At 41.5% G+C, this 123,372-nt stretch overlaps 2 protein-coding genes and 1 non-coding gene across 5 annotated transcripts; all 3 read left to right on the forward strand.

Moving 5' to 3' along the window:
• Positions 1 to 6,474: 6,474 nt before the first annotated feature.
• On the forward strand, positions 6,475 to 70,813 carry TET1 (tet methylcytosine dioxygenase 1). The gene is made up of 11 exons (XM_066620675.1): positions 6,475 to 8,421; positions 16,959 to 17,009; positions 40,840 to 43,330; positions 43,660 to 43,750; positions 45,832 to 45,925; positions 58,941 to 59,149; positions 61,292 to 61,442; positions 64,125 to 64,214; positions 67,040 to 67,177; positions 68,475 to 68,811; positions 69,634 to 70,813. Exons 1-11 carry the CDS (start codon positions 6,475 to 6,477, stop codon positions 70,746 to 70,748), a joined length of 6,714 nt encoding a protein of 2,237 aa, XP_066476772.1. The 3' UTR covers positions 70,749 to 70,813.
• Positions 70,814 to 86,256: 15,443 nt separating this feature from the next.
• CCAR1 (cell division cycle and apoptosis regulator 1) lies at positions 86,257 to 114,402 on the forward strand. 3 transcript variants are annotated; one of them, XM_066619822.1, is made up of 25 exons: positions 86,257 to 86,313; positions 88,977 to 89,095; positions 92,100 to 92,272; positions 93,778 to 93,822; positions 95,138 to 95,170; positions 95,774 to 95,967; positions 96,367 to 96,481; positions 96,567 to 96,759; positions 97,318 to 97,447; positions 97,677 to 97,838; positions 99,622 to 99,847; positions 100,055 to 100,168; positions 101,007 to 101,173; positions 101,862 to 102,072; positions 102,902 to 102,985; positions 103,620 to 103,805; positions 106,423 to 106,614; positions 107,728 to 107,961; positions 108,594 to 108,705; positions 109,390 to 109,472; positions 110,159 to 110,305; positions 111,016 to 111,136; positions 111,805 to 111,990; positions 113,283 to 113,488; positions 114,060 to 114,402. In XM_066619822.1, the coding sequence occupies exons 2-25, from the start codon at positions 89,023 to 89,025 to the stop codon at positions 114,117 to 114,119; spliced, it is 3,447 nt and encodes a 1,148-aa protein (XP_066475919.1). In that variant the 5' UTR covers positions 86,257 to 86,313; positions 88,977 to 89,022; the 3' UTR covers positions 114,120 to 114,402. The 3 variants fall into 3 exon arrangements, with proteins under 3 accessions (XP_066475919.1, XP_066475920.1, XP_066475918.1); XM_066619823.1 differs by having other exon boundaries at positions 86,273 to 86,339; XM_066619821.1 differs by having other exon boundaries at positions 86,283 to 86,351.
• On the forward strand, positions 100,790 to 100,852 carry LOC136647108 (small nucleolar RNA SNORD98). The gene has a single exon (XR_010794266.1). It is a non-coding gene; the product is annotated as a small nucleolar RNA SNORD98 (small nucleolar RNA).
• Positions 114,403 to 123,372: the final 8,970 nt, after the last annotated feature.

Raw genomic sequence — 123,372 nt, forward strand, 5'->3', positions numbered from 1 at the left:
CCAGGAGGGAGGGAAGGGTTAATGTTTTGGTTTTGCATTGAACAGGAGGCGGGGGAAGGAAGCTGGAGCAGGCTCTCTTGTCCATCTCTGAAGGAATCCATGATCACTGGACAAAAGTTTTTTTCCCCTGGATGAGTGGGGGGAGAAGGAGAAGCCCAAGGGATGGTTCTTGCCTTGGGAGGGACTGGAGAAGCCCATGGAGGGGGAAAAGGAGGAGGTGAGGAAGTGGGGTGGAGGTGGTTCCTAGCCATCAAAGAGGAACTCATGGCTTCAGCAGGCTCATTAAATGACCACAATGGGACTACTTCTGAGTAGAATTGCACAAAGGATTGGGTTGTACTGGTAAGCCTCCCAGCTGCTGCGCACAACCCTCCTCCCATTTGCTGCTTCTGTCCCCACTCTCACTCAGTCCTTTCCATCCCCTCCCACCTAGCTGTGCTCAGGTACTTCCTAGTCCCTGTTGCTCCATGCCCTGGTGTGCCTGGCGCTCCTTCTGAAGGTGTGATGTGAATGATGGGGGAGGTGTTTTATCACTGGGGTTCATCAGGAACCGATTGGCACTTCCTGCACTGCTGCCTTCACTCGAAGAACAGCAGAGCTTTTTTCTTTAGCAGATGAGATGGGCACATCAGGGGAGTATTAAATGAGAACTCGGACACACACACACTGCCAGGAGCTCAGTTTTCCACAGAGCCATATCTGACATTTGTATTGAAAAGACTTTGACGAGTCAAAGAGAGTCCCAAAAACACTCTGGATGAGTCCCCATGGCTGCCCGTTAAGACTCATGCACAAGTCGAGTCAAAAGGGGCACAGGGTGACCAGATACAATGGAGGACAGAGTGCCTATACCTTTAACCACTGTTTAGAAGAGGGAGTTTTGGCAGGTGCAGTTCAACATGCAAGGGTTTAAAAAGCTACACCTGCCAAAATCCCCTCTTCTATACACTGGTTAAAAGTATAGACATTCTGTCCTCCATTGTATCTGGTTACCCTGAGGTGGCAGGGACTTGGAACTTGACTTGAGTCTAGCTGTGGTGGATTTGCATATCCCTGGCTCTCAGTGATGTGGATGTAGAACTGGAAACCATAGTATTTGAAGTGTCTGTTTGTGTTCAGTTTTCAATTCACACCAAAATAATTCTTGATCAAATGTTGGAAAGATAACAGATATGTCTTGTACTGCATCAGACCAATGGGCCATCTAGTCTAGTACAGTACATGTGGAACTGCCTTACATTGAGTCAGACCATTGGGTCACCTAACCCACTTTCTTTACTTCAACTGCTGGTGGCTCTCCAAGGTTTCAGGCAGAGATCCTTCCAAGCTTTACGGCCTGAGACACTTTACCAGGTGATAGCAGGGGATTAAATCTGGGGTTTTCTACACACAAAGCACACGCTTTATCCACTAAGTTGTGGCTCCTTAGTGTTGCAGCGTGCTTTCGCATGAGTTTGCATTTTTGTACAGTTGTTGCATAGTGTTTGTTGAGTCAGCAAGAGTAGACAGTTCAGACTCTGGCAGGGATGCATCTATACCACAAAATCAGGGGAGGTTGCCGCAGTAGACAGCATACGGCAGGAAGGAAGGCAGATTTGATCCATATGGCACAATCTGCAATGATGTTCTACTGTGCAAGCAATTGAAATGATGGGAGCTTGGCAAAAGCATGAGAACTTACTGGTAGATTGTGCCTGGTGTTAATAGGGGGGAAGGGGCCATTTGAATTCATTCATTCATTCATTCATTTAGCCATTAAAATGGCTGGGGCCAGCTGAGCCTTCCATAATCAGAAAAACAGTTCAGACCTTCCAGGAGTAACTAACAAAGATGCATTTTTGCTAGCAGATTGGCCTAATATTGGCCTAGGCACAAGTCAGATAAATGGAGAAGAAGTGGAAAATTCCCTGCACCCAGTTAGGGAGCTGTTTATTTATGTCCTGGTCCTGTTATCAACAGATACCATTATGCTCATATTACACTGATAGTATATATGGTGGGTGGGGCTGTACTCTGCCTCCTGACCAAAGCAGAGGCCAGGGTAGGGAATAGGTGCATAGAGGTGCATAGAACATTCTTATCTTGATAGCCCCTGACAGATACTCATCTAGGTTTGCTTTGCTTGCAAACCTTGCAGAAAAGAGATTGCTCAACACCCCAAGGAGCTTACTTCATTACTCAGCTGCTCCTATGTTGTTGTTGTTGTTGTTTTTTGGGGGGGGATATAATTTTTCACTGAAATCATTGCTGGATTGCTCAGCAATTCTTAAAATGTATTGTGTTGCAGACTCCTATTCTTTGAGGACCATCATCTTTTCTTACTTTAAATCTACAATGTGAGAGGTGGTTTGAAGGGTTTCTGAATTAAAATGCAACTGTACTATATTGCGTATTTCAGCCAAATAAAGGGTCTGCGTGGTCTGGATATGTCATACATTTTATTTTCTCTCAAGGGAAAGTAGCCACAATGCACTGTCATGTCATAAGTTTTATTGCTTCAACCAAAGAGGTTGTCATGGTTTTTTGAAAAACAGTTGTTAAACCCGCAGGTAACATTTTGCGCAACCTACTTACTTTGCTTGAAAAATAGGTATGAGTTTAGTTAATAGCCTAAAAATATGAGCCCCTCCAACCTAGGACTGCACTGCCATTTACGACGGTGGAGACCTGCTGCTGGCTACCTCCAGCAGCAAATATAAGTTGGGGCAGGGGGTGGAAGGAACAGAATAGGGCAGGGAGAGGAAGGAACTAGGGCAGGGGTGCTCACACTTTTTCAGCTCGAGAGCTACTTTGAAACCCAGCAAGGCCCGGAGATCTACCAGAGTTTTTTTTACAATGTTCGCGCCATTATAACATATAACATTTATGTGTACAATGTATGTTGGTGTACCTTGAGCCCCACTGAGTATAACAGGACTTACTCCTGAGTAGACATGCCTAGGATTAGGCTGTGAGGCTGCAATCCTAGCCACACTTACCTGGGAGTAAGCCCCATTGAGTACAATGGGCCTTACTCCCGGCGTTTCCTCCCAGAGGCACCTGAAGGGGGGGTCGGCACTCCGCGATCTACTCATTTTGCCTCGTGATCTACCGGTAGATCGCGATCCACCTATTGAACACCCCTGAACTAGGGAGTTTCTGGGTGAAGCGGCAGTGCATAGGAGGCAGAGTGGGGTAGATCCTGGTGGCATTGGTGTGTACCAGATCCTAACCCTCTTCCCTCTCCCTTACTCTATTCAGACTTGCACCAGCAAATGGCTGGGACAGGTCTGAGAAGACCCATTTTGGCAGCAGAGGCTTTCCCCAAATGTTCCACTGGCATGGCTGCATCAACTGGAGAGATTTCATTAGGATTGGCATGTAAGTTATCTGTAATGATCATATAAATATTATGGCTTTTTTTAATATATTTATACCTCACATTTCTTTCTCCATGGCAAACTCATTGCAGCTTACAACCATTAAAAACAGTAAATGTATAAGGCACTACAAAATAATAAAACAAACTATTCAAACAGCTAAATTGCAAAGAAAAAAAAATCTTACAACTGCAATAAATAACAGATCAGTAGCCAGAAAAAATCAAGTACAATTGAACATACGTATTAAAACTAAAAGCTGAGACTAAGGGCCCAATCCTAACCAGTGTGCTCCATCTTACCACTGGCACGCACTGTCACAAACATGATGTGAGGCACATTTGTGAGGCAGAGCGCCGGTGCTAACTCAGCACTGGCCTGTGCTGGACTAGTGGATCACCAGTGCTTCGCCACTTGGCGGTCACGTGGACTGCCAGGCAGCAGAGAGGTAGATGGGGGCATGGGGGGAGGTGGGGAGGAGGTGTTCCAGGGCAGGGGGAGGCAGGCGGAGGGCCGGGAGAGGGTGGGGAAGAAGCGTGCCGGGGGAGGGAGAGGGGCGGGAGTGAGGCGGGACTGGTGGAGCTCCACCAGATCATGAGCCTCCGTTTTGGACCAGTGGCCCGACACGGAGGCTCTTGATTCTACGGTAACCCAAGGAAAGAGGACAAAAGTCCTTTTCCCCCCGAGGAGCCGCTGACACCGCACAGATAGTGCTTAGAATGCAGCGGCAGCCCTTTCCAGTGACACAGCAGCCATTTTCGGCACCGTGGCAGCCCCACATGCCAAGCAGCTCAGGATTGGGCTGTAAGACTACAGTCCTATACAGACTTACCTGGGAGCTATCTCACTGAACTCAGTGGGGCTTACTTCTGAATAGACATGCATAGGATTGCAACTGCAAAGTCTTGTTAAAAAAGAAAAATGTTTAAAGACTGGCAAAACACCTAGGGACTATGTTGATCTCATGTGGGCTACAGTTCCACAGGCTGGGTGCAACCACAGAGAAATCCCCGTCGAGAGATATAACCAGCACGCTTCTAGCACACTACTGTCTACACTACAACCAACATCTCCGAGCTGCACTGCTGCTTCCTAAGATGACCTCAAGGGATGAGCAGGTTCATATGAGGAGAGAGAGAGAGTTCTTCAAGTATCTGGGTCCTAGGCTGTTAAGGACTTTATAAGCTAAAACCAGCACTTTGAAGTCAGGAAATGTACAGGCAGCCAGTGCAAGTGACTTAGGACCCAATCCTATCTAATTTTCCAGTGCCAGTGCAACCATGCCACTGAGACATGCGCTGCATCCTGTGGTGGGGAGGCAGTCACAGAGGCGTCCTCAATGCATGGGAACAATTGTTCCCCTATCTTGGGGCAGCATTGTGGCTACACCGGTGCTGGAAAATTGGATTGGATTGACCCTTAATGACCTTGACCAGTATCTTAACAATGTCTCAGCAGCAGCATGCAAATCACTAGTGAAAAGAAGAGGTGAGAAAGCACTGAATAGGAACATGGAAATTGAAGTAGCGACAATAGGAGAGACAACTTCCAGTGTACTGCAAGCATGCTTTCTTGGGGGGAAAAACATATTTTGAGAACATTCTTCTTCAAGGACATGGAAAATTCATGCATATTGCAAAAGCTAAACTCCCAGTTCTTAGTAAAATAAACCATGCCTGGCAAAACAAAAGAAACTTCCGCTGTGCATGTGTTTTATGTAACAAATAAAGCAGGTAAGAAAAGACTAAGTAATAAAGCTTCTTTTCCAAGTTTGTAGAGAGCAAATTGAAAAAACCAAGAGTTTTGTGCAGTTATGGGGCACAATTCAGAGGAAACTGGGCATGCCTGAGGGTTGAAGCAAGCATTTTAGCCACCATGTGGCCACCACTGCACATTACTTGACATGCTGTGACTCTTTCTATGTGGTGAGCTTTGCATGTATAGCAGCTTACCACACAAACAGAGTGATTTTATTAGTCCAAGTGCAAATGTCAAAAAAGAAGCCTGTTACAGAATGGAGAAAATACTCCATTGGTAAGCCATTGTATATCAATATCTTGACATGTGAAGACAGCTACCACATAAATGCATGGAGGTATCTCTGTGTGGCAGTCATAATAAGTGCACCAGCCATAAGACCCACTGAAATAAATGGCATTTAGACCCCTTGATGCTGTCTCTGCAGGATGCCCACTTCCCTTTCCGGTTGCTATTTGTTAAAAATAGTTGAAGACATTCATTTGTTCACAAATTTATACTGTGCTTTATATCCCTAATGGGCATCTTCAAAGTTTTTTTTTTCTTATAATGTATAATTGAAGTACATTTTAGATCAGTGTTTTTCAAACTGTGGGTCAGGACCCACTAGGTGGGTCACAAACCAATTTTACGTGGGTCCTCATTCATTTCAATATTTTATTTTTAATATATTAGACTTGATGGTATGTGGTATGTGACCATGGTATGTGACTGCATGTTACATATCTGTATACTTAACAGGCTACTATGTATATGCTTTTAACAGTGATAGTAAATGGGACTTACTCCTGGGTGAGTGTGGGTAGGATTGCAGCCTAGGATTGTTAAAAATTTTCCTGCTTGATGATGTCACTTCTGGTCATGACATCACTTCTGGTGGGTCCTGACAGATTCTCATTCTAAATAGTGGGTCCTGGTGCTAACAGTTTGAGAACCACTGTTTTAGATGTTTTCATTTAAGAAAAACTAGTCTGCTACTTTTAGTTACTATGCTGCTATAGCACAATGGCTAAACAAAGCACACTGATCTGTAAAACAGGCAAGTCCCTGGTTCAAACCTTGTTCCTGGAACTATGTAGGCAGCTTTAGGTAGACTCTCACTCAGCACTTTCTATCTATAATAATATTGACCTTACAGAAATGTTATAAGGATTACTGAGATCCTGCATGTGAAGGATTTGCAACACTCAACTTTATAAATATTATCATCCATTCATGATACTTTTTTCTTTTTCAGCTCTGTATCATACAGAGAATACCAAGGTGAAGATGCAGATTTCTACTGAAATGAAAAACAATGGCCAGAATCCATGATCTTTAATTATACCCCGAGTTGCACGTCTGCTGCTTGACAGATATGGCTCGTGATGCCAGATCTTCACGATTAGTTAAAAAGGAGCAGATAAGCAAAAAGAAATCTAGTCAAGTCAAAAACAAATCTTTCCAGGTAACAAAAGATGCCAAGAAAACTTCCCCAAAGACAGAAAGTACTGCAAACTGCAAAAAGTTAATGACAGAAAAGAATGATAGCAAGAAAACACCAGGAGAGCAAAAATCAGTGTTGGGCACATCGTGCAGATGCCTCAGGAGCAGCGTTACCAAAGCTTTATCAGGAACATCATGGATGAATCTTGGATTAACTGAAAATGTTCCCTTTTACAACCAACCTCCTTTGAGCTACAATGGCTTTACAATGACTCTTCGCAGAAAGCCATTTCCCCATAGACTGTTCCAGACATCGACAATCACGAGACATAAGAAGTCTAGCCCAGAGAAAAGTGTAGGAAAAAGAGAGAAGTCTGCATCAAAAACCTCCTGTGGATCAAAAGAGAAAGAAGCTGTAGAGACTGCAAGGGTTTTCAAACTAGATTTTAACTTAAATGGTGAGTTATCTTCTGCCAAAGGAGCTGACACTCTGTGTGACACAGAAAAAGACTGCTCCTCAGAGTGTGACAGTCAAGCCAAAGAAGGAGAGATTTCTCCTGAGAACAATATTTCCGTTTCCCACAGTGATATACCAGGTACCCACAATCCAGAGCTATTAAAGGAGGAATGCAAGTGTGAAGACCTTGCGCCTAGAGAACAGGCACTGAACAGTCTCTCTACCAATACCTCAAATGAACATTTAGCCACGCCTGTTCCTCCACGTTCACACCTCAACTCTGCCATCACTTCAGAGGTACTTCAAAACAGATTAGGAACATTTGTGAAAACACATTTTAAGAGTAGCTCGGATTTGCTACCTGCCCCCAGCAAACATTCCTGTTCACATTCCTCTCCAACATTGAGACTCTCCTCTGAAATTAACCCAAAGGTCCTTGAAAAAGGGTTTGGGCCTTCCACAGAATCTCACTCCACAACTGGTTTGGTGCTACCTAACAGTGAACCTGATCCTGCCATTTTGATTACCTCTGAATTAATCTCAAAACTACGTTTAGATGAACCATGCGTGTTAACAGAATCCAACTTCGAACAAGATCCTGAGCCTGTCGTTGGAGAAGACCCCAGTTCACACTGTGTCTGTGATTCAGGAAGTAGCTTAAAAGATCCAGACCTTGATGTGGCATCTCATTTACCAAAGGGCTCAGAATTGGAGCCAAGCAAGAAAGCACTTGATTCTTTTTTCAAATCTGGACAAAATTATTCAGAATGTGACCCATCAAATAAAGTTTCGGTTTGTAAAACAGTTTTGAATACCTCGTTGACCAGTTTTATCTTGGGAGATCTTGAGCGTACACTTGAAAAGATTGCTTCGGAAACTTTCTGCATAGGTTCAGCTGCTGTGCCTGTTCGGTTGCTCAGCCCAGAAAAAAGCACAGCAGATACCGCTTCTCTGAGCAACAAGGGCTTTCAGGAAAGTTTTCCAAAATCCTCAGAAGACTCTAATTCCAGGCTGCCACCAAACACTGCAGGGGATACAGGTGAAAGGACAAGTGTGCCAGGTAAATCCAATCAGAATTCACACAACCCTTTGCCACAATTGGGGAGTGAGGGCAAAGACGTGAACTCTGTTCAGGATATCAGGAAATGCGAGAACAATCCCGCTTCAGAGCCATTCTCCTGTGAAAAGCCAGCCGGTGGACTTCCTGTCTCGTACACTGCTTTGCAACCTGTCCCGGAAAAGAAGAAGCGAAGGCGATGTGGAGTATGTGAGCCTTGTCTGAGGAAAACTAACTGTGAGGAATGTAGCTGCTGCAGAAAGCGCAAAACTAGTCACCGGATATGTAAGAAGAGAAAATGTGAAGAACTGAAGAAGCCCCCACCAGCTGCGCTGCCTGTAATGCCGCCCTCTGAACCCTTAGAGGTAAGCAAAGAATATTCATACTCGGTAAAATTTCTAGAACACCATTAAAACCATTTATTTAGCCCTGTGTGGATGTCCTTGAGAAAGGGAATGCAAACTTTGAGGCGGGCAGGGGAGTAGCTAAGCGGCACCTCAGCAGCAGGGGGTGTGGCTCGTGCACATGTCCAAGCAGAGACTGTCATTTGTTCCCTCTCCACAGAGGAGAGAACATCTGCATTTGGGATACAGCGTGGCTTGATTTCAGTGTTAGGAACATTGGCACTGTTTGTTCAAGATGCAACTCATGTTCTCGTTGTTGTCCACAGTCCAACATTGCTTTTTAGTGCAATGGGAAATGTGCTAAAATATTACCCAGACTCTGGTGAGGTCCATTCTGCTAGATTGATTTCAGTGAGCCTAATCAATTCAGCAGGACTTATTTATACGGGAACCTGCATAGGCTCAGGCAGGCTGCGCAACAAACAAGTCACTAAGCACCCGTTCAGGCACACAGCAGAGCCAAACATGTTGTACTTCACAGAATTTTAGAACAAAACTAGACAAAAAGAAGAAAAATACTCTCAGGAATGGAGGCCGCCCTCACCAAAGCCTGGGTAATATTGTAGCGCATTTCCCATTTTATTAAAAATAAAAAAGACTACTTCACAAATTATCACTGCTCTTTTAAAGCAGGTGTTTAAAGTTAGTTCTGTCTTGTATCGAAGACTGTATTATGCTTGCTTGAGTTTTGTGTTTTAACACCGAATACAGCTCTAATACAAACTAGATTCAGAAATAAACCATTTCAACTTTGTTTTAATGTATCCAGTAACATAGTTTTATCTTCTTCATAGATGTATAGTTACAGAACAGAAAATCACAGCTGGCACATAGCTCAGGGGGACTGTGCAGGATCCCATTCCTCTCGCACCTTCCCCTGAATGAATATATTTTTCTTCTCGCTTTGGTAGTCTGAATGTTCTCCTATGAATGGAAATGTGACGTTTCTGTATCTTTGCTCTGTCCTAGTGAGTACAATCTATATGTGGCTTCTCATTTTTAAAAAAATAAAAGTGTGTTAATTTGTAGGGATATTGACTGGTAGTATAGCTGTGCCTAAGTGTTTATTTCAGTGGATTTTTCTGCTCTTAATTCTACAGAATTAGATTGGTCCCGCCTACTTGGGCTGTATGTTTCATTGAAGCAGTGGCATGAAATTCCCCAGTAAATGTAATTAGGATTTAGGTGGCAGATAGCAGAGTTACCTCTACATTCTTTTAAGCAGCTGCTTTGGTGTCTTGCTTAAGCTGTACGTCAATGCCTCAAAATCCTTTCTCTGGTCTGTAAATGTTTCCCTGGTCTGGTCTCATCTGGTATTATTCTGTATCTTTTACACAAACTAACAAAATCCTGCCAGATAATAGCCGACAGTCTATTATCTGTTGGTTGTTATCCGCACATGGGAGTAGCAGTCTCAGTGGACAGATGAATCATTCCTCTCTCGACTGGATACTAAGACCAGGAATTAAATTGCATAATTGTTAGTCAGATGAATGCAAATAAGCAATATAATGAAACACAACAAAGCACTTGACCATTTTTCAAACAAGGCTTTTGAGCATGCCCTATAAACAATCTCTTTTTTTATTTGCGTTTTGACAATATACTTCACACAAGTTTCAAAATACAATAGTGATTGTCCAGCAATTTCTGCATAATACCATCCAGTACAGACATGAAAAGGCCCAGAATAGGCATAGGGTTCCTCTAATATAGCATATGTTGCCATGCATTCATTTTGTCGGATGTTACGTAGACAGCTTTAGATCATTCCTGACAGTGGCTTAACAAATGGATCATTTTTGACAGTAGGTTAACAAACCACAATGTTATATTATGGTTTCCCAGATGCAACCACCTGGAACATCTGATACAGCTGCTGAGGGGTAAAGGTGGAAGTGGGAGCAGACAGGAAATAAAGAATGAGGCAGTGCTAAAGGGTGGCAGGGTATGGCAGCAGAAGGAGCAACTGTGAGAAGACAACCATAGATGGAAACATACTTGACTCCAGCCCTGGAGCTTGTAGACAACAACAGGAGGCAAGCACGACACCCTCCCAATGGTTTCCATGATTCCTGATATTTATAAGTGAGGGTAGCATTTAATAAATATATGTGCTACCATTCAACATATTTTCAGGGCAACTCACACAGTAAAGATAAAAACATCTGGTTATATTCTAAGGCAGGGGTGGGCAAACCTTCAAGTTTAGGAATCTTGGACCTTTAACAATTCCCTCTTCTATGCATTTGTTAAATTGGTTACAGTAAATGCAACGCACATGATTGCAGCTAAGGTTGGGTAGAGTCTTTGTGGTCCCTCCTTTCTTCTGATCTCAAGCTCTCCAAGACTGCACAGTTCAGACAGAAAAATGACAGTTCAGACAGGGAAATGCACAGGTCAGGAAAATGAGGAGAGCTTGTGAATCTGCTGAAAATCAGCTTGTGAATATACTGTCCTCTCCACTGGTGCTTGGCTTAGATGCTCCAAGCAGAGCACTGCCCAGAAAAATGAGACACTGTCAAATTGCACCTTGAACTACTTGGGGACCAGTATGAACAAGGTGATGGAGAAGGCTTTGCATGCCCTGGTGGCTCCCTCTTCCTGATACTACTGGCATCAGAACAATCCAGTCCACTGAAAGAGTGAAGTGATGAGTGGGCTGTCCTCCCACTGCTTGCATTGGATCCACCGTGGCAGTGTGTCCAGGAAAAGACTGTGTCCTGTCTGGTTGGCAGACAGGGGCAATGGCCTACCAACATTGGGGGCAAGGAAGGCATCCAAAGAAATAAATAAGAAAATGTTTAAAAAGCAGTAAGGTGATGAGTGTTGAATCCAACAATAGGCCTAGGAATGTGATGGAAACCCATGGGGAAATCCCCCCAGAAGCAGAAAACTACAGTAGCTGTAATATTATTGTGTGCACCTATTTATTTTTAATTAACTAACAAACAGACATTTGTCAAGGTCACCAAAAAAGAATGGTGGGTGTTGACATGGAAAGCAATAAATGCAAGGAGCAAAAAAAGGTTTCAGCAGAGAGCAGGTCGAGAAAAGGATGGAATTCTCCCTTCATCTTTTTTGAGACTTCTTTTTCAGGCTAAACATGCTTCCCTTTGATTCCTCCTGACCTTCTTATTGTATAGCAGCTTTGCTTCTTCACCCCTTTCCTTAAGCCTTCTCTCTGCCTTTTTAATGAGCTGCCCCCTATTCTTTAACTTCTTTTTCACTGTCAGTTTCATTTTCTTGGGTACTTCCATGGGGCAAAACGGTGTGCATATTGTATACTGAACATAATGCTCTGTTTATGAATCTGTCCTTGTCTGTCCCAATTTGTATAGCAAAGAATGCTTTTCATCTTAAGAATTTAGACTGTTGCATAAGTAAAATTATTGTCCCTATATAATGCACAAAGGGAGAGGGAAATTTCTTATAGAAATTATACTGTAGGAAAACATTGGTAAGCAAAATATTTTTCAAAAATGTCTTCCTACTGCAATGTGGAAAAGTGAGAAATTGAAGATCTGTTCTGCAATGTAAACAATTGACAGACTCCTGGAGTGCAGCACAGATAAGCAGAGTGATATTAGTACTGTACGCTCAGGCTGAACTCTGCATGCCAAAACCAAGGCTCTTGTTTTTTCCCCCCAACCTTCTTTCAGACAGAAAAACAAGTGGTATTCTTGCATATTTAATTTAGCATCAATTTCAGAATCTGAATCCAAATGTTGCAGGTGCAGTTGTACTTCGTTGCTGTTGAGTCTGGGCATAAATAATTCCCTGCTAAATGGGCACAGAGGCACTTTTCAAGTGGTGCTCCTCTTATATTTAGCAAGGGGAGAGCAACTGTCATCTTCATCCCCAGCATAGCGTCTTTTACATTGGCTATTTGTTGATGCTTCTTCTGTATCTTTTTAACCTTTGGGAACTATTTATTTTGCTATGTAAACCACTTTGTGAATTGTTTTGTTGAAAAGCTGTATATAAATCATCATCGTCATCATAAATATGAACCCAAAATCCTGGCGGTGAAGGGACAGCCACTGAAAATTCTGAATCTCATTAAACAATATATTGTAAGATATCTTACTAGATAAAGGCTACAATCCTTACCAGGAAGCAAGCTCTGGTGATGAAAGCAGAACTAACTTCTGAATAAACACGCATAGGATTGGGCTGCACAAATTCTGAAACTTTATCAAAGTAAGGCCGCAATCCTAACCAACTTTTCAGCACTGACTTAAGAGCAATGCAACTCCGAGGTAAGGGAACAAACATTGCCTTACCTTGAGGAGGCCTCCATGACTGTCCCCCGACTGCAGGATGCAGCACATGCTCCACTGACATAGCTATGCCAGTGCTGGAAAGTTGGTTAGGATTGCACCCTCAGTCAGTATAAGGGCTACTTCACATATTAAACTTTTCCTACACAAAAAGCACCAGCTGCATGAATAAAGAAGTATGAATCACACATGTGATTGCAACCATATGTACATTTACCCACAGCAAAATGTACTTCTGCAATTACCCTGTGTGTGTCAGATGTAGACATTGGTTTCACACTTTTTCCTACTGGGATATGCTTTCTGTTTAGGAAAAGCATAACTTGCAAAGTGGCCCTCATTCAAAAATAAAATATTCTAACAACTTCTTTACATGAAACAATTCCCCCTGCCCGGAGACAGCAGCAGTCTCTGGTTTTAAGGCATCTGCTGTTTTTCTTATCCCAGCAGCAAAGAAGTCTTGTGCCATAGACAAAAGAGCACACTAGCCTGGAATAAATACCACTCCTCACTTCTGAACATAGCACTAATAGAGATAATTATAACATTTTTGCTCCAGAAGCATACAGTATGTTGGGAGGATGGGAACTCAGCCTTTCATCAGTATTTAACCACACTGATTGCTAGGGTGATAGGATGGTTAAAGCTGTATGAAGTTTTGCATGATATTGAGTATGACAGGAGGGCTTCCCCACTTACTCCTGGGGAATGGACAAGACAGTAGTAGGAGCCTTCCTGCCAGACTGGTAACTATAGATTTGAACTGGTGACCAGTCTATGCTTGCCTGATGAGAGTCCTGTCCCTAGGCAGGACTGTCCTGCCTAGGCAGGACTAGTCCTGTCCCTAGTCAAGATGAGCACCTGACCATACCTTAGGGAGGGCAGCTTCCCAACCATAGAATAAAATACAATATCATATGATGACATATTGTATGTCATTTGGCATCAGTGGTGTATTGGGGAGTCAGCAGGTGCAAGTGCTCCTAGACAGCAAGGCTGAAGCAGCAGTGGCACCCCCAGCTGTGCTGCCCTGAGGGCTGCCCTTGCCTGCTACTTCCCCATCTGGAGGTGTTTTGAGGGCTGGAGAGGCCACATGTGGCCTCCCCAACCCTCAGGAAGTCCTTCTAAGGAAGGTCATCTAAGGCCTTCTGAGAGCCTTAAAAAGTCACTTCCAGTTTTGAAACCCGGATGTGACGTTTAGGGCCTTCGGAAGGCCTTAGAACGCCTCCAGAGGCCTTGCAACCAATGGGGGGGAGCACATCCAGGCCTCCCCAGGCTCACGGTTTGGCACAATATCAATAACTTGCTGATTAAACTATAATGTGCTGTAAATCCTTTTATTAGAGCAAAGATACCAGAGAGTAGTAGAATTCATCTGGTTGCTTGTAGCAAATGGAACTTGCCTCCAGATCACCAGAAAGGGAAGATTTTTTTAAACTGGAAAAGTAGACCATTTCCTTCAGGCTGTCTGTGCAGCACAGATCACTCAATGTATGCATTCGAGGGTGGGGGGATAACAGTATAAATGCATGCACATTTTAATATATATTAAAATTAATATACTGGATTAATATACTGGTTGCTTTGATGTTTTGAATAACTGTTGCTGTATAGCAGCCTTGACTTATCTGCATAGAACAAACACAGCAAAAAAAATTTTTTTTATTTCAGTGAGGTTTTAGTACAGAATAGGTCCTTAGGTGTCTGGTGGAATTAAAAAAAAGAAAGTTATTTCTTAGCAATTAAGTGAGTAATGTGTGCATCTCATGCAGGAAGCAGAGGACTGAGTTTATGAAAGGTTGGGTGTGTAGGGTTTAGCAAAAGGGCTTTTCTTACAGCAGTTGTTTTCAAAATAAATGCATGCAGGAGACTTTATCTACATCAACTCGCCTGTTGAAGAACCCCTGCAAGTTGTAAAGGATTTGAGGGTATTTTGCAAGAGCAAATTGCACACCCTGGAGAGTACTGGCCCAGTCTCTCATAGTTTTGTCCCACAAAAACTGAGCATATATCATGGAACACATCCAACATTGCCATGTGGTTGAGCATTGCAGGGGTAGAGTGATGGTGGTAGGCAAGTTGTTTTCCAAGGCAGCTTGTCAATTCTCAAATCATCTCAGGGAGGAACCCTCTTGCTTGGAGAGGGACCATAGCTCAGTGGTAGAACACATGCTTTACATGCAGAAGGTCCCATGTCCAATTGGCGGTATCTCCATCTGAAGGGGGGGAGGAGACCTGTTGGAAACACTTGGGAGCCACTGCCTGTCACTGCAGACAATACTGAGCTAGATGAACCGCTAGTCTGATACAATGGAAAGCCACTTCCAAGGTTCCCAACTTGGTTCCGTAGAACTCCAGAGTTTCCAAGAACCCTGACTTGCACGCCACAGTTTGAAAACCCCTGACTTGCAAGCCATTAGTACCTTGCTGGAAAACCTAGTGTTATTTTATAGGACAAAGAAGTTCAAAGTGAAGTAAAAATGGAGGTGATAATTTACTTAAACTCCTGAAGACATCTGCATTACAATGTTTTTTTTCTATAGCTATTAGTATATCTACAGAGATATTATAGATATTTATGACAGAGATATTTACTATATTGATTGTTAGAATGGAGTAAATGCTTTATAATAAGCAGGTGGTAGCTACATTTTCTGTGCTCTTGCACCTCACTGAATCTTTGATTGACATTGTCTGAATAAGGAATTCAAACATTAGCTTGTATTCTTAAAAGAAAACAGGAAGGAAGAGTGTAGGAGCAAGCAAAATCTAAAATCGTGTCAGAAAGTTGGCATGACTGGCACAGCTTGGCCAGTCTTGGGAGGCTCATTACAGCCCAATCCTATCCATGCTTTCCTGGGAGTAAGTCCCACTGACTCTAATGGGACTTACTTCTGAGTAGACACGCCTAGGCTTGGGCTGTAAGCCATTTCTGCCCAACCTTGCATCTAACGCAGCAGAGATGAAATGTACACACTTGTGAGCTGGGCAGAAAATTAAAGACTTGGGGGGGGGGGAGACACAGATCAATCAGCAACCTGTTGAGCATGCAAGAGACGAGATCATTTTTCTCCTGTGGTAGTGGGTGGAGGAGGCAACCCACAGTCTTGCCTCTCTTCCTCCCTCCCTCCCTCTCTCTCTCCCCCCTTTCGCTTGTCTTATCACGAGCCCTTAATGAGCATCCAGGAGTGGGCACGGCGCGTGCTGGGAGAGTGCGGGTGGCGTCCTCGCATGACCCTCCCCTGCAACATCACCACTAGGTAGCCCTCGCGTTGCAAAGCCAAAGTGCACCGTACCTTCCTCCTGAGCGGGGGGGGGTCACGCTTGGGGGGCCGCAGCCCTTGCTAGAGATCAGCCTCCCTCCTCCCCTCCTGCGGAGCTTTGCTCCCCCCCGTTCAGACCAGGAGCCGGGGCAGTGAGTCCTCCCACCGCGTTCCTTCCTCCCTCCCTCTTGCCCGCCTGCAGGCAGCGCTCCCCCTTGGCCGGCGCGCTCCGCAGTGGCAGCGAGTCCATGTCACAGCTTGCGCGCGCCCGCCCGGGTGTCCTCACGCTGCGCGTCAAGCCCACATAGGAGACCCTTTGTTTGGGAAGGGCTCGGCAGGGGAGAGAGCACTGGGGCAGCGACTGCTGCTGGCCTCGCTCTGCCATTGGCTGAGCCTTTTCTGGAGCCGTTCTTTCCCCCCTTCCTCCCTCTCTCGTCTCAGGAATATTGGAGAGCAGGCATGCCCAGCACGTCCCCAGTGTTGGCAGGCAGAGCTCGCTGTGCTGTGCTGTGCCTGGCTGCTGCTGCTGCTCCTTTTAAAACACCATGAGCAGAATACCCCCAAAACAGCCTGAAGAACTGCTACACTGTAGAGGTTTCTTCTGCAGAAGGAAGCAAGATGGCTACCTTGTGGCTTTTGCTGTGAAGAACACAGAGCCTCATTAAACCCCGCTCCAAAGGGGGGGAAAAAGGTTATTTTTCCCTCCTTCCTTGTTCACCCTCTTTTTTTTCCCCCCCTCTCCTTTTTTTGTGCTTTCGGTGACTTGCTTCAACATCTCAGCTCTCCCCATCAGAGCCTTTGGAAGTTCTGCACAGAAAAAGCCCTTATTGGGGTGGTGGAAGACTTCAGATGTTAACCCCCCCCCCCCCAAAAAAAAATTGCTTTTCAAAATAATAGTGATTTGTGTGCTTGTTCACCAAGACTTATTCTGCCATTTGATGTCTTTCTTTAGGTGCTAACTGAAAACAAAAGGCCTCAGAGGAGAAAGCAAAGAGTTCTAAAGGTAAACTGATCGTTGCTTTATTAATAAATAAATAAAAAAGAACCCCCCAGACCATTTTTTTCCAGCCCTGCTTCCTAGCCATGAAATGGAAAGGAAAAGAGTAGCAAATACTAGGAAGTTGTGTAAAATGTGTTTTTAAAAACACAGCAACATTTTGCCTTTCCCAGTGTAAGGCAGAGTGTGTTTTGTAGAGATTTAACCCTTTGTGCCCAAGACTGCCGGTTCAATCGAGCTGAACCACTCCTGTTAAAAAAAAAATGACTTGCATCATCTTTGATTCAGAAAGCCTTGCATCACCCTCATTCAGAAACACACCTACATCTGATTTCTGTGGGAGTTACTTATGAGTAAATATGCTTAAGTTTCTTCTGGAAGTGACCCTTCAGTTTTTGACATATGGGGGGGGGTTTGTTTTTAGAGCTGTTCAGGCTGTATGATGGTTAAGCATTGACTGTGGGATGTTAGTGATATTTGAATATTTAAATGGAGAGTGTTCCAGATCATTTTTCTACATGCAACTTGCTACTTGTTTGATAAAACTGATATATTTTAGACAATTCTGATTTGACGTTGATAAGTCTTTTAAGGATGACATTACATATTTGTTTGGGTTAATTAACGAATGTATGTTGAAAATGTTGTTCAAATTCAGTTGCGTTTCCAAAGTAGTTTGGCAGTGGAAGCTGCTGGAATAAAAACAGAAGGAGAAAGTCCTTGTGAGCTAATTTAGTGTTTCTTGAGCACACTTAACTGACCCCATAAATGGCTGCCCTGTTCTCTTCTGTGAGTCAGGGAATTCCTGTGCACGTGCAGAGGAAATCCCTGTTTACAAGGGGAATCCCCACCCCATAGTAGAGGGCCCCTCCCATAAGAGCAGAGCTTTGTGTGTCATCAGAGTCTCACAGTGTTCTGGATCATGACCGGTATACTTCCAGTCGTAATTCTGAAGTGAAAGTGTTCGTACATGTTGGAACAGTTTTGCCAAGGTGTTAGTTTAGAATTCTAGCATAATGTCACATTCTGGGATGTAGCCCTGGTGGTGTACCATGAACTATACATTTGGTCCTAGGACCAGGGCTGGAAAATCTATGAATATAGTCGTTTTGTGATATGGCTACTGGGTGTGAGTAGTGGAAGCATTAATGTGTTATATGCTGGCGGTACTATTTGTTCTTCATTGTTTAAAAACTGGACATAAGATTTGTTAGTTATTTACAAAATTAGAATAAGAGTATTCTACAAGCAATTGAACTGAAGTGTCCTTAAATCACACTAAATGCAGTTGGACTTAAATGCTTAAGCTCTGCTATAGTTTCATTCATGCCAAAGACAATGCAGTGTGTGCGTGCATGCCCATGTGCAAATGCAGTTTTTAAGACACTGCTCTTTATCATGTTTGTGAATATTTCTGTTCTTTCTCTTTTTGTGGGTTGGAATGCTTGGTTGGTTTGTTTATATTTGAAATGTGATTTTTTTTCTTTTTTTACTTTTGTTCTCTCTTTTAACCGACAATGCAAAAACAAACTATGATCCTTGTTTGGAAATTGGTGCCATCAAAATTAACAGAATGGGTTTCCAAATAAATATATTTCAGATAGAATACCGGTTCTAATGTCAAACAAGAAGTGGCAGTTCCTCCTTTTACACAAACAGACCATTCTTCAATGGGTTAAGTTAGAGCATTTGAGCAAATTCATTGTGAAGTTCTTGTGAGCATGCTCCATTGAGTTCTGTTGTGCTCTTTTATCAGACATGTACAGGGAAAACTTACCAGTAGATTGTGGTATTCTATCATTATGAGGGTACTAGCACTTCAGAGCTAGTTATTCACTTTGGTTTTGCTGGAGGGGTGCCGTCCAGTAAGCAATGCATTGACATGATGGAAGGAGGTTCAGTGGGGTTGTTCAAGGCTGTTAAGAGTGTGACTAATTTGGTTTAACTGATCTTGACTCTGTATCCTTATTTGCTGGGTTCTTGGGGTCTGTAGTGCTTCTAGTTATTGACTTGCAAATTCTGTATAGCCTTGTCTTAAGCATTTGTATTCAGTACTGAAGCAACAGAAAGTAATATGTAGATCTTTTCATAGCAGCAGTATCTTTCTATAAACTTGGAATTCAAAAAAAAATTGAGGACTGTCAGTTAGTGCTTATGTAACAAACTGCTCTGGATGAAATATATGTCTTTGAAAAAGATCCTTTTGAAATGCTTTGGGAATATTTAGTAAAAGACATGCATCAATTTGGCAGTTGCCTCTTTCCACTGTATTTTGGTTGCAGTAGCCTTGATCCCCCTTTTTTGATGCTGTCAAAGTGGCACCTTTGTTTAATGCCAGAGATGGTCTAAGACCAACTCATGCTTGAGGCAGAATGCTCAATGCTACCTCTCCTTACCTGGCAATGTGCCAGCCTTTGCTCCTCCAACAACCTGAACTGGAAAAGGAAGAAGTGTGTAGGAGAAGAGAGTGTAGGGCTAGAGTGTTTTCTTCTTTTCTTTTTCACTCTGTCCACACCGTCCTTTTCTAATTCAGGGAGGAGGAGCAGCAGCAGTAGTGGAGGTGAGCACTTTTACCAATTTGCTGCCTGAGGTGATCACCTGAGTTAGCCTGATAGATAAGACAACCTTGCCCATTGCATGTTCCAATCTGAACAAAGTGATAAGATGCCCCAGTGGCCTTTGTAATATGAAACCTTTGGACATCCTTTCATTTTGCACAGAATGCCTGCCTGTTGAATCAGAAATGACTTCTTACCAAACAAGTGAGTTGCTGTTTCCAACTTGGCAAGCACCTCATATGAAGTAAATTAGGATGTCCCATGGGCCTCTCTGAAAATGCAGGCACTGTGGAGGCCTGTGGGTCATTCGTCACATGTTGTGGGTTACCTTCTGGGTCAGAAATAATTCTGTGTTAATTGCCTACGGTTGAAATATCACATGCTTTCTGGTTGGTGCCCACTGCAAAATAAAAGATGCCTAGGCCTCTCAATCAAACTTACTTGCTCCACAAAGACATCTGCTGAGTTTGAAGCAACCACCTTGGGTGCTCTTCGGGGAGAAAGGCAGATTACAAATTCAATAAATAAATAATAAATATTCTATAATGCAAGGGTCTGCAAACTTTTAGTCCAGAGGGCCACATCAAATATCTGGCATGGTGTTGAGGGCTGGAAAAATAAATTTTAAATATAAAATTTAAATAAATACATTAGAAAGTCTCAGAGAGCCTAAGGCCTTCAGATGGCCTAAAAACATCACTTCTGGTTTTTCAGGAAAAACAGGAAGTGATGTTCTTAGGCCTTTAGAAGTCATTCTGAGGGGAGGCACATGGCCTCCTCGGCCATCAGAACACCCTTGGATGCAACTGGAGCACAGCTCTGGTCACATTCAATTGAGTGGGCCAGAGGCTTGCGGGGGCCAGAGGCCGAATGGAGGTTTGTCGTGGGATGCATCTGGCCCCTCTGGTTTGGAGACCCCTGGTATAATGCAAGCACTCAATGAAGCGCCTTTTCCAGCTTGGTTGATGTCCTGTTTGAGATGACAAGGATTTGGGTGGACTGCTCTTTATCTGGGGAGAGGTAGAGAGATCCAGAATGGCAGGATGGAGACCTGATGCAGCCTGTGGTTCCCCAGTTGGTGACTTTGGATTTTGGTCATGCTTACTTAGTATTCTTAGTAAATCTGGTAATCATTTTTTTTTTTTAAATGAAAATAAGTTATTTATAACAATAACACGTAATATGTGTGGCATCTAATCTAGATAGATGTTTTGCTCTAAATTGATATAGGTAAGCTAAATCTTACCAAATAACATACTGGATCTTATTTCATGTCCATTTTCATTGTTTTGCTTCTTAGGACACATTACCACATTTTCTGTCTATTTCAACTCTCCTTGTTCTCCCCCCTTTCCTTTTTTGGTTCTGTGTATGAAATTGTATTCCTCCTTGGACTTAGATAAAGCCTTTAGTAATTGGAAGGAAACATTATTTTCATTTCCCTCATTATTTTAACATTAGAGAAGGAGATGACTTTTAGATTTTCTTTGTGCTTTGTGAATTTGACTTTGCTGTTCTGTCTGGTGTCATGCCTTGCTTTGTGTTTTCTAAATTTAATTTGGAAACCCACAAGCACTTGCTGCATTTAGTACTGTAACTAGTTTTAAAAGTTTGGGTTACCTACCAAGCATTAATATTGCTCCTTTTCATTGTAAGGTATAGTCTATCGCATTGCTTTGTTACCCAAATGCTCCAACAGCCCAGTTCTTTGTACATTTGCTTGGGGCTTACAATAATAATACCTAGGTTTTCTTTTCATTCAGTTCTTTCTGCTATCTTTGTACTTACTTTGTACTGGGAATTGGATGTCTCAGAGGCTCCCAAACTTTTTCAGATCACGGCACCTGAGCAGCCCAATTCTGAGCTTCCTGGTGCCCGCTGGGGCAGCAGCACCAAAGCAATTAATCTGCATCCAGCACTCCAGGAAGCAGCCAGAGATCTCCTTAGGGAAAGGGGACTTTTGCCACTTTCCCCTGAGGAACTGCAATGGGTTCTCAATGGCTTCTCAAGTTTGCACTGGCTCTTTTGCTGGTGCAGGCTTGAGAGACTTCATGTTGGGCCTTCCATCCCGTCACAAAATTCAGGATATAGTGGAGCAGAGGTCCGCCAACTCCCCACCGAGTTCCTCCTCTCCCCCACCCTCCTTCCTTCTTTCTCCCACCTCCCAGAGGCTGCACCTCTGCCTGGTGGTTGCACTTATTCCCAGTGTCGGCATGTTCTTTTCCAGCTGGCACAGCACTGGTGCTCCTTGCTCACTAGGTGATAAAAATGTGCTTTACATCATATTTACGGACCCAGCACCAGCACTCGGGCTCAGTGCCAGTGCTGGTTGAACTTAGGATTGGGCCCTTAATGTTATAGCAATTTTTCATGGCAACTCCAGGCCAAAAGAAATACCTAGCAGTTTCATCATTGTGTTTCCCTCAAAAATTTAAAATAACCTGGGGCACTTCTCTGAGTTTGCTGTAGCTCCCTGAGGTGCTGTGGCACATAATTGGAGAACCAGGGTCATAGTCAGTCAAAGTGAACTGGAGATGGTAGGCATTGCACCTTCTGAACTTCAGGCTGTAATTTTGAGCACGCTCCCTAGGGAGCAAGTCCTATTAAACTCAATGGGGTTGTTTATGGGTAAATATGCTTAGGATCAAGCTGCTTGGGTATTTGTGTATTTTTCTGGATTGAAAACAAAGATGAATTTGTTTGAACACAAAGCACTTAAGGTTATTTACAATCTGCAGAAAGTTGGGTGTGCTTTTTTCTATAAATTAACTAATATTGACTCTGAGTGAAGAACTCAAGTTCCATTGATTGCAGTGGGTTGCACCCAGATTTCTCTGGATTAATTCTGTTTACTATTCAAAAACAATGGAATTTTAAAAAAAGTCTTCAGTGGATGTATTCGTTGTGTGCAAATACTCTAGAGCAGTGTTTCTCAAACTGTGGGACAGGACCCACTAGGTGGGTCATGAGCCAATTTCAGGTGGGACCCCATTCATTTCAATATTTCATTTTTAATATACTAGACTTGATGCTACCATGGGATGTGACTGCATTTGGGGAAATGTTATACATCTGTACTTTCAACAGGTTACTATATATATTATTTTAACAATGACAGTAAATGGGAATCACTCCTAGGCAAGTCTGGGTAGGATTGTAGCCTAGGATTATTACATTTTTTTTTGCTTGATGATGTCACTTCCGGTCATGATATCACTTCTGATAGGTCTTGACAGATTCTCTAAGAAGTATGTCCTGGTGCTAAATATCCCAATCTTTAGGAACCCATAGACCACTGAGATGAAAACTGGAATTGGCGTGGACCACATGCAACCAGGGCCTCCAAGTGAAATTTTATCAGGGTTTTCTTTTGGGCCCCTTTTCAAAGGGGGAGAGGAGGGGGTGAAACGGAGTTGGAGAGGGTGGCAACAGGAGTGGGCAGAACAGGGGGAGGGAGGGAGTGAAGCAGGTTAGGGAGGTTGCAACAGCAGGAAGCGTCTTTGGATCCCTGGTCTACTGTGCTTCCCAACGTGGAGCCCAGGCCTACCTGTCCACACATTGTCAGCAGCTAGATACAGTAATAAAGAACACACTCTTATGTGTTTTAAATTTTTAAAATATAGAAAATCCATGCGGAAATGATTTCTTCCTGATGATTTCCATAATTTTTTTCCTTTTTTCCTGAGCCTTTGCGGACCTCTTCTTAGGATCTTGTGGACCACCTGTGGTCCCTGGACCAGAGGCTAGGAACCAGTGCTCGAGAGTCTGACACCATTTTGTAGAGAACTTATCTGATTACATGTTGAAATATAATTTTAATATATTTTACTGTCACACAAAATGGTCACTAGCAATGGTCTCTTATGAATTATGTCTGATGTTTGTATCTGATTTCAGTCTTTTTTTAATCTAAGAAAAATCTACTTCTGAATCTGCAACAGTGCGTACAGATCTAAATCTTTGCACTTCAATTGACTTTATTTAAACACTCAGGCAATAAGTTATTAAACTCTGAAAACATCTTGTAATTTTTTAAGGTTATTCAGCGTTTACATGTGTTTCCATTTCAGGATTTTTAACCTCCTCCCAAAATCAAGGAGTTCCTGTCTTGGAAGTTCCCAAGAATATATTGGTGACCCTCTACAATGTTACAGAAGGAAACTAAAACTAAAAACTATAAACAATAATAGCATGAGTTAACATATTGTAGCTGGTACAAACTTTCTGTTTCTAGCACACTGATTTGTGCCAACAAGATGCCATGCACCTGTTTTATATGGACAAAGATGAAGTGATGTAACAAGCTTGCTCTTTGAAGGTCTTCAGAGTTTCCTAGCACTCATTTGTCTGATCTATCAGAGTAGCTAAGCCAGTGGCAGTTGGAGCTGGCCATGAGACTTTACCTGAAAAACCCCACTGTGATTTTGGAGAAGGCAGTGTCATCAAGAGGGTGGAGCATGCTGAGATGGGAGAGTGTGAGGAAGAGAACACAAGGGGTCAGGTGATTAAAGAGGTTTTATAGAGTGAAAATGCAGCCCATTTTGCTCAACATGCCCTTAGCTTGTAAGGAATAAAGCTAGCATGTTGCCAAAGGCAAAGGCTATTAGATGTGGATTGGAGAATGCACAGGGCCACAGAGGCTCATTTATGTGGCATCTTTGCTGTATCAGGTTAGTTGCTATTTACATTTTAACTAATTTTATGATCAGGCGGTGGTCTTCCTTGAAGGTTGACTTGGAGTTATTGACAGTACTGGAGAAGGTATTTTAAGCACAGAATCCAAATATGACAAGCTACCCTTGCAAAAGAGTGCATTATGATTTCGTCCTTCAATAGATGCTACTTCTGATAAGAGAATTATTCAAATGAAATTATCTGGTAAAAAGCATATTAAATACAATATGCTTAAAATATATTTTTTGACAGAAAGACATTACTGTTTCTGCAAAGAGTCAGTCTCCTGACAACTCCAGAGCTTCAATACCTGACAAAATCCTGATTTGCAGGGCCCCTGATCCTTTTGAGGTAGGCAGAGGGCTTTTGGATTGAGGAGGGGACCAGGAATTCCACTTCCATATGCATTCCTTAGGATACTACACAGTGTGGTTTACACTCTGAATACAAGGAAATGTTATCTGAACCTGGCATAAAATACAGCCACCAGAAGTGGTGGTGGTGGTGGTAGTAGGGAGAGCTAAATTTATTACTATAGATGGCATTAGAACAAATTAAAAAACAAACAATAAACAAGCAATTGAACAAGATACTCGATGAAGTAGGGTGGTTCCAAGTCTTTTGGAAATTATTTAAATATCACAGTTACTTCTTGGAATGCTGTTGTGGAGATTGTCTTGCACAGATGGAGTTTCTTAAAAAAAGAAAAAGAAAAAAAGAAGCAGCTATAAAGGAGCTCTAGAATTCATAACAGCAGTCAACAATAATAAGTACATTGCTAAATGAGTATTACAGCAGTATGCCTTTGTGTTATAATTCAGTTAGCTCTCAAGTTTATTTATATGCTCCATCCTTAATGCTTTCTCTGAGTGTTGGACAAGACAGAGCCAATATTGTTGAGCAATATAAGTGCAATTCTATGCTACTTGAAAGCAAGAACTGTCTAAATACTGAGTGCATTTGTTTCTAGTATGATTAACATTTAAAGAATAAGAGAGCAGAATATACTTGAAAAGACTTAACTGCTAAAGTTCCCGTGTAACAAGGAATGGTAACAAAATACATGAGAAGCATTAATGGTGAAACTATTACACAGTACAAATTTGCTGCAAAACCAAAGAATTTCTTTGTGAAGAACTGGAATCTGTTCATAGTTGGGGAGTGGGCAATATCATACAATCATGGGACAGTCAAATCCCTTTTCTTTTACAGCTGATTGGGCCATTTAGGCAGGCAGGGGAGCCATTGTCCAAAGCATTTCTGGGGCCTGAGCTTTCACGCTGCTCCAAGATCTTTTCCAGGACATGAGGCAAAAAAGAGGACATGCCCTGGAAAAAGAGGACATCTTGTCACCCTGTTTTGGGGTATGTTCATGCAGAGGCATCCTTCTCCCAAGCAAACAATTAAAAACCTTGAGTCTACCTCATCTAGTTAAATAACTCTTGAACCCAATAGCTCAGTTCAGGTGGTTCTCCATATCATGGTCTAAGATAGTGTGCTTCTGCATCTTCTCCTATCTTTTATATGACTTCCTTCTCCTACGGAACATACCAAGATCCAGGTCTACAGAGCTTGCGTCCTGAGTACACTTCTGTACTGCAGCGAGTCATGGACTTTTCGCTCACAACAGGAGAGGAAACTGAACGCTTTCCACATGCGCTGCCTCCGACGCATTCTCGGCATCACCCGGCAGGACAAAGTTCCAAACAACACAGTTCTGGAATGTGCTGGAATCCCTAGCATGTATGCACTGCTGAAACAGAGACGCCTGCGTTGGCTCGGTCATGTCGTGAGAATGGATGATGGCCGGATCCCAAAGGATCTCCTCTATGGAGAACTCGTGCAAGGAAAGCGCCCTACAGGCAGACCACAGCTGCGATACAAGGACATCTGCAAGAGGGATCTGAAGGCCTTAGGAGTGGACCTCAACAAGTGGGAAACCCTGGCCTCTGAGCGGCCCGCTTGGAGGCAGGTTTTGCAGCATGGCCTTTCCCAGTTTGAAGAGACACTTGGCCAACAGTCTGAGGCAAAGAGGCAAAGAAGGAAGGCCCATAGCCAGGGAGACAGACCAGGGTCAGACTGCACTTGCTCCTGTTGTGGAAGGGATTGTCACTCCCGAATTGGCCTTTTCAGCCACACTAGATGCTGTTCCAGAACCACCTTTCAGAGCGCGATACCATAGTCTTTCGAGACTGAAGGTTGCCAACATGATGACCTCCTAGGGCAGAGGTTTTTGCAACGCCCCAGCCTGAGGGCCCTGGCCTCTCACCACAGCCTCCTGTAGCCTCCCGGGTGTGCGGGGAGCCCTGCTTCGCTGTCCGCAGGGCTCCCTGAGGCTTCCGAAGTGAAAGTGGGGCGATTGCGCCCCGCCTCCGCTAAACCAGAAGTGGAGCGCGATCATTCCACTTTCACTTCTGACTGTGCTGCAGGGACTGGGGTGCACCCACCAGTCCCTGCAGCAGCTTTCCTGGTGTGCGGGGAGCCCTACGCGAGCCTCTGCAGGGCTCCCCAGGTCAGTGAAAGTGGAGAGATAGTGCTTTGCTTTGGGTTTTGTGGAGGCAGAGCACGATTGCTCCTCTTTCACTTTCCCTGACCTGGGGAGCCCTGTAGGTGCTTGTACAGGGCTTCCCACACTCCGGGAAGAATGCTGCAGGGACTGGTGGGTGCACCCCAGTCCCTGTAGCCCCCGCTGCCTCCCTTCCCTCCCTTGCAAGAACTTACTGCAGGTCTCAAACTCCTGGAGAGTTTGAAAACCCACAGTTCTTGGGCTAATCACAGTTTGTGATGATGTCAGAATCAGCAAGCTATTGCTAGTGCTGAAAAGAAAGAGTGAGGGAAGCTATGCTTGAGGGAGTGGACTGGGGATCAGGTGAGCCAAGTCTAAGGTACTGAACATAAGAACTGAAGTATAAAATAAAACCTGTTAGGCAGTTCTTAATATTTTTTTCCATCTCTCCAGTAAGTTGATTTGGGAGGAGTTGGGAGAGCTCTCCACATCACTTGCGTATGAACATGCATATATGGGCTGTTGTCAGATGGCATTATTGTTGCTATTTTCAGTATTTGTGTTCATATCTCTCTTTTTGATGCTATGACTATCTATGTTTTGCTTTTCTAAGCCTGAGGTCCAAGAACTTACTATGTATTAACTATTTTTGCATTGTGTTGCATGAGTGCATGTGAACTCAAGTCAAGAATTTTGACTTGTGGGAGAGAAAGGGGATGTGGTAAGCCAGATTCTAAACTTCCAAGGAAGCTTTACTCAGGCAAAAAAGAGATGACAGCCTGTCACTTAGTACACTCCTTGGAATGTCCCACTACAAGTGGGTGTTAAGGTCTTTGTTGCTTTCAGTTTACACACATTCAAAGAAGAACAGAAATCAAGCGTGTCAGATATATAACAATGCAGAAAAATAATCATTGGTTCCAAAGGTAGTCCCAGAAACTGCAAAATAATGGCATCTTCTGTACCTTCTGTTCATAAAACTGAGTGCTTGTGAGTGCAAACAGAGAGAATGGCAGAATTTGGGTGAACACTAAGGATGTCAGTTGGGAGAGAGGGAGCCTAGAAAATGAGATGCTCCCAGACAGAGTTCAGTGTAAGGAAGAAACTAAGGAGACCTCTGGGGAGTAGGGGATAAAACTTCACCTCTCAGGAAGAAAAGTATACCACATGGTCCTTTAGCAGATATCCAGTCTTATCATAGCAGCAACTGTTACCCTGCACATGCCCAATCTTGTCTGATCTTGGAAGCTAAGCAGGTTCAGGCCTGGTTAGTACTTGGATGGGAGACTGCCTGGGAATACTGGGTGCTGTAGGCTTATACCATAGTCTTTCAAGACTGAAGGTTGCCAACCACCAATCTCATTATGTAGATAATTGGAAAAGGGGACAGGTAGGACACAAACCTGGCAGGTAAGCAACTGCCAGGAGAAGCAGTGGAAACAGGCTTAGCTAAAGAGCATGGGGGCTTGAACACAAGTGGCTGCTGCAATACCTTTAAAAAATATAGGTCAGTGTTTTGGGGTGTTTTTTTTTTGGTTGGCAGAATATACTGGCTCATTTAAACTAAATTAAGGTTGCTCAACCTGCCAAAGAAATTTTGGGAAATTTGCCTGGTACTGTGCAGGCTAAGCAGTGTTGTGGTTTTCTTTAGGATTTCATTCTGCAAGCTGTTAGAAGGGCCTGGGCAACCTTTAGAGGTGCTGCCACCACTTTTTTTAAATACCTCCCAGAATGTTGATTGCAGTTTGTTTGGATGGTTGGCAACCTTCAGTCTCGAAAGACTATGGTATAAGCCTACAGCACCTGGTATTCCCAGGCGGGGCAAGTTAAAACGTGCGCTTTGTGAAGTGTAATTCTACTATACTCGCCTTTTAGAGAGAATTCTCACCTTTTTTGTGAATGAGCTGAATGAAAATAAAATGCATAATTACAGTTTTTCGTCATTTGAGTCTTATGTAACTTGTTTTTGTATGTTAATGTTTTGTGGTGATTGTGTTCAAAATTGATTTTTTAATATTGCTTTATTGAAATGTTGTAAGCTGCTTTATTTAGACCAAAAGGCAGCCTAGAAGTATTTTAAAGAAATGTATGGCTCTAATTCAGCCTGTTTAGATTATTTTCTCCCCCACAAACACTGGTTGATTAGGAGCAGGCTTTGAATTCCTGTGCTCCCCAACTCTTTTACCATTCTTATTGCTGGGAGATGGGAACACCCAAACTGGGAGATTCTGCAGCTCTTTGCATGTGGCATTTCCCTAGATTGGAAGATTGAATACCCCTTTAAAGGATTTTTTAAGCCCTTTCCCCCCTTTCTGTGTGTATGGGCACATACCTGCCTACTGAGACTGTCCTTCACAAAGGCTTGTACAGAAGTAAATTTGTTAATCTAGGGCTGCAGTTTTCAAACTCTCAGGGAGTTTGAAACCCGCAGTAAGTCTTTGCGGGGGCGGGGGGAAGGCAGCAGGGGCAGGGGGAAGGCAGCAACATGATCCCCAGGATCACGTACTGCAGGGTGCACGTCATGTCAGGGGCAGGGGGGCTGCAGGGACTGGCGTGCACCCTGCAGTATCTGTCCCTTGGTGCGGGGAGCCCTGCGTGAGCACCTGCAGGGCTCCCCAGGTTAGGGAAACTGAGAGTGGAGCGATCATACTCTGCCTCCGCAAAACCAGAAGCGGAGCACGATCTCTCCACTCTCACTTTCCCTGACTTGAGGAGCCCTGTAGGCGCTCGCACAGAGCTCCCCACACCCAGGGAGAGCTGCTGCAGGGACTGCGGGGTGCACCCCAGTCCCTGCAGCCCCGTCAGAAGGGAAAGTGGAACAATCGCGCTCCGCTTCCAGTTTAGCGGAGGTGAGGCGCAATCGCCTCACTCTCACTTTCCCTGACCTGGGGAGCCCTGCAGAAGGTCGCGCAGGGCTCCCCCCCACCAGGGAGGCTGCAGGAGGCTTGGGCAAGTGCACCAAGCCCCTGCAGCCCCCCTAAGCGGTGTGGTCCTGGTTTTCACGCCACTGCCTCCTCCCTGCCTCCTGGCTGCCCCCACCCCTTAAGGGGAAAGAGACCAGGACCCTCAGGCTGAGGCATCGCAACGCCCCAGTTTGAATACCACTGATCTAGGGTCTTATAAGACTGTCCTATTTGGCTGCTATAGATTTCCAGTAGCGTAACCTGTGTCAGTCTTTAAAGGGTTTATGAGATGAGAAGGGGAGGATATATGCCCAAGGCTTGCAGAGGTGAAGTAATTTCCAAACAAGCTCTTGGAAACGCACACACAGTAATTCCAGTGCATATAAGGGACTGTGCTTTATTTTAGTTACATTTTCCCTGTATTATTTTAATTTACTGTTTTTCTTCTTGGCATAAATAATGTCTGAACTGTACTTTTATTTTTTTCCTGATATTAAGCTTGTGTGTGAACTTTGGGAAACATGCAGTATACAATATGCATCTGGCTTGAATTCCAAGAAATGAGCTTTTAATATCTCTCTGAACACATGCCCAGAGAAATTGGAAGGGAATTTTTTTTTTACCATCCAGCTGTTCCGTGAAGACAATTCCTTACAGTGTTTCTTTGTGCAGATGGTAAAAAGAAGACAGACCAATGCTATGCAGAGGCTACTATGTTTGACCATGAATGAAATTACTATAGTTCTTTTAGCTCAGGGTGACCTGAACTTGTGGATCACCTATGAATGATAGTTTTTGATTGTTCACTTTCTCATTCATTCTGACCAGCAATAAAATGGGAATTAGAAGGCTTCTCTTGATAATATGAGTGTGATTGAAGTATTTTGAGTATTGAACCTAGTCTATCAATATTAAAGTTAGGGAGCTGGATGGGATGAACTAAACTTTTATGGATAAATAAAAACTCTTGTTTAAAAATTGTATGCTGGTGTCATCCCAGCATCTGCAATTGAGTTTCCTCCCCATTAATTCCCTATTATTAATAAGGGAGGAGGTGAAATATTTCAAGCTGACAGCCTTGTCAGAAATCTTTAGTTTCGTTGGAAGGAGGGAAAAAAATATAAGGAAAGCTCTATTTTCCAAGTTTTCCAGTTGTTCAAATGGAAGGGTTTCATGAGAGCTGTCTGGCAGTTACAGGCAGTGTTCTTATCCACTATTTCCCAAACTGTGGATTGGGACCCACTAGGTGGGTTGTGAGCCATTTCCATTCATTTCAGTATTTTATTTTGAATTTATTTGACTTGATGCTACCATGCTATGTCACTGCATTTGGGGATGTATTACAGATCTATACTTTTAACAGGCTATTATGTATGCTTTTAACATTGATAATAAATGGGACTTACTCCTGGGTAAGTGTGGGTAGGATTGCAGCCTACGTTTGTTAAAAATGTTCCTGTTTGATGATGTCACTTCTGTGTCGTGACATAACTTCTGGTGGGTTCTGACGGATTCTCATTGTAAAAAGTGGGTCCTGGTACTAAAAGTTTGAGAACCAGTTATATGCATTTGAGCTTTACAAACAGTTATCACAGGTTTTACTTGGCTGTTTTCCCCACTGTTCACTTTATTTTCTCTAGATCCATGTATGAATATATATCGCTGACAGTTGAGTCTAACACTTCATGTATCTGAAGTGGCCTCTAATCCAGGTGTGTGAAACGTAAGGCCTTGGGACTGGATGCTGCCCTTGAAAGCTCTTTAACTTGCCCTCAGGCTCTCCAGCATCATTATCAGCCACTGACTTGTTCTGAGGTATCACTGTTGAAAGGACAGCCCGCATGTTAATTGGGCTCTCCCATATCTTGAAAATATGATCAAGATTTGCATATTTTCTCTTCTGTCATTTGCAGCTTAATGAGTTCCTAGGTGAGAAATTGAGTTTTGGGAAAATTAGGACAGACAAAAGAAAATATTAATTTATCCAGTGTGTAATTAGTCTGTGGAACTCCTTGCCACAGGATGTGGTAATGTCATCTGGCCTGGATGCCTTTAAAAGGGGACTCAAAAATTTCTAGAGAAAAGTCCATCACAGGTTCAAAGCCATGATGGGTATGTGCAATCTCCTGATTTTAAAATTAGGCTACCTCAGAATGCCAGATGCAGGGGAGGCCACCAGGAATCAGGTCTCTTGTCTTGTGTACTCCCAGACACATCTGGTGGGCCATTGGGAGATACAGGAAGATGGACTAGATGGGCCTTTGGCCTGATCCAGCTGGGGGGTACTTATTTCTGGTCATGATCTGTCTAGTGACATCACTTTTTTGCTTGATGACATCACTTCTGACCCTCAGCAGGCATCATGAATGTTCTTTGTGCCCACTGTATGAAACATGTTTGACACCCCATTAATGAAATTCATAATGTTCATAATTCATGAAAGATTATACAACAATAGTATAGAATTGCTTTTAAGGTAGCACAAGACTCTCTCTTAGAATGTATTAAGTCAGTGGTTTTTAAACTTTTAGCATCAGGACTCACTTTTTATAATGAAGCAATGACCAGTCAGTGTCATGACTGGAAGTGACATCATCAAGCAGGAAAATTTTTAACAATCCTAGGCTGCAATCCTACCCATGCTTACCTAGGAGTAAGTCCAATTTACAACCATTGTTAAAAGCATTACACAGTAGCTTGTTAAAAGTACAGGTCTGTAACATTTCCCCAAATGCAGTTACATACCATGGTAGCATCAAGTCTGAGAGAGAGAGAGAAAATAAAATATTAAAATGAATGGGGACCCACCTGGAATTGGCTCACGACCCATCTAGTGTGTCTCAACCCGCAGTTTAAGAAACACTGTATTGTGAATCCGTTCCATCAGGTGAAACGCTTCCTTTTTCATCTTTTGGTAGGGAAGAGAACTGTTTTTGTTTTGCATATGTGTTATGAGAAGAAAAAAAAATCATTGATGGATGAACAGTATACAAGTAAAATTTTTAAAAAGTAAAAGTTTTACACTTTCTAATACATTGCACGGGGGGGGGGGGGAGAAAAGTACAAAATGCAGGCTCCTTCCTCCAATCCTGCTTAAAGCAGTGCATTCTTTTGTGTCCTCTGGTGTTCTGTTATTTTCAGAAGAAAGCCTATTCTCCAGGATTTAATAAGGGTGTGTTCAAATGTTATGGCATGGAATATACAGGGTGACCCAAAATTAGGTGGATAGTAAATGATAACATTTGTTCCACCTACTGTCCACCTACTTTTGGGTCACCCTGTATATTACTCTGAGGTCTTTGAAACAAGCAAAATTGCACAGGTTGTGTTTGTTGATTTTATTGTACAGGTGCAACCTATTTATCCACATATTTTTTTTATCTGAGGATTTGTCTCAACACGAATCAGGTGGGGGGAATTCAAAGTTGCACACACCTGCGCTGGTGTCTAGCTCCATTTCAAGACAGCCCACAACACTGCAAAAAGGCTCCACCTTGAACAGGCAGGGAAATAGTCCTGGAGCCATGGAAGAGGTTCCCCTTGAGAAGGAACAGTAAGACACCTGGAGCCCCTGAGCCAGCTGAGGCTGAAGGGGGCGGCGGAAAACCTCTGTAGCCAGAACATGTGCAGCCAGGTGGAGCGCTCTCTGTCACTCGCGCACGCACGGGCAGGGGCTGTAGTAACAGAGGATTACTTTAAAAAACCCAGGGAGTGTTTGTTGAATTCCCCCCCCCCCTTAGACTGAGATGGTACAGGCTCTCCATGCTCCAGCCTACACAAACAAAACAGCCCAGTAAGCAAAGCATGAGATTTAGGCTACAGTCCAATCCACGCTTTCCTGGGAGTAAGCCCCATTGACTACAATGAAGCTTACTTCTGAGTAGAAACGCATAGTACTAGGCTGCAGCGTATTTGCATAACTCTATGGAATTTAGCACAAGGATTTTTTCTTAATCGCGGCGGGTCACAAAACGGAACTCACGCGCATAAATAGGCTCCACCTGAATAGTAGTTTGTGTGCATTTATGTGTGCTTTATCAAAGCATTTTATACATTTTAACAATAATAGAGAATTTGGTAATCCATTGTGTGTTGCGTTGGCTGTTGTACATAGCTCCCAGGGAAAGATTCTTGTTAAGAATACTGGACAGGATCACACTTCAGAAATCTTTATCTGCTATTGGGATAGCAGGGTACAGTCAGTCTGCATCATACAGGAGGGTTGCATTCCAAGGTCAGCATGTAAAGTCAAAATCATGTAAAGTCAAAATCAAGGGAGTCGAAACTCCCTTAAAGCTAACAGATACATACTGTCTCTTTAAGAACTAAAAGCACAATATGAGAGACATGGGGTAACTGAGGAAACACTGTTTCAGGTTCACTCTGGGGCAGAAACAGAATAAGTGGAATGGTGGGTGAATTTGCTTGCATTATTTAAACTGCTGTTTTTCTCTGTCTTTTTTGAAGGGGGGTAAGAGTGTATACTGGAATTGGTGCAAGTCTCTCACATGTAAGATGTGGGCCAACTGTATAAAACTGACTTGTGTACTGCAGCAGCACAGAAAACTAGACTAAAAATCTGTGCTATGAAATATTTTACTATGGAGATTACTACATTTCCCTATTTTCTGATGAAATCTGTTTGGAACAACCTGAAATGGATAAACCATTGAGTCCTTTTCTGTTCTCCTGGGTTTACACTCAGAATTCCCTCAGGAGGAGCTTCATAGGTGAAGTTGCATCATAAATAGCTTTTTAAAATAATTACATTAACCCATTTTTGCCTGACCCACAGGTGTATACACTTGGTCCCTGTTGTGTATATGCAACGTTGTGTAGAAATTGCTTAATTGGTGTAGCATAGCTTAAAGAAATAAAACCTTCATGTCCCCAGACAGATGGTAGCCCTTTGAGTGCTAGATGCCAAGCACAAAATAAGAGATGGTTAACATCATCTTACCTTCTTTGGTGACTTTTTGTGTGGCTTGCCACTTAGAAAAAACATGACTCTGCAAGGGTAGAAATTTAGATCATTAATATAAATGTAGTAAGTAATTAGAACTTTTTCGTTTTGCTCTTGCTACACTGTTAGTAGTTTTTCTTTTTTGTTTGTATGTATTTTTTGTATTAATGTTGTTGTTGGTTTTTCTTTTTAATATTATAAATAAAATATAAGATATGAAAATCATGACTCTAAGACTGCAGTCCTCTATATACTTTCCTGGGAGTAAACCCCATTGAACACAATGGAAATTACTTCTGAGTAGACATGCCTAGGATTGCTCTTTAAGTAGATTTTTAGTGTCACCCAACATGGCAGCTTGGATAAAGCCAGAGTTAACTTTCCCACGGCCTCTCTTGTATCAATGCAGTATTAACAAAATTTTGAAAATAATACTGTTTCATGGCATTCGGAAATACTTTAGCAATTATTAATTGCAGGGAGTAGTTATTTCTTTTCTAGATTTGTTGATGATCCTGCTTTCTTGTCTCCTTTTATTTCCTCTCTTCCTTCTCCTCCACATTTTCAGGACCATGAAAAACCTTTTCTATTATTCCCATAGCCGCTTCTGTCTTCTAACAAAATGACATTCTGTGCTTGGAACGCTTATCTGCAAAAGTAGTAAAGCAATTTTTTATAAGGTGGGATTTTCTGAATAATTTAGGGTGGTGTTTCTGATCCTAGTGTTATTGCTTTTTGGTGGTCATTTAAAAGCACAGAGATATGGTTCAATTACGCATTGTTACTAAATGAAAGTCACTGAGACCAGCTACCTATTGTGTATCTGGTCTAAACTACTGTTGTACTTAATTCTGTTGAAAGTAGAGAGCAGTTGGCTATCGTGCATCAGTACAAACTACTGCTTTGCTTATCATGGGTTCTCACTTCCTGTCCATTTTGCTGTATTTTGTACATCATTTTTCCCATTCTGTGCAGATGACTTAATTGCCTAGCATTCTAACCCACAAGTTCCTGCTATTTTTGCATATCCTCAATAACTGTTCAGCAAACTAGTCACTATATTTGGAGCACTTATTTGCAGCTGCTAATATTTAGCTTTTGTTTTCAGAAATGAAAATCATGGATATTTGCTGCACCCCTAATCATCATGATGCAGAACTTATTGCATCAGGGATCTTTGTGTGGTAGGGGGTCAGTAACCACCCTAGTTTGTAGAGTTCTTCTGTGTTCAGTACATACATTAGGGATACAGCTCACGCAAGAAGAAAATGAAATACATTATTAATGACATAACCTAGACCAGTGTACAGTTGAAACTTCAAAAGTTGTTCATGGTAGGCTGGAAGCTTTTAAGTGGAATAACGTGACAAGTTTCAATATTTGTTGAAAGTCCTGCCAATAACTGCAATACAATCATTGGCTTTGATGTGCATGCTGAAAATAGTAGTTCGAAGGGTACCATGTGCTTAATTCAGTGCAGTGGAACTAGTGTGACTGAAGTTGGTGTGTTGCCTAACGCTCACCAGAAAGCTTTGTATCTATCAGCACATGCTAACTTCACAATGGTTCTGGCACAGACCTCTTCCTGTGTTCAGATGTGGGGATGGCTGTGTTCTTGCTATAATTTCCCCTTGCAGAGGTTGGCAGGATGTATTATTGCGAATGTAAGATTGAATCTGAAAGTAGTTTCCCTTTTGTTCTGCTGTGATCCCAGTTATGATCAGAGGTTGTCATTTTTTGGCAGTTCTGTTGAGGCCCCAGCATACCTTTGTATGCTTCAGGCTCTTTTTGTTGCTTATTGACATTTTGAATTTTCATAACTCTCTTTGTCAACAAGAGGACCCAATCACTATGGACCAATTTATCCCTTCTCATAAATACCTGTTTGAGTTGTATCTGGTTACCCTGACCCATAAATAACAGAGGACAGAGTGCCTATACCTTTAACCATTGAATAGAAGAGGGGATTTGGTCAGCTGCAGCTTTTTAAACCCTTCCATGTTGAGCTGCACCTGCCAAAATTCCCTCTGCAATCCAATGGTTAAAGGTATAGGCACCTTGTCCTTCATTGTTTCTGGTCACCCTGTTTATGGTATAAAAGAACAAATGGGGGGATCAGTTTTGCAAAGCTTTCATGCCTGGTTGCTGGGCTAATTCATACTTGCCACTTGCTTGGATATTTATAAGTCTGCATTAGGATTCTAAGGTTTGGTTAGCTTTGTACAACCTTGCAATGATGTTTAAAGGTTCCTGTGACTGGCAGGCACTATGAAGCCTCTGGATTGGCCAGGCCTGGTATAAATTTCAGTAGCCTACCTTTCTGTCTTTGCTTGTTGGCTAATACTGCAACACATTCTGCCTGCTGCTCTCAGATTCTAGCCTGGCAGTTTGATCTCATATTCTGGATTGGAGAACCTCCAGCTTTAAATTTGGGCTTGGCCAGCCAAGCCTGACTTGCCTTGACCATATGTTATGCTGTGTTTAAACCAAGGTAGCATTGGGCTGAATATACACATGACTCCACTTCTCCTGGCTTTAAGGTTAGCAGGTGAAACCTAAACTGTGTGTGGTGGTGGCCCTTATTGCATATGCAGCCTGCACTCATCTGCTGCAGCATTCAAGGTCTCATAGATGCTTTGTCTGAAAGTTGAGGTGGGAAAACTCTTTTCTTCTCCTTATCACTCAGCTTTGCACCCCACTGCCTCCACCTTTAACCTCAGCCTCAGCTGTTCTGACCTGTCCCCTCTTGCAGAAGAAGGAAAGGGAGCCCATTTCTTTCTTGGTCCTTTCTCATTTGGCAGAATTTCCTCAAACCTTTTAATAGCCCCTTTCCCCAGACACTTTACAGGTGATTACAGTTCCTGTTAAGGGTCTTGTGAAACCTCATTTCCCCCAGGGTCTTAATGCCCATCATCACATGTACTGCCATGAAATGTGTACCTGTGGCGCTCTCTAGTGAGCGTTCTATGTGGGGTAGGTGGAGATGATCATTTGGTTGCTTGCTCCAGGTGAGCAGGCAAGTACCCAGTTAGAAACATTCATTTGGTCTATAATACCAGAGAGGTTGTATAATTTCTCTCCAATAATCAGATTTTCAATGCTTCTTACCTTTCCACCTGCACTTTGCTCCTTGGATCATATCATTTTTACGTATACAAGGAATTGCCCTTTCAAAACCTTCTGACCCTTGTCTCAGGTATCAAGGTGCCAATCCTGGCAGCTTCTTGCTGTCTGGAGCCTTGTTGAGGTGACGGCTGTGCCAAGTGCACTGTTGATTTGATAAGTACTGATTGTGAAGAACGTTCTCCTGTTAACAAATGTTTCATTCTCTGATTCTCTTTTAAATGACTTTATAGCCATGTCCAACAGAATATGCAGGATTGAAGTTTTTTTTTAAGAATCCTGCTATTTTTTCTCAAATGTATTCTGTCATGAGTTCTACCAAGTTGTTTGTGTGTGGGCCTTCCAGAAAGACGATGTGGTAATAATCTCAATTCAGAGGCCATTGTGCAAAGCCTCATCATAATAACTTATCTTTAGGATTTTGTTGTTGTGATTGATAAATTGTATAGTTGTTTTTGGGAGTACACTCTCCTAACCATCAGGAACCAAGTGCCCCCTCTTTTTTATTTTTTGGAAACCATCTATGAGGTTGTCTTATCCATGATGTACAATGTTCCCCCCCAGTGGATATGTATTTGGAAGGAGTCTGAGCAGTTGCTACCAGCCAATTTCATACTGCATTCCTGGAATGAGGCAAGCTAATTTTGCCAGTTTGGATGCACAGGTTAGTGGGGTGTATAGCTGAACCCTAACCCTGTTGATGGTGTTCGTTCCTAAAAGGTGGAGGTTAGGCTGGGTAATGGCTATCTACATTCTGGCTTTATAACTTTAGAAGGACCTAAATGGGTGCATATTTGAAGCCAGTTGGTGTTTTGCTATCCCTGATCAATGTACTCATAACCCCAGCTAATAAATGACCAAGTTTTGCTCCACTGTCTTCCAACTGCTAGAATATGGACATAGTTCCAGCTTGCATGCCTCACATCTATACAGTCTACATTTGTAGGTGAGACCAGTTGAAACTGTTACATATAATCAGGCATGTCTGAGCTGACTTTTCAGATACTGCTGAGGCCAGGGGTCCCAAGAGTAACCAAGCGCAGGTGACTTCTGCTTGCCAAATAAATGGGGAAACTAACTGCAACTTGCATAACCTCTGGAGCCTGGATTCATCAGTGCTGCTATCTGAAATCCCTGTTGGTCAGTGTTGACAGTACTGAGTTAATTGGACCAATGGTCTGAGTTGGGGTAAGGCAGCTTTGTATGCTCAGTCATACCCTCTAGCCAGCCTCTGTTTGTAAAAAGTGTGGGGTGGGCAGCAAAGCACAGTAGCAGGTGGCTGAGGCCAGCTGCTTACTTTATAGTTAAGAGGGGAATGTTGAGATTGTAGACTGAAATCAGAGAAATGGAACACTCCTAACTTAGTGGAGTGGAGATCAGTGCTGTAGCTACGTCATCTGACCCATAGGCCCATATATTTTTGTCACCCCCATGTGACAAAATTAATTCGTCAGCGGGTAAGGGCACCTGCCAGGATGGGAAGTGAATTGGGTGCCAAGTCGGAATGGGAGTTCAGGTCTACCGATCTGAGCTCCAAGTCCAGATGGGAGCCCAGTTCTACCCACCCAGCAAACCTTGGTCGTAGAGACTAAAGTTCATCTGGGAGCCCAGGTCTACCAGCATGGTTGACCTGGGCTCTTGAGTTTAGGTAGTGCTCATACCCCCCCCAACTCAAACACTGGATCCACCCCTGGTGTTACCCCCCCCAGATGTCACCTTGCTAATACCTTATTGGTTCCATGCTCTGTCATAATATCTCATTGGCTCTTTAAACGATCAGTCTCATTGCTGTTTTGAGTTGAGGAAATTGGACTTTTTGTTACATAAGACAGTTGCATTTTTGTTTTCTGGTTTTTAAGCCATAACTTTTGGTAGAATGGAGATATTTCACTCTGGTTTGTTTCATTGCATTCTGCTGTAAATTATGCATCGAATGGTATATAACATGATGATAATATTCATAATAACCATGGTTTTTACCAATTTTTGATCACTAGTGGTGTCACTCCCCCAGGGTGGTACCCAGGGCAGACTGTCCCCTGCTAGCTACGCCACTGGTGGAGATGAAATCGGTAGTCGTAGTAGCAGTGGGAAGCAAGTAACACCAGAGGATTTGTGCTTTGGGGCTCCTTTTCACGTTGACTTTATGGCACGGGAGTCCCTGCAGCATGACTCCTTACTGCATGACTTTGGTTACATCAAACCATGGCAGCCTCACGAGGATCACACACAACAGCTCTGCCCCCTTTTCATCAGGGCCTGTAGTGGTGCAGAGAGGAGTGGCAGAGTGGGCTCCAACTGTGCATGGCTTGGGACTTCTACTGTTTTTGCCTTAGTAGTTCAGGAAGGAGTGCACTGCAGTAGCTCACGTGGCACAAAAGGAAAGTGTGAATTGTCCTTTTTCAAGTGAAATCGAGGCTGTTGGGTGGAGTGCAGCCAACTTGATTGCGGCTGGAAGGGGCCTTCCTCTGGTTCACTACGCTGCTGACCATTGCCTAGTTTGAACCTCCCCAAACATTCTTCTTTGTTTTAGATGGAGACTCCGTCATTGCAGTAGAAGAGGCAGAAACCTTCCTACTTCTATAGCTTTTAATTTATAATGGATCAAGACATTTTTTTAAATCACAGATTTCTGCTACTTTTACATGGATTCTATTTAGACTTTGTGTATTTTTTCAGGCTGTGATTTATTGTGTTTAACTGCATTTTAGTGAAACTGCCTTCTGCTGGCTAAAACTGTGAAAGGCAGGGTATGAATTATTAAAATTTTATGTGGCAAACACAGTTACCAATTGGCAAACTTTAAGTAGTGTCAAAATGTAACCAGCATCAAAGTTTTTATTTAGTTTTCCCTTTTGCCTGTCTTGGTTGTGGAGGCAGTGTATCTTGGCTCATTCTTTTTCTCTCTCACATATCGAGCATGCACTGAGTTGACTCCAGTTTGGAGAGTACAGTACTGTATTGGCCTCTGAGTGCTCTCAGTGCTGCTGTGCTAGAGGGAAGGACCAACCCAGACACTAATTGCTGGTGATTTGTGGGATAATTCCATTATTTTCATATTTTACAGGGTTCTGGCATTGGTTAAAATTATATTTGTATTGTTTTGCAGGGAGACTTAGAAAACAAACCGGTAAATGGCTGCAGACCAGAGCTCATGGAATGCATTGCCTATAGCCATGGTGAAAAATGCAAGGTGAAACCAAACCAGCCACTGCCTTGGGAAAATGATCAGGCAAATGAAAAGGGAAGTATGACTGGCTTAGAAACGGAGAAGTGGGCACAAAATGAGAAGCCATCACTTAGCGTCCATGTGAATGGTGACCTCTGCAGAGCTGGAACAAAGAGTGAGAATTTAAAACAGTTGGAAAAGGATGCAGTAGCAGTCTATTCTTCCAGTGATTTAGATGAGCCTAAAAAGCTTTTTGCACAAACTGTTAGAAATGGCATTAAGAGCATACCATATTCACCAGCAGAATGTGATGTGTTGCTGAAAAAAACAAACGTGAGCAAAAGTGCAGATCTGATAAACAGCTGCAAAGAAAGCAACTCCCGTGTCTTTTGGACTGGCACGGCTGAGTTGAATAACACAAGCACTTTGACAACTGGAACGTGTGGTGCTGTTCTGGAAAAAAAAGATCACGTTCTGGTGAAACAGACTGAAAACCCTAATACCATTCAGGATTCTGAGAACTCACTTTTGCAAATTGTTTCACGTTTAGACCTACAAGACAAGCCATCTTTTACCCCTGTTACTGAAAAAGACGGCTGCCTCAATGATGGTGCTTCAGTCATACCAAGCAAAGACTTCCAGCCTGAAGATTTATCCCTTCAGTCTACTTTTTTATCTCTGATTAAAAACAGAAATCTAACTGTAGAGCAGGTTGTTGCTATTGAGGCGTTAACACGTTTGTCAGAAGTCCCTTTAGGAGCGTCTTCACCCGCTAAAACAGAAAGTGCTCAATATACAGAGCAGCAAACAACTTCACGTTCACTTAACAATTACAGAAATGATAATTCATGCTCTTTGACATCCTCCACAGTGAAAACTGCTACAGGGACTTGCCTGCAAAAAGACCAGCAGCTCTTTTCCCGTGCTCACTCACAGAGAAAAATCCTTCCTAAGAGTTTGCTTTACAATGGTCAAGGTGCTATTTCTGAATACCCCAATAAATCCCCTGGTCGATCTAACTTATTACGTAGATTGCATTTCTGCCCAAGAGATACCAAATCTTTCTCTGCATTAGTGTCCAGTGGAAATACCAAGAAACATCCCCTACATCATAAAGCTGCCATTGGGCCATGTTCCAAAAACTTGAGTACAGCAAAGCAGCGAAGAAACAAAGTAGAGATGCTTGGGAAATGGGAGGGGAAAACTGTTCATGGTCTGAATTCAAAAAGTAATTCTGTAATTAAGGAAGGCATTCACAGCCAGGATGAAGAAGAGGTAGCTGCCCAATTAACTCAACTTGCCGCAATAATTGAGTCGAGCAAAGCAAACCCGGATCAGAAGACATCACTTTTCAGTCGAATGCCATCCGACATGCAATCAAAACATAAACAGGATCAGTGCCTACTGCAGAGAAAACAATCTGTATTTGTGAAGAACAACTATAGCTCACTGTTAGTTAAGCAAAGGCAACCAAGGAAAAATGACAAACCAGTACCGAGGGTAAAAAGATTGAAAAAGAAGCCTCAAGTATTACCTGATCAACAAAATAATCAGCTACCACAAGAATGCCAGTATAGTGAGTTACTAGGAGAACAGACAAAGAGAGCATCCTCTAAACTCCGCAAACTTGGTCGAGTTGTGTCACAAGATTCAAAGCTGACTGTACTGGGGAAAAAAACTCCCAAAACCAAAGTACCAAAGGCACGAAATCAAATTGCTTTGGCATCACAACAAAAATCAGCTGCGTTATTTCCCCCCAAGACTCAAATAATATTCCGTAGACCTTTACCTGCCTCAGCACAGGACAAAATGAAAAGTAAGCTGTTTGGCTGTGAACTGGTGCCCGAATACATAAAAGCTGTGGGCTCCAGTGTTGCACAGGGCATCGGTCCTCCCAGTGCTCTGCAACATAGTGGCCTACTCTCCAATAAGCTTCTGACTTTTTCTCACTTGGACGCAAAATCCTGTTTGAATCAAGGAAGTGGAAATGCACAGATGTTTACAGAAAAAGATGAGAATTCTCAGGTACAGCAAACAATTGCTCAGATGCATACTTTGCCTCAGATCCTTAGTCAAAGAACAGGTGAGACGTGCAAAGAAAATGAATCGAATCTTCAGCAGGATGCTGTGGAGCAACACAAGGGTCAAAAGCTGCAAGTGATGTCCATTAACTGTGGTGAAGCCTCTTCAGGAGATCCTCTGTCAGCTCTCAGGAACGCAGAGTGTGCAAATGAAGTTACCGTACCAACGTCAAGGAGTTTGATGACTGAGAGCCAACAAAGTTCAGGGATCTTGGGATATTCTCCAGCAAAGAACACACTCAGTAGCTTTCTTGAATCTCCTATGAAGTTCCTAGATGCCCCTACAAAGAACCTAATTGATACACCCACAAAGAAAGGACAGACCGATTTTCCGACCTGTGATTGTGTTGGTAAGTGACCTTTCGTTCACTGTTGCATAGAGTTCTGAAATGTTTCTCGCTGAGGGCGCCTTTTCAAAGTTTATATCGCAAGTGTTGACTATAAATTGCATTAAGGTTTGACCTTTTGGCAAATTGTGGGGTCTTCTGCTTGCAAAAGATGATGATCTCAGAACTCTGAGACTAGTAGTATCAGTGTGGGCTGTGGTTCATGGTGGCACCCAAAGGACTCTAGCTGACATTTAAGTGGTTAAAACGTGTTTTGGGGGGGGTGTACGTGAGATACAGTGCAATCTGAATATGAAGTAATTTTAACAGCTATGTTTTAATCTTTTCTGTAGAGCAAATTATAGAGAAGGATGAAGGGCCCTATTATACACATCTTGGAACAGGACCGAGTGTTGCTGCTGTCAGGGAAATAATGGAGGACAGGTGAGGAAATAAGTATCCATGATTATAAAAAAATAACAGCAGTAAAATAGGAATGACAGTAGAATGGGTGATGAATGTACCTTTATTTTTGTGCAGAACCTCCCATGTCTGATTGTGCTGGATCTGAGCTGCAGTAACTCGAGGGCTGGTTCTTTGGAAGTACAAAATCTTTGCTAGGGAAAAGGGGTTGAAGTACTCTTGTCTCACATGGATGAGATGGTGGTTGGTTTTAGGAGTAGATTAGGAAATGAGTGTATGAAGTATTGTGCAGCGGTCTGGGGAGGCTCTTGTCTTCATTTTCTGTTCTTATGGACTGAATTCAAGCCAGATTATCAGGCCTGGGTAATAAATAAAAGAGTAGTGTGGTGAGCTAGATGCTTGTGGGGAAGATCAGGTATAAGCTTGAGAAGGCTGAATAATTTCCTTCACATGATAAACAATAGCTGCAAGATGGTTGTTTCCCCTTTTATGCTCAAAGTACGTATTCACACCCAACGCTGACCATAATCCAGAGTGCGAATGTAGGCACTTTTCTACGAAATTGTGTATGTCTAGTAAGGCTCGTGATTATTTTTCTTTGAACTGTAGTGCCTCATGTTGCATCACAAAAGTTCTCTCAGGGTCTCTTGAGTGTTGTTATCAGGTTGCAAAACTGGTGGGGGTTTGCAGTGGAATCTTTTTTTTTAAATTCCAAAATCAAAACCTTCATTATGTGGAGCTAGTAGCACAGTTGTCTGACTTGTGCCTGATTAGTGTCAATCATGACTTTACAAGATCTGTAGGGAAATCCTAACGTTCCTTTTGACAGGGATGTGCTCCAGTCAGTGAGTAATTCAGTAAGTCAGCGACCCTGTGACTCGACTCTTGAGTCGTAATGTGTGGCCATCATGACTCTTGTAAAAAAAATTTGAGTCTTTCAAGTTCTGAAATGGAGTTATTTCAAGAAACTAGTCAAGTCACAAGTCAAGGACTTACCTGACCAAAATTTCGCAGAAATAAGGGAGGAGGTGGTGGTGTGTGTGTGTGTGTGCGCGCGCGCCTTCTCCCCTCAACCCCCCCTAGCACCAGCCTACTCTCCTCCCACCCCATCTGCTGCCACCGTTGGTCTGAAGGCTGGCTTCTGGATTGCCCGTGAGGTCTTTGGTGTGATGTGGAAGTGACAAAAAAAGCAAGCAAGCAGCGCGCGCGCACACACACGCACGTGCGCGCGGTCATTTTGAGTCTAGACTCACATTTAGTCACTGGCCCCAAGTTGAGTCAATCTGCGTCAAGTGCCCATCCCTTCCTTCTGACCACCCTTGATTTAAAATGCTGGTTTCAGGAATTAAAGCCTAAAGCAACTTGTCTCTGGACATTCCTATGAGACTGTGTCTTCCCTTATGTGCCACTGTATATTGGTGATGCCCCCTTATGAAATGCACCAGGGTGCCAGATTAATAGCACCACTTGCTTGCTGGGCACTCACCAAATTTACCTTTCCACAAGTCTCAACTTTTCTTTCCCTGCAGGTTCACTTAAGACCAGAGTCTGGATAGGTTTTGGAAGCCCTATTACTCCTTCCTGTTTGAGCTGACATTTAAAACTTGAAAAGAGTCTTGCTGGGTCAATCAAATCCAGCATCCTGCTTCTTACAGTGACCAACCAGATCCCTCTGGGAAGTCTGCAAGTGGGGCATGGTAGGGGTGATGCGCTAAGGCTAGGATGGTCTGGAGTTTTAATACTTGGTGGTGTTACTGTTGTTGTGTTTGATTTACTTTTATTTGACTCTTTACATAACATTGCTTGAGACTGGATGGGATGAAAATCTAAATAATAAATTCGAAGAACACTTTTCTATAATAATAATAATAATAAAACTTTATTTTTATCCCGCCCTTCTTCCAAAAAAGGGACCCAGGGCGGCTAACCAGAATATGTATTTTGTTAAAAGTACTATTGCCTCCAGCAATTTCTTAAGTGCAAGATGAATTTCATAGTAGCTTTCATTACTGCTTGTTTGGTTGTTGTTGTTGGAATTCCTTACTAGTAAATTTTATTTATACTATTTTTTCTTATATGTGCATCACTTCCCTCTTATGCAGGTATGGAGCAAAAGGAAGCGCCGTAAGAATAGAGGTGGTGGTGTATACAGGCAGAGAAGGAAAAAGTTCCCAAGGGTGTCCAATTGCCAAGTGGGTAAGTTTTTATTTTATATCTAAATATATTTCTGCCTCTGTTTGTGAAAACTGTTCTCATTTTATACTCTGCAATAATGCTTGGTTCATAAGTGCTTTTCTTCAAAGCACTTTGCACATTATTTATTGTGGCTATCCTACATTTGAGCTGAAAATGTTCTGTAAGGCAGTCAACAGTTCAAATTAAAGCAACAGAAAATAATACATAAAACTATCAGCCAACAACTAATTAAATTCAGCACCAGTAAAAAGAATACAAACCAGCAAGAACTCAGCAGATCAGCCAAAGGAGATTCTTCCAAAACTTGATTGTCCTGAAAGAGGACAATTTGGTATTGGAACACTGGAAGGAAAGAAGTAGAAGGATGTTTCTCAGGCGGTACCATGGTTGGAAAGGCCCTATTCCAGGTAACTCTCATAATAACGAAGGCAGTGAGGGAACAAAAAGTGGGAAGATTCTAAAGTATACACAAAACATCTTTTGTGTAATTTAATTATTGTAAGCTGCCTTGGGTGCCCTTCAGGGAGAAAGGTGGGGTGCAGATCAAATAAATACATGAATAATAATGGGTAGGTTCATATGGGTTAGTCTTGAACCAGTTGTAGTTTGACCCAGAACTTTTCAAAGACAGCCCTATGCAAAGCACTTAACAGTAATTTACAGCACAATCCTGTCTACTCAGAAATAAACCACTATTGGGTTCAATAGTGCTTTCTTCCAGGAAACTTTATACTGTATAGGATTATAGCCTTAGTTTGGATGTGACTACAGCTAGACTGACCATGGCTACATTGTTCCTATCAAGAAAAGGATATAGCTGGTGTACAAGCCAAAGATGGTAAAATGAACTTTTGCCACTGCCATGACCTGGGTATCAAGGAGCACTCTGAATAAGGAAAACACACTGGAAAACCCAGCATGGCATGACTCGAGTTGAGAATCTCCACCCCCTGCGACTCTTGTCAGAAACTAGTCGTAATGGGAGCACTTTCCAAGTCGCTGAGTCACCCTTTTGCAACTCGATAGGACTCGAGTCCCCACCTTTAAGAAGTCTACTGCAGCTCCGCAGAGGGAAACAGGGTTGCTGCTGGTGTGTGTGTGTGTGTGTGTGTGTGTGGGTGTTCACTTTAAAAACTCCTCTGATGTCCCCCCATCTGTAAACAGGGCGGGGGGAGGAACTGTGAGAGTGGGGACAGAAGTGGCAAGAGGGAGGAGGGTCACAAGCAGCAGCTGTGAGGCTTACCAAGATGAACTGATCCTTGGTAGCTGTACTCAGTAGTAGTCCCGCTGCAGCCAGTCATTCAATGAGGCTTTGTCCACCCAAGTAACAACGGAGCACCTCACAGCAGCCATGCACTGAAAAAGTGTGATCTCTATGAACCGCCCCCCCCCCCCGGTTTTCCTGCCTCTTCCACCTACCTGGGCTTATGCAGATAATTGTAACGCAAGAAACCCCTTGGATCCTCCTTCTGCCCTACCTCAGCCAAAGAAAATACCAGACTGACCATCCTTCATCCAATGATCATTGAAGGAAAAGAGAGCCCAGTCCTGCCTTTCACCTCCCCCCCCCCATGCAAAAGCGAATATCAACTCTTCCCTCCTCGAGGCTGGAACTTCCTTGCTGCTCGCCCAGTCTGAATGATGGCCCTACAAGGTTTTTCATGCTGCAAAAACATTAAACAAGCACACCCAGACACAGGCAGACTTGAGTCAGCATGCGTGGGGTTGAGTGCTGAGTCAGGGGTCCCCTGACTTGAGTGTTTTTCTGAGTTTTCCATGCGCATGACTCACAAGTCAGGAAAAACATGCATTTTCACAACAAGTCCAAGTCAACCATTCCCAACCCTACTCTGAATGTGTGAAACTGAGTCTTCAGAGGGAGCAAAACCCCGTCTGAAATAGCTGTATATCTGTGGTGATTTCCAGGGTAGCACTGAAATGCACCAGATTCGCCTCTGTGAATCTGTGCCTCTCCCCACCTTTAGGTCGCTTTAACATGCATGCAACATGTTCCGTCATACAGCATGTCACTGCCATGTATGTGTCCAGTATGCATAAGATGAAACCATGGAGCAAGGCTTCCACCCAACTGAGTGTCTGTGTTGACTGACAGCCTGCACAAGTTCCCTAAGGAGGAGGGAATGTCCTGACTATGTCCTTGCTTTGCTTCTCTCACCCACAGCTTTTCTCACCCACAGCTGTATCGCAACTACACAATGCACACAGGCCTCTTCAGGGTGACTGAATAAGGCTGCAGAGATGGAAGGTGTATTGCTTTTCAGATTAAAGCAGTTGGCAACTGCGTTTTAATGCAAACACATGAAAATTTGTTCCATACTTGAGATCAAGAGGCAAAATTCAAAATAAAGTACAGTGGGCCCTCCTTATCCGCAGATGTGGCATCCATAGGCACAGATGTGATTGGAGGGCATCAGAGGACCTCCCAGTTGTGACCACAAGTGCCTTCCAGGTGCATCCAGGGGGCTTTCTGAGGCATAGAGAGATCGTGCACAGCCTCCCCACACCTCAGAAAGCCTCCTGGACATTTCTAAAAGGCACTTATGGTTTGCTGGTGGGGCCCCCCTACTGATTTCATTATCCGCAGAAATCTGTATCTGCGGGGGTGTGTGTGTGCTGGAACTGATCCCCTCCATATACCAAGGGCCCACTGTAAAACTAGATTCTAACTAGGTTGTTCCTGAAATAACGAAATCCACTTATAGTTAGCATTCTCCTGGTGCCAGAGGAAAAGGATCTTTTTAGGAAGTACAGTAACCAAGCTCTAGTGTACATCATCTCAGCTTTCAACATGGCTTGGCTGGCATTTCACATCTTGCAATGCAGAATGTGCATCTCGTAACATTATTGTTATTGCTGCTATTACATTTCTGCTTTTATTGTGCTGTATTTTTTATCATTGTATTTTGCTTTTTTCTTCTGAATTTATTTTATTTATTTTTCCCCATTATGCCAATAAAGGTTTCTTGTTCTTGTTCAGATTTCCCACTCTTTGGCCAGGCTAGCAAACTTGATCAATGACCAGTTATGAGCTTGAACCTGTGAGGGATCCACAAAGATTTTAATCAAGATGATTGTTCTTTGGTGAAATCAGAGTCATCTTAGTTTAATTTATTTTTGATGGGGAATGTGATATGTGACCAAGAGCTCTGGACTGAATAGAGGATGTAACAGGCTGATTGCTAGCCTGCTTTTGTGTACAGAGTCTTGACATTTAGGAAAAAAAGGGGAGTTTCCTCAGGAGAGGGGTGCTTGTTCATGACAACAGCTAGTTCAGAATTGGCTGTCTTCCAGATAAACAGTAATTCCATCTTGTCTAGATCAGTGCTTCCTAAACTCCTACAAGGGAGTTGGAAGCGCTGTAAGTTGTTGCAGGGGAAGGGGAAGACAGCAATGCAATCTCCAAGGTTGTGCTGTTGTTGGGGCATTAGGGTTTTTTTTTATACCTACTTGCAGTCAGTGCTGCAGTTCTGGGGGGTCTGAGGAGCCCTCCACAGGGCTCCCTGTGCCTGCAAACATCTCAAAAGAGAAAAAAATGGGCACTTCTGGTTTTCAAGACAAAACCCCCGAACCTCCCAGGACTGCAGTGCTGGTAGGTTTTTTAAAAAAAATCCTCCTGTCCCCAGCAGCTGCTGCTTAAAGGGGCAGAAACAAGTGGGTTCCTGGCTGGTGGGTCATGACCCACCAGTTTGGGAACCCCTGGTTTAGATTAAGTTGGCTTGTTTGCCCACAATCAGTCCCTCACTTGTGGACGTCTCCTGCCTCCTTAGAGTCAGATAGAAAAGGAGAGACCCACCACATCAATTTTCTGGACATTATCTTAGTAATCCTTACAACAGTTCTATATGGTAAACCAGAATTATCCCCACACTGTAGCTAAGGGTGCTGAGAATGGCTTGCAAAGTTCAAACTAGTAAATTCATAGATGAGCTGAGATTTTATCTACCGTCTTCTTGGGCCATAGATAATGTTTTTAACAGTTGTGTTATACTGGCCATAGTGGTTTATAGATGCATGTTTTTAAAATTGTTCTGTTTCATTACTTTACTAATGACCCATTCCAAAGATTCTCTACATTAGCAATCCTTGGGATGGGGCATACCAATTGCTATTTTTGTCTTGACACTCATATCCCATCTTTCAACTGCCAAAGGAACCCCCAAGACTGTTCATAACTATTTAAATAATGTAATAAAACAGTATACAATAAAATTCTACAGTGCCAGCGAAATCCTAAACTGTGATGATGTGCTCCTTTTACAAGAACATTACTCTGATGTTACTTGAGATTAATGTCTATAAACACATGACACTTTGTTTCCCTGAAACTGATTGGTAGTAGATTGAGGATAGACAAATGGAGGTAAATTTCTAGCTGCAAGATATGGCAATGGCCAGTAGCTTTGGTGGCTTTAAAAGGAGATTGGACAAAGTAATGGAGGACAGGCGTATGAATGGCTTCTGAGTATGATGACTGTGCTACTTCCGTATTCAGCGACACTGCCTTTGAATACTTGTTGCTGAGGAGCAATGATGCAAGAGAAATATGCCTTTCTTTGCTGCTTGTGGGCTTCCCAGAGGCAGCTGGTGAGCCACTGAGGGAAACAGCATGCTGGACTAGTTTGGACTTTGGCCTTGACCCAGCTGGTCTTGTTTTGTGAGTAGTCAAAGCTATAAAATAAATTTTGAAAAATTCTGCAAAGAACTGATATACACGAAAAGAAGCCAAATGAGTTTTTCCTTAGCAGTGTACATGTGGGTGCCAGTTTTGACTGTGGAGGTTTGGGGATTGTGGGTGTGCACAAGTGCACATGTGTACAAGAACATTGCCCTTTCATTAAATATAGGAATGGGGTATGTCCAAGCTTGTGAGGTGCCTCCAAATTCGTGTAAGTGTGGTGGATTGAGCTTGAAATTAGGATATAGACTTGCTATTTTGTACTAATAGATCAGTTAACATCATTGCTGTTGGAATGAGTCATTCTTCCAGAGCTTGTCCTTGTACATGAACTGACAATCCTCTTTTAGCTGAAGCACTATAAAGTAAATGCCATTGGTCTTATTGTCCTGTCTGATCCGTGATCTGATGCAAATGCTGTACCACTCATAGAAAGTTTACTGTTACTGTTTCAGTATTTTTTCAGACTTTATTTAATGTAAACAGCATATTGACTGACTAAGTGCTGAATGTTAAGAACTAAAAATTAAAATACTGAAATTTATTAAATACTGAAATAGGTTAAATAAATTTTGAAAAAATACTGGAACAGTAATGGCAAATTGTGTGTGTGTCCTTAGAACAATGCATAATATCGCACGATTTTGCAGGAAACAATGCATGTGATCCATGTGGTGTTTCATAAGTAATTCTTTGAAAGACATTCAGGGTGCAATCCTAACCTCTTATGTCAGCACTTTCCAGCACTGACATAAGGGCAATGCAGCTCCGAGGTAAGGGAACAAACATTCCCTGACTTTGAGGAGACCTCCGTGAGTGACACCCAACTGCAGGATGCAGCACATGGCCCATTGGCACTGTTATGCCAGTGCTGGAAAGCACTGACATAAGGGGTTAGGATTGCGCCCTCAGTTTTTAAAAACTTGCATTTTATCATTGCATAAGTATTGCTTCTGTACTGTTTCTAGTACCAAGGCATGTAAATTACTGTTGCTAGCTCTGCTGTAAGATTTAGGGCTTGTTGATACTGAGTTTTTTTCCAAGTTGGTACAGTTGTCCTGTCTGCCAGCTGCCCTTAAACTAAAAAGTCAACAACAAATGTTAATCATCCTTGATTGGCTAGGGCTAGGTCCAGTGGGTTTGGCTCATACTTCTTGAGCACTTAGCCACAGTCACTTTAACACAGGAAGCTGCCTTGTATTGTGTCAGACTATTACTTACATTGACCAGCAGTGGCTCTCCAGGGTATTGGGATGGAGTCTTTCTTGGCCCTGCCTGGAGATTTCAAGGATGGAAGCTGAGATCTTCTGTGTGCAAAACCAGAGGTTCTTACAGCTCCTTCTCTGAGTTAAGGGCTGAACAGCAGGGTGCACTAAAAGAGAACTTTGCTTCTCTGCCCCAACTGTGTTATAGCAAGGAAGAGAGGGAGCTAATGCTTACTCAAGGCAGTTCTCTCAGTTGCTTAGTGTTCTCCTTCCCCCATCCATCAAATTGGATCTCCCCCCCCCCCGCATCCATCTTTTTAACAGAGGTCAGTGTGTGGCTTCAGAGTCTCTTACTGCTTAATTTTACCTTTGAATCAGAATCCGTGTTTGCAGAGGTGTTTCATTCCTTGTACCGTATACATGTCACCCCCACACATGTGTGTATTTGAACAACTGCTCTGCCTAATGTACTTGATTGTGTCATTGGTATATTTAGGAACTTTTCATAAGTATGGAATGAGTGATTTCTGTTAAAGCTGATACAGAAATTATTGTTTAAAGGTGATAGGCAGTGGTTCTCCAACATTTTAGCACTGGGACCCATTTTTTATAATTACACTTATTGGGACCCACCTAGCTTTGCAAATCTTCTTTAAAAAGGTGATCTAGACAAAATTATTTATTTATTTGCAAAAAACTTGATCCATTTTTTGTAATGCGGCAGCCCTAATGAATAGCCTCAAGGCTTGAAGGGCTTAGTTATGTGATCCAGGGCACAATCCTAACCAGGTCTACTCAGAAGTCCTATTTTGTTCAATGGGACTTACTCTCAGGGAAGTGTGGTTAGGATTGCAGCCCCAGCCTTCATCTGCCCCCACTTCTTGCCATTGATAAAGACACACCAGGAAAAAAGATGCCCAGACATTTATCTCCCTATACTCACTCAAGTCTGCAAACTGGAGGAGCTCAGCTCCTTGCAGACTGCTCAGCTCTTTGCAGGGCAGTTAGCAGGTATCTGATTTTTGAATCGCCTCAGAGTTTGAGGCAATTAGTTATCTGATCTTTCCATCACCCATGTTTTCATTGGAGACTCTGTGGAACCCACCAAGTGGTCCTGACCCACAGTTTGAGAAATGCTGTGATAAGGAATTAATTGGTTAACTTATTTGCAGAGGCATCACTAAGGTGTGTGTCACTCAGTGCAAGAGCTCATTGTGCCGCCACCCCCCGTGATGGATCGCTGCCCATACCAGGCCATACAGAATAAATTCAAGAAACTTCCAGAGTGTTCATAATTTTGGGGTCTACACACCAGAACTTCCAACACAGTGAAGAAATGGACGGTCCTTACTGCCAACTCCCTGGTGTTTGTCTCCATGGGTTGAATTGATTCCAGCAAACCTGTGCTTGCTTGAAGAATCGAGGGGCAAGGCTTTCCAGAAGTGGGTTGCAATCATGTTAGGGAACGGTTCTGAGGTGCAGGGAGGCCCGCAGATGGGGCTGTGGGCTCCCTGCATCCTCCAGAGGGCCATCAAAACCGCCAGGTATGTGTAAAAGCCCCTTCTGTCACAGCTGCAGCACAATTGCAGGAGCTCCGTCACCAACCCTCCCCCTCAAAGACTTATGAGATCCCAAAGACTTCTGGAGAGTTTGGGAACCTCTGCAGTAAGTTGTTATGATCTCGGCTGTTCTGTTTATTAGGTCTGACTTTTTGTAGGGCTCTGTTTGCCTTGCATCATGGTAAGCTTCTGCTCTGCAATCTTTCATAGAGCTAACCTTGATATTTGGCCTAATGCTATTGGCAGTCAAGGGACTTGACTTAAGAGAAATTATTAATTTTAGAGAATAATTGCTCTAATCTATAGAGGAGCTCATCTTTTTCACCTAATGTGCTGAGCGAAGTAGTGCAAGATCACTCTATAATTTTTATGTGTTGATCTGTGGGTGTTCTTATTTAGTTAGCTTGGCGTATTTTGAAGGGACAATCTACATCAAATAATAGTTATTCACAGAAAACTTATTCCTTATTCCAGAGCTCCTGCCAAGGGTTGAGACAGTTGCTTCAGCAATCTAAAAGAGATATTTCAAGTAAGTAGAACACAAGCAGCTAGTCTGCTGCTGGAAGTATGGCTGGCCATGACATAAAGCGTATCCTAGACCAGCGATTTTCAACCTTTTTCATCTTGCATCACACTGACAAGGCATTAAAATTGTCAAGGCGTAACATCTGTTTTTTAACAATTCACAAGGCTTACTACACTGCCAGCAGAGAGCTCACATCCCCGAATCGCCCTACTAATATTTGACCCTCCCCCACAGCACACCTGCAGACCATTCGTAGCACTCCAATGTGCTATGGCACAGTGGTTGAAAATTGCTGTCCTAGACAATGGGTTATGTGACTTTATAAGAAAACAGACATTTTTAGCATTAGTAATTATTTAAGGAATGAACTTTTCCAGAAGTAACTAAAAACCGACCCTGGAATTAAATACCTTCTAATATATTTAATTCTACTAAGGGCGCATTCTAACCAACTTTCCAACACTGGCATAGCTGTGCCAGTGGGGAGTGTGCTGCATCCTTCAGTTGCGGGGCAGTCACGGAGGCCTCCTCAAGGTAAGGCAAAGTTCCCTTACCTTGGAGTTGCATTGTCTTTATGTCAGTACTGGAAAGTTGATTAGGATTGCAGCCTAAATCATATAAATACTCTGGTATAATTGTTGTTGTTATATACTGTAATCAAGCACCAGCAAATGGGGCAGGCATTTTGCATTTAGAAGATGGTATTGCAACATCTGTTCCCTGCTCTCTTCACATTCAGGAGACCTTAAGACATGGGAAAAAGGAAGTCAGAGCTCCTCAAGTTGAGCTTAGGCCAGTGTAGGTTCTCTTGGTTGAGGGCACGTAATTTTAATGGGAATGCAGATAACACAACAGTCCGTTCTGATGTGCAAAAAGCAAATGGTTTACAGCCCAGTCCTGAAAATTGCGGCTCTGTCAGGTGCAGCAGCACCAAAACAGCTACTATTGCATCCAGTGGCAACGCCGGAGGTCTCTTCAGGGAAAGGTCTTGAAAATATGTTGGCTAAGCTCTTTTTTGCATCACAATTAATATAAAAGGAAAACAAGAAATTTTCAAGCTTTATAATTATTTACCAGGTATGAAACGAGAGTCCACTGGATAAAAACATTAATGTCCATGGTGAGTAAATATATTTAAGAATTTAAATACTTCTTAAATATTGGGGCTCTCAAACATCTCTCCTGTGTCTCTCAAGCATCTGAAGTTTATCGTATGAGGCTCTTAGTTTAAGCAAATTTGGCCACACCTTTGTTAGACACACAGCATGTGAAACAAAGAGACTAAATGCACACTGACAAGTAGTGTGCAAGTAATGTTTAAAACTAACAAACAAATAGTAGAATGTAGGTGTGCGATTGCCTGGCTGCTCTTTTTACTCAAACATCCACATTCATAACTTGTGTCTGTAATCAGTGTTTAAATGGGAGGAGTTGTAGGTCTCAACACAGTCATCCCTGGTTGCTGTTAAATACAGTGGTAATGGCAAAGGCCAAGGGCAACCAAGGCATGCAGACTTTGATTTTTAGCTCTTCTATCGTTTCTCAGGAGCAAAGCTGAGGTGGATGGGTGGGTTATGTGTGAGAGAGTTGATACTGCCTCTTATTTGTGAATAGCAGTGTTCGCCTATAAGTGCTATCAAGTAACACTTAATTCCATTTGCAATTTAAAACTTCCTGTAGTAACAAGTACAGCAACTTATTTACCAATATGAATGTTTAAGGGAAACATTCTTTAGTTTATTTGAATTACAGTAGCATCTCATTTTAGTAGCTGGATAGGAAACTGTCTGGGAACTGAAGGACACCCCTCTTGAGTTCTGAAAGAAAGGCAGGATGTAAATATTCTGAATAAAGTCATCCACACATATATGGAAAATCTGAAGTGTGTTGGATGGCATGTGTATGGGGTAATTCATAAGTAAACACCTTTATATCCATGCTGCTCACACAGTTCTTATGCCCATATTTTTACTCCATATGGGATCTTGAATACTGTATTGTAATAGTGCAATCTTGTTCATGCCTATTCAGAAGTTAGTCCCATGGTGTTCAATATGGCTTACTCCCAAGAAGTTTGTACAGGATTGCAGTCCAAGTTTAGTTAGTCATGATTAGAGGTGTTTGTTGAGTAAGATAGGTTTACAGCCTAAGTCAGGGGTGTCAAACTCATTTCATACAGAGGGCGTTAGCGTTCAGGGCTCCAGCTGAGGGTCGGAAGTGATGTCATTAAGCAGAAAGTGACATCATTGAGCAGCTAATGGCCAGAAATCAGACCCTGTTCTGATATAGAAACTCATTAACTGCAAATGACAGAAGAGAAAGTACGCAAATCTTGAGCATATTTCAAGATTTGGGAAAGCTCAATTTTCATGTGTGTTGCCATTTCAGCTGTAACACCTCAGCAGTTGAGAGCCTGAGGGCCGGATAAAAAGCTTTTGGGGGCCACATCTGACCCCTGAACCTTACGTTTGACACCCCTGGCATAAGTTTTACTGAACACAAGTGGGCTTACTTCTGAGTAAGTTAAATAACACCATTTTCAAACACCTCTATGCACACTTTCCTGGGGAGTAAGTCCCACTGAACACAATGGGATTGACTCCTGAGTAGGTATGCACAGATGCATGTTGAAGTTAAACTTAGGCTATATACAGCTCCGTGAATTCTACTCCAGTACAGTTGTGTGTGGAAGAATGCTGATAATAATAGATGTTGGGCTTGGTGATAGTTTGCTATTTCCAAGAGTCAGCTGAGGTTTGCCAGCTGTTATATCTTTCTTATAGACTGAATAACAGCAGTGCAGTATTCTTAGCTCTGCAGAGTTATCTACTGACAAAAAGCATCTTTGCATGGCTTTGAATCACATGGGGAAAAATTACGGGAAGCTGCATTACTGGTTAAGGCACAGAACCTTTAAGAAGTTTCTAGTCAAGTCTACTCCCCAACCTGGAAATAGGTAGTATAGTTTGCACTGGGTGTTGTGTAATTTTGCTGTGCAATTCTCTGCCCTGCTCCACATAATTGGTGATGGGGTATGGCAGAGGCAAAAGAGAAGATGAAGCTACTTGAGTTTTACTGATACAATAAAACTGAGAATGTGTGTTACAGTTATATTATTAGAACAGTTATAGACTGAGGACAATGGAAAAATCAATTAGTCTCCTTCAGTGCTTCAATGCCACTGTTGTATAGTTGTATGGTGTCTAAATAAATCATATACAAGGATGTAAATTCCTTATATATGGAATAAAGTATTGTATATATAAAAGTGGTGTTGTATGAGCTGTTTTATTGAATGTTCTTGTATTGATTGCTTTGGGTACCTTTTGGGGGAGAAGGGGGAAAGAGGGAATGTGGAGTAAAAATGATTGACAACCCAATCTTAGTCAACTGTCGAACACTGATGCAGCCTCAACGCAGCCACAAAGTGAGGGAACAAATATTCCCTTACATTGAGGAGGCCTCTGTGAACTGCCTCACTATCACAGAATATAGCACATGCCCCATTGACACACCTGCATTGGTGCTAGAAGGTTGGTTAGGATTGGGCTGTAAATAAAATAAAGGAGATGATAAATTATTCTCCTGCCTATCCTTCATATTTTCCAGGGCTGTACTTCTGCAATTCAATTCCAATATTTTTTTTAATGCTTTCGCATAGAAGAATTTTCATATTGTGCAATTTTCCTATTTTGGGTTTATGTTCTAAGAAAGTGAATCCTGATTAAGTACTATTGAAATCAGTGGGGCAAATTAGCTGTGACTAATTTCAGTGGGATTTAGAAATCCTGACTCTCTTGGGATGCAGTCCATTGCTTTCTCAAACTGGTTATGTAACTTGAGAAACAAGAGACTAGAGAGTTTATAGATTTCATGCTTGAAAGAAAAAATGTGCTACCCTTTCTCAACTTTTGTATTGTAAAAAGAAAAATGCACTGCATATTATGAGTGAGATTCTATAGCATTCCTGTTTTATAATACAAGTTCCTGAATCTCATGCAAAAAAAAAAGTTGCATAGGCAGCTGAAGTCCTGTTTTCACCTCTTTGTGTCTCAATTACTTTGTTTTATCCACATGTGAGACATAATGTCCTCTGAGTGGATATCTCTGCATTTGATGGTTTGTAATATCCTATGATGCTCGCTAGCATATGATTTAATTTTGTGTTGTTAACTTACTAGTACTGCTGTACCTCACTCCTGTTATCCTTTTTACTATGGTGCGGGGACTGCCTTCTGGAGCATTTGTTGAGCTCCACCTTCATTCAGATTGGGATCATTTTAGCGGTCATTCATTCCCCTTTGCTTGACCTTTTGATAAGAGCTGTAAATACACACAAGTAAATACACACATGCAGCTCAGTTTCATTTTCTATAGGACTCAATACATTTTACTTGTTGGCTAGCTGATTGTCAGCTTGCCAACAATCACCTTGGGACCCACAGTCTGGGAAACACTGGACTATATAATAGGAAGAAGAGTCATGATTTGTTTGCTTTAAAGATACTTTGAAAAAACTGGTATCCAAACCACCACATAAAGTTGCAGTTTTAGAAAGTAAATGAGCTGTCCATCAGAAGCATTTAGTTTAACTTGTAATTGTTGAGGACTTTGAAGTCTGAGTAATAATAATAATAATAATAATAATAATAATACAGGTATTTATATACCACCTTTCTTGGTTGTCAGATTTCTCCTCAGACTTTATTCAAGGCGGTTTACAAAGGCAGGCTGTTCTAAATCCCCGTAGGGATTTTACAATTGAAGAAAGGTTCTGTCTTTCAAGAACCACAACATTTCAGATGGATCTTTCTGATCTGATATCACATTCTGGCCTCCAGTTACAGAGTAACTGCAAACCTATGGCAGTGGTACTAGTAGAAGAAAATAATACTGGTGTGCAAATGGTAGAGGTAATAGTATATCCAGAAGGAATCTAATAATGCAACTCTTTTTGTAAACAAAGAGCTGGAGTCAAGATTTTGGATCCTTTCAGATGAATCTACAAACGACTACATGCATTTTGCAGGTAATACGAAGAAGTGGTGATGAAGAAAAACTGCTGTGCTTAGTTCGACAACGTGCAGGACATCATTGCCAAACTGCTGTCATTGTGATCCTTATTTTGGCTTGGGAAGGGATTCCTCACCTTCTGGCTGACACACTCTATAAGGAACTGACCCAGACTCTCAGAAAATATGGCTGTCCAACAAGCCGGAGGTGTGCACTAAATGAAGAGTAAGTGAACTCCATAGCACTGATGTTTTGATACATGAAAGTCTAATTATGTAATCCAATATGTGTGTGATTCTTATTAGCCTTTTAAACTTCAAATTATAGTCATAATACCTACACTTGGGGGGAAATGCAAAGGAGTTGTCATTTTTAATGCTATGGTATTGCTCCTATTCAGTAGGTTGTAGGCAATCAATTGCCATTCTAAATAGAGAGTGTGGGAGAGCTAAATGAGTTTTCTGCTTCTTCCACTTCTATCCTTGGCAAAGATAGTATTAGAGAAACATACGTTTTCCCTTTCATCTTCTTAAAAGAATGCCCTTTATTTGGGATGCAGCTTACTGTCCTGTCAGAAGGTCATAGTCAAATCTCTCAAGCTTCCTGAATCAAAGCATGCTGCTGTTTGCTACATATTTCAAATGCAAGCCCAGTGTGCCTCTTTTCTAGTGAGCTGATCTAACAAGATCAATAGCTGAGAGACCAAATGGATTGCTTTCACGTTAATATGTATTAATTATAATTTTATATTAACTTTTGAAAGGAAACTTCTTAATGAGAAATGATTAAAGTTGAATGAGTCAAAATCCTATCTTTATCTTCATAACCGGTCGGCATGCATGTCATGTTAATGACTTTGATGAGGGAAGTATTGTTTTTATGTATGTTTTAATCTTGTTGTAAACCACCTTTCCCCAGGCTTATAGCCCAGGCAGTATAGAAATCTAAATAAATAAAATTGTTAAATTCCTCTTCAAGAATACTGTGCTTACATTCTGGGCTGAGTTTGACATAAGATTATTCTCACACAGTCACTTTTGAAATGTACTATGAATAGTCACATATACATGGAATATTAAAAATGGAGTATATTTTTCACATCATCTTCCTAAGGGTAGTTCCACACATGGGATCTGGCAGCAATCTAGCATTTACTACTGGGAAAGTAAGTTGGACAACCTGTTTGATGTAGTTTTCTCCCATGAGCATGTGCTCAGAGTTGCTTCAAAAAGTCATCGGATGATAATCAAACATTTCCCTGAAATTGACCTTAGCGGTGGGCTCTTAATACAGGTAGGGGTTGTATAACTACAGGTGGGAGGCCATCTGTGCTCATTCAAAGATGGAATAACTGGACTGTCTTATAAGAATTAATGAGGACAAAACAAGAAGGCAAATAAAGAGTGCTTCTCTAGTGGCTCTAGGGTGGCTTGGTTTGGCATGTGAGAAGCTCCTCCCTGCCAGGCAGGCAGGATCAGATGATCCAAGTCTTCACCATGGTCCCCAGGCTGACCTAGCCTCAAAGAGAAGGCTCTATTGTTTGTTCTCTCAAAGAGCAAGTTTCATTAAATGCAAATATTACTCAAAGATGGAACAACTGTGGACTGTCTTATAAATGAGGACACAAAGGGGAGGCCAATAAATAGTGCTTCTCATATTGCTCATTAGCTTTCATGGTAACTTTTAAACATCTGGTCTTGGGTGGATCTTATCTTTTGGATCTGTGTGCACATTCATATAGCAATTGACCATATTTGATCAATGAAAGCTTAATTGGTGGAGAAAAATGTATTTGTTTATTTATGAGATGGACAGCCCAATCCTAACCTGTGCTGAAACAGGCAGGCTAAGTGGCCTGCACTGTGTCCAGTTGAGGTTAGGAGGTAGCTGGAGCACAATTTGGAGTGATATTTAACCCCTTACCCTGTGTCACACATCACGACCCCATGAGGCTACTCAGATCTGTGCCAGCAAAATTGCAGGTGCAAACCCAAGTAGCCCAGTATAATGCTGGGCTGACCAAGAGGGAGAGTTAGGATCTAGCCTAAGGTGCCAAGGCTGGTCCTCTTTTACATAGCTGGTAGCTTGGTATGATACCAGACCAGCAATGCATTGACTCTATTTTGGAATTCTGAAGTTCCATGGCATGGAAGAAGGGATATGTTGCAGTAATTGTAAGCTGTCCTGCAGAAAACTTCTGGGGCTCTTCTGGGCTCTGGTGGAGCAGATCTTGAACTGGTTTCTATCAAAAACAACTGGTAAATGATTTTGCATGTTTTGCACTGTTTTGTTCATTTATACAGGGTATGTATTTATAGAATCTTGCTATATTGCTAGCTGATTGTGACTTGTTCGATTCTACCACAGTCGTACTTGTGCCTGTCAAGGTCTTGATCCAGAGACGTGTGGAGCATCTTTCTCATTTGGCTGTTCATGGAGTATGTATTACAATGGCTGCAAGTTTGCCAGAAGCAAAACTCCCAGGAAATTTAGACTTCTCACAGATGATCACAAGCAAGTAAGTGATCCTTGCCTCACTTTTCTTTTTTTCTCCAGAGGATTTGTAGCATTTAAAGAATTCAAGGCAAAAAGGGTACAGCGCACAGAGCTTATGAAGCCATTCTTTCAATATACTTTGTAAATATTCAAATCAAGTTGTTCTCTAATGGAATGCTTTCTTCTCCTCCCCCCCCCATTGCTGCTACGTGTCTTCTGTCTATATATTTAACATCCTTGTGAATATAAAAATACTAATCACATTTTCCCCAAATTGTCATTGACTTTCAACTTTCACAGAAATTAGCCTTTCAAGAATCAAATATCTCATAGTACACTTTAGTTCACTGATCTCCATGCATGTTATGCCCTCCTAATAAAAAATAATAATTCACCTTAAGCTACCTTCAAAGTGTCAATTTAAATAATGTTCTTATTTTAAGATTGAAAAAGGTCCTGGAGCAATCACTGCATGAAGCTATTTCTCTCTCTCTCTCTCTCTCTCTCTCTCTCTCCATTGTGCTTGCTAGATTTATTTAGCTAAATGTTTAATATTGATCATTTTACAGATGACATAAAACTAGGATGTATAGCATTGCAGATGCAGAAGACAATAGATTCAAAGTACAGACAGATATGGATCATTTGAGGAACTGGAAAGAGTGAGTTGAGGTTAAATATAAAGAAGCGTAAGATAATAACTTTTAGGTAAGAATAGAATGTAGTACAGATATAATGTGAGTGAGGAAAAACTAGAAGAAATACTAGATTACAACATTTTTGATGCAACAGTGAAGTATTTTTCCCACTCAAAAGCATATGCAAATGTTTAAGTATTGAATAATGTATGCAAAGCTGAGTACTCTAGAGCGGTGGTTCTCAAGCATTTCGGTCTCTGGATACCTTTACACTCCTAAACAGAGTCTTGGGGAGCCTCACCAGCACATGCACAGAGTCTCAGGGAGTCCCAGAGCACCATGCATGTGCAGAATGGTGCAGCACCAAGCAGATGGTGGCCACTTATGGTGTGCTTGTGGATCCCCTTAAAGCACTGGTTCGGTCCTCGAGACCGAAAGTCTCAAGAAAAAAAGATTGCCTTTGATTACTTCCAACATGCTCCTGCATGGACCACTAGAGAGGGTGGAGAATGAACTGCCTGCAACCAAAGCAGCAACCCACAGATCTTCACTTCAAATAATAAATATAATAAATTTCTAATTAAACAGGCCTACAAAACTGAGGGTCAGAGAAGTTTTTTCCAAGCTTTATGGTGGTTTGATATGAATTTGGGTTGCCAATTCCAAAAAACGGCATATCACGTCTAGTTTTTGTATAGCCTCATTAGTGAATGGTTCAAGCAGCTTCCTCATGAGGAAGCCATGGTGTAGGCTTCCTCATGAGGAAGCTGCTTGAACCATTCACTAAAGAGGCTATGCCATGTCTCCAAAACTAGACGTGATAGGGCAAAACGGATGCCGTTTTTGGAATCAGCACCCCAAATATATCCAGGATTTGGTGTAATGTTTAAGGAAGCAAAATGTGTGTTGGCCTGTGCAATTGCAGATCTAACTGTATTTTTTTGTGAAGTGGTGGGGGTTGCACGCAGGGCCCATGAGAGGGGATACAGGGGTAATTTGTACCCCAGGCCCAGGAGCCAAAGGAGGGTTTGAAATTTCCTGGGATCTTATATTTTCCAATCTTACCCAAACTTGCTGCCCATGTAGGATGCCTGGTGTATGGCAGCTATGGCTGCTGCAAGCCATGTGCTGGGCAAAGGAATGCATACATGACATTCCTGATCAGTGTCAAATCTGGGAGGAAACTGGTCTGCTACAGCAGCTCTTTGGCTTGTGGATCTGCTTACCATGAAGGAGTGTATCAAGGACACAGCTGTGGCATTACAGCTGCTGTAGAAGTATGTTTTGGTACACACAGGACACTTTCCATTCTAGTGTGAGCCTAAATATGATGATCTAATTTTCTGCAATGATTTTCTATATTTAAAATTTTTTAGAGACTTAGGAGTGTGTTTGGTTTTCTGTATTACTGAATCTAGCTGCTGACACTGTGGGCAGGTAGACCTGGTCACTGCCTTGGGAAGCACAGCAGACCAGGACTCCAAAGACTCTTCTTGCTGTTGTACCCCTGATAAAATTCCGCTTGGAGACCCTGGATTCATGTGGTCTGTGCCAATTCCAATTTTTGTCTCAACAGTCCGTGGGCTCCTAAAGGTTGGGAACCACTCCCTTAAATGATCTAAAGGAGCCCTGGAGCTCTTAGTAGCAGGCTTTGAGAAATACTGCTCTAAACTACTATAATTAAGTAGCAGATCCCCAAATATGTTCAACTCACAGAACAAATGTGTCTGTCTTTTTTATTATGAGCATGATTGCCCTTCCAGCATTTCAAGTAGCCATTAGTTTCTGAAACAGAATCTGTGTAGGGAAGAAGGAAATGAAAACTAGTGTTGAGGTTCTTTTAATTCAATGTTTGGGATTAGTTGACTTTTCTCTCTATTTTACTGACAAAAAATGTTGCTGTGTTTTATCATTATGACAGCAAGCTCACATGTGGATTAGTCACCAAAGCCACTGGATATTGACTCAATATCCTAATGAAGCTTGGTTAATGTTGGTTTCTTTGTTTTACTGACATACCTTACAAACTTGAAATTTTATCTGATTATTTTTCTCCCTCTGTCTAGGAAGAAAACCTGGAAAATAATTTGCAAACTTTAGCTACAGATGTGGCTCCGCTGTATCAGAAACTTGCCCCTGATGCTTTCCAGAATCAGGTAGGTCTGAGAAAACACAACTATTTAAATACACAATGTATCCCATGCCTACTTTTTGATGCTATTGTTTGCACGGGTTTGAATATATGAAGTAATACAAATACTCCTATCTAGATAGCAATTCAGATGGTTGAGTGCCTCCCAGCTAGTACAGAACAGGGCCACCAATGTGTAAGGTGGTGGTTTCTACATACTCTGATAATTTCTTGGATACACAGCAGTACATACAATTGTAATTTAAAAGAAAAGGGGGGAACCCAAAATGGTCTAATGTGGATTGAGCATGCTCAGTGATCCCCCCATCTTCCCTGCCCCCCCCCCGGCACCATGGAATGTTGAGGTATCTGTTGAGGACACACAGCAGAACATGCTGGTGGAAGGAGGGAAAAGGAATTTGGCTGCCTGAGTCTTTAATACCTTTAATACCTTATCCTGCATGCTAGAGGTAGGCGTTAGGGTTGGAAATGCAAGGTATTATTGCAGGTCCTTCTTGCACCTGTGCATTACAAGTTGAACTTGACCCTTTGATATGTATGAGCAAAAACTGTGTAAAATGACAATCACAGCATTCCAAAAGGTGTTTATGATGAGTAAATTACATCTTAAAGTAATTTACCAGTTAACTTCTATTGGATCCTTAGGCTACTTATCTGGTACCTAGTTTGTCATATTAGTTTTGCACCTGTTTTCATGTATTTTGCACCTTTTGTGTATTTCTGGGTGCAGCAAGACTCAAAACATATGAAAATCAAAATGGAAGGAAATGTCTGAACTCACCCATTGTGTGGCCAGAATGTGTAGTGGAAGCTCTTGATTTACACTGTCTCAATTTGCACTTTTTTGAAATAGCACAATTTGCAAACTAAGACCAGAAATGAGATTTGCACAGTCTTGTTTTTGAAATAGCTCAGTTAAGCTTCTACATGTACCAAGGTTCATCCTGGGTTTGGAACCTCTTAAGGACTCTGCAAGCCAATTATATTCACTCCATTCCCCCCTTTTTTGTTTCTAAAGTCCCTTCTCTTAAGCTTCTTCAGAACCTCCCACCCTATGAAGACCAGGCGCGCCTGGTCTTGTCTGTGGGTCCTTAGACAAGTAGACACTCTCCCAACCTGCTTTGCCCCCCACACAGAGCTAGCTTATGACACAAAGACTCAAACACAGCTGATACACCATGGCTGCTTTCTTTGCCACAGCTGAAAAAAGCAAGCTAACCCTGAATATTGAGGAGCCAGGCAATGTTCCACGTGCTATCCCCATATTGATTATACACTGTTTCTTTTTTATTTGAGTGAGTCCTTTTTTTGTGTCTAGTGTCTCTTAGACCTTGCCTTCTGTCGTCTTAAGGGCCATGTCTAGGATGATGTAGTACCTGACACACCCTTCGGCCAACCATTTCTTGTTTGGCATGGAAGCAGCGCTTCACATTCTCTCCTGGCTACTTCTAGCTTCTTTCTCCTTGCCAAGTGTATTTATCAGCAAGGAAGCTGGCCTGTCATTGGTTCCGAATGAAAAAGAGCAATTCCAACACAAATGTTCAAATTGCGGAGGAGATCTTTTCTTAATGGCTGCAGAGCCAAGACAGGAACCATGCTGCACTTGCTGAACTTGGGCAGGGAAAGTATAGCTGTGCAGGACATGAGATCTACCTTAAGGGTGATTTTGACAGTGACAGCACTAAGCAAGTTCCCCAGTTCATACCAATCCCATTGTTCCTTATTGGAAAATCTATTTTAATTTATACATTTTTGGTATACGTTCCATTTTCCTGGAACATAACCCCCCATGTAAATTGAGAGCTGCCTGTATAGCCTACTAGATCTCCCTGTGGTTACAGCTATTGTGGGGTCGGGCATGTGTTTTTGTTAACCAGCCACTGTACACTAATACAATACTAATAATAGCACTGTTTTGTAGAAACAGCCTGTGGCATTTGAAGGAATACATGTTTTCCCAGTCAGAAAGTTTTTGGCTTTTAATTGCTTTGAATCAAGTAGTTGTAACAGGGCTAGGTAGTTGAAACAGGCCTCTTGCAACTTTCTTGGGTCTACCTAAAGGTAGATTAATGGGCCACAACTCTTGGTTTCCAGCTTCTTCTAATTTTGACTTGTGTCATTTCATCCCCTATCCAACTCTGTACTACATGTAGCTATACTGTATTCTTCATCTGCACTGCACTGCACTTCAGTGTAGTGTCTGAAATTTCTATATTACAGGTGTAGATTTTATATCCATGGATCTGGCAACACAGGTCCCCCGAACCCACATTGCACCAGACTTGGCCCAAACTGAACCCTCTGAAGGTGAGCTGATCTACTTCCCCAGGCCTCAGAATGCCTTATAAGGCATAAAAACATGTTTTTTAATGTTTTTATAAGGCATAAAAACAGTTTCCCTCCAGAAACTGGAAATAGCATTTTTTGGGCTTTTTTGGCCCCTCAGAGGCCATGAACAGATGCGAGTGACCTTTGCAGGCTTCAGAAAGCCCTTCGGAGGGTTTAAAGGGGCCAAAACTATGGTTTTTGGTATTCATGGGCGGGGGTCCAAGAATGGATCCCTCACAGATACCAAGGCTCCACCTGTAATAATCCTTACAAATACAATTTTTAATTAAATTTTAGATTCAACATTTGATTCATGCTACAAGGAGCAGCAAGTTAAAGCCAAACACTTTGTAATTGGAAAAATGTATTTCTTCAAAGATTTGATTGTTTGCTTTTCTCTTAGACCTGTTATTTACTCAGAATGAAAAATTCCCTTCAGCTCATTGTGTCTGACATGATGTCGTATCATTTCCAAATGAGATCTAGTTATCTTATTTTTAGGTGGAAAATGAAAACCTGGGTCCTGATTGTCGGCTTGGAGTCAAAGAGGGTCGGCCTTTCTCTGGGGTCACAGCTTGCATTGATTTCTGTGCCCATGCCCACAAAGATACACACAACATGCACAATGGGAGCACTGTGGTAGGTAAAGTTACTAGGATGCTGTTTCTAAAGTGCTTGTTGATTGGAATTTGTACCTATTTAGGTCTCAAGTTCCTATTCATGGTTGCAGTCTCCTTTTAGGTCTCCACTTTTAGGTTTTAAAAAGTGGTCTCTTTTTAGATTTTATCCACTTCTTAAAACTTAAATATTCAAACTGTAAAGTTTAGCAAGTGGGCTACATTTTATACAATTCAAGAGAGCAATCAATGTACAATAACAAAAATTCCATTGTTAGTTTATTGAAGTTTAGACCTGTAAAATGCTTAACATGGCTTTAGTGTTTGGATGTATGCAGCACTATGCACCATTCATTTTTAAAGCTGAGGTCATTTGCAAGGACCCTTTCAACAGCTTGAATTCGTGTTAAATTCAATGAACTCCTGCAGCTCCCCATAGAGGTATTTTCTGCTGGAACTGTACATGGGAGCTAGGGTGGGAACAGGCTGTGGGTTTTACTCCTTCTCCTTAACCAAATAGAGAAGTGAACAACCATATTGAGAGTGTTGACCACTTTGATATCCCCATGAAGGCAAACAAGTTTAAAGGTAAAGACAAATTATTAAAATCCTGCAGTCAAACATGGGATGTCTCAGTTTAGTTGTTCTTCCCATAGCTCTCTAAACCAAGACCAGGTCTGTCCTCAATAGTCACAAGGGAAGAATATCATTAAAGTATGAGACAAAGAGCTTGTTATAAGATTATCAGATAATGATGATCTAAAGAGGAACAATGGTCAACCTGTTGTCTTTTCAATTGAATATAAGATTCTTGAGTTAATCATTTAATTGGCATCTTTCTTGATTAGACTACACAAACTCTTTGCTAGGTTTCTGTATATTTTCCATTTCATTCTATTTTGGTTCAAGCAAAAGTACTGTGATAGAATCTTTGTTCAGAAGCTAAAAGGCACGTGTGTGTGATTAGAAAGAAGCTTACTGTGATTCTAGAAAATCTTTCTTTCTTCTCTATCCAATTCAAGCTTAGAATATTTTTAAGTGACTGTGAAACTGTTATTTCCAGTTTCTTCAGTTTACCACTTGAGTGTCTGAAAATCGTGTCTTGTTACATGAGGCAAGTCTACGTATAAGCTGGAGGTGATTTTGTACAATTGTACCCATACGTATAAAATAATTCCACATGGTAAAGTGGGAAAGGGAAAAATGAAGGTTGCTTTATCCTTTCTTACTCAGTCTAAAACACACATGTCAGTATGTCTTTCAATTAATTGCTTCAATAACACACAACTCAAATTTATTGTGTCCTGTTTTTTTGTTAGGTTTGTACTTTAACAAAAGAAGATAACCGTATAGTGGGAGTGATACCAAATGATGAACAGCTGCATGTGTTACCTCTTTACAAAATTTCACAAACAGATGAGTTTGGCACAGAGGAGGGGCTGGAAGCCAAGATAAAAGCTGGGGCAATACAGGTGCTTACTGCTTTTCCCCGAGAAGTAAGAATGTTAGCTGAGCCACGCAGAGCAACCAAGAAGAAGAAAGGTGAATCAAAGAAAACACAAGAAAAGCAAACTTCAGCTGAAAAAAAGCAGTCAGCGTCTATAAAGGGGAAAAATGGAGTGCCAGAAAATACCGGTAAAACTTCACAAACATTAGGTAGGTAAAACATACTTAGTTTCAAACGGGTGCTGATGGCACTACACTGCAGGTGGGGCCTCCAGGACTTGTTCTTGGACCCCCCCCCCATGGATACAGAAAATCATGGTAATCAAATCTGCTATCTTTGGCCCCTTAAGGTGACTCTGGTTGCCTCCAGAGGACTTTCTGAAGCCTGCAGAGGTTGCACGCATCTGCCCACAGCCTCTGCAGGCTTCAAAATGACTTTTCCTTCGGGGGGGGGGACGGGGACAGAAACCGGAAGTGACATTTTAATGCCATGTAAGGCATTCTAAGGCCGGGGGAAACCCCTGGAGGGGCTTCAGGGGCTTAAGCTTCTCTCTTTACAGCCTTGTTTATAACAAAGCCGTACTTAACCTTAATTTGTCTCTCATCACTTGACATAGTTTTCCTTCTTCCCATTCTCAGTCTCTGGGCTCGTAATCCCAGTGGTGCCCATCTACTATAGAATGCAAATCTATGATGATGTAATGTTACTTTTGTGTTGTATACAGCCATGTGCCTAACATCATTGCTTCTAAGTGCTTAGAATCCTACGGGTATATACAAATAGCTTCAAAGGCAATTCTGGATAATCTGCAGTATCTTGTAGGAATTCTGGTCATCCCAACTATTTTTTATGAAAAAATCTTTGAACCTCTTATGGTTAGAGGAATACAATTTTAAAATGAGATAGGGAAAAAATATCAACAAATTAATACTGAAGAGAAATTTGAATTGTCATTCTCATAATGTCATATTTATAAATTATTTATGGAAACATTCAACCTTATATTTGAAACTTGTTTGTTTTCCCCTTAGGAAACAAAAAAAATACAAAAATGGAGGCTGGCGGTCACCTTTCCACAGTAAAACTTAATTCGGACACTACTAAGAATGGTTCTGTGTTAAAACAATATGCTCCTTCCTCCCCTTTAAAGCTGAATAGTTTACATTCATGCTCTCCATTCACTCATAAAGCTGGTAGTATAATGCCGGTGACAAGTAGTCAAGAAGGTTTTTCAACTCCCTACGGGTATTTGCAATGCAGTAATAACAAACCTCCCGTGACACCCAAAGGTAAGAACTTTGATGTGTCTGTCAGTGATCATACTGGAATTTTGCTGGATGAGAAGAGGGATAGTATGCCCCCATTTCAGGACCTTACTATTTCAGAGTCCACAGCCTACAGAGACACTCTGCCCTGCACACTTGAACAAGAAGTAGTCAACAAGCAACATTGTGAAATTAAGTTAGAAAACTTTCCTGCCTCACAGTTGGCTAGCTCTTTTGATTCATCCGTACCATTGAATACTCTGGCAAATGTAATCAGAAATGAAATTAGCTCTTCCTTTGAAGGTCCAGTGCAAAAAGATAGTGTCAAGCAATCCTCAAATTATGATTCTGCCACTATGGATAAAAAGCTAAGTAGTGAGCCCCTAAAATACACGGATTCTGAAGAAAAAACAGAGGAAATGTGGTCAGACAGCGAGCATAATTTTTTGGATAATGATATTGGTGGGGTAGCCGTAGCACCATCTCATGGATCCATCTTAATTGAATGTGCACGCCGAGAACTACATGCCACCACTCCTATTAAAAAGCCAAACAGAAATCATCCTACACGGATCTCTTTAGTCTTCTATCAACACAAAAACTTAAATGAGCCAAAACATGGGATAGCGCTGTGGGAGGCAAAGATGGCCGAGAGGGCAAAAGAAAAGGAAGCAGAAAAATTGGGCACTGAAAATACCAGTCTGCAGCCCAATGACAGAAATACACACCAGGTCAATGCAACAAGAGAGATATTCTATGAAGATAATGAATTTAACCAAATTCCATCCCGCCGAGCATTAACTGTAACTCATGATAATATCATAACAGTCTCCACTTATGCCCTCACACGAGTTGCAGGGCCATATAACCATTGGGCATAAGATGTGGTTTTTTAATAGCAACTGTACAACTTTGCCTTGGAGCAGTGTTACACAATAATTCCTAAAGGTGCTGTTAAAGAACAACTTACTCTTTGTTCATCTCAACCATTTGACGGCTGAGGTAAAAAAAGAAAAGATTGTTTTTCTTAAACTGTGACTTTATATATCTTAACATCTGATTATTCTCAAGCACATTTTAAGCAAAAAAATATGTATAGTTAAGATGATTTTGGCTAGGCTATTAACCCTGATTGAATTATTCAGTTTATTACTTTTTTGGAATTTATACTTTGGTGCTTTGAATCGTCTGTTTACTACAAATGGGCTTTTTATAAAGATTTTAAGAGATTTCACCTTTTATGATATAAAATCAAGTTAGACAGTATTACCTATTCCACAGCTCTTGGTGCTTAATCACATCAAACAGTTAAAGATAAGCTGATTTATTTCTTCATGGTGCCATTGCTTCAACAGCTTCCAATCATTGCTGTGAAGTCCAATTTAAGGATAAAGAACCAATGATTTATCTTATTGATTTTTTCATGTATGTATAGTTGTGTGTCTGCCTACGTGTGTGATCCCCACCCTCGCACACATGCACACAACATCATTAGTGATGGTTAGAGGTTGTAAACTGTAAATATAAATATTTAAAAGCACTTTCTATTTTTAAAGTTAACTTGAAATAGTATAAGGATCACATTTGTCTAAGGTTTGTGCATTCTGTACAAGGAATTTATTTTTTTCTTACTGTGTAGAGTTCCATATTGCTACAACAAAAGTACATATATACTAAGAATACCTGGTTTTAAACTTCCCCCTTTTTTCCATTGAAACTTTGGTTTGTTAACAGAATTTTAATAAAATGCAGAAAGTTCATGTGCAAATATGAATTAAGACACATTTTATGGTATTTTGTTGTAAGAATGAATTTACTATGGTTTATTTGAGCAATAAGTGCACCCGTCTCTCTCATACAGAGCACTGCAAGTTACGTACAACAACCAAATGTTCCTCTCATGCCTCAGGGGTAGAATTGTTATGGCATCAGAAACTGCCCCCTAGAGTTGCCTTATTAATATTTTGGAAAGTATAACTTTTAAAAGAGAGAAATTTGCAGTATCAGCTGTTTTATAATACTTTTGAGTTTATTGATACTTCCAGAATGTTCATCAACTGTTTGTTGTTAGTTGAAGAGGATTTTATAAGCCTATTCTGTAAAAATGTCTCCCCCATATTAAAAGCAAAACAGTGACAACTAAGGGCTGATTCTCACAAAATGTTTCATAGCTCAGTAGCAAAGCACATGCTTTGTATGAAGAACTTTGCAGGTTAACTCCCTGGCATCTTCAGTCAGCAAAAAGAATCTCAGAGAGGCAAAGGTCTTTCCAACCCTGCACCCTTGAGAAATGCTTTCAGTTCAAATTGAGCTAGAATGACTAAGGGTGCAATCCAAACCTGCCCTGGAGCAAGCAGGCCACCGGGCCTGCATTACATCCAAGGCAGGATTGGGGCTGCAAGTGGCTCAGCCGAGGGCAAGGGGAATTGCTTCCCCTTACCCCGGGTAAAGCCTCAGCAGCCCCAATGGGACTACTCAGCTCTGCGCCACCTCACACGGTAGCGCAAATCCAAGCAGTCCAGGTCTGCCCCAGGCTGCTCGGGAACGGGGTTAGGATCCGGAATAACTGCCGGATCTTGGCCCCACCACCCACTCCCTGCCTGCCTGCCTCCAGGAGCACCCGCCCTGCCCCACCCCAAAACGCCTCCTCCCTGCCCTCCCCACGGCCCCCCCAGACCCCTGCGTTAGCTGAGCTCGGCCAATGCAATTTACCTGGCTCCCAGGGCCCGTGTCGGCATGGGGAGGCCGGCAGATGTCCGTGTGCCAGCCTAACACCACTTATATTGCTGCAAAAGTGCTTTATGGCACTTTCGCAACAACCTTGGCCAGGCGCAAGGGACATGCGCCGTCCAAGGCCTGGTTTGGATCGGGCCCTAATGGTCTAATGCAGGGGTGTCCAAAGTTTTTGGCAGGAGGGCCACATTGTCTCTCTGACACCGTGTCAGGGGCCAGGGGAAAAAAGAATTAATTTACATTTTAAATTTGAATAAATTTACATAAGTTTACATAAATGAATATATTAAAGATGAACTTCTGAATGAATGAAGGTCTTGCAATAGCTCAAGGCCTGTAAAAGACCTTGCACAAAGCAAGGCTGGCCTTTCCTTTGCTGCCGCTATTGCATCACAGATGTGAAACAGCAAGCAGTGGAGGAAGCCCTCATCCCACAGCTCATGCAAGAGGTCAAACAGTCACCCTCATGCTGAGAGCAGTTGCATCGGGCCAGTGTGGGCTCCAACAAATCTCTGAAGGGCCAGAGGCTCATTTTAGACAGGGGGCTCCCTGAGGGCTGCATTGAGAGGCCTCAAGAGCCTCAAGTGGCCCCCGGGTCGGGGATTTGGGCACTCCTGGTCTAATGTAAGGAAGTGGAATTGTACTCACAGGCTATGTCTTACCAGCATTCACGAATTCAGCATTATGTGAAAGGGCCTTATGCATCAACACCTTCTCCATGCATTCAGGAACCTTGGGAAAATCAGGGTTCTCAGTCATGTAGAAAAGGTTCTGCACGTGTTCAGCTGTAGGTATGTAGGGTTCTTTCACACTAATACACTAGTGTGTGTGTTGTGGGATGTGGCCACAGTACTTGTGGATGTTGGGAGCAAGGCCCGAGGACATAGTCCTTTCTGCACATTCAATTGACCTCACAGTTTTGTGAAAGACTCCTTTAGTGTGTATCTCAGTTTAAGACCCAGCTATACTACAATTATTTCATCACTAATTTTAATGCTACATATATTCCCCCTCTTTGATTCTTCTGAGTTCAAACTCACATACTTTTCTAGACACTGTACACGTGGAGCCTTTCCAAAGTGTTTACCAGTTAGAACAGCCATTTTCAACCACTGTGCCATGGCACACTGGTGTGCGCGAATGGTCCCCAGGTGTGCTGTGGGAATTTGGGAGAAGGTCATTCATCAGTAGGACCATTAGGGGATGTGAGCCCCCATTGACCGCACAGTGTGCCTTGTCAAGGCACACCATCAACTTTTTGATAATTGACCATTTTAGTGCCTTTCCAGTGTGCCACGAGATGAAAAAGGTTGAAAATCACTGAGTTAGAAGCTCAATACCACATAGGAATAACAGGATATATTAATATTTCTGAGGGATCTTTATCCTAAAAGAAGACTTTCCATTTGCAAAACTTGTGCCCGAACTTTTTTTTCATCCTTAGAGAATAGTTGCGGGATTGATCTGCTCAGTTTCTTGATTGAGAGCCTTGAAAGAAGGCATAGGCATAGCGATGGAATTGTGCAATGATAACTGCTATCACATAATTTTTCCACTTGGAACATTTTGGCAAAAAAAACTGATAGTGTCAAATCTGATATCCTGAATACCCGTACATGATTATATTCCTGACACATCTCTATGATCTTCTGATAACTCTGATGAGAGAGGCAAGGTTGAAAAAACACTTCATGTTTCTATGGGCCAGCTTTAGACGTGACATAGGTCTGGGAGGAGGCATTAACTTGATGCTGCCACCTAAGAAAGTTTCTAGCCAGCTAGTTGCCAGGGATTTTTCCAGCCCTGATTATGTGGATGTCCAGACAGAAGGAAATATTAATTAGCAGTTCAAACACTTGACTGCCAAGATCCAGTGAATGATCTGAGAGCACCTGATGGTGCAGCACTGCTGAAACTAGGTGGGTCTGTTAAAATAATATTTAAAACAAAAACCTTAGTGGCCATAAGCAAACAAATTGCGTGAATCAGCTCCGAATAGTGAATTAACCAATTTATCTTGTCACAATGGTGGTGTCCTAATTGAACATTAGGATTAAGCATTCCCTGATTGGTATACTGTAGCATCCCGCTCCTTTGCTCTCTTCCTCTTTTTGTACAGTTTGGTTATTGAATAATCCAATCAAATTATCAGCCTTGATAAGGGTCATACCCTGCAATTTATATTCAAGGGATGAGAAATTTGTTGATCTTGACCAGTCCAGCTAAGAACAGGGGGCTCTGACTTCGCATGGTTTTTATGAATAACAATTGCAGGTGATAAGGGTAAGCTCTTTGGTTACATTTCTCCATGATGTATATAAATTCTACAGATATAACCAGAGCTTCAATTTTTTTTCATCAATATACTTGATAATATTGTAGTGGTGCTGTAACAAATGTAACTGAATTGTCTAGATTTTCCAGAAATACTAGACATGGTGCTTTATTTTTAAAAAGTCTACCATAGTTGTGGATCTGAACTGGTTGTTAATCTGACATAGTTTTGATCTGAAAAAAAAAGATATGTGAATACTATCGTTTACCCTGAATCACTTAGGATTCTGGTCCTGCAAAAATGTAAATGTGAGATTCATACCAATTATCTCACTGCAGCTGCTTTGCATAATATTAGAGTATCTAGATCCAGGGAATCAAGAGCACCACAAGAGACTGCACTCCCACTGCTGCACCTGTTGAGCAGGATCCTCTCCACCTCTCCTTCTACCAAATAGATAATCACCATTGTCAACTCTGTCAGTCCAAATAACTCATTAGGCAAGGTGGAAGCCAGAAGAAAGATGCTTGCATAGCCTGGCACTTGCTTCTCCCCACCACTTGACCTCACAAATGATTGGACATTTTAGAGATTACAGTGCTGATCATATTTTGTAATCCATGCCTTGTGCAGGAGCGCTGTGTGTAAAGTCTGGTGCTGGATGCAAGATATTGTTTTCCCTCTGTCAGCAGCCATTTGCACTCCCAGTAGGGCAGCTGAACAAGAAAAATCAATTTCTTCTTGCAAATAGATGTCAAAGAATTGTGTGCAAACAAATGCATGTTTTAAAATGCATCATTGAAATCAGTGCAATGTAAGCTTATAGCAAGTCTCAGTTATTTCTGTGGGGCCTGAATAAGCCTGACTTCTTCTGGATTGTGCCTATGATCTGTGGTACTAAAGACATTTGCGGAGTCTAATGTACATTAAGACTCTGCTGGCATGATTGCATTTTGATTTTGGATACTATCTCTATATCCAAACTGTTAATTGCAATGTGATGCCATTGAGACCTGTTCTGCAATCCTTATGCAACAGCCCATTGAATCAACTGGAATTTCAATACAGCACGTAAGGAGAAGATTTCAACTTGGTCTTTCTATTTTTTGAGCAAACTTTGTAAAAACTCATATGCTGCATTTTTGTTAGTTAAAAGCTTATTATTAGTTCCAATAGAGGCTATGAAGGGATTGTAAATAACTTTAAAGTCAATATTATACCATCATTTTGTACCAGCAGTTTTCTGCTTCTTGAATATCTATATACATTAAATTGTTATGGTATTTTTGTGTGCCTTAGATCTACATTTTAAAATTTGTATATTTTTGTGAGCCTAAGAGTTATTAAAAATAGCAGCTGTTTATACAGTAAGTAGGGTTATTAATTCTTCCAGCTACTCAACTGCACAGTTGTTGAGTAGCAATGTTTGTTCAAGCTTTATAGCAATCATTCTGTAGAAAGAAAACTTTGCTGGAAGGGTCACTGGCTACTTGTGCAGAGAACCGCTAACTTCATGTTGGCACAACTGTATCCAGTCCAGATGCAAATAATTTTTTCTTTAATGCCTACATAATGGAAGTATCACTATTGGTTGTAAATTTATTGCGTAAGATTTGTGGAATTTGTGTTACTCCAAATGCAACAATGGGGAATAAATTTCCAATCTGAATGTTTTTCAACCAGGCTGGTGTCGTGGTTTAGAAGTGGAGCTTAGACCTGAAAGAGCCAGGTTCAGATCCCCACTCCTGGGTGACCTTGGACCAGTCACTCTCTCTCAGCCTCACTTACTTAATAGGGTTGTCGTGAGGACAAAAGGAGGGGAGGAACTATGTACACCCTGAGCTCCTTGAAGGAAGAGTGGTATAAAAATGTGAAAAATATTAGACAGGAGAAGCTCAAATGTTTAGATCTGCAAGCCAACTGATTCAAAAACAAGCATCACTAAATTCTGAGGATTAGGATAGGTAAATTTAATCTGAATGTCTCTAAACATTATTCTTGTGTATATTACAAAGTTTTCAGTTAGCTGTCAAAAAGAAACCCTCTTGCTCCAATTAGAAAAGAGCAAGTCTTAAAATGACAATGCTAAATAGGAAAGTAACATGTCTTTAAAGTGTAATTGACAGCTTAGTACTTCAAAGATTTAGGGCCCAATCCTATTAAACTTTCCAGTGCCAATGTAACCACAGTGCAGCCCCAAGGTAAGGGAACAAATGTTTCCTTACCTTGAGGATGCTTCTGTAACTGCTGCCTATTGCAGGATGCAGCACGCACCCCATTGGCACAACCACATTGGTTGGATAGGATTGTACCCTTATTGGGTTATATATATTGAGGTGCTACTACCATTTGTTTATGAAGGGGGGGAGGGGTTTAGCTGATCTTCCCTTTACAACCCCCTGTGCACCATGAGAGTCCTCAGCTCTCAGAAATAGATATTCAGGGGACACGGGGCTGCAGAGAGAAGGGAAAATTAAAAACAAAAACTCTTCCCTCTTTGCACGTATGAAAGAAGCACCATAGGACATAACCCAGTGGACATAACCCATACTTCCACATAATAATTTAAGACGGCAATGAATAATCCTTTTTAGCAGCTAATATAGCTTTGTTAGTTTCATCACATTATCAGAACTTTAGAATATATTGTTAAAATTGAGAACAATTTTATTTCAAGTGTTTATAATTTATAATTTTGTTCTGGTTCCTACAGTATATTTAGAATAAATTTGTTAAATAGTATTGCTTACAGAATGACTGTTGCACCTAGAAAACAAAGTTGTCAACTGTGGTTTTATCTTCCAGATGTAACTGCTGCTTTACAAGAAAATGTTATCTATAGCATGTTTCAGAGTAAGAATTGACAGCTACTTACTGTACATACAGCTGTGTGCTATTTATTGTAGCATTTCAGAATATTTATCATTTTTACATAGAAATCAATGTAATTTTGTGAATGAGCTTATAGATACAAAGGTTTGTAATAATATAGTTGTCTTGTAATCGTGATTCTTTAGCGCTGTGACAAGCATCAGAATTCTCAGACAGCTACAGCAACAGGAATCCCTTTCAAATCAGGTGTTGCTTGTGTTGGCAATGTACTCTTGGGAGATAAAGTAGTGTGGTCTCAGATTCCCCGTTTCAGCAATGACCTTCCAGACATGCCAGTTCAGGAGCTAGAGATGCGGAAATAAGTGAGGAAATTTTAAAAGCTCAGTTTCCCTGGTCTCTTGTAAGAAACTCTTATTTATATTACCAGTGAATTTCAGTCCTGCAAGATGTTTGAGGCATTTGATTCATTTGGTCCTACAAAGAATGACTTTCCTCTCTGTTCAACTTCTTAGCTCAACTCATTGAGCGCTATGAAAATATACCTCAGTATAGTGCAATGGGTTGCAATGCAATGGGTTGTGGATAGCTATGTTAACTTTGGGGAGAGGCTTGTTGAATTTAGCTCCTACTCACTTCACTAATTCAAACGAGGAGGCATCATACCTCGCTTGATCACAGCTGGTATTCTCTGTTTGAGGTTGTGTGCTTTTTCTGCTCCTTCTTGCTTGGGCTCCTAGAACTGTGATTGTCTTGCATGATGTACCTTTAACTGCCCATTAGGGGGCATTTCTGAAGCAACTAGAATCTGGGTAGAAGGAAGCAGTGTTCCTTATCACGACATTAAGGACTCACAAAGACCACTTCCTGAATTATTGGTCTGCTTTTTCTTAGGGACAGAGTTGCTATAGAAAGCATTATATGTGCTTCTAGAATATGTAAGACTAGTATTTGCAGATCTTTTGCCTACTAACCTGTGGAAATAACTAACAAGGCTTTTTAGTCTGGAGTCCACAGTCTAGGTCATATACCATCATTCTGATTCAGAGAAATTTTAGTAGTTTTCGTGAGCTACAATTACCAGGTGCTGGGTGATTTTTCTAAGAATTACAGTATCATTTGACCAGGTGTACCATCCATTATGGATCTTGAGTCTGTTGGGTACCTTTCCAGTTTTTAACATGGTATGTTTAGTTTTAAAAAATTACTAAATGCAGACTTACAGCAGACTTCCTGATTATTTAGTGCCTAATTCTGCACTGGGCACTGAGACGACAAGGGGGTACACCTAAATGAAATTTATTTACCATATTTCTATCCCACCTTTCTCCCCCTGAGGGGACCCAAAGCGATCCAATGGCTTTGAGTTGTGCTTTGAAGAATCAGACTAGTGAGGAATACATCCTAAGATATTTGCTGAACTTTTTCTCCCTCCTGATATCGCATTAGGTAGGTTGTTGGCTTATGAAAACTTGTGCAAAGGTGTACTAGTCTGTCTCTAAAATGTCACAGTTTAATATTAAATCATTTAGCATATTGGCAACAGTTACAGGATTCACCTCCTAAATGGAGCTGAATTTTCCTAGACTTAGATGTTTCACCCTTCAAATTTAGCGAATCAATTATCTTTATCTTTCAAGTAACTAACCAAATGTTACATACAGAAAAAAGTCCAATGGAGATATTTGAAGTTCACAACTGGCACAAACATATAGCTTATCGTTCACACAAAAACTGTGCTATTGCATCTTTATTTTGGACCCCACAACTATTACTATCTGATGCTTTAAAAACAATCTCAAATGCAATGAACCACAACTTAATAAATAAATGTGAGCCTCATTCTCATAGTTCCAACAGAATGTATTAATAAAAATAAAGGCAGATTATAAATGTAGTATATGTTTCTTGGTCTTTTGAGGTAAGATTCATAGAATTGTACCCAGTTCCATTCCTTGAGTAAAATCCCAAACAAATCAGTAGTCATTCTTTCATACTAATTACATTAGATTAATTTCAGTTGAAGTTAATCATGGTGATAGAATTAAAAAAAACACACAAGTCTTGCAGGATTGACATCTTACTGTGGTGATGCCAGAGAGCAAAATTGATTATTCAGACCTGTCATTCTGATATAAGATGTTGCAAGTAGAGGATTTTGAAATTTCTCTGTGATAGCATATATATTTAAGCATTGTGTGAGAAAGGGCCTCTTTCATGAAACTTTTGAACAGATTATTCTGTGGTTGGCTTCTGGAAAATGCCAGTTTAGAGATCTGTCTCTTGCAAGCAAGCAGGACTTCTTGGCCTTTCACGCAACTGTTTCTACACACTTGTAGTCACAGGCATCATTCCAGGATTACAAACAACAATCATAAAATCTGGGGGGGGGGGTGTCATATTTTTTGTCAATAGGACAAAAAATCGTATTTTTTGTCTGCAACTTATTGCTAGAAAATGAACTAGAATTAAAAAGTTGTTGTGGCCTAGATTGCAAAAACAAATGTGCTTATTTAAATTTATTGGGGGATACCCAAAACCTCTGGGTAATCTTTAAAGTTCATCTTTAAAAAAGAGTGTCTGGTAGGGTTACACTGGTAGATAGTTACCAGAAGGCATGCACGCAAATCAACTTGGATAATCTAGTTTCTATATATAATATCCATATGTAATAATGCTTAAGACATGGCAAGAATATACATAGTTCTTGTTTTTTGTGAATGCCATTTTATAGTTCTAGTAAATTATGGCAGCTTTGAGATTCTGTATGTGTGTCCTTCAGTGCTGAATGTAGCTATTGCCTAAGGTTTTGAAGATTTCAAAGTCAGATATGTTGGCAATGCTTTGTAAAATACTACAAATTTAATGGCAGTTGCAAAAAAAAAATCACAAACATATGATATTAGACATTTTAATCTTATTTGTTCTGTACCAGTTTTGGAGGACATTTTTTCAAAAATCTTTTAACATGGCAAAATATTTCATTAGTGTAACAGTTGTAATTCAGAGATGCATGAAGGGAGAACTTCCTCATCTCAAGTTTCCAAAGCAATTTGATAATGTTGCTGGGACTGAGAGGGGGAAGGGACTGCAGTTTGAAAAAGGAAAGAAGCTATTGAAGGTATCACTTGGCTTGTTGATCCAAGTGATACCCTCAATAGCGTTTCCTTTTTCATAGCCATGATAATAAGAAACTGAAATCAAGTGAAAGTTGGTTGTGACTAGCAGTTGGTGCATTCATGTTAACTCAGAAATGTCCCTCTGAATGCAATGGGGCTTATTACCAAGGAAATGGATTTAAGCATGCAGCTATGAAACCAAATCCATTGTGTATTTACATGGAAGCAAACTTTGGCAAGTTCATTGTGGTGCACAGTTGCATATAAAATTATGGCCTGAGTGTCATCAAAAGCAATGGGACCTAAATACATGTGTGTGAACTTAACCACATTATGTTCAGTGGAACTTGCTTCCTTGTTAGTACCATTAAACACAGAGCTGCATACTTCTGGGTAAAAATGAACAGGCTTCGATTCAACCTCCCATTGAGATCAATGGGATTACATTGTGACTAAGGTTCAATGGATTGTGTCCAAAATGTAGTACAGTATGTAAGGGTGTCAAAACAGTATGTTCTATGAATTCAGTTTTAGTTGCCACAAAATAAAAAATAGGAAAATACTTTTTGCTGAAACAGAAGAAACTTGAGTACTATTGTTGACTAATATTCTCTGTATCTTTCTTCCTTTTTTAAAAAAACTGGGGTGCATACAGTATTTATTTTTCAACATTTCATTTGGTTTTGGTGCATTTTTTACGATTAACAATCTACTGTATTTAGATTATCTGATGGAAAAATTAAAAGGCAGATACATTTTTCACCATTTTTAGTTACTAATAACTGGGAGAAAAGGCACTTCACTATTCCACAATACTTACAGGATAAAGAATAAAAAAGCTACTTCATTTCTTTGGGGAGAAATTCATTTGAATATTCTTTGCAGACAAGGGAACGCTTACCAGCAGTACTTGAAGACTTGTGAGTTTTGACTGCATGTTACTTGAAAGATCTTACTAAGCTACTCTTTTTGGTGCACAGCAGTTGTTGTACATGATTTCATGTTTATGTAGCAAGATGCATTGAAATTGTATTGAAACATACGTGTAAAGATTGTTGTTGTGGAGATGGTCTGTTCTGTTTTTTTTTTCTTGTATGTGTCATATCTGTTTAAACTGTAAATGTTCCTTTAAAAAAAACTGTCCTAATTGAATATGGCGAAGAGTTACTGTCATTGAAAATATATTTTAAATTTTTGTCATGGTTTTTCCCCCAAAAAATATTATTACAAAGTGTATCATTCCTGATAACACAGAACATTGTGGACGGCTTCAAATAAATTTTATACTTCTATTTTGCACTCAGTTGTCTTAATTTTCTCTTTTCTATATACCGTAGATACTCGCCTATAAGGCGATAAATTTCCCCCTCCCCCCGCCTCGTCTTATCTGCGCAGTCATGCACAGACTGAGGGGCCAAGGGCGCCATCTGCACCCTGCCTGGGTCAGGGAGGGACTCTGCAGGAGGAGGGGCAGCAGTGCCTCCCAGGGTCTTCTGTGGGGTTGTGGGATTCCTGGCAGCCTCACTTCCGCCCGGTCGGTTCCCCCACTGCGCATGGGACTGGAGAAGCCCTGGAGGAGGCAGTGCGGTGGGGGGGCAGCCTGCTGGCCCGGCGCTCTCCCACGCCCACTCAGAGCCACTGCACGTATTCACTTAAGTCCTGCCTCCTGCGAAGGCAGCGAGCAGAACGGGGGCGTCCTGTGCTGCCTGCTCCCCGCCAGATGCTCTCTGGTGCGGGGGCAGTGTGCCTCCCTCTGTGCCCGCCGCAGACGCAGCCATGCACTCGGGAGTGGGCAGCGCAGGTCACTCTCTGCACACTCCCAGTCCTCCATCAGTCTGGTGACGGTGGTGGCGGCAGCCAGGACGCCCCTGCTCTGCTTCCAGTCTCGGTGGGAGGCAGGACTTAAGTGAGTGCGTGCAGCGGGTCTGAGTGGGCATGGGGAAGCGCGGGCCAGCAGGTTGTCCCCGCACCACCCTGCCTCCCCCAGGGCTTCTCAGGCTCCTTGCACAATGGGGGGACCAGAGAGGCGAGAGGTGAGGCTGCCATGAATCCTACAACCCCACACCAGACCCCAGGAGGTGCCGCTGCTCCTCCTCCTGAAGAGGGTCTACATCTGGGTAAATCAGGTGCTGCTTTCCAGTTTCTTTCACTCCACTTCCCCCCCCCCCCAGATCTGACTCCCTACTTGATGAAATGAAACCCCATGTGCATCTAAGTCTCCCCGCTGTGCAGTGTCTTCCCTGGGCAAGAGGTGTTCTTTCCAGTTTCTTTCACTCCCATGTGTTTTTATCAAAGAAGATCTGTAATGATGTGGCCCTTCTGCCAAAAAGTTTGGAGACACCTGATCTATGAGATAGATAATAGTTTTTAATAAATTATTATTATAATTATTATTATAAACAGTTTATAAACACTTATTAAAAACAGTTTTTGCTATACTAGGTATACATACTATATATACTATGTATGGATACTGTGTTTTTAATACTTACTTACTATGTTTTTAATAAATTAGAGACTGTATAGTTCTTAGGTAACAATTACTGGCAGGTTATTTTTCAGGATCTGGCCTCAGGTAAAATCAGACAAAACTATAGTCAGAGACCTCCCTAAGTTTAACTCCCGACTTATCCGAGGGTCATAGAAAACCATGATTTTTTTTGCTCAAGACCTGCCCTCGACTTATCTGTGAGGTCGGCTTATGGGCGAGTGTCTGCAGTAGCTCCTAGATTGTGTTTGCCTATTCAGAATACACTTGCCGGGTTGGGGGGATTCAAAGACACTTTTGCCCATAGGCACAAAATTGTATGTACTGTATTTTTGCAAATGCAACAAATTGCATTATAGTAATAGCTAGAATATACAGTTAAGAATTTTTATTGCTGCTGAACTATGAACACCACCTTGATCTATAGGTGTGAGGTGCAAAATGCTTATTGCTATATAAAAGCATTGATAGTGGATAAGATGGGCGCAGTATCTATCGCAGTGGTTCCCAACCTGTGCTATGCAGATCATAGATGGTTCCACAAGACCCTGAGAAGTGGCTTGCGAGGTCTTAGGGGGGAAAAACACTTCCAGTGTCTTTCCACGTGAGCACTTTCCCATGGACCACTTGTTGGCAGTGGCTGTTGGTAGTCCGTTCTCCGCTCTCTCTGGGAGTCTAGCAGTTGGAGCGCTTGCTGAAGTGCCAGCTGCAGGAGGGTCTATTCCCCATTCTCTCTTGTAGTCTGTGGTCGATCACTCACTCAGCAAGATACTTCCCCATAGATCACCAGATATAGCAGAGAATGGACCCCCCACAGTTGGCAGTGTCTTGTGTTCCCCCGTGGACAACCAAATTGAATTGTATTTTTTGTGTGGTGGGGGGCTGCATGTGGTCCACGACAATTCCAATGTTTGCCTAAGTGACTCATGCTTCAGTGGGCTCCTAAAGGTTGGGAACCACTAGAGCAGTGGTTCGTGACTGGCATCAATTTCCCTGCTCACTCTATCAAGTAGGTGAACTGGAAATATATTGAGAAATGGTAGTTCATTTCCACTCCTCAAAGTTAGGGAGCCCAGTCAGGAGACTATACTGGGAAAACCCAAATTAAGGGAATCCCAAAATCTGGGGTGCCGCCTTAAAATCATGCTGTAATGCTGTGGTTGCCAAACTCTCTGGGAATTTGTATGTCCTTGTGGAGGAGGGGGGAGGCAGCGGGGGCAGGGGAGGCAGCAGCACTCACTAGTCCCTGCAGCAGCTTTCCCTGGGTGTGGGGATCCCTGCGCAAGCGTCTACAGGGCTCCCCAGGTCAGCAGAAGTGAAAGGGGAGCAATCGCAATCCACCTCTGTAAAACCGGAAGCAGAGCGCAATCGCTCCACTTTCACTTCTGCTGATCTGGGGAGCCCTGTGGAAGCTTGAGCAGGGCTCCCCGTACCCTGGGGAGGCTGCAGGAGTCTCTGGTAGGTACAGCCAAGTCCCTGCAGCCCCCTGAGTGGTGCAATCCTGGAGATCCTGCCACTGCCTCCTTGCTGCCTCCGCCCCTTAAGGGGAAAGAGGCCAGGCCACACAGGCTGAGGCATCGCAACACCCCAGTCTGAAAACCTCTGTTGTAATGGAACATGTATGGTCTGGGAGACTTGTTCCCTCCTATAAATAAACTGAATAGGCCAGTACAAACGCAAGAAACTTATTTAAAAGCTAAAAGGATATCCAAACAGTGGAGAGAAAATACAAGTACAAAGAACAAGCTACCGATTAACAAACAAAAGGAGTGGGTGGGCCGCAAGGATGTTAATATGAGTGTGGCTAATAAAACAAAAACCTGAGGTGACTTCTCTGGGTACTTTTCTCTACCAAAGATATGCTGTTATAGGTTCCTGATCCTTGCATCCACTCTTGAACAGGATGCGTGGATGAGTCCCCCTGGAATAGATGCTCCCAATGCTGGGGTATGGCACCTCAGGGGAGGCCCTATCATGGGCTATTGTCAAACAGACCTTGAAAGCAGCAGAACATGCAAGAGGGTATCGCCGAATGATGTTAGTGGGCAGGCAACTTCATGGGAAGAGAGCAGTCTTTCAGGTATTTGGGTTATAAGCTGTTTTAGGGCTTTAATAGTAATAACCAGCACCTTAAATGGCACTTGGAAATTGATGGGCAGTCAATGCTGCTGATACAACAGCAGCATAACATGACTACAAAACTTGGTGCCAGTCAAAATTGAATCAGCCGCACAAATTTTTCTGCACACATTGAAATTTGAGTGGGTGGTTTGTGGGTGCTTGGGCACCTCACCCGGTGGTGCTTTTCAAAGGCTCTGCCTCACCTGCCTCCTCACCCACCGCACTTCCCTGCATAGGACCTCAGTGGGCTCAGTCTGGTTCCTTTGGATCTTGGGTGACCAGATACAATGGAGGACACACTGCCTGTACCTGTAACTACTCTGGAGAACAGGGAACTGTGGCAGGTGCAAGCTCCACATGGAAGGGTTTGAAAGGCTGCAGCTGCCCTAATCCCCTCTTCTATGCAATGGTTGAGGGTAGAGGCACCCTGTCTGCCCCCCTTTCTATCTGGTAACCACACTTAGGCTCAGGTCCTTCTAAGTAGCCCTCTACTCCAGTTCCCCCTGCTGCCCAAAAGTAAAATGGCGTAAGCGTCATCCGCCCACAAGTAAGATGGCGGGAAAAAATGCTGCGTCATGCAAACCAACCATCGGCCGTTCGTGAAGGCTCGTCACTCGTCGGGAGAGCACGCGCTCGCAGTGACGCATGCGCACTACCGCTGTCCTCATTGTTTTGGAAAGGCCGACCCCCGTTTCCCAGAGCACGTGCGCGCGGACGTCAGCAAACCCAATCGCGCTCGGCAACGTCATCGGTGTGCGCGGCGCAGCCGACAGGCTTCCCCCTCCCCCCGCTCCATTACTTCTTTCGTGTTTTCGCCCCGGCGCATGCGCAGTGGTTGCGCGCCGTGTGCGGGGGCTTGGAGGAGTTTGAAAATGGCTCCTGTGAGTACCCGTTCGGCCCGGTTCAGGTAAAGGGGAAGGTGAGTGCGCGGGGCCGTAGAGGTGAGGCAGGCGGGTGGTTGGCTGGCTGCAGGAGGAGGGAGGGGCAGGCCGCGGGGCTTCCAGAACCAGCCTCAGCAGGCCTAGGTCCACCCCCGGGCGGCAGGCCTAGGTCCCGTTGGCGGGGCAGAGCGGCCCCGCCGTGTCTCCTCAGGAGCCCTCGCGTTCCTCCCCTTCCCCCCCCCCGCACAGAGGCGAAGCCTGGCGGTTGAGCACCGGAGAGGCCGCACCTGTTTCTGAGCCGCCTGTCTGTCAGCCGCCCCCACGCATGTCTGCTTAGAAGTAAGTCCCATTAGAGTCAATGGGGCTTACTCCTGGGAAAGCGTAGGTGAAATCGGGCTGTGTGTCTCCTGCCCTCTGTGGGCAGAAGAGAGAGGAGAGGCAGCCACCCCGCCTGCCTCTGCTTTGTTTCCTCCCGTGCCCCCCCCCCCGTTTGCCTTGTCCTAATGCAGCCATTTTCAGCCACTGGGCTGTGGCACACTGGTGTGCCCTGAGTGGTCCTCAGGTGTGCCACAGGAATTTGGGGGAAGCTCATGCATTAGTAGGACCATTCAGGGGTGTGAGCCCCGCACCAACAGCATGGTGTGCCTTGTCAAAAAACCTGACGGTGCTTTGACAACTTTAGTGCCTTGTCTGTCATTGTGCCTTGAGGTGAAAAAAGGCTGAAAATCACTGGGCTTGATGTATTCTGTGTGCATTTTCCAGATACTGGAGGGTACAGCTTTCCAGTGGTTAAATGATTTAGGGCGCAATCCTAACCCCTTATGTCAGTGCTTTCCAGCACTGCCATAAGGGCAATGCAGCTCTGAGGTAAGGGAACAATCATTCCCTTACTTTGAGGAGGCCTCTGTGAGTGACACCCGACTGCAGGATGCAGCACATACCCCATTGGCACCGCTATGCCAGTGTTGGGAAGCACTGACATAAGGGGTTAGGATTGCACCCTTAGATATTTAGCCATAGGTATAGTCATTTAGTAACTGCTCATATGTAACATACAGTGTAATTTTATTTATGATTTTATTCACTTTTTTAACAATTTATTGTTTATATTTTACACACACACACGCACACACAAATGTATGTTATATAATGATGCTGTATTATGCCATACAATTCAATAAAATGTCCCAAATGCAACATGGTGTTTTCATTCTGGGCATGTAGTTTGCCTGCTCCAAATGACATTCAGGGGGTTTGCTGTCAAGAGCTGCATCTTAAATCCGTTTTCTTTCTGGAAAAGTTTTATTTGTAAATTTGCCGTTGTGGCTGCGTTTGGTCCTCCAGGTGCTGATTTCTTTGAAAGTTTCATTTTTGTTCAGGTATTGTTTTCTCCCTGTTCTCCTGATCCTGGTTAGATAGGGACAGGGCCGCTGTGTGTTGTTTGAGTGCACAGTCTATCTCTGTGTAGTACATTGTAAATTTGTAGTTTTGTACAGTACTTTAAGCAATTTCTGCCCAATGTTGCATACATGCGACAGGGGTCAATTGTGTACACCTGTGGGTTGACCAGAAATGGGTTAATTCACCTGGTATGTTTTCTGCCAGACTCTGTGTTCTTTTGTACAGTTCCCTTTGTTTTTCTGCCTAGATTGGGAGTCTTTGCTAGTCAATAATGAGAGAGCCTAATTTTTTTTTTTAATTGCAGTACCACCTAAAAATCTAAAAGACAGCTTCATTTCTGCAAGTTAAATATTACCACATCTTTTGGAAGTGTTATGTGTTGGATCATGTTGCAGGTGGATCCACTTGTCAAAAAGAGACAAGCACCAATAAATTTTTGAAGTTATGCTATCCTTAGGACTGTTTGTCTGAGAGATGTGTTGAATCTTGACACAAATCAGACTTGTTTGCGGAGGGCAACGAAATGTATTACTTGCTTGTGTCTTCTGAAAATTGCCTTCAAAATGCAAGTTACCTTAATTGTGTTTAATTGTGTTTCTTGTATATTGTGACCTTTTTCTGTAAACCTCCATTTTTCAAGATGTGAGACTTGTCACTCTATCACAGGGGTGTCCAAGCATTTTGGCAGGAGGGCCACATCATCTCTCTGACACTGTGTTAGGGGCCGGGGGAAAAAAAGAATTAATTTACCATTTCAAATTTGAATAAATTTACTTAAATGAATATATTAGAGATGGAACTTCTATGAATGAATGAAGTTCTTGCAGTAGCTCAAGGCCTATAAAAAGCCTTGCAGAAAGCAAGGCCAGCCTTTCCTTTGCTGCCACTGCTGCATCACCGACGTGAATCAGCAAGTAGTGGAGGGAGCCCTCATCCCACAGCTCAGGTGAGAGGTCAGATAGTCATCCTCTTGCTGAGAACAGTTGCGTTGGGCCAGCACAGGCTCCAGCAAGTCTCTGGAGGGCCAGAGGCTCATTGGAGGCTGGGGGTCCCTGAGGGCCTGATTGGGAGACTCTGAGGGCCGCAAGTGGCCCCCGGGCCAGGGTTTGGGCACCCCTGCTCTATCAGTAAGTTCCACTGTCAAAACAGTAGTTTTTATGTGTTATATGGAAACCATATAATTCAAGTTTGGTTTGTTACCCAGGAATAGATTGTATGTGCAAGTATTAGTGTGAAATTCATGAAACTGTTTATTTTATTAGATCACAATTTTAGAAGACTAAAAGAACAAAAAGATTTGCTCTCACCATGGCTCAGTTTGGAGGGCAGAAGAATCCCCCTTGGGCTACCCAGTTTACAGCCACTGCAGTATCTCAGCCAGGTCAGCTTTTACATTTCTTCTTAACCAACAACAACCGCTTCAGTACAGTCTGATATCCTGCAAGCTTTCGTACTGTTTGTCATAGCAAATACTGGCATAAAATAAATAGTTCTGAAAGGTTTAGTTGACTTATTGGTTGATAAATATTTCATCAGTTTTTTGATGAAGATGGTCCTGATCAGATGGTATATTTAATTTCTTGCATTATTTTGTAATAATGGTCGTATTTTGTAAAAGTGGTTGTAATGGTTGAGACAGTAAGCACCAGCTAAAAAGACATTCCTTTGCAAGCAGAATGCCTCTTTTGAAGATGATCCTTGTTGTGATGCATGCTTTCATAATCTTTAAAAAGAAATGGGATTCAACAACATCTGCTGCATTATTGGAGATAAGTTTCCTTGAAAGTTGAGTCCTGCACAAAACGGCGCTAGATAATACACATTAATCTAATTGGCGGGAAATTAGCACTGGCCTAGAATGCATTGCATTGGCTAGAATGACTGTTGTTCATGTCAGGACAAAGAGCACTGTAACAAGATTGTGCTAAAAGAAACTGCATTGTCAGAGATATGACTATGTACCTTTTTTCTGTAGTACCCTTTTTCACAGGCTGATTAATCACTTTTTAAAAATTGAATGTTCTTGTATGTAGTCTTCTGTTTGTGTGAATAATTGGCAGCAAAGTTATTTTTGATAAAAAGAGGTGGTAACATAAGCCTGTATGCAGAGACTCCCTCAAATGGCTGTGCCCTTGTTTCTTCCTTAAGCATGGAATTGCTTCCCAGAACACTTCTATGATGCCAAGTCTTTCTCCTTTTATATTTCACTTCAAAGCTCTCCCTGTCCTTGAATCTTCTCTTTGTGCCGTACTTAACTATGCCTAAGGAATGACAGTTGTGTCTTCTCTCCCTTGTTTCTCCCTTCCCTTCTCTGTTATTTCCTATGGATCATTTTCTGTAGATTGTAAAATTCTTAAGAGCAGAGGTCTGCATTCTTGTTCTTTGTAAAATGTACGAATACTAATAATAAAAATTAAGTGTAGTGTACTTTCATCACCGTATAACTGCAGCCAGTGGTCTCTGCACTTAGAATCAGAATTAGAGGTCCGATAGCACCTTTCTTTGAAAAACCAAAAATTGACCTACATCTCCCCCGCCCCCCCTTTAAGTTTGTCTCATACTTCTTTTGGCCTCTGTAGTGTTGAAAGTTGAGAATTGACCTCTTAGGTCTGAACCAGTAAGTGGAAAGAACTTCAGTTCATTCACCATCTTCTTCTCAGACACAATTTGAATACCTGTGTTACACAGAAAACGAGCAGCAACCAAGCACTCATATTGGATTGTGCACTTTCCATGACTTCTGCTTTCACTCAGATGCAACAATCTGAAAGTTCTCCACTTTCTGATTTTCCTACCATTCTACATCCTTCAAATATATGCAGTGGGAAGGAGACTTATTCAGAGCTTTCTCTTATCCACCCAGCTAAGGGCAGCAATTGTCTCACTTTTTCTTATGTTATTTGTCAAAGCAAAATATTGTATTTTGCAGAGTGACAGCAGGAGAGACTAGCAGTTCAGCTCATTTGCAGTAGTTCATTGAACAGACATGTGATGTCATTCATGTTAACGATTAGGTAGAGGTGTTTGTTTCTGTTAAATTCTTAAGTTATGTGATTGTATAATTTGTTTTTGCATTGAAGACTGCAATGTATTGACAGTAAATCTGATACTGATGCTTAAAAATTCACACCTGTGAATAAAAACCAAAACACCATAATTTGCTTTTTAATTCAACAAATTTTCAAAATGTCAACATCATTTTCAAACACCTCTACCAATAGGGGAGTGTCTTCTGGTCTTCAGTCTTCTGGTTTGCAGTTTCCAGCAACTTTAAAGTACATTTTTGTGAATAGTAGCTACAACAATGGTTCCTGTTGTTTACTGATATCGCAGTCTATTAAGATAATTTTCCTAATCTAGTACTTAGTACTCCTTTACTGATTTAGTGAGTAGCTTAATAGCATTACTTAACTTAGCACATGAAATAAACTAGAGAGTTTAAATTGAGATTGACTTCTACACAGTGTACTTATATGTTCTGTACCTCCTGAAATCAGTGCCTGAAATTCGTGTTCCAAAGTATGCCATTGGTAAAGAAGGTGTTGTAGTCATCTAAGAGTTTTAAACGCAATATTACTGCAGGCATAGTAGTAGTATTAGGAGAGAGTGAGCACAACACTAAATCATGAAAAGATTGTAACTGAGTTGGGAAAACTCAAATTCAAAACCAGTTTGTGACTATTTTTGTTTGTTTTTGTAGTAACATAAATATACATAATAGATCCAGGCCTTTTAAGAAAGGGGATAGGAATACTTTATCATCTCTACTGGTGTGCCCACAAGCAAGCAAAGTTTGGAAATTATTGTGTGTGTGTGTGTGTGAGAGAGAGAGAGAGAGAGAGAGAGAGAGCGAGCGAGCATGTTGGCCAGATCCATTGTACGAAGACTTCAACTAAACCTGAAATTATGTAGGGAAGGCGTGCATTCTGTGCAGTAGAGAAACACCACGTGAACAGAGGTACTGTTGAACATATGACTGACTTGCATATGAATTTGCATAAAAATCTATGTTTGAGCATTAGTTGATTCAGTAAACAAGATCATCTTGTCAACTACATGTATTCAGCTTTTTGTGGTGAACAAGAATGATACTATTTGCTGCAAGTTAACTCATTTCTGCCCAGCCTACAAGACTACTTGTGTGTTCTAAACTAGAATTTAAGTATTTTTAATCCCTGTTGTGTATATGCAACGTTGGGCAGAAATGGCTTAAGCTAAAACTGAAACATCTACATGCTTATATGCTGGAATATGAGAGCGTTCTCTTCTTAGGAGCCATGGTTTACTGCGGAAAATTCATGGTGCTGTTAAGATCTGGGTTCCATCAATACAAATGCTCCACTACTCTAAATTCAGATGTCCTAATCCAACTCTTATATTTGTAGCTGCTCTTGGTGTACAGCAACCATCATTACTTGGGGCATCTCCGACAATATACACACAGCAAACAGCATTGGCGGCGGCAGGCCTCACTACTCAGACACCAACGAACTATCAGCTCACTCAGACAGCTGCTCTGCAACAACAAGCTGCAGCTGCAGCTGCCGCATTACAGCAGGTAAAGCAAATTGGAATTTTGCTGATTCCATCACACGCATAGGCTGTAGTGGCCCTGGAAGATTAACTTCAGAGTCAGACACTTCTGCTCATCTGAGATTTTTCTTTAGCGCACTGACTGAACACATACTGCATAATTTTTGTGTAGCTTGCCAGAGCTAGAGGTTCTTTGTTTTTGCCGTATATTGCTGCTTAGTTAATCCTTTATTTAGTGTTTTGTAGCCTACTCTCTGAAATATCAACACATTTTTACTATGGATACATTCTATCTATTGGTCATATTTGGGTGTTGTATTCTCTAACCATGGGCATCCAAAGCAACATTCAGGAATTGAAAAGCCATAAAACACCAAATTACAATTCAGTAAAATCCATTGAATGTTTTCACTGCATCAAATATTCATACTTTATTGCTTTTGAGGAAAAAAAGTAGACTTTCAAGGTGTGTGCTGCTATGACAGAATTTTTAGGCTTTCTTAGCTGTGTGACTCCAGTCAATTGTGGGTTGTGTGTTGAAAATGCAACTAAATTTGGCTGTGTGTAATAATATTACTGAGGGAGACAAAACCCTTATGTTTTCCTCACTGAGGAAGAGGAAAGAAGCAATGCATTTCCATTGTCTAAGCAACCAGGTTAAAGCACTCTGCTTTGGTACACTGCTGGTACATACATTTGCTTGCCAGTGTCGTACAATAAAATTTTTGTCCCATTAGACATGATTAGCTATGGCAGAATGTGAATCATGAGAAAAAGCATCTAAATATATAACAATATAAGTATATAACAGTGCAGTGCTGATGGATGACATGCACACTCGGATGCAGATGCCATCTATCCACAATGTCAGTAGGATGCCCATCCAAATGTGTATTCTCATCTACATTTTGTTGTTACTTGCAGGCCACTCCAATCTCAATCCATGTAAGGGAAATTTGACCGAGTTGTTTTGGCAGCAGGGATATGCACCCTCTTCCCTCCCAAAATGTATACCCTTTTGCAGAGGGATGTGAAAAATTGTAGAAAAGCAGGGCACTTTTCACGGGGAATTAAAGGGTTTGTGAAAAGGCCTCCTTGGCTCATATAGGCCTTCAGTTGTGTCAGATACACCATGAAACTAGAATTTATAATGTAGTGTTAGCTTACCTGTATACATAGTGGACACAATCAAGTAGGATTTATGCGCTTGTGAGCCTTCTGTCCCTTTCATTGGGGCTTGCTTAGAAGTTGTAAATAGTACCCAATAGTTGTTCATGTTGTGGGGGCTAGATTTTCAATTCTTTTATAATAGAAATACTTCTTATGGATGATCCCGGATAATTTTAAGTAGCTCAGTATCATTTTGTTGAGCTGACAAAGCATTAAAATTATGCTAGTATGACATGTAGTTTGTTTTGAGTGTTTGATGGCATTGGTTGGTTTTATTTATTGGGGGTTCTTGGATGGGAATGTCCTTTTTTTAGCTTTGATTTTCTAGTACTGACTTTGTATATTTTTCATAATTTTCAGCAATATTCACAACCCCAGCAGACACTCTATAGTGTACAACAGCAGGTTTGTCTTAACTCTTTGTATGCTTTAGCAAATCTGTTCATTAAAAGTGTTTCTTGCAAGATTTGTCTTGCGCAATGTAATAGAACAATTCATGACTGAAAATTATTTCGGTCCCATTGCCGACTTCTGTTTTAAATTAACTTTGTTTTGGTATGCACTTCATGAACTTGGAAACTGAGGGGTATCCTCCACAGACCATCAGATTTCTAGAGGTAATTGTTCTTTGAAGCGTGTTGTGTGAAGGCTTCTGTTCTTTATTGTAGAATTATCAGCAAACTCACTTTGCTTGGACCTTAAAGAAAAGCCATAAAGGGACAGTCTTAGGCAATGTGGGATTCAGATTGTTCTTACCCCCCTATTTAACATACTGGCCACTGTGAAGGGTGGAGAGATTGTGAAAATTTGATACAAAGGATAGGAACATAGAATTCCTGTAGGCAGTAGGAAAGTTCAGCAAAGTGGAGTTGTGCTACAATCTAGAATTTGTTAACATGGCAACTAAATTGATAGTCTTGGAAAGTAGGTACAGGTCCAACCTGGTTATACACTGATTTTTTTATACACGGATTTGGCTCAACATGAAAGGCCACTGTAAATGAGAAGGAATGTGCTGATCCCTGGAGAAGAGGAAAAAATGCATCCCTTTAAAATCACAGTTTAAAGAACTGCTTTTCTTACTGTTGTAGAGAGACAGTCATACAAGCGATCATTCCATTCTTCAGCTGAGCCAGGCAAAGGCGGGGGGACCTTTGCATTTCTAATTGCTGACCACCTCTCTATAACAGTAAGAAAAGCTGTTTTTAAACCACAGTTGAAAAGGGATGTACTTTTTTTTTTATTTAACACATTTTATGGTATTAACAGGGAGTCCCAGAATCAAGCCCCTGGGGATACTGAGGCACAACCTTATTCCATTAGGAGCAATGGAATAATTGTATTTTTTAAAACGGCTTTTATTTAACACGTTTTATGATATTAGCAGGGAGTCCCAGGATCAAATCCCTGGGGATGTTGAGGCACGACCTTATTCCATTAGGAGCAATGGAGGAGCAAGAAACTTGGAAGTGGGTCTTCAAATCTATTTTTCCACTTTTTTTATCCACGGATTTTTTTTTATCCAATAGGGGTTCCAGAATGGAACTCCTGTGGATAATGAGGGATGACCTGTATTTAAGGACGCCTTTAACAAGTTTGGTTAATAGCACTTGCAGGACTTTTTGCAGTTGCTTCAGATGTGTAAATGTAACTAATCAGAAAGAACTTCACAATGTGTTTAAAACAAACTTCTAATTCATGATCTTATTTATTTTTTAAGTTGCAGCAACCTCAGCAAACACTCTTAACACAGGTTAGTTTGTTTTATTGATCTTTGTCATGATACAAAATCTACAGACTGTTTTGATCAGCCCAAATTTTCTTAAATTGGAAAACAGAACAGAATTTCTTTCTGTTTCTTAAGCAGAATGATAACCTTCCTATTTAGTCTTCTGTATAATATGCAATCTACTTTTGTGATTTCTCTTTGACAAAACACCTGCATATTTTTGTGCATAGTTTTATAAAGAAAAACCTCTGTTCAGCTTCAGAAGGAATATTGTTGTGGCATAATCTCTACCAGATTTATACAAGGTGCTTTAAAGGTTTTTTTAATTACAGACAAATCCTAAGTCTGTTTACTTAGAAGTAAGTTTCATTGTTATGTACTTCCAAGTATGCATGCTTAGACGCCCCCCCCCCCAAGTGCCATTGCACAAATACTAGTTTGGATGCAATCCTTCAGTTTTAACTGATCTCCCACTCCCTTGAAATATTTCTGTAGTTCTGTGCATTCCTTCACAATGCATTTTTATTCAGTTCTTTTTTTGGAAAATGTTAAATCCTTATTGGTTAATTTATGCTTCTTACACTGATCTAAATGCTCATATAATTTCCTGTTTCACTTTGCATGCAGCCAACCGTGGCACTGCCAACAAGCCTTAGTTTGTCTACTCCTCAGCCAGCAGCACAGATAACTGTTTCTTACCCAGCGCCTCGGTCAAGTCAGCAGCAGACCCAACCACAGAAGCAGCGTGTCTTTACAGGCGTAGTTACCAAGCTACATGACACATTTGGTTTTGTTGATGAAGATGTGTTCTTTCAGCTCAGGTAAGATGATTCTGCTGCCTTTAGATAATTGGTGGTAGTGATTTAAAAAAGAATTAGACATAATGCAGAAATATGATTCAGTTGGAATTATTTCATCATCATTGGTGAGTCAAAGGTAAACTCAAAATGATAATTTTGTAACTATGTTGAGCACTTAAGATAGCCTTATAACAAATCGTAAGGTAGGCTGGTATTATCCCCCTATTAGATTGGAACCAGGTTCAGTTGGTAACTTTTACTTATTTTGTACAATTTAAAAATCCTAAATAGTCTCCCCTCTATTTAATACTTTTCAGAAACTGTATTTCAAAAAGCAGATTAACAGAATGCCTCCTCTATGCACTTTTGTTGTTTTGGTAAGATAATGTTGTTTAAGTGTGCTTATTTTTAATTTTGCAGTGCTGTTAAAGGAAAGACTCCTCAAGTAGGAGACAGAGTTTTGGTAGAAGCAACTTATAACCCTAATATGCCTTTCAAGTGGAATGCACAGAGAATTCAGACACTACCAAATCAGGTATTTGCATCTTCTCAGTCAGACTCTTGTTGGCGCCTTTGGCATCAAACTCATTCACAAGACTTTCCCTTTGTTTCCCTATTAGAACCAGACACAAACTCAGCCTTTGCTCAAGACTCCTCCACCTGTACTTCAGCCTATTCCACAGCAGACTGCATTCAGTGTTCAACCCCAACCCCAGCCACAATCCTTGTTGCAGGCACAAATATCAGCAGCTTCTATTACACCTTTGCTTCAGACACAGCCACAGTCTTTGCTGCAACAGCCTCAACAGAAAGGTATGCCTTTTCTCATATAATGTTTGATCCTTTAAAAAAAATATTTGATGGGGATTTTTAAAGAGTGAAACAAGGAAGCTCAAGAATGCAGCTGAATGAAGAGTAGCAAGTTTGTATTGTCTTCAGTTGCGGTAGTACATATTCCAGTAAGTTGAGACTTATATTGAAAAGTAAAATGTCAGTTGAATCTTGCTTCTGTGATTTGTTAAATGAGTGCTTCCAGCCAGGGAAGCGTTGTCTCTGCTCCCTTAAGGAGTGGGGTGGTCTTGAAGTTAGCAATGCTATCAACAGGATTGCACCGCTGCCGGGATAAAGGGGTTTTCATTGACCTGAGTACAAGGCACCTGCTGTTGCTTACACTCATTGTTGTCAGCTGATAAACGCATTTTTAGTATAAACGTTACTGGGGGGGAGGAATGGAGCATCGGTTGTAGAACGCTCCCACTTCACAAAAGCAAAATTAAATTGATAACCTAGTAATTAAGTGTGTTTCATTTTGTAGTTGGCTTCCTGACATGAAAGTAGTTTAAGAGCATGTGAGTTTTTTTTTCTCCCTAGCTGGTTTGCTACAGCCCCCTGTTCGAATAGTTTCACAACCTCAGCCAGCACGGAGACTAGATCCACCACCCAGATTTTCAGGGCGGAATGAGAGAGGAGACCCTATGGCAAACAGAAAAGATGACAGAAGGTGTGATACAAACTTTCCATTCAACTTTCTCTGTATACTAGACAATATTTTATCAATGTTTGGAGTTTGGATTTAAACACTATGAAATTTTGTTAAGCTTTGATAATGGAAGTTCTGTGTTTATTGGAACTTGCTGCTGTTGGTTAATGAGTAATAGGCTTGTCAACTCTATGTTCATGATGCTGCAGAAGCTAAAATCAGACACATTTATATTTCATTTACGGCTAAGTCGTGAAAGAGAGCGTGAAAGACGTAGATCACGGGAGAGATCACCCCAGAGAAAACGCTCTAGAGAGAGGTCACCTCGACGAGAGAGGGAAAGATCACCTCGAAGACCCCGGCGTGTTGTTCCCCGTTACACGGTCCAGTTCTCCAAATTCTCATTAGACTGGTATGCCTTTTAAATTGTTCGTGGAAAAAACCTTCATAGCAAATAAATACACATACACTTCTACGTCCCCCACAGGGAAGGGGGATCAGTTCTGTGACTCCCATGGATACCGAAATTCATGGATGCTGATGTTCACTGGGTGGCCAAGGTTATGGTGCTGCAATAACTTTCCTCTGGAGATCACATGCATCTCCCAGCGTCCTCAGAAGGCCTCCCAGGCGTGAGTCATAAGTCACCATAAGTGACCATAAGTGAGTCATAAGTGACCATAAGTCACTTCTGGTTATGTCTGGGAGGTGTTCTGAGGCGTGGGGGTGCACCGTGTGATTGTGTGTATGGGATTAATTCAAGAGGGAGAGATCTAGCTGAAAGACAACTAACCAAACACACACACACACACACACACACACACACACACACACACACACACACACACACTGACTCTCCATGTCATTGGAATTCCTCCACCTACAGCACCCCTGTAAATTCTTTGGCAATGAAATCTTGTTGCATAAAGTGGAATATACCATGCAAATTAAAGAAACGATGCATTTCTTAAACCTGAGCTCTAGCCCATCATCTTTGTGTTCAGTTTTTTTTTTTTAATTGCAAGAACCTGAGTGGGTCTGAGTGACAAGCATGATTATTGCGATGGGTTATGTGTGTTGCAAAGCAAACAATTGGAGGTCCTCTTTACGAAGAAGTTTTATTGGCAGCACTTTGTATATGCTACAGTTCTGGGACTGTAGTATGCAAGTATGATGTTTGGGTGCAGAATGTTTTTTTTAATGTTTTAGCATTGTTTTAATCTTTTACCTTGTTTTTATTATTTTAAGCTTCCTTGGGTGCTCCAATGTGTGGTAGAAAGTCAGGGTAGAAATTCTTTTAAAGAAATTCAACATTTTAACCGTCATATATTTGAAAAAAGTCTCGTTCTGGTCCTTAAGACTTCGAGAGTAAACTTGACAGTTTTTAGGCAATGCAAATGCCTGGGGAGAAAGGGGTTTAAGTTGTAGAATTCCATGTTTTTTGACGCATGCGTTTTAGTTCAATTTTATTTATGTCGTGTCGCCCCAGCTAAGGAAGTGTTGTCTCTGCCCACTTAAAGGGTGGGGCAGTCTCGAAGGCAGCATTGTGATCGCCAGGATCGCTCTGCTGCCAAAGACAAAGGGGTTCTTTTAGGACTTACCTGTGGCAGGAGCGGCCTTTCAGGGAGTGCGGGGAGCCTGTGGATGCCTCTGCAGGGCTCCCCAAGCCTCTCACTGTCTAAAAATAGTGATCGCAAGCCATTTCCAGTTTTGCAATCACAAACTAGAACGGGGTTGCAATCACTATTTTTAGATAGTGAGAAGCTGGGGGGGCCCTGTAGAGGCATTTGCGGGCTCCCCGCACAAGGCTGTTCCTGCCACTGGTAAGTCTTTTAAAAAAAACCCTTGTCCCCGGCAGTGTAACAATCCTGGTGATCACTTTGCTACCTTTGCCTCTCCCTCACAACTAACAGCAGTTCCCAAACTCCAAGAGAGAGTCTCCCAGTTTTAGAAGATTCCTTGAACTGCATTGTTGGCTACCTCAGACTATCCTGTTTCCTAGAGTCTTAAAAATCAGTATTTGGGTTTTTTTTTTTGCTAATAACACACTCTGAGCTTTGTTTAGTGGGGGTAGTCAGAAACTCAGACAGACAATACTGAAAGCGGAAGCAGATCTTAAAAGGCTTTTTCAGCTCTGCTAAGCTTCTAAGCCTTGGCTCTTTTTACTGAATGTGAAATATTTTTTTGTTTCAAAGCCTTAATTGTGATATGATGGAACTGAGACGGCGTTATCAGAATCTGTACATACCAAGTGACTTCTTTGATGCTCAGTTTACATGGGTGGATGCTTTTCCTATGTCAAGATCATTTCAGCTGGGAAACTATTGCAATTTCTATGTAATGCATAGAGAAGTAGATTCTTTGGATAAGAACACTTCTGTACTGGACCCACCAGATGCTGATCATCTTTATAGTGCAAAGGTGTGTATAAGCTTCCTAAGTTTCTTGGCTAAAAAATATTTTAAATCCAAAATATGGGCTAGTGGAATTCAGCTAGATCTTGTATAACTGTTTACCTTGGGATAGTTCCACTGAATTCAGCAATGCAAGCTGTGAGGTGTTTGTGGGATACTTAACTTGTTTTATTGCTTCTTTATATTGTCTTGAGAGTTTAATTACTACTTTCAGGTGATGCTCATGGCTAGTCCTAGCATGGAAGATCTTTATCACAAATCATGTGCCCTTGCTGAAGATCCACAAGAGGTTCGGGATGGGTTTCAGCATCCCGCTAGACTTATAAAGGTAAAGCAAAAAATATCTTGCTGTAAAATTTGTGGAAGACCTAAGCCTGACATTCTAACTAAGAACACTGAACTCCTAAATTGATATTTCCATGAATACTTCAAAAAACCTATTACATTTGTATTGACTCTCCCATCTGGATTACTGAACAGACCCGCACCAGCCTAGCTTCAGTACTGCTGAAGCTTCTGATGCACTTAAACTATGTGTTGGATCCATTTACCAAATTTTCTGAAATTTGGATTGGATTCTGTGATCCTGCTCCATGAGCAGAAGGTGCTTTCACATGGCATTGTGGAATTGGGGTGGTGATCATGAATTCCCCTGCTTTCTCCTAAAAAAAACAACTGGGGTATCTTTTCACCCTTTGGATTCAGTTTTCACTGGTATGGAGAGGAACTGACAACCTCTTCTTTTCATGCAGTAGCACCTTTGAATTCAAGCTATTGCTTGTTTTATGGCTTGAAAATAGAGGGCATCACACTGCTAGGAGTTAAGTGAGTGTATTTTTTCCTGTTTCTTAAACCAAGGAGAGAAAATAAACCAGTATACAATTATCTACAACGTTCATTGGTAAACTAATATAATAAAACCTTAACTGGAAGTCTTGCAAATTAGAATGAGTAATGATGTTTAAACCTATTCCATTACTGAAATACTCTGTGGAAAAGAAAAGCTGAACTCTTTCTTGAGCAAGACTTTAACTTGCAGATTGGGGAGAGAACACCTTATGATGGCTTATAAACAGAATTGAGGTGTGTATAATTCAGACGTTTTAGAGAATCTTTTTTTCCTTTCCCTTAGCATGGAAATGCTAATCATCCTTTTTCTTATATAGTTTTTAGTGGGTATGAAAGGCAAAGACGAAGCCATGGCTATTGGAGGACACTGGTCTCCCTCACTGGATGGACCCGATCCTGAAAAGGACCCATCTGTGCTGATTAAAACTGCTATCCGTTGTTGCAGAGCCCTAACAGGAATTGATTTAAGTGTGTGCACACAATGGTAAGTATCTATATTGAAAATATTCTGGAGAAATCAAAGCATGCATAAAATCTGAGTGATTTTGGCAAAACCGATTTCTTCCTTTCTTTATCAGTAGCCAGTAACCGTGCAGGTAAACTCCTCAAAAGTGTTATCCTAATTGGCAGTGCAAATGTGATTTGGTGCCAAAAGGTTTGCAGAACAATGAACTTTAAAATGATTTGTTGTGTAAATTTTGCAATGATTGTATGTTAAAATATTTTTCATTTCACGCATAGCTGGAGGAGATCGTCAAGAAAACTTCATTTCATTATTCTTGTGTTGTAAATAAATAGATGTTTGGGGCAGCCATATTTTCTCTTGGTGGATTTATTTAATCATCAGTCAGTTACTTATGAATGTTAACACCTGCTATACACCAAATTTTAAAAAAACATTCAACTTTCTTTTGAAACTCAGATCAGTATAGCACATTTTAATACAAAGTGGAAAGTGCATTGCCTTCAGCAGTTAGCACATATTTTATTTTCTAACTGCGTTAAATTGTTTAAGTTCTTTGAAAGAGAACATATGGCTTTCATATTTTTTTCTTTAGAAAAAATTCAGGTTGTCGCAGCAAAGTTTCTTTACTTGATGTGCTACAGTGATCTAGGCTCTATAAAATGTGTTGTAGAATTTTTTTTCCAACATGCTTCTTCCCTTGCAACAGGTACCGTTTTGCAGAGATTCGCTACCATCGCCCTGAGGAGACCCACAAGGGGCGTACAGTTCCAGCTCATGTGGAGACAGTGGTTTTATTTTTCCCGGATGTTTGGCATTGCCTTCCCACCCGCTCAGAGTGGGAAACCCTCTCCCGAGGATACAAGCAGCAGCTGGTCGAGAAGCTTCAGGGTGAACGCAAGGAGGCTGATGGAGAACAGGCACTGAACGCTAATCCCTTTTTCTATTTCTGCTTCTCACAGGCGCAGGAACACAGGCACAAAAATGCACATCACACGCTACACAACAAACATACATAGGAGGAACATAACTGGTAACAATGACTGGTAAACCAGCTTTCAGCAGGGTAGAATCTATTGTTTTAATTACAGCTAGTATACTAACTTACATGTGTGCTAATACTACAGGTGGAGTTAATACTGTGCACTCAATGCACACATCTCTGTAATCTTAGAACTAGTTGCTGGAAACTGGGACCAGTTATTGAGTGTGAGGTTCAGTTTTTAAAGCTGTGTTAAGCATTTTGCCATTTTACACAAAACCGTCTAAGCTTTCTGCCATACATTAGCCTTAAAAAAAAATTAATGGTACTTGAAAATAGGCAAGCTGTTGAAATAACAGATTTTTTAAGGCTATGTGGCTGATTGGCATCTTGGTACATATAAAGGGTCTAACAAAATAAGGAGCATTTGGGTGGTTTGAAAACTGGGGAAGATCACAGACTGTGTGGTTGGTGGTGACCAGCAGTGTCTGTGTCTCCCTAATGGTCTTTGTGTTGTTGTTTTTATCACCCTTTTGTGTTTCACAGAGATGACTCTTATTGGCTGATGAGAGAGGCACTGTGATCCATTATAAAGTAGTAGAATGTGTGTGTATGTGGCTTCGTTGAAATGGTAACTTTAGGAGAAGACTATCTGATGAAACAGTTGTGACCTTGCCCAGATCAGCAGCAGAATGCTCACTTAAGAAAACAAGAATCTTAACTTGTATAAGTTTTCTGAAGGATAATGTCCTTATTTCATTCTTCAGGATGAAGAGGAAAAGGATGATGGGGAAGCAAAAGAGATTTCTACTCCTACTCATTGGTCTAAACTTGATCCAAAGGCAATGAAGGTAATTGTGGTTGAAGACTTCAGGACACTTACCTTGACCTGTTCAGAAATGAGGCTAAACCATAGTTTAGCATTATGTGTACAAACAGGTATAAGTCTCAAGCTTGTGCATTCCCTCTTCTCTTTTACATACATGAGGAGGAAGTTTTAAAAGCTTCTTTTTGCAATTTGGAAGAAATCGCAGCTCCTAGTATTCAGATAAAATGGAAAATGAAGCTTTAAATTTCTTCTTTGCTTTCCTTTTGCTGGGAGGAGGAGAGGCCAAGGTGAGAATTGTTCTTTCTCATGCACATAATGTTCCACTCTGGCTTAGTGTTATGGCTGAACTAGGTCTTTATCAAGTATTGCAGTACTACAGTATATGTTTCTCTTTTTAAAAATTGAATTGGTTGTCTTTGTCTGTCTTAAACATATATCCCACTCTTACTCCAGGAACATAGTAAATTATTAATAGTACCGGGAGAAAATATATAATGATTATAAATCATGGCTATGTATAATTTTCTGTTGATCTGTGCCTGCCTACATTTCAGTTGCTGACACATGTTTGTTTCTTAATTAAATGAGAGATGTCTGAATTTGCTTGTTATAAGTACTAAATTGATTAATTGTACAGCATGCTATTCATCAACTAGGTTAATGACCTGCGCAAGGAATTAGAGAGTCGAACTTTGAGCTCCAAAGGTCTGAAATCTCAGCTGATAGCCCGGCTAACAAAGCAGCTAAAAGTAGAAGAACAAAAAGAAGAGCAGAAAGAGTTGGAAAAATCTGAAAAGGAAGATGAAGAAGAAGAAGAGAGGAAATCTGAAGATGACAAAGAGGTGAATGTTGAGCTCATCTAGATACATAATGTTCTGTGAAACACTGGATTTGTAATTAAACTGAACTTCAAGGGGCAACCTTGACCAATACCTATTTTTAAGTCTCTTTGTTTAAATGAAAGATGGCCAATGTGTGTTTAACACTGTGACATGGAGGCTGCTTCTCTATAGCTTCTTCTCATCCCACTGCTGTAGTATGTGGATGAAATAACCCCAGGATGGGGAAAATGAAGCATTTCCTTCCCACACTAGCTGTGCCTGCTCTTTTTCTCTTCTCCCTCTCCTGGGAGAGGGACGTTAACATGGAAGTAAAGGAGCCAAGTCATCTTGTCCACCCATGAAGTTCTCTGTATTTTTCCAAATATGGAAAAATTTTCAATTCATGCAACCACCGCATCCTGTCTAATGTATATCATTTGATATATTCCTTTTGCTAGAAGATAATATTGTAGTGTGCCTTGATTAATACTCAACACCCATATAGCACTTTCAGTGCACGCACCTCCTCTGGAGGTGAGGGGAGCTTCACTCACCTCCGGAGGGTCTTCCAAATCCAGCAGAGGTGGTGGCCGAACGTGTGTGGCCTCTGCTGAGCTTGGAAGACCCTCTGGAGATGAGGGGAGCTCCACTCTCCTTGCCTCTGGAGAGTGAGAGGGCGTTCTCTCATATCCGAGAATTCACATATCTGCGGGTGGGTTCTGGAACTGAACCCCTGTGGATACGGGCACACCTGTTTATGCATTATTTCAGTAATCCATATGCAGCCCTGCAAGGTAGGTCAGTATTGCTACAACTGTATTACAGATGGAGAGCTAAGACTAATTGACTTTACTAAGGCTACCTAATAAGTTTGTGTCTGAGATATGAACTGGCAACCAATCTCACCTTTGTGGGTGGCATCCTGACTTGTGCTTGTGCAACTGTGGGAGCATAAGCCACCTGTCAGCTTTTGCATCCTTGCAGCCTGCCCATAGGGCATGTCATACCACCATCAAGGGTCCCCTGACCATTAGCAACACTTTTAAATGTGTGAACAAGAAATGATAAAAGTGCTTATACCTAGGAAATGTCTATTATGAAGCTGTGCAGGTGTATTGAAACTTGTGCATTAACAGTACATGTTTGTATGTAAACTGTAAGAAAGTGCATTCAGTTGAATGCATCATGTCTTAATGTACTTTATGGGGACAACATTTCCTAATGAGATTTCAGTTCAAAAACTTTTGATATGGAAAACTTGTTGAGATAATCTTATATGCTGTATAGCTAGCATCACATGTGTTGTTTACTGAATAGAAGGCAAACATACTAAATTGGATCTAAATTAATTTAGTGCATTGGAAAATCTTCCAATTTAAAAACCTTGAGAAGTTGCACATTACTACAACACTGTGAAATAGGTTAGGCCAGTGGTTCTCAAACTTTCAGGGAGAGTTGGAGAACCAGAAAGTGTTTGCGAGGGAGGGGAGGGGGCAGTGACCTCTGCTTGGGAGGAAAAGAGTTTTTAAAACTTACCTGGAGGTCACTACAGGTTGAGACTAATTCTTCCATGGGTTCCAAGCACTCATGGATGGCAAAAAACTATAGCAAATCAATTTAAAAAACAAGTTTCTTTGCTCAGGTGATTTAAAAATAGCCCTGATGACCTTTGTGATCTAAGATAAGAGTCATTAAGAAGACAATCCATCAATCAGTCCTCCTCCAAGGGGCTTCACTCAGCCCCTCCCTTCACCAGTGCAAAGTGATCACCTTTCTTTCACCTTGCTCAGGGGGAAGGGAGGGGTCTGCTGGAGAGAGCAGGATTGATGGATTGCCAACCAGCTGCCCCCCCTCTCTCTCTCATTAAGAAGGCTATTGTTAAAGGACTGTTGGGTTTTTTTAAAACTGATTTTAAAGGGATGCATTTTCCCCTTCTCCAGAGTTCAGCACATTCCTTCTCATTTGCAGGGGGCCATTCATGTTGAGTCAAATCAGTGTATTAAAAATCCATGTATAAATAGGCTGGACCTGTATAGCTCTCCAGAGGGTCTAGGGAGTCCGCAACCTCCTCTGAAGGACTCCTCATGCCTCCAAACAGCTGTAAAATGAAACAAAAGCCACTTCCATTTTTTGTCATAAACTAGAAGTGGCTTTTTTTAGCATCTTATAGCAGTTTGAAGGCATGGGGAGGCCTCCGGAGAGCCATTGTGACTCACAGGTAAGTTTTTAAAAACGCTTTTCTCCCTGGCAGCAGCACGATTGTGTCATCACCACCATTGCTGTCTCTCCACCCCTTAAGGGGGCAGTGACAGAGCTTCCCTGACTGAGGCATTGCCCCAGTTTGAGAACCTCTGGGTTAAGCTATTAGTGAGGGACGGGCCCAGATTCTCACCCAGGAAGTTTATGGATTAGTGGAGGTTTTAATCCATGCCTCATAATCTTAAACCCAACACTGATATTTCTGCTGGTTCTGCAGCATGGAGTGTCCAGCTAGTATAGAAAATTATCTGTATAGGGTAGAGGAGCAGATCTCTCCTTCAAAGGTCTGAGTAAACATTGTCCTCTCTTTTCATGGTTTCCAAGAAGTAAATACATGTACATCATGCTCTGAAATATTCATGTTTTCTTAAAACTTTAGGAAGAGGAAAGGAAACGATTAGAAGAAGTGGAACGTCAGCGACGGGAGAGACGATATATTTTGCCTGATGAACCAGCAATCATTGTACATCCCAACTGGGCAGCAAAAAGTGGAAAGTTTGACTGCAGTATTATGTCTCTTAGTGTTCTTCTGGATTACAGGCTGGAGGATAACAAAGAGCATTCCTTTGAGGTAGTTTCTTTACAAATTTCCTCACACCATCCCACCTCAGTAAATAAGTAACAAGTCAATAAGTATTAGCTGTGGTTTGAACACTTTTTTTTCTAAATTTGCATTTTATAATGTTAGCTATAGATACTCTTCTCAAATTCAAGCATTATACTTGCTCTCTGTTTTGTTTTTTTTAGGAAAAAATGTAGGAAATATATATTTTAGGAAATATTGCTCCTGTTTTCTTAGAGTGCATTCTTTTTGACTTTGAGTGAGAAACCTTGTAACTTTATTCCACACCTTCATTATGTGGAGGTGCAATTACTTGTTATATCAGATTAAGAAAGAGTTCAGTTCATGTAACTGCATCAAATTGCCATTCATTTGAATTTCACCAAGCTTAGACATCCAATTCCTATTACAGCAGGTGAATTATGAAATTGGTATCCATACCGTATCCTGGAGCTTCAGGTCTAGACTCTCACCTACTCATCCAGACTTTCCACTTTGGTGATCTCTACATGGGATCTGCTTTATTAAGAGAGCTGAGTTTTAATGGAGTCCTTGGGCAAGTTCTTATTTCTCAGCTTTAGTTCCCCCAACTGTGAAAGAGGATAATAGGAGTCTGCCTCACTGGAGTTTTGTTTGAGAAGAACCAAAAATTGTAAATCCGCTAAGATTTAGGTGCCAAATTAAAATGGTTTTCTTTCCCACGCAGATAAGCCATTTCAGGGGTGTCGGGTTCAGGGGTGTCGGCTAATTCTGAAGCCCTTCATGCACTATTAGGCATGTTCTGGGGCGGGGGAGTCAGAGCCTCTCCCAGAGCAGATTTTCAGTATGTGCAGAGGGCTGCTATGCCGAGGAGACAAAGTGAAATTTTGCTTTTGCAAGCTTCATTTTGTGCATTCTTTTTAGGGATTTTGATTGTGGTGCTTGTAGTAAATTTTATTACATGGTTTTATGCAACTTCTCTTTTTTTCAGTGATATATGTTAATGTTGTAAGGTGCCTTGTGAATTTTTCTTTAAAATTGAAAAATGGAATATAAATATTAATAATGAAGCATGTTGGGATACTAGCAGTGATGCTACTGGTATGTAAAACTGATTATCCACCTTTGTTCTTCATTATGCAGGTTTCATTATTTGCAGAACTCTTCAATGAAATGCTTCAAAGAGATTTTGGTGTCCGCATCTATAGATCACTGTTGTCTCTTCCGGATAAGGAAGATAAAAAAGATAAAAAAAACAAAAAGGATGAGAAAAAAGATAAAAAGGAAGAAAGAGATGATGAAAATGATGACCCAAAACCTAAAAGAAGAAAATCTGGAGATGAGAAAGATAAAAAAGATGAGAGGGATGATAGGAAGGTCAGTCACCACGAAAAAAGATTAAAAATCTTACCTGTCTGGACTGAGTAGCTTCTCTGCATGGGGGGGTGGGGCAGGTGTTGCAAAGGTTTTATTTGGTTTTGCTAAACCTTTTTCCTGATTCTGTACTAATATATTCAGATCATCTCTTGATATGAACTCTGCAGCTGATTTCCTTCCCCTTGTAATGATTTTAGGTTTCTTAAATAAATATGTTTATGGGGGGAAAAACATGCTTTCCTTTCAATCTGCAGTATGACTGCAGTGTAATGTAATGGTTTCTGGCTATTTTTTCATGTTCTTCAAGCCAAGTCCATTTTCAGACACAGGGCACAATCCTAACCAGGTCTGCTCAGAAGTAAGTCCTATTTTGTTCAATGGGGCTTACTCTCAGGAAAGTGCGGTTAGGATTGCAGCCTAAGCCTGTAAACAAGATCATAGTTCAGCCACTAATCCTCTTCTGTCATCTCCTATAAGAGAGAGTGGGGGCTGAACTAGAGGTATATGGCTTGATTCAGAATTTTTAAAATCTAGTTATCAAAACATAGTTTTACCTGAATAAGTGGTTTGAAGATTTTTAAATGATTGCTGCCTAAAACTGGATTGTATTAATATTTGAGAATTAATTTCAGAGAGAAGATAAAAGAAAAGATGATAGTAAAGATGAAGATGAAATGGAAGATGACAATAACCAGGAAGAATATGATCCAATGGAAGCTGAAGATGCTGAAGATGAAGATGATGGTATATAGGGGGTGATTATCTTACTTAAAAGGAGGCAGGTGCAGACCCTTGATCTTCATGGGCAAAATTGCAGAACTTTTAATTCACTTAGTGTTTTGTTTATATTGGGGTTGAAATCTATAATTGAGCAGTATTCCTTATATTGTAATAAGAAAATCTTAACTGTAAAATTGCAGTTTTTTAACTTTTTAGGACAGTGGTCTCCAAACTGCAGGACCACTGCGTTTCCAAAAAACCCTCCCTATTACACATGGCACTTACTGTCCCACGTGGCTGCTCCTTATCTTGCAAGCCTATCTTGTCCAAAAGGTTGCTCCAGGCAGCCACTTCCACCTGAAATTGGGCACAGAGTCTGCTGGGGCGATGGCCAGCAACACGACTTTCTGACAAGAGCAGCTTGCAAGATAAGGAGCAGCCATATAGAATGGTAAGAGATGCACAGGATGGAGAAGGATTCATCCAGGTGCTGGATCTGGCCTGCAGGCTCGGGCTTGGCACCTGCCATTTTAGGGTATTGTTGCGAAATGCGTAGGAGAATGTCTTACCTTTTCTTTGCATTTTATAAAACTGGAAGTCTTCAGTACTACACTGAGAAATGTATATACTTCCACTCAGAGATATTTATAATAGTAACATGAACCTCTAAAGTGTTTTGAATATGCTGAAAGTAATTTGTTTCCATAGATAGGGACGATGAGGAAATGAACAGGCGAGATGACAGAAGAGAGGGAAACCGGCATTGCAAAGAGAGGGCTTCTAAAGACAAGGTACTTAGTTCATTAGCATCAATTAATGAAGACACAGGAGAAGGTGTTTGTTTCTTAAGTAGACGTGTGTCCCCCCCATACCAGATGGGGCAGTCCTATCTGCATGCCTCATCTCCATGCTATAGCCGCCCTAGGTCCCTTTGGGGAGAAGGGCGGGATATAAATAAAGTTGTTTATTATTATTATTATTATTATTATTATTAGCCTTTGTTTATGTTGTTTACATTCCCTTTTATCAGTTTACATTAAGTGATAAGGTGTCCTGCTTAAACAAATGCTGCAAGTAAAAAGCTTGTAGCAAGTCGAGCAGGCAAGTAGCCTGCAGCCTAAAAGGGAGACGGAGTGAATGGTAACTTCCCACTCAGGCTAACTCATGATTCCTTGGTACCAGTGGCAGTGGTGGCACCCAAGACACCATTGGAAGGTGGTTGGGTGGAGATGCTGTGGGGAGCCCAGTGCAAGGCTTTGTCCCAGGTACACCATATAGGACCTGTACCAACGTTCCACCAGCACTGATTTTGTCTGTACTCTAAAACTGTGAGTGCACATCGTGTATGATGTACCAGACATTAGAAAGCGATACTGAAATAATGCAAGAATTTACCATTGTACTCTTGAAACCATTCAGGAACAACTAATAAAGAATTATTACTAATAGCAAACTCTGTATAAAATGTATTCTTTAGGAAAGAGACAAAACACAGATGATAACTGTTAATAGAGATCTTCTGATGGCTTTCGTTTATTTTGATCAATGCCATTGTGGATACCTTCTAGAAAAGGACTTGGAAGAAATACTGTACACCCTTGGACTGCATCTCTCACGTGCTCAGGTATGTTGCTTAAGTAGTCTAAAGCAGTGAATCTTATGGAAAGGCAGGGATTTGTAGCTTTCTCTGGACAATCTAAACATGTGCAGCTAGAGGTCTGTAGTTTTGACTTTGTTGTGAAGCCAGTATAGTATGACCAGCAAGAAAATTCCCCTCCATATGTGCCTCTCCATTCCTTCTTGAGCAGGAAAGTGGGGTGCAGGGTATGTTTGTGTTATTTTGGAGGAAATGCTCTGAGCACCACAACCAAGCAGGACTCACCTTCCTGCCCAAGAGTAGTAAAGGAAATCTTATCTTGCTCAGAGATTGAGACAAAGAGTGGAGCTTGTCATGCTCTCCAGTTGACAATGCCACAGTAAGTGAAATGCTTGGGTGGAGCACGCATCTGGCACATCTCTAGAGCATAATATTGCTCAATCTTCTCTGACTATACTGTGATAGAAGGAGCATTTTCTTTGTGTTCCTCTGACACAGTCTAGATCATTGTTTACCCTTTTGTATCTGCATCTTCTAAGCTACCAAAGTCTTCATTCAAATAAGTTAATTTCAATTTTACGTGCAATCATATTACATTTTTGGTGTAAAAACATTTGTATTGGCTTATTTTGATATATTTAGATTATAAAATATATATATCACATTTCATGCATAAGAAACTTGCATATTACCACTTATCTTGCTCAAGAGGTAACTGGTGTCTCATGTTGTTGCAGGTTAAGAAGCTACTTAATAAAGTAGTACTCCGTGAATCTTGCTTTTATAGAAAATTAACAGATGCTTCTCAAGATGAAGAAAATCCAGAAGAAGTGGAAGCTCCGCAAGAAGATATGCTAGGTAGGTACTGGTTTTAATAGATGTAAAGATATTTTATGCATATCACCATAGTAGGGTCTGTGATATGCATAAAATATTGTGTGGGGGGGGGTGTTGTTTGCTTGTCAGTTTAATAATGTAATCCTCCTTTAAAACAGTAGTAATCATCTGGCATTAAGTTTTTTTCTGTTCAAACAGTAGAACTGGCTGGTAGGTTCTTCTATTTTCCATTTTCTGAAGTGATGGAAACACAGGGGAATGTGAGTTCTATATGTGTGAATTGTGGAACCAGTGGACCTCATACAAGTGGAAAGACACTTCTGACCATGCAGAAACCCCCCCCCCCCATTTCCAACAATTCTATCGTCATTCTTGCACCCCATTTTGCACTTTCTGGAATAGATTTTAGGTGTATTCTCAGAGTGGTGGGGAAGGGGCAGGAAACTCTATTGTGCAAGTGTAACTCTGCTTGTTCTTTGGATCCAGTATCAGAAGCTATCCATTTTTTTTCTTTTCATATGTTGTGGGAAAAGGGATGGATATACCTTTTGAATGTATAAGAAGTCATTAATGTTCTTGAGAAAATGTGGAAAGGTATAGATAACATTCTGTTGCAGTAATTTTGAAGCTTACTAAACTATTTTGGTAATGGCATATTTTCTTAATGATGTTTTCCTCACCCACTATAGGAAACAGGCTGCTACTACCATCACCTACTATAAAACAAGAATCTAAAGGCTCAGAAGAAAATGTTGGTCTCATTGTGTACAATGGAGCGATGGTGGATGTAGGGAGTCTTCTGCAGAAACTAGAGAAGAGTGAAAAAGCCCGGGCTGAAATGGAACAAAAACTGCAGTCACTGGAAGAAAAGACAGGTTGGACTGGAAACTTTAGATTATTCTTTTATACATGAAGAGAGGATTATTTATAAAACATTTTAAGTGAAATACCTGTAGTGATTACAATTCATGAGATGATGGAGATTCATAGACTCTTTGAAGTTGGCCCCAAAGCAGAAAAAGCTACACAAGGCACTTTTACATCCTCTGTTGCAGCTTCTGTGCAGTCTAAGGGTCTCCAAGTGCCAAGATCGTGCAGATCCTTCTATGCAAAGTACTATCAGTTGGCTTTAGAAAGCCTTGTGCAGTAGTTTCTTAAAACTGCAGAAGACTGTCAAGAAAGAATGACTTGATGCATCTAGCAAAACGGTATAAAAGATACAGATTTGTATTTTTGCAATGCATACTGTGCAAACATGATTTGAAAAGTTATCATCGTGGCTCACAAACTGTGAAATAAAACATAACATACAAAAAGCTAAAAGCAAAACTAGAAAGCAGCACTCTCAAGTTAGAAAACTACAGGAGCCATTCATTTTCCCCAGTAACTCAGAGACTTGGATTTCAGTTAACATCCATAAACTAACTGCAATACAATAGTCTTCATCACTAATTTCCTAAAAGTCATAACTGAGTGGGCTAGTTGTTCTGTTGCAGTGTGTATGTGGGGCGGCTTCGCTATGTGCCAGCCGGCTTCCTGATAGGCAGAGGTAGCACTCAAAGCAAAACCCATCTGATAACTTTAGCATATGAGGAGGCTTGTATGAGTGGACTCCAATCAATATAAACTGTAAAGGTCAAAAATAGAATTTAAATTGTGCCTGGACACTAATTTGGAGCCAGTGCAGTTCTTTCAACTCTGAGTCTTGCTGCAAATAACAAATGGATCACTATATTATGAGCCAGATAGTGTGTTTCAATCTTGCCTTGCAGATGTAAATAAAAAGGACATAATTGATCATCAGTAAGTTTTGTTAACTTGGTTCTGTTATACCTTCAGAATCAGGTGGGAACACAGCATTTGACAATCTGTATTCTCTACTAATGAACTCAGGTGTTGGAGTGCTTAATAGATTGCAAGCAAAATGCAGCCTCCCACACAGATAAGTTAATAGTTTCTACATACTCTGAGGTCTCCCTAGATACACAAAAGAATAAAAAAGAAAAACTGATTATCTCACTATCCAAAACAGCCAGATACATAAGAAGCATGTTCAGTCCATCGTCATCTATTGGGTTTGGGGAAGATCCTTTGTATGTTACACATATGAATTAATATAGACTGAAAAAGAGAAAGATGAAATAACTTTAAAGTTACGTATTTTCAGATGAAGATGAGAAGACTATATTGAATTTGGAGAATTTGAATAAAGGCCTGTCTACAGAACTAAAGGACGTTAAAAAGGACCTCAGCCAGCTACAAGAAAACTTGACAGCATCGGCAGATACAAATTTGCAGTTTGAGGGGCAGCTAAATAAGACAATCAAAAGTTTGGCTACAGTTATGGATGATATACACGCTGTTCTTAAAAAGGTTAGGACTGTGTAATTCTGTCTTGTTAAATTCCATTTAAAACAGGATGGAGAGGAACTAACTTCTGTATGCATCTTGTTTACAAAAAAATATTGATTGATATAAGGGCTCAGTCCGGAACCATTAAGGTTACTGTAAATGTTGTCACTAACAGAAAAGGATTTGCTCCTTAGGCCTCGGAACACCCATCAATATTTATGAATTCTAGCTAATCAGAAAACACATTGACACCCACTCCCTGCACAGCTCCATTAGCAGACATAATGAAGTAGTATTAACTGTAGTCTAGTTGTACATGAGTAGGACATGTTTGGCTGTTGAAATTTTGTTTTCTTATGCATTGTTATACAGTTTAAGTGATAGCCAAAATCTCTTCAGTTGACATCATTGCAAAGCAAAGATACTTGCTTACCCAGTCACCCATTAACTGATGACAACGGCTCCATAAGTTCAGTTGTCTAATAATACCCACTGTTACCCTGCAAACAATGCATGTGTGCATGCCTTAGAACTTAAGGAAACCAGCAGTGACTGTGCCCTTACCCTACTGTCTTGTCCTCTTTTTCCACAGGATATTGTGAAGAATGAAGATAAAGATCAAAAATCCAAAGAAAATGGAGCAAATGTATGACTAACTTGCTACTGTTGAAAATAATGGTGTTACATAATGTAATATAAATCATGAAACTGGAGTGTATGAAAGTGATGCATGTTTGATTTTAGTAGTATAAATACTTTAGTCCAAGCGAGGATGTAAAAAGTTTTATAAATGTGCGAGCCTGCTTCAAAGGATTGCTTGTAATTCATAGCTATCAATTTACTAGACACTCTTTGAGTGAAATAATTTTGCATTGCAAAATGTTTTAGGGTAAAATTCGTTATAGTTTGAACGCTAATAAAGTTCATCAATTTAATGGAAAGTAGCAAGTATTTAATTACCAAATGTTTTCCTTTAAAGTCTAGTGGGAACTATTTTTCATTATTTATAGAAATACCATTCTTAGATTTTTATTTCAGTCTAATTAGTCTTTTTAAATTCAAATTTAAATCATAGCATGCTGCTTAATTTTGCAAGTAAAGATTTTTAAAGAAAATCTTGGATTTCTTGTCACTGTTTTCCTTTTAAATCATGACTTTTCTCTTGCAATCCATTACTGGCATGATGCACAGTAATTAAGTTTAAGAAAAATAGTAATGAAGCCAACAGAACTTTGTTAAATTGGAATTGATATGAAAGTACAAACTTGTTGTACTAGACCTATTTAGTATTCCTTGAAATGTTCTAAATATTCATTCATTAATATTATTCCTACTTTTAAAAAAGCATCTGACCATTTTACTATTGCATCCAAGGCCAGTAGATGACAGTGCAGTGTTTTGGTGAAACTGCAAATTTCTTAAGATTTTAACACTCAAGATGTGCAAGTAATGCTTGTTTTAAGAGTGAATAAGGTATTTATATTTCACATAGGTTTTAAAATTACACAGGTTCTCTAAATCTGAAATGCTACATACAATATTTGTCATAATAAAATATGGTAATATGGGGGGACCGTATCCACAGATCTCATATCCATGGTTTCACTTAACGGCAGATCATATCCACAGGACCTCCCTGCTCGCCCTCTCAGGAGGTGAGGGGAGCTGTACTTGCCTCAGAAGGGTCTTCTCAGGCCCCCAGAAGCTGCACGTGACTGCCCATGGCCCCATGAGCCTCAGAATGACCCCGCCCCCAAAAAACCCACAACTTCTGGTTTTACAATGCAACTGGAAATGATGTCTTTAATACTTTTTGATGCATTAAAAATGTCACTTCTGGTTTTATTGTAAAACCAGAGGTTGTTTTTTTTTTTTTTTTTTTGCTTTTTTGGCCAGAGGCCCACCATGGGCAGTTGCATGTGGCCTCTGCGGGCCTCAGAAGACCTTGAGGCAAGCCCAGCTCCCCTCACCTCTGGAAGGCAGGGGGATATTCCTGTCTGCTGTTTCAGTTAACCATGGAGGGGAGGTCTGGAAGTGAACCTATGCGGATAGTGGGGCATGCCTGTATATTTTGGCACATCTTTAGTCCATAGGAGAAGTGAGTTAATAATTTGGTATCAAAGGTAAGTGAATGACTTTTGTGCTAGTTGTAATGAAGTAGCTGCCTGGATGAGTTTTTTTATTTATTTAGCGTATGGCATATAATACATGAACTTATATGTCAATCAGACTAGATCAAATGTCGATGTCCAGTTCGTCTAGCCATTCAAGGACAGTTACCTTCATTGAAAAAGTCAGACCATGGGCCAGTATACGCTCTCAGTTTGCAGCCAGACACAATGTGGTACATGGTTTGGAGGAAGAACCCGTAATCACACTGTGGGGTAGATACTAGCCCCCATTTAAACATTGACTAACACCATGTAGGGTACGGATCCTGTTCAAAGTGCTGGCAAGGTAAGTCGAAACCTGGTACGGTTAGTGTAGAATTGTCTATATAACTACCCGTTTCTGGGCGTTCGACTGCCCTTTTAGCTTTCTATTGAGCATTGATGTTAAAATTGTTGTGCCAGTGCCAGAGAAGCCTTCCTGGATTGAAGCCTACCAGTTGATAGATGAGGAAGATCGGCATGCACTGGTAAAAGTGGGTTGTTGTTGATTTTTCTATATTCTTTCACTAAAGCCTCTTGTCTCCGTAAGGCTGGTGGTGCTATGTGGCTCAAGTGGGGAGCCAACAGACAGGAGTGGATCTTATACAGCCGCTTGTGATCCTCATAGTTTCATTTAATCTGGCATCAATCTTGCTAATATGACAGCTGTTAAGCCATACTGGCGCACAGTATTCTGCTGCGGAGTAGATCAGTCCTAATGCTGATGTTCTGAGAGTAGTGGCTGATGCTCCCCATCTTGTTCCTATTAATTTCTGAAGTATGTTGTTCCTGGTATTGATTTTTGCGAACGTGTTCTCATGGTGTGACTTATAAGAGAGAGTCCGATCCAAAGTTACTCCAAACTATTTTGGATGAGGATTGTAAGGGATTAGGTTGTTGTTTAGATAGACCTTCAGGGCTGCATTAGCTAATTTATTGTTAAGGTGGAAGCATGTAGTCACTGTTTTGCTGATACTGGGTATTAATCTCTAGTCAGCAAAATATTTTCCCAGGATCTTGAGGTCTTCTGAGAAGAGGCCATCCATGTTCTTTCCCTGCACTGTTAGAGCCAAGTCATTGGGATATCCAAATTTACGTCCCCTTGTTACTGGCAAGTCTGAGATGTTCAGGTTAAATAGTGTGTGTGCCATTACAGAGCCTTGTGGGAGGCCGTTGTTTAGCCTTCTTACCTTACTTGCATTGTCCCCCATTATGATCTGGAAAGATCTGAATGCTGTAGTCAGTGGCGTAGCTAAGAGGTGCAGGGGATAGCAGTTGCACCGGGCATCAAGCTTTAGGGGGGCAACAAGCTGAGCTTGACACTAGTGACCGAAATTGTGAACATCTTGGTACGTATGAATAATACCATCATGTTATATATCATTGGAAAGGTAATTTAATGCAGAGTGCAATGAAACAAACTGCAGTGGAATATCTGTATTCTATCAAATTTATGGCAAATTAATCAGAAAATGAAAACACAACTGTCTTGCAGAACAAAAAATGGATTTGCTTAACTCCAAACTGACCTATAAGACTGATTGTTCTGAGTACCAATGAGATGTTATGATACAGCATGGAACCAATAACTTTTTATTTATTTACTTAAATTTAATTTTATCATGCGGGCGGGGTCAGGGGGCTACAAAATCTTTGACCCCAGGTAGCAGATAGTTGCCTTAGCTATGCCACTGACTGGGGGGTGGCAGCAGAGCAAGTGGGTGGTGAGCTGCTGGGGGGAGGAGGTGGGTTCCTCCCAATTTTCACTTTTTAAAAAAGCCTGGGTGTGATGTCACTTCCGGTTGTGACATCACTTCCGGGGCAACATTTTGAACTTGTCTACGGGCTGCACAATCATTGGCTATGCCACTGGCTGTAATTTACCACGATGGCAGGTATGCGTTGGCGGTGGAAGAAACATCCAAATTTCTGGAATTGTTCTGTCTAAAAGGACATGTAGTACTTTCATCAGTTTGAATTTTGGTCTTTGAAACCCAGCTTCTTTAGCACCTTTGATTGTGAATACATCTCAAATTAGCATTGCCCAGTCCTAATCATATTGAAAATAGTACTATGTATCCCCTTGTTAAATAGATATTCTAAGTATTACTGCAGCTTTCAAGATAATTGAAAAAGGAATTAATTTTTCCACCTTCTAATTATAAATTTTAACAAATAACCCCACAAATTTTGGTTTTACTTTCTTTTTTTTTTGTAAAATCTTGGAAATAGTGATACTAACAGGTGCAATGAATTATGACTTTGGGCTAATTTACATAGGTTACGATGACTGCAGAATTAAGTGATGAATGTCTGGAAGTATAATCATATGTCAAACAGCAATGACTTAAAAAAATTGTCATTTTACCTTGCGTCATTCCTCACACAATGCTTTTTAATTAAGTTGGGGTAGACATTCAGCTGCAAGTTCTTAAGAGTTTTGAGTAAATTAGATGTATATGCATGTATGAACTAGCACTGAGCTTGCATCCAAATTCTAATACAGTAGTCTGTCAATTCATGGGCCTTCTCCATTTTAGGCCTTCACATTGACACTGATAAATGGCTTTGTTCTTTCCTTACAATCCAGAGAGAAACTCAATTTTTTTGATGTATTGTGTGCCTCCCTCCCTCAGGTGAAACAAGACAGTAAGACTGCAAAACATTTTAGATAGTGCAAACACATAGTCTGTGCTGGAAAGGAATAGGGATTTACACTGAGTGGTCACAGGTATACTACCCAAGGACTAAAACTCTCACTGAACAAATCAAGTGTGGTGATAAACCTTATGAGAGAAAGAAGATCAGACACTGCAATGCTTAAAGCTCTTCTTATTTGCTAGTTCAAACCCAAGTCTGTTAACTTCATCAGTTTGGCTGGGTGTTGGTATTCTTAAAATCTATCAGCGGAAAAGCAGGGAAATGGTCTGAGAGGCTCCTTTCTTTATTCCTTATCTCTTCAACGGGATGCAATTATTGTACTCATTGGCCTAATTTCTTCTCTTGAACCACATATTTGAAGCAATGGCAGATGCTTTTGTTGTTGACCTAAATAAAAGGTCTGGTATGGTTGCAACAAATCACCAAATAGGAGGGGGGAAGGGAGATTCCCTTGATTATCACTTTGCTGTTCCTCTAAAATTGTCTGATTTCCACCCTCCACCCCCAACACAGACTGTTTGTAAAAAGAAGAGATTAACTTCATTTACAAGGGACTTAAATGTCTGAGGAAATTTGGACATATTACTACAAGGAATAGTAGTCTTAGCTGCAACAAAACAACCATTTGTTGTAACATAAGCTTTTGGCCTACAAAAGAGCCCATTAAATGTATGTCTATCATGGGATCTGAAAAGTTCTTGGGTGATACCTACCCCCATCCCTTTACTGACAGATGCTTAAACATTTGCCTTTCCTACTTCCTGTGTATAAACCTATCTCAAAATACTTTAGCAGCTGTTGCACAACCCTTTTTATAAATAGGTACTGTGAAATTTTAAGGCTTCATAGAGGGGAAGGGGAAAGATTCTCAAAGCCTGACTACTGATTCACACGTGCATGTTCATTTCTTTGTTGTCACATCTGAACTGAATTGCATGGGTGCAGTGGCCATCAGAATCAAGTCCCACACACAGCTTATGTCAAAGTACCAAATAAAATAATTTCAGTTGAGGCAGATTCCATTCCAGCTGTAATTCATTATGGTTTACTGTGCAGAGGTGCTTAATGATTATGCTGTGTGGGGTCCCAATTTAGCTTTGGCTCTATATGGCATAAAAACAAAATGATGAATTTATTCGTGGCTATGAATCAACATGTCAGCTGCCCTCAATGTATCTAATCTCCTAGGTTGCTGCTCCTAATCTATTTTCTTAACCTCTTTCCCTGGTGGTTCCAATTAGTGCCTTATGTTTATGTGACAGACTTATTTTATGAAATACGCTTTCCTAACTCTCTTAAAGCAAACAATTTTGCCTGTCATGTTTTAAAAAGAAAAAAATGTTGCTGAGTATGTACCAGATGTTCAGAATATAAGAATCAGGCAATCAATCAGGCAAAGGTCCATCTAGCCTAGCACCCAGTTTCAAACTGGCCACCCAAAAATAGGTAGGAAGCCTACAAGCAGGACATGAAGACAACAACTCTCTCTCCCTCAGCAGCTGGCATTCAGAGGAATACTGTATATGAATATTGAGGTTCTCATTTGTGATCATAGCTCATATCTCTACAAATACATCTCATACCATCTTACGGCCATCTAAACTTGCGGCCACCACATCATGCCACAGAATGTTCCATAAATGAATGATGCAGTGCATGGAGAAGTGTTTCTCTCATCTGACACTATTTGCTGTTGGGAGACACATTTACCTCACCCTTTTAGTTGGGGATGGAGCATGAGAGGCTGCCTTGGTCTGCAGCAGTTCAAAAGAAATAACAGGCTGGTTTTTGTCACTGCCTTGCTCTTCCACAGTGCTTTGTGCAGCTGCAGCCCTGCCTACCCTCCCTATGTGTCTTGTAATGTGGGGTTTACTAGTCGCCTTCCTGTAGCCAAGTAGTAAAGAACAGAAGAAGCAGACTTACAAAAATGGCATGAACCCAGGGACTGTCCATCCATTAGGCAAGGTGATGCAGGATATGTCTGTGGCAGTTTGTAGAGGGGGCAAGAGGGCAGCTAATTAGAAGCGCCCTCCACCCCAAGTTTGCTGCTGCCACTGCCTCCTTCAGCAAATGAAAAACAGGCCTTATATGTAATAATTTCAAAAATTAACACAGCTTTAAGAGTGAAGGCTCTTAAGATTCTAACACTCTAATTTTGAACTTATAAATTATGCTAGCATTACCAAGAGTAGAAATACAGTGCAAAGGTACACAAGGCAAACTCTTAGAATAAAATATTGTTTGGGGTGTTTTTCTCCACCTTTTATTTGAGCTATTATACCTTAATAAGCAAAGTCCAGATAGGTCAAAACAGGAAATCCCTTGAAGATGGTCCTCTCTCTTGGTTTGCTCCCCCCCCTCCCCACATTCTTTGTTATGCAGTTCTTGTTGGCATCCTTCAGTCTCAGAAGACTATGGTGTCACGCTCTGAATGGTGGTTCTGGAACAGTGTCCTCTCTAGTGCGTGAAGCCTGGGTAAAGTAGGTATGGAGGATAGGCTGTTACCCATGCAGCAAATCCCCCCTCTCCACGTCGCTGAAATGGTCCAATGGAAAGGCAGAGGCCAATACGGTTGGTTCCAGCTGCGTCGCAGGAGTTGCCAGAACATGATAGTGTTCAGCCATGTTATGCAGTATATTCAGAGAAAACAACTTTCTCAGAACTCCAGCAATATGTATAGACATTGATTTGCAGAATTTGGCTGCTTTCTCTTGGTTATGAGTGTTTGCAGTGTTATGTTCTTTGTAACGAAGAACAGAAAGAATCCTTTTGCTTATCAGCCTTCACTAAATACTTCAGAGTTTGCACAAGAATCTTAAGTGCCCATTCTTTTAAGGGAAAATGTGGTGGACTGGTTCCAGAGACCTGTATTATCCACATGAATTCAGGGCGTGCAGATATCAGAATGTTCTCTGATAAGCAATATTTTACTTGTCTATGTCAAAGAGTGTTTTGATACCAATGTTTTAAAAATTAGATACAGCAAATGCCTTGCAGGTGCAACAGAGTCAGCTTATGTTCTGTATGGCTCTAATGTGTTTAAAAGAAACCTAAGGGGTTTCTTAAGGAACCTAAGGAATTGTGGAGGGAGGAAAAGAGAAGCAAAGCAAAGTGGAGAAAATGTTTCCTTCTTTTGGTGCCCCCCCCACCTGGTTAAATTAAGGACATCTGTGGATGTAAGTGGTGAGTATCTCTGTGAATATCAATTGCTGGATCACGAACAATAGGCCTAAATCACAGGAGTGTGCCATATGGAGTCAGACCATTGATCCTTTGGGGTCAGTATTGTCTACACTGGCTGTAGTGGCTCTCCAGGGCTTTCAACAGGAGTCTTTCTTAGCTCTACCTGGAGAAGCCAAGTATGGAGCCAGGAACTTTGTTCATGCCATATGTGTACAACACATTGCTTTCAGTGGAAGGCACCCTTTGATACACATACTGGCACGACAGGAACATGCACCTGGAGTATGTGTTCCATTGAAAGCAATGCCATGTGGCTAACCCAATCTGCAATCAGCTGTGCCTCCAATCCATTCCTTATTTCTTATAAAATGTTTAGCCCTATTTCTACAAAAAGGAATCCCAAGGTTGTATACAACATTAAAAACCCATATGGGCAAAATAAAAACACCATTGAAACAATGAACACACACAACAACCAACAGATGAAATCCAGCAGACCAAGAATGTACACTACAGCAAACCAGAATTTCCTTCCAGGCTTAAAGGCTGGCAAAACAAGGTGGTCTTGACAAGATACCTAAACCTGGAGATTGAAGGAACCAGGCAAGTCTCCTGGGGAGGGAATTTCAATTTATCCTGTGATCCCTTAAAATTTGACAAGCATTTGCCCTCACAATGGATCTGAATGCGAGAGAGTAGGTAGGCTTGGAAAGTAGATGCCTTCTGCAAAATGTCGTCTTCCCCTCAGGCTCAGAGCTAGGATTCTAGAGGTGGGGGGGGGGCAACTATTTTTTTAGGGGTGGCAATTATGTTGAGTATACTGGTGTGCAAAATGAAGGGATAAGCACGGAGAAACATCAAAGACCTGTAACCCCCAAATTTCAGGACGAGAAAATATTTGGGGGGGGGGGTGTTTGAAAGACGCATTCATTGTCTGTAAACCAATGTAATGATCATTTGTGTAGAATAAATGCATCTCTGTATGCAATGTAAAATGTATTTCCAGTAATGGGGGGAGAAGTGGAATTGTACTGTGAGGGCAGACCTTCTCCAAGCTTGATCCTTCCTTCTTTAGGTTTTATGCTGAATGAACCTGATCCTCAGCTTCAAAAAGATAAAATTTGCACCTGTCCACTGCTCTGTCATCAATGTTGACTGGCTGTATGAAAGCAACCTGTACACACAACCCTCAGTTCCTGCTGTTTGGAGTAAGCCCCAAGTGTGGAGGACTTGGGGGGGGGCAGAGCTTTTTCTTTTAGCAGAATTTCCCTGCATACTTTGCTTGTCCCTTTCATCTTTAAGGACCCCTCCAGCCCTGTAATTTTTCCCATATTGGTATTTGGTGTCTCTGTATGTGGAACACCCACTTTTCAAGGAGTAGATTTGCATTCCAAGGTCAGAAAAGTCTGTGTAATAATTATCCTATTTTCCTCAGTCCCTTGGAGGGGGATTGGATGACAGCCAGTCATATTTGCATATAAAAAGCTTAAACGGTTGCATTTCGATTGCACAATTGGAGAGCAAACTGCCAGGAATAAAAATATACACAACATTAATAGTACTAAACAGCCACCGGGTAGATGGGACTCCTTAGCCAAGGAAGGCAGCTCATCTGAGAGAAGGAAAACTGTGATCCCAAACCTCCACTGCCTTGTGGCTACATCCAGTTATGGAAAAGGCTTCAGGAGTCAACCTCGAGCCAAAATCCGGAGCTGGAGTCCCTGAAGCAGTTCATGGCTGAACACAGTCACGTTCTGGCAACTCCTGCGACGGCTCTGGAACCAACCGTATTGGCTTCTGCCTTTCCATTGGACCATTCCAGCGACGTGGAGAGGGGGGATTTGCTGCATGGGTAACAGTCTATCCTCCATATCTACTTTACCCAGGCTTCACGCACTGGAGAGGATACTC

This window comes from Tiliqua scincoides, chromosome 3 (assembly GCF_035046505.1).
Source record: "Tiliqua scincoides isolate rTilSci1 chromosome 3, rTilSci1.hap2, whole genome shotgun sequence".
NCBI lineage: Eukaryota > Metazoa > Chordata > Lepidosauria > Squamata > Scincidae > Tiliqua > Tiliqua scincoides.

What these genes read in the sequence shown, in the direction of transcription:
- TET1 (XM_066620675.1), top strand. Translation starts at nt 6,475, where the DNA reads ATGGCTCGTGATGCCAGATCTTCACGATTAGTTAAAAAGGAGCAGATA. An exon ending in AGGGAAATAATGGAGGACAG is followed by an intron (nt 43,751 to 45,831) that starts GTGAGGAAATAA and finishes CCTCTTATGCAG; the next exon opens with GTATGGAGCAAAAGGAAGCG. An exon ending in TGCACAATGGGAGCACTGTG is followed by an intron (nt 67,178 to 68,474) that starts GTAGGTAAAGTT and finishes TTTTTTTGTTAG; the next exon opens with GTTTGTACTTTAACAAAAGA.
- CCAR1 (XM_066619822.1), top strand. Translation starts at nt 89,023, where the DNA reads ATGGCTCAGTTTGGAGGGCAGAAGAATCCCCCTTGGGCTACCCAGTTT. An exon ending in TCTATAGTGTACAACAGCAG is followed by an intron (nt 93,823 to 95,137) that starts GTTTGTCTTAAC and finishes TTATTTTTTAAG; the next exon opens with TTGCAGCAACCTCAGCAAAC. An exon ending in TTAAGTGTGTGCACACAATG is followed by an intron (nt 101,174 to 101,861) that starts GTAAGTATCTAT and finishes CCCTTGCAACAG; the next exon opens with GTACCGTTTTGCAGAGATTC.